The following is a 144179-nucleotide window of genomic DNA, read 5'->3' as shown; positions in this document are numbered from 1 at the left end:
TAAGACACAATTATTCATGTACTAAGTAGAGTGTGTTTAATTACAACATTTAGTTACTGACCTAAAACAATTATTGCATAGAGTTGAACATAATTTTATTTCTAATAGCCTAAAAAAAGTACTGTGTTCACACTGCTTTTTTATTTTACTTTACCTATATTTTCCTCTCAAATCTATCAACATTCCAAAGATGCTTTTATCGGAGACATGTTATTTTCTCTGATGAAAATGTGTAGTTTGAAGTAATTTTATTGTGTTCTTTGACAAGAGATACAAATGAAAATAACCATCACATTCTAGATACCATTATTTACTTTTTAAAGAATTATCCAGAAATACTAAATGAAAGAATGAAGGCAAATTTAAAAAGAATACAGTCTTTTCCCCAAAATACAAACTCATTTGCTTTTACAAAATTCTAAGTTGGCTTTACAGTTGAAGTTCAGGCACATATATTTGTTTTATTTGATTAAAACATTTAGCATATAATAGGTAGTTGATAAGTAAGTAGTTTAATAGCATTTTTTCCTAATAATATTCTTTTTTGATATTATTCTTTTGGAAAATTGTCATGAGCTGCACCAAGATTTTTAACTCAATAAAAATATTATAAAACAATATGGATATTTTTTAAATACTCTGTTAATTATTACCTAACCAGAAAGAGAAAAAAATAATACAAGGTTTAGTCTTTGAGTGGACATTTCCTGCAGAGACTGTCATTCTTTTGAAAAAGGAGTTAAATTTATGTTAAGTATGTTATAGTTTAGATAGCTAATATACAATGTAGAGTAAAATCAAAATGTATTTACTGGTCAGAATAAGTTGGTTATAAATTTTATATTTAGGATACATATTTTTTAACCTACAGTATTATGAAATATTTTCACTCTAAGTAGGATGAAGCATGTATATAACTATCTCACAACATTGTTTTTGGAAGAAAGTTTTTAGAAGAAAATAAAGCAAATGTCAGACACTCGAGGGTAATGAATGAATGAATTGTCAGTCTGCTTCTGATGAACAAAATATAGTACCAGAAGGTATATTTCTTAATCGCAGAATAAAATAAATATCATAAATAAGTGATGATATCTTGAGAGTCAATTTATTCTTCTCATATGAACATCATAGTCTTGATTCAAGAGGTGACAGTGTCACTTCTCTGGACTTAATAAGCATAAGATGGGTAATTCTGGACTCAGAGAGGATACAGGACCCTGAAGAATAGCAGAAGGGTAGGAGAAAAGAAAGGTAAGTAGCTGGTTTTAATGCCCTGTCAATAGGTTGGAATTTTCTCTTTTTTTTAGGTTTATGATATTAAAAAATGCTTAATTTATGTGAATTATGTGAGTAAGAAAGAAAAATCTATTTTTCTTTTTTTCTTTTTTTTGACAGAGACAGAGAGGGATAGCTAGGGACAGACAGAAAGGAAGGGAGAGGGATGGAAAGCATTAATTATTTGTTGTGGCACCGTAGTTGTTCATTGATTGCTTTCTCATATATGCCTTGACAAAGGGGCTACAGCAGACCGAGTGATCCCTTGTTTGAGCCAGCAAACTTGGGCTCAAGCTGGTAAGCCTTGCTCAAACCAGATGAGCCCACACTCAAGCCAGCAATCAGGTTTCCAATCAGGGTCCTCTGCATCCCTATCCACTGCACCACCTCCTGGTCAGGCTAACTGGGGCTATTTTTAACTTAAGCTACTTGAAGCTCTAGGTGATCAGTTTAACAAATTGTAACTTAATAACTTATAAATGTAAACTTAAAAGATCTGTTGAAATGTACAAAACAAAATCAAATTTACACCCACTGATTTAAAAAAAGACAAGTTAAAATCAAAACCCAAATTCAAAAACAAGAAATAATCTGAAGTTAGAACAATTCACATACAAAGGTGTTCACCATAGGCTTGTTAAAAAAAAAAAAGAAAAGAAAGTGTAATAGAAATCAAAATGACTAACAACAAAAATTGCTATGTAGACAACATATAATGTAGCCATCACATGAAAATAAAAGATTAAAAAAATATGATTTAATAATATTTAAACATTAACAGAATATAATGTTAAGTAAAAACAGGAAAATATTAGACACAGAGTAAAATAGAACTGTAGGAAAGTATAACATTTTAAAACTTTTAAAATATACTTTTAAATTTAAAATTAATGTAGGTTTACAAAAAAGTTGTGAATATGGTGCCAAAAGTTCCTGTGTATACACCTAGTTTTATAAATTTTTAACATGTTACATTAGTGTGGCATATTTGTCATAGTTAATGAAACAATATTGATAACATTAAATAAAGTGCATACTTTTTTCAGATTTTCTTACTTTTGTTTTACTTTTCTGTTTCAGGATCCTATTTGAGATACAATATTACATTTAGTTCTAAAGGCTCTTTAGGCTTCTATAAGTTATGATTGTTTCTTAGAACATGTTTATGAATTTTGAAGTTCACTGAGAAATATTACTCAGAAATTTTGTAGATTTTGCCTAAATTTAGGTGTGTCTGATGTTTATAATATGACTTACTGTTGGTTATAGGTTTTTTTGAGAGGTGGACCACAGAGGTAAAGTACCAATACCCAAGCAATAATATCAACTATACAGACTATCATGACATTGATATTGATGTTAACCTTCATCACCTCTTAGATAGTAGTTGTCAGGTTTTTCCACTCTGAATTTATTCTGTTTCCTCCCTTTCCATACTGTACACTTTGGAAGAAAGACATTCTGAACAGTCCAGATGATATAAGTGGAAGTTATACTCCTTTAACTTGAGAGCAGAATATATATATCCTCATGTATGTGAAATATGTATTTGGAATTTTTATGTATGTGAAATTTGTCTTATATTTATTTATTTATTCATTCATTTATATGTTTATATTGCATCATTATTTCTAAAATAACTATGATCTAGTTATAAAATAATGAGTCAAGTGACGTCAGAGGAATGATGCCATGAAGAGTGCTCCTGATACCTCTCCCCAAAACTTCAACAAGTTCTACAACCAGTGACAGAAATATCTATCCTTGGAGCATCTGGAAGTCCCACACACTGAACACGAAGATATGATTGAGTGAAAAATTGACTAAGTATATAATCAACTCTGTAGGAAATAAGACGGAAAACAGGACACTCTGCCTTCCTCACCAACCTGAGAAAGGGCAGCTTTCACTTGGAACTGAGAGAGAGTGGGGGCTGTGAGCACAGAGAGAACTGGGCTGCAGCACAGATGTGCAAGCCAAGAAAAGAGTGTGCCCATGGCGACTCAGTGCATGCAAGCTAACACCCGTGCTGAACCCCAGCAAAGGTAGGCTAACAGCAGCTGCCATTATCCATGATATCCTGGTCGGCGAGCCGAATTGTTGGCGAGAGGTTCCTCCTAGCACCCCGGGAGTGGGTGCCCATGTTCCCAGGCAGAAAGGCAAGGTCAGAGGCCTCTGTATAAGCAACCAGAGTCTCGGTGTAATCACTGTTCCCCAAACAGTGGCACCATGTGAGGAGTATGCAAAAGCAAACTTCCCTATGCTCAGGCCTTACCCAGTCATTTAGGCTAACATCCCGAGAAAGAAAAAATATGAAAACGCTAGGGGGAGGGGCATGCAAGCAGCTTGCAGACTGTCTCTGGAGCAGATCTGTGAATCCAATTGCTGAAATTAGCTTAACCCACAGTCTACTCACCTCCCAACTGATTTACGCAGCTCTAATTGATAAGGTCTCTCTCAGATCAGAAATCTAAGACAAGAGACGTGATATTTTTTAAGTGCCTCTTGCTATGCATGTAGGGGAGGAGCAACTTCCTGTCAGCTGATACAGGGTGAAAAACAAATTTCTACAAAACAAACCTCAGAGAACACTGCAGAAGTTAGGATAGGCTGTAGGCTTTTTAACAAGAAAGAAGGCTGTAGAAAACAATCCCATGGAATACTAAGGCAAATTTAACTAGATATACCTGGGGAACTGAACAGAAGTCAACATGCCCCCCTACCTGCTTAAAAGCTGGTCACTCTGATTGGCAGAGCTTTCATACTCAGGGCTGTACATTTAAAAAAGGGACTGGGCAGCTTTTAAGACCTCCTGTCCACAGGCAGCAACTAGGGCATCTTCTTCCCAGCCAAAACAGGTTAAAAAGTCCAAAAAGCCTGGGGAGAGTGGTCCCACAGACTGCTGAGGCATACTGAACATGCCTGGAGGCTCATAGAAAGGCACCTTGAGAGCAATTGACTCCCAGCACTGCCTGATTACACTGGTGGCTCTGACTGACAGAGCCTTACCCAGAGCCCTGTGCTGAGTGGGGATAGAGTGGGGATTTGCCAGTTCTTTGAGCCTCATACTCTGCAGGCAGAGACAGCGGCAACCTCATAGCTGGATAATCAGTCTGCTAATTTAGGAAGGAAAAACTAGGAAAGAGGCTCCGGGGAAAATGGACTCTCCCATTGTTGGAACCTGCAAATGCTAACAACCCCCGAATATCAACGAGACTGAAGCCTAATATATGACATTGCCATAGAGACTCATTAACTGCAAATCTCTACCTAAGCATGCCACGAGGCAGAGCCTGGGGTACAGAGCCACCAACCAGGAAGAAGGAGAGTAAAGAAAAAGGAAGAAGATAACCTCTCAAAATCAAGAAAAATCCACAGACTTTATAACTATTTCTACTTTTTTTGTTTCTTTCACCTTCTTGTCTTTATTATTTGCTTATCTTATTCTTTTCTCTCCATCTTGAAATACACTACCCATAAGTGTTACATTTTTCATTTTTTTCTTTACTTCTTTCTTTCTCTCTATGAGAGTTACACTCCAAAACCCTTAACTCTCTCTTCTTTATTTTTTTCTTCTTTTATTTTTTCATTTTTTCTCTTTTTCTCCCTCTCTTAGTTTCTTCTTTTCTCTTTTACTTTTCCTCTCATTTGAACTTCACTCATGAACAATTTATTTTATTTGGGACTCAAATTTTTTCTTTGTGCATTTTGGGTTCTTTTTACTTTGCTTTTTAACTCACTAGCATTCCCACCAATCCCAGCTCTTCAGTATATTTAGTTATTGTTCCACTTAATACAATAGTATTTTTTTCCTTTTTCCTGTTTTCCTCCTATCCCTTTCATTATATCTCTCAGTCAACCATCACTTACATGTAAATTATTTTATTCTTGATCCAATTTTTTTTCTTTTTTTGCATTTTGTGGGTCCCTATCTCCTTTTTTGACCCTTTATCAATTCTCCTTATCTCAGGCCCTCTGATATAGGTAGTTTTTGTTCCAGTTAGCACAATATAATTCACAGTTTTTCATGGTATTTTCACAAGGAAGAAGGGAAAAAAGGAAAAAAATAAATAATTTTTTTTACTCTTTATTAATTCTCATTAGTGTTATTAACAAAACCACCCTCAGATGCTATTAAGAAAAAGAAAATTGAATACCATGGATACAAATCAGAGATGTAGCACAGATAGATGAGGAAAAATATATGAAGAAAAAATTTAATAGATTGGAAAACTTGGAGTTAAATGATAGAGAATTTAAAATAGAAATCCTAAAAATACTCAGAGATATACAAGAAAACACAGAAAGGCAATTTAGGGAACACAAAAAACAACTCAAAAACACAAAGAATATATTACCAAGGAAATTGAAACTATGAAAACACATCAAACAGAAATGAAAAACTCAATTCATGAACTAAAAAAATGAGGTAAAAAGCTTAGCTAATAGAACAGGCCAGATAGAATATAAGATTAGTGACATAGAAGATAAGCAACTTTAGGCACAACAGAGAGAAAAAGAGAGACTCAAAAATTTTAAAAATTGAGAAAGCTCTACAGGAATTGTCTGACTCCATCAAAAAGACTAACATAAGAATAATAGGTATATCAGAAGGAGAAGAGAGAGAAAATGGAATGGAGAACATATTCAAACAAATGTTAGACGAGAACTTCCCAAGCCCGTGGAAAAAACAAAAGCCTCAAATTCAAGAAAAAAACAGAACACCGAGTTTTCCTAACCCCAACAAACCTATTCCAAGGCACATCATAATGAAATTGGCACAAACCAATGACAAAAAATTCTCAAGGCAACCAGGGAAAAGAAGAATACAACATATAAAGGAAGGTCTATTAGAATATCATCAGATTTCTCAGCAGAAACTCTACAAGCTAGAAGAGAGTGGACCCTAATATTTAAAGTCCTGAAAGAGAGAAACTTCCAGCCAAGAATACTATACCCATCAATGCTATCCTTCAAATATGAAGGAAAAATAAAAACATTCACAGATACAGAAAAGATGAAGGAATTTATCAACAGAAAACTCCCACTTCAGGAAATACTAAAGGGGGTTTTCCAACCAGATACAAAGAACAAAACCACAAGTAAAAGCTCCAGCAAAAACACAATAAAACCAAATTTAAACTGTGACAACAAAAACAAAAAAAAATCTTCATCCTGAGAGGATCAAAATTAACAGTAGCAAAGGACGATGGAGTGCAGAAGTGCTCATAAGATAGTGTACTACAAGGAACATGGTAGGTACCCTTTTCATTACTTAATGGTAACCACCCCTGAAAAAACCACCACAGAAGCTCATGACTTAAAAAAAGGTAGTAACAGAGGAAGAAATTATGAATTACAACCAAACAAAAACAAATGATAGAAAAACAAAAGAGAAGAATCAAAGAAGATACAAAACTAACAGAAAGCAATTTATAAAATGGCAATAGAAAACCCTCAAGTGTTAATAATTATACTAAATGTAAACACTAAACTCACCAATAAAAGGGCACAGAGTAGCAAAATGGATTGTAAAAGAAAATCCAACTGTATGCTGCCTACAAGAAACTCATCTAAGCAACAAGGATAAAAACAAATTCAAAGTGAAAGGCTGGAAAACAATACTCCAAGCAAATAACATCCAAAAAAAAGCAGGTGTAGCAATACTCATATCTAATAATGCTGACTACAAGACAGCAAAGGTACTCAGAGACAAAAATTATCATTTCATAATGATTAAGGGGACACTGAATCAAGAAGACATAACAATTCTTAGTATATATGCACCAAACCAAGGAGCACCAAAATAAATGACAGCTACTTATTGACCTAAAAACAAAAACTGACAAAAATACAATCATACTTGAAGACCTCAATACACCACTGATGGCTCTAGATCGGTCATCCAAACAGAGAATCAATAAAGATATATTGGCCTTAAATGAAACACTAGGGCACTTGGATATGATAGACATCTACAGGACACTTCATCCCAAAGCGACAGAGTATAAATTTTTCTCTAGTGTACATGGAACATTCTCAAGAATTGACCATATATTAAACCACAAAAATAACATCAGCAAATTCAGAAAAATTGAAATTGTACCAAGCATATGTTCTGATCATAAAGCCTTGAAACTAGAATTCAACTGCAAAAAAGAGGAAAAAAATCCCACAAAAATGTGGAAACTAAACAACATACCTTGAAAAAATGAGTGGGTCAAAGAAGAAATAAGAGCAGAGATCAAAAGATATATACAGACAAATGAAAATGACAATATGACATATCAGAATCTATGGGACGCAGCAAAAGCAGTGATAAGAGAGAAGTTCATATCACTTCAGGCCTATATGAACAAATAAGAGAGAGCCCAAGTAAACCACTTAACTTCACACCTTAAGGAACTAGAAAAAGAAGAACAAAGACAACCCAAAACCAGCCAAAGAAAGGAAATAATAAAAATCAAAGCAGAAATAAATGAAATAGAGAACAGAAAAACTATAGAAAAAAATAATAGAACAAGGAACTGGTTCATTGAAAAGATCAACAAATTGACAAACCCTTGGCAAGACTCACCAAGGAAAAAAGAGAAAGGACTCATATAAACAAAATCCAAAATGAAAGAGGAAAAATCACCACAGACATCAAAGATATACAAAGAATTATTGTAGAATACTACAAAAAACTATATGCCACCAAATTCAACAATCTAGAAGAAACAGATAAATTCCTAGAAAAATACAACCTTCCTAGACTGAGTCATGAAGAAGCAGAAAGCCTAAACAGAACAATTAGCAGGGAGAAAATAGAAAAAACTATTAAAAACCTCCCCAAAAATAAAAGTCCAGGCCTAGACATTATACTAGTAAATTCTATCAAACATTCAAAGAAGACTTGGTTTCTATTCTGCTCAAAATCTTCCAAAAGATTAAAAAAGAAGCAATATTTCCCAACTCATTTTATGAGTCCAACATAACCCTCATACCAAAACCTGGCAAGGACGGCACAAAAAAAAAAACAACTACAGACCAATATCTCTAATGAATACAGATGCTAAAATACTAAACAAAATACTAGCAAATCAAATACAACAACATATTAAAAAAATAATACATCATGATCAAATGGGATTCATCCAGAATCTGAAGGATGGTTCAACATTCATAAAACGGTTAACGTAATACACCGTATCAACAAAACAAAGGAAAATTACCACATAATCTTATCAATAGATGCAGAAAAGGCATTCCATAAAATACAGCACAACTTTATATTTAAAACCTCAACAAAATGGGTATAGAAGGAAAATATCTCAACATGATAAAGGCTATATATGATAAACCATCAGCTACAATCACATTAAATGGCACAAAACTGAGGACTTTCCTCCTTAAATCAGAAAAAAGACAGGGTTTTCCACTCTCTCCACTCTTATTTAACATAATGCCAGATGTTCTAGCCAGGGCAATCAGACAAAATAAAGAAATAAAAGGCATCCATAATGGAAAAGAAGTAAAGGTCTCACTTTTTGCAGATGATATGATCCTATACATCAAGAACCGCAAAGACTCCACAAAAAGATTACTAGAAACAATAAACCAATATAGTAATGTAGCAGGATACAAAATTAATATACAAAAGTCCATAGCCTTTCTATATGCCAACAACAAAATATTAGAAAAAGAACTCAAAAAATAATCCCCTTTATGACTGCAACAATAAAAGAAATACCTAGAAATAAAAATAACAAAGAATTTAAAGGACCTATATAACAAAAACTTACAAAGCATTGTTAAGAGAAATCAAAAAAGATACAATGAAATGGAAAAATATTCCTTGTTCTTGGATAAGAAGAATAAAAAAATCAAGATGACCATATTACCCAAAGCTATATACAAATTTAATGCAATTCCCATCAAAATTCCAAAGACATTTTTTAAAGAAATGGAACAAAAAATCATCAGATTTATATGGAACTATAAAAAAACCCAAATAGCCAAAGCAATCCTAAGGAAAAAGAACAAAGCTCGGGGCATTACAATACCTGACTTCAAACTATATTATAGAGCCATGACAATCAAAACAGCATGGTATTGGCAGAAAAAATAGACAATCAGACCAATGGAACTGAATAAAAAGTCCAGAAATAATACCACATATATATGGTCAAATAATTTTCGATGAAGGGGCGAGCAACACACAATGGAGAAAAGGAAGCCTCTTCAACAAATGGTGCTGGGAAAACTGGAAAGCCACATGTAAAAGAATAAAACTTGACTACAGTTTGTCCCCTTGTACTAAAATTAATTCAAAATGGATCAAAGACTTAAATATAAGACCTGAACCAATAAAGTACATGGAAGAAAACATAGGTAGTAAAGTCATGGACCTTGGTTTTAAAGAGCATTTTATGAATTTGACTCCAAAGGCAAGAGAAGCGAAGGCAAAGATAAATGAATGGGACTACATCAGACTAAGAAGGTTTTGCTCAGCAAGAGAAACTGATAACAAAATAAACAGACAGCCAACTAAATGGGAAATGACATTTTCAAACAACAGCTTAGATAAGGGCCTAATATTCCAAATATACAAAGAACTCATAAAACTCAACAACAAACAAACAAACAATCCAATAAAAAAAATGGGAAGAAGACATGAACAGACACTTCTTCTAGGAAGAAATACAAATGGCCAACAGATATATGAAAAGATGCTCATCTTCATTAGTTATTAGAGAAATGCAAATCAAAACTATAATGAGATACCACCTCACATCTGTTAGATTAGCTTTTATCAACAAGACAGGTAATAGCAAGTGGAGAAAAAGGAACTCTCATCCACTGTTTGTGGGAATGTAAAGTAATACAATCATCATGGAAGAAAGTATGGTTATTTCTTAAAAAGCTGAAAATGGGCCCTGGCCGGTTGGCTCAGAGGTAGACCGTCGGCCTGGCGTGCGGGGGACCCGGGTTCGATTCCCAGCCAGGGCACATAGGAGAAGCGCCCATTTGCTTCTCCACCCCCACCCCCTCCTTCCTCTCTGTCTCGCTCTTCCCCTCCCGCAGCCAAGGCTCCATTGGAGCAAAGATGGCCTGGGCGCTGGGGATGGCTCCTTGGCCTCTGCCCCTGGCGCTAGAGTGGCTCTGGTCATGGCAGAGCCACACTCCGGAGGAGCAGAGCATCGCCCCCTGGTGGGCAGAGCATCGCCCCTGGTGGGCATGCCAGGTGGATCCCGGTTGGGCGCATGCGGGAGTCTGTCTGACTGTCTCTCCCCATTTTCAGCTTCAGAAAAATACAAAAAAAAAAAAAAAAGGCTGAAAATGGAACTACCTTATGACCCAGCAATCCCTCTACTGGGTATATACCCCCAAAACTCAGAAACATTGATACATAAAGATACATGCAGCCCCATGTTCATTGCAGTATTGTTCACAGTGGCCAAGACATGGAAACAACCAAAAAGCCCTTTAATAGATGACTGGATAAAGAAGATGTGGTACATATACACTATGGAATACTACTCAGACATAAGAAATTATGACATCGGACCACTTAACAACAAAATGGATGGATCCTGATTACATTATACAGAGTGAAATAAGTAAATCAGAAAAAACTAAGAACTGCATGATTATGGAATAGGTGGGACTTAAAAACGAGGCTAAGAGACATGGACAAGAGTGTGGTGGTTAGGGGTGGAGGAGAGGGAGGGAGAGGGGAATGAGGAGGGGGAGGGGCACAAAGAATACCAGATAGAAAGTGATGGAGGACAATCTGACTTTGAGTGATGGGTATGCAACATAATTGAATAAGATAACCTGTAGATGTTTTCTTTGAACATATGTACTGGATTTATTGATGTCACCCCATTAAAATTAATAAAAATTTTATTAACAAAATGAGTCATTTGCTCTTTCCAAGATTTTATAATAAGCTGGTAGAATTTTATATTTTATAAGTTCTGAATTTCCCATGATATAAGTATATATTAAGAAGCAGAGAGTTAACATCACTTACCATGATACTTACCTTGTTTCTTGAAATCTATGTGAGATATCCTTAACCAAATCTTCAATTGCCATATGCCTCCTCTTAAACTCACTCTTTTATTTCTTGGGGCCATGGTGAATTTATCTTTAAATGTTTTGCTCACTTGAGTTCGATAGACTAGCAACAAATTTATATTGTCAATAATATTTGAGCAAAAAAGAAAAAACAGTTTTTGTTGTCTATTTTTGTTGCTTCTATTTATCTTAATTCTGTCAATATTGATCACTACTGTGGTAAAAACCAATTTATAAAAATGTATTTCTTTCTTATAGGACATGATGTTATTTCTTTTTTGAATTCTGGGTATTTAATATTGCTTTTCAAAAATTAGTAAATGCATGCTACTTTAAAAGACAGAAATGGCAAGATTGTACTAAGTAAACACATTCCTAATCCCTGTCAAGGTAAATGAGTATTACCACAAAGCAGCATATGATAGCTGGTCTTAATTTTATTTATTTTTTTATGATCTTATTTATTGATTTGTGAGAGAGAATAGAAAGAAAGAAAAGCGAGGAGGAAGAGAAGGAAGCATCAACTCATAGTAGTTGCTTCTCGTATGTGTCCAGGGTTTTGAACAAGCTACGTTATTATTGCAGGTCAGTGATCTATCTAATCTATCTACTGCTCCATCACAAGTTAGGTGATAGCTGTTCTTTAAAAATTGTGACACATTACATTCCTTTCATATGATCACATTTCTATTTTTTATTCATAAAATAAAGATTTCTTTCTTTACATATGTTTATGGAACATGCTGAGCTAGGTTGTCTCCACTGGCTTAATGAAAACTTTATATGACATTTACTACTCTCATCATGCCCCACTGTCAATCAATAACTCCAGAACATTCCATAGATTTTTCAGTGCATTCTAAAATCTCACCCATGTGAGACCAAGCTGACCTAAAACTTATAGACCAGCAGTGGAAAGGGTCTTTATTATTTCCCCTATCTCTCCACCTAACATTTCCTCTTTCCTTCCTTTGCCTCTTTCCTTCTTTTTTTACCCTTTTTTTGTTTGTTTGTTTCTCTTTCTTCCTCCATCTTCTTCTTTTTTTTCCTCTCTCAGTTCCTTTTTTTTCTTTTTTCCAATCATTATATTACTTCTTTGGTGGTTGTTCAAAGGCTTGGTGGGAGAAGAAGTAAAGCGGTTAGGTATCTTTCTGATTTTCTGCTGTTAAAATATCATGTTGCTGATTTTTTTGCTGTATATATAAATATTCTATTTTTTCCCTCTTGGTAACTTTTGTGATTCATTAAAGACAACCTCCCCCTATAAGTTGAATCAATTTTGGTGCTATTCCTGAAGAGGGCAATGATCTTGAAAGCTGATTATTTCATATTCCTACTTTGTTCCTGTATTTCATAGTATATTATCAAAGAGCTACTTTCTCTCCTGTAGTTAGTTCCTTTGTCTCTAGAATAATTCATTTTAACTTTAGCTGTTGTCTAGCTTTCTACAGTATATCTAAGTGAAACAGACATGCTGTCATACTAACCCATCTCCCTTCCCTGTTCAACCTTTTGTAGACTGGCTTAGCTCACATAGCATGACTGAAATACCCAAACCATTGCTATGTTTTATAATGTACTTTATTACCTGAGGAATCCAGACACATTAATATTGCTCCCTAGTGTTAGAATTCAATGTGGCTTATGTGACTGTTGGTGTGAAATTGATATGTATTAACACTATGCAGCCAAAGCAGGATATGTCTCACCATAGGATTAGAACTTCAAGTTACTCACAAAAGGAGTGGAGTGCATAACTTGTCACATAATACACAATTTGAAAATCATAGAAAAAAGTGTCCAATGGAGAAAATGTAGGAATACACCAGTATGGAAAAACTCAACCTCTATGTAATAGCAAATTAAAGTAGAAATTTAGCTCTGTAAAAAACAGTGACTACTTTTATTTTATTTTAACTTTTATTATTCAATTATAATTTCTATTTAATAGTATATTTTATTAGTTTCAGGTTTGTAATTTTGTGGTTAGACAATAAAATACTTTTCAAGTTATTTTCCCTGATATTTTCAGTATCCATTATACATAGTTATCTCAATATTATTGACAATAATTCTATTCTGTACATCCCCATGACTATTCTTTAACTACCAAATGATACTTCTTAATTCCCTTACCTTTTTCACCCACACCCCCAACCACTGTACTCTAGCAACTGTTAGTCTGTTCTCTGTATCTATTAGTCTGTAACACTTTTATTGTTTGTTTATTTTGTTCCTTAGATCCCATATATAAGTGAAATTATATGGTATATGTCTTTACCTATCTGACATTTCATTTAGCAAAATACCCTTTAGGTCAATTAATACTGTCACAAATGGTAAGATTTCATTCAAAAAGTGGCTACTTTTTATTATTTCTTAATACATCTGATAAAGGATTAATTTCCAAAATATATGAAGAAATTATACAATTTAACACCAGAAAGACAAACAACGCAATTAAAAAATACACAAAAGGACTGGAATAGATACTTTTTCAAAGAGGACATACAGATGGCCAATAGACATATAAAAAATTGCTCAACATTACAAATCATCAAAGAAATGTAAATTAAAATCACAATGTGATATCACCTCACACCTGCCAGAGTGTCTATCATCAGTAAATCAACAAACAAGTGCTGGTGGGGATTTGGAGAAAAGGGAAACTTTGTGCATTGTTGGTGGAAATGCAGTCCGGTGCAGCCACTGTGGAAAACATTATGACATTTCCTCAAAAAAATTAAAAATGGAATTACCTTTGACCCAGTGATCCCACTTCTGGGAATGTAGCCCAAGAACCTCAAAACACTAATTTAAAGGAATATATGTAGCCTTACGTTCATTGTGGCCTTATTTACAACAGCTAAGATATGGAAACCGCCCAAGTGCCCATCAGTGGATGAGTGAATAAAAAAAGCTGTGATGCACTTACATAATGGAATACTATGTGGCTGTAAAAAAGAAGGAAATCTTGCCTTTTACAACAGCATAAATACACCTGGAGATTATTATGCTAAGTGAAAGAAGTCAGTCAGAATATAATTCCACTTATATGTGGAATCTAATGAACAAAATAAATTGATAAACAAATTAGAAACAAAAGCATAGATAAATGGAATAGACTGACAGCTGTCAGAGGAGCAGAGGTTGGGGTGACTGGGTGAATGTGAAGGAATTAGCCAAAAGATATATACACAGAAGACACAGGCACATTCAACAGTGTGGTGATAGCAAGAGGGAAAGAAGATGGGGGATAATTGGAGGTGTGTAAAGGAGGGGAGGAATGGAGATGGAAAGAAACTTTGCTTGGAAATGGACATACAATGCAGTGTGCAGATATTGTTTTATTTAGTTGTACCCTTAAAATCTGCCTGGTTTTGCAAACCAATGCCACCCCAATAAATTCACTTTAAAAAAATAAATAAGGCCCTGGCCGGTTGGCTCAGCGGTAGAGCGTCGGCCTGGCATGCGGGGGACCCGGGCTCGATTCCTGGCCAGGGCACATAGGAGAAGCGCCCATTTGCTTCTCCACCCCCACCCCCTCCTTCCTTTCTGTCTCTCTCTTCCCCTCCCGCAGCCAAGGCTCCATTGGAGCAAAGATGGCCCGGGCACTGGGGATGGCTCCTTGGCCTCTGCCCCAGGCGCTAGAGTGGTTCTGGTTGTGGCAGAGCGACGCCCCAGAGGGGTAAAGCATCGCCCCCTGGTGGGCAGAGCGTCGCCCCTGGTGGGCGTGCCGGGTGGATCCCGGTCAGGCACATGCGGGAGTCTGTCTGACTGTCTCTCCCCGTTTCCAGCTTCAGAAAAATAAATAAAGAAAAAAAAATTAAAAATAAAAAAATAAATAAAATTTACCTAGAAATTTTAAAATGTGATTATTTTTAAATGCAGTTGATAAATACTGATATTTAAAATCTGATCTTTGAAAACCTGTCCGCTTTCAAAGACCAAGACTTCTTAAAAAATGAAATTTTCTATTCAAACTCCAAATTTTGCTGACAATTTGTTTGTCATCATAGGCACAGTACATTAATATATATTGACAGCCTGACCTGTGGTGGCGCAGTGGATTACTCGTCGACCTGGAAATGCTGAGGTCGCTGGTTCGAAACTCTGGGCTTGCCTGGTCAAGGCACATATGGGAGTTGATGCTTCCAGCTCCTCTCCCCTTTTCTCTCTCTGTCTCTCTCTCTCTCCCTCTCTCTCTCCTCTCTAAAAATGAATAAAGAAAAAACAAAAAGAAAAGATTAAAAAATATATATATATATTGACAAATATCACCTTATCTTATTAAGTTTCTATCACCATTTAATTCTATAACTATTATCATCCTTTATCCATTTTTAAATTTAAAATGAAATTTCATAATAAATCTGATTAAAGCATATCATATTGATTTTCATATATATATATGTGTGTTTTATTTTCTGATTTATATTTTACACATCTATTTTTTTCCGGCATAAAGAAACTTCATCATGGTACAATTCTGTAATCAAAAATTAAATTTTAGGATACCTCCCTGAAGGCCAAGAAAACTAAATATATGGTTTAGGTATTTTATTTTCTTTCCTTTTGTTTCTTACTTTGGGGTACTCTTGAATAAAAGCATTTATTGTATTGATTGATAAGCCATCATTGTTTCTCCATAGTAAAATTCAATGAAAAACAGTAATTGAGGGTCTAATTCTGTAGAATAATTTCACCAGGTGTTTATTGTGCATACTTAATACATACTATCAGTTGTGCTCAATTCTGAGAATGCAAAAATAAATAAGAGCTTGTTTCTAACACAGAGGAAGTCACAGCCTAGGGGAAAATGAAATAAGCTTGTACTTCTTCTTGACATTTCATTCATCTTTTTCTTCATTATGGGAGTTCTTGATAAGTCCCTGCAGTATGTTAGTTTTAGATGTAATCCAAAAGTGAATTAGATGGTTCTAACCAACAAAAAATTCTTATTTTGTTGTTCTTTGTGATATTACTCTTGTTATTAGTCAGAAAACAACCAAGCTGTCCAGTTCTAGTCATTGAAGAAAGTCTATATTTCTTATTATTCTTTGTATAACCAGAATTTAGCATAGGTCCTAGGGAAAGTAAACACTTTCATCAATGGCAAAGACATTTGAGAAAGAATAATATTCAGATAACAGTAATTAGATTTGTATGGTTATACTGTGGAAATAATCAAGACACTGTGCTAAGATGAAACTGCATTAGAATAAGACTGTATGTAACCTGGTATAATATGATAATAGATTTGAACTTTATCTTCTGGCAAATGCTTTTATTGTGTAAGATTACAGGGATCAGATATGTGTTCTAGAAGGACAATACTGGTGTAACTCTAATGTTGGAGATGAAGAAAAAGAGTGTAGTCAGTGATTGCACTTAGAAAGGGACGTTGCCTAAGAGTAGACCATGATTGTCATAGGTCTGAATTACATTACTGTGGGAAATAATATAATCCAAATAATATTTATTTCTCTCTTTGGAAAGCATGTGAAACGAGTGGGTAATAAATTTATTCACTGATTTATTGAACATTAAATTTCATGCATGAGGCAGGGTACTATATTTTATGGCTAGAGCAAGAGGCAAAAATGACAAAATTTTTTGATCACATGGTGCTTAATTTCTAGAAGAGAAAACAGGCATTAAGAAAATGTGCAAAATAAACAAGTTTTAAAAACAATGATAAATACTATTGTATGAACTTCAGCAGGAAAAGACATGGTGGAAAAAGAATAGTAGGAATTTTCAATGGAAAACCTTAATGATACCTGGATTTAAGGCAAAGAATTATTCAATTCCTTGAGATAGTACATTCCAGGCAGAGTGAAAGGCAAGTCCAAAATCATTATTTGGATGAGAAGAAGAGTTGTGAAAGATGAGGTCAGAGAGTAGAGAGATGTATAAAAGATGTTTTTAAAAGGTCAATATTGTCTTTAATTGAATTGCAGAACCAGAAATAAATTTTTAATCTACGAGTAGATTTTTGAGTTGGATTTTGTAAAGATTTGACTTTCTGGAAGAAAATCCAGAAGAAACATCCACAGAGCTAATAAAAGTTTGATTTAGCAGTTCAGAAAGCAAATCAGGGATACAGAGTAAAAGGAATAATTTAATGCATTTCAAAAAGATTATTCCTAAAATTAGAAGAAATAAAGGACTGAGTTCAAAGTAAAAAAGATAGTTCAAAACAGTAGATTGTGAACAGCATTGAAAATGATCTAGAGAAGTTATTTAGGAGGAAACTAAGAATATATCACTGTATTTGACAATTTAGTGATTCTTAGTGACCTAAATTAAAACCCTTGTAATGGATTAGTAGAGGGAAAAATGGATTATTCTGGTTGGTGAAATATGTGGAGGTGAGGATGACAAAAGAGGATTAAGGGTTGAGCTTTTTTGTTTCTGAATGCACAAGGAAAATTTTCTCCTTTTTACTAATTATTTAAAATTATATTTGGTTGTACAAAGAGTTTTGTATAATTTAAAAAAATTAATTCTCATTTTACTATCCAAATTTAATACAAGAAATGTTGATAGAAAAACAACTTATTTTATTATACTGATGTTGTTAAGAGTGATTTGGTGGGCTCTGGCCAGATAATTTGGTTAGTTAGAGCTTCATTTAGAAATATGAAGTTTTGAAGTTTCAATCTTTGTTCAGGGCATTTACAGGAACAGATCAATGTTTCTTTCTCTTGCTTTCTCTTCCTTCCTCTATCTAAAACCAATAAATACATTTAAAATATATATTTAAAAAAGGACAGTAAATTAGCAGCCATGTCAAGTAGCTCAGATGATTAGAAAATCACTCTATTTGCCAAGGTTGCAGGATTGATCCCTGTCCCTCTTTGTCTTTTCCTATTTCTCCCTTTCTCTAAAATTAATACATAAAAAGTACAAATATTTGACTTTGGGGGTATGAACACACAATAACTTGTACAAAGATGTGTTGTAGAATTGGGTACCTGAAACTTGCATAATTTTGTTAACTAGTGTCACCTTAATATATTCAATAAAAAAAGAGTGATTTGGCTATTGAATAAATTTTAGCAATGGTAGAGTAAAAAGTACATGTAATCTCAAATTAGAAGATCTGGATTTCAAAGATTATTCTATTAAATGATATTGAGCAGAGTGTTCAAATTCTTTGAACTTATTTTTTTCTATCTATAAACTAGAGATGTTACTAATATCTTCCTAAAAATGCTATAATAAATATTATGTCAGTGAATATATATATATGTTTAAAACAATATCTAAACTTATAAATGTTAGTTCTTGTTATGATTAACAAGAGTAGATTTCAGAGAAGATAATTCCTTAAATGACAATTTATATCTCATGATTTTAGGCAAACCATAATTTCTAAACCTCAAACATTGTATCTATATAGAGGTATTAAAAACATAAATAACAAACAACACAAATGTATTTAGTCTTGAGTGATGCTACCTAGATTATGACATAGGTTGTTCCTGACTTTATTCCCTCTTATGAGAACAAACATCTGTTCAAAAAAAAATTATTAAGAGAATCTTAGAACATGAAGATGAGGTTGAAGTATCCCTTTGCACCTCAGAGATTGAAACAGAATATATTAGAAGAATAAGAGAAGAGGCTACATGTTGACTGCACTGTCCTCCAGAATAGTACAGTACCATGTGGAAAAGTCTCCCCTGAGCCTTCAGCTCCTCCAGTAGGAAAAGAGAACCCAGGAGGGAAAACCAGCCTATCTTATCTTTTTGGGTCACTTATTGAGAAGCCTTACTCTGATTTCACATCATAGATTTGCATGGGAATATGCAGTATACAACCTCTAGAAATCGGAGTGTGATTGAGAAGGAGCAAGGGCTCGTAATAATCACCAACACAGGGATCTTGGCAGACTAAGTTCATACCTGCAGCACTCTAAGTAGTAATCTCAACCAGTGGCTTCGCTAATTTTCAAAAACAAGTTGGGGGTACTCTGTAAGCAGGGAACTCATAAGAGTACAGATAGGCTGATTCAGATCCACAAATTAGGAGTTTTACCAGCCCTAGAGCTTGATTTACCTATGCCCACTAAAGGTGCTTAGTCACAGCCATATCCACTGTGTAGAGTGTCTTCCAGTCTCATATAACCAGAAGAACTGATGACAACTACTGAAAGCTGTGTGGCCCAGTGGCACTCAAGCCTGGAGGTGGGTGTGGAAAGTTAATTGCTCCCAAAGTAAAGCCAGTACCAAACTTTCCTGTGCTACGCACAGGTGGGGGAATTAACTCATAGACAAGTCTGAGGGTAGCTCATAGCCCATTCCCAAATGGACATACTGTTTGGAAAACTGGGAGTAGCTGGCAGTCCTGTCCAGGCAAGAAGCTGGGACCTATATAGCTCCATTTATTTGAATAGTATCTTGTAGTCCCACATAATGAACAGTGCTGGAGAAAACAACCATTAACTATGTGGCCCAGGAGGAATTGAATTGAGAGAAGAACAGACAAAGCCAATAATTTTTCAAGCAAAGTCTGTAGTAGCCCTGTTTGGCCAGGGATCTTGGGATCTATGTTGGTTTGCATCCTGACAATAGAGCTTTACTGGTTTTTGAGCTGCTTCTCCCACTGCATCTGGGCTGGTAATCTAATTCATAGTCCTGCTCATTGCTGAATATAGCTTTCAGCCTGTAGGACTGGGGAACTCAACAAGAATACATGAATAGCTGTGTTGCAATATTTATGTTCTTATGTACAGTGCAACTTGAACAAAGAGTACAGACCATGGCTTTCCCCATCTGTAGAGCAAAGTCCAAGACCTCTTCTGACCAGATAATTCACTGTACACTCAGACCAGAATCAGGACCACAAACAATGGGATATACAGAATCTGAGCTTTTACTTATTGCTCTGACAAAACAGGAGAGTTAATTCAGATCCCCAACTATGGCTGAATATAGTACTCAGTGCACATTACTCAAACACACAGATACCCATATACAAAAATCAAGATTCACAAACAAACAAAAAATCAAAGTTCCAATAATTGGAGATTTATGAACCGTTAAAAAAATTCAGAAAAATTGTTTTAATAAAGTTTAGTTAACTACAACAAGACACAGGAAGAAAATTGAACCAAATTAAGAAAACAATGTTGAAAAAAATTAAAAGTTTCACAAAGAAATTGTAAGTATCAAAACAAACAAACAAATCAAGAATCCTAGTGTTAGGCCCTGGCCGGTTGGCTCGGTGGTAGAGCGTCGGCCTGGCGTGCGGAAGTCCCGGGTTCGATTACCAACCAGGGCACACAGGAGAAGCGCCCATCTGCTTCTCCACCCCTCCCCCTCTCCTTCCTCTCTGTCTCTCTCTCTTCCCCTCCTGCAGCCGAGGCTCCATTGGAGCAAAAGATGGCCCGGGCGCTGGGGATGGCTCCTTGGCCTCTGCCCCAGGCACTAGAGTGGCTCTGGTCGCAGCAGAGTGACACCCCGGATAGGCATAGCATCGCCCCCTGGTGGGCGTGCCAGGTGGATCCCGGTCAGGCGCATGCAGGAGTCTGTCTGACTGTCTCCCCGTTTCCAACTTTAGGAAAAAAAAAAAGAATCCTAGTGTTAAAAAATACAATAGTTGAACTAAATTAAATAGATAATTTTAGAAGTAAAGTTGATCATGCTAAAGAATCAGCAACCTGTATGGTAAGACATTGCATATCACATAGAGAAGCAAAAAGGAAAAAAAATAACTCCTACATAGAGAGCAGGCTGACAGCAACTGGGGTTGAGGTGTACTGGGTAATGAAGGTGAAGAGATTGAGCACAAAAAGACAAAAAACAAACAAAAAAACTTACAAAGGCAATAGTGTAGTGGTTGCTCAGGGAAGGAGAGAGGTGGAGGAGGGTATAGGGAGGTAAACGGTGATGGATCAAGACTTGACTTGAGGGGATGAACACACAATGTAATATACAAAGATGTGTTGTAGAATCGGACAACTGAAATCTGTAAACTATGTTAACCAGTGCCACCATAATGAATTCACTTAAAAAGAAAAAAAAAATGAAAGAATTAAGAAAGGTCATGAGAATTATAGGACACAATAAAGAGAAATAATATTCCCATTATGGAAATTCTAAAAGGAAAAGAAAAAGAGACGGAATGTATATTTAAAGAAATAATGGCTGAAAACTTCCTGAACCTGAGGAAAAAAATATGGATATCACATTCATGAGGTCCAAGAGACTCAGTAGGTTGAACCTAAACAAGGGTACATTGAGGCACATTATAATTAAATTGTCAAAAGGCAAAGAGAAAAATATAGTTTAAGAGTAGCAAAAAGAGAAAGAGAGAAAAAAGTTACATAAAAGAAAACCACCATGAGAATCTTGATAATTTTTTAGCAGAAACTGTTCAGGATAGAAGAGGATAAAATTTCATATTCAAAATACTGTAAGAAAATAACTGCCAACATAGAATTCTACACCCAAAGAAGCTGTCCTTTATAAATGAAGAGAGGATAAACTTTTCTGAACAAATTAAAGCTGAAGGAGTTCATTACCACAAGACTTGCCTTACAAGAAATGCTAAAGGGATTTCTTTGAGTAGAATTAAACAATGCTTATTAATATTTTAAAAAGGTAAGGTAAATATATAGCTCTAGAAAAGATTAACTTAACTCAGCATTTATTCTTTGAAAAGATTAAAAAAAAAGACAAACTTTTAGCTAGGCTAACCAAGGAATAAAGGTAAAGGACTCAAAACAACAAAATTATAAATGAAAAACATAACTGATACCACAGAAATCCATAGGATAATAAGTGGCTACTATGAGCAACTATATACCAACAAACTGAAAAATCAAGAAGATATCCAAAGGTAACAAAAAACACTAACTCTATATGGTATCTGCTCCACCATGTTCATAGCAGCATTATTTACAATAGCGAAGACATGAAAACAATGTTAGTGTTCATTGCTAGATGAATGGATAAAGAAGGCATGATAAATAAATAAATAAATCATATATATATATATATATATATATATATATATATATACTATTTAACCATTAAAAATGAGAAAATCCTATCATTTATGAAAACATTTATGGACCTTAAAGTCTTTATGTTATATGAAATAAGTCAGACAAAGAAAGACAAATTTTGTATTATCTCACTTAGATGTAGAATCTTAGAAAACCCAAAAAAACAAAACTCATTAAAAGAGAGAGATCAGACTTGTAATGATTAGAGTCAAGGTAGGAAGTGAAGCAATTTCCAAAAGGTAGTCAAATGGTACAAACTTCCATTTATAAGATACATTAGTAATAAAGATGTAAGATAAAACATAATGGCAACAGTTTACACTACTATGATAGATAAAGAAGCTATAAGAAAGTAGATCCTGAGTTCTCATCACAAGGAGAGACATTCTTTCCTTTATTATTTTCTTTTTTCTTTTATTTTTGTTGTATCTGCATGAGAAGATAGATGTTAGCCAAACTTACTGTGGTATTCAATTCACAATAAATAAAAATCAAATCCTATGTGGTACATCTTAAACTATGATGATGTATTCCAATTATATTTTTCAGTTACACTGGAAAAATATTTTAAATATATAATTCTTTTCCATCTTTGACAAATTTTATTGTTTCAAAGTACTTGGGAAGTGATTTTTATTATAAATTTTAAGTTATACAGAAAATTTTCTCTGCAAACTGTAAAATATTTTCATTGCAACATTTTTAAGTAATTAAATTTTACCTATCACTAGTATTCATTTAATATATATATATGTCTTCTCACTTTAAAGAAATATTTTAATAGTTCTGAAATAGTCTCTTTTCAATACAGCATTCTTGAATTGTTTCACAACATTATTTATAACCTTTGGATTTAATATTTTTTATGACTCTTATGTTACTCTTTAGAACTCTATATTTGATATCTCTAATACCATACAGAGAAGTAAAGATACTAGAGAAAACATTCTTACAGTAGTATAGTCTTTAGAGGATTCCAGGATAAGGCCTCCTGACAGAGTGTGTTAACCCATCAATTATTTGGGTGATTAAGCTTACTTATCTTCTGCTTAAAAAGAAAAAAATGGATTCATGATGATGATATGCAAGCATGTGGATTTCTGGCACTCTCCTTTAAGACCAGAATATAGTTCAAATGCCCTCACATTTTCAAAACAACAACAACAACAACAACAACAACACATCACTTATTTGTCTACATACTTGGTAGAAGGCATGCCAATATCACCAAAAAACATTAGTCCAAATTTTCCCAAAGATTTAACCTAATTGTGTAGTAAACTGCTCCTATAAAAACCTAAGTTGAAAAATGAATGTTTAAAAAGAAGGTGTATATTGAGTAAACCTAGATATTGAAAGTGATAACTATGTATCCAAATTTGGTAGATATTAGTTTTGGATTCTCAGATTCTGAGGACTAAATTTTACATTTTATAATTAATGTGTCCCTCAGCGAGATTCATTTTTCTCCTCTTTATTATTTAATTTTTACCTTTATTCTGTTCGATGGATATACAGTGAAAAGAATATGGAATTTTACATTATAAAACTGCATTTGAACCTGAATGACCTTTGAAACTTTAGTGTTGAACAACAGTCTTAATCCTATATGATTTATTTCCTTTTCTGTAAAATGAAATACTATGCACATTATTACATATTTTTTGTTTTGATAAATAATATGTATATATTGCCTGATGAAAACAGAACCTCAGTAAACACCGATTCTTTTTTTTAATATTATTGGTGGTATTATATTTTATTTAGTGCAAACTGTCTGAGATTATTTTATGGGAATAAGTATATTAATAAATAATAAATGTATTGTTGATATCAAAAGCTGCTCAAGATAATGTGAAGGAAAAAGATATAGTAGAAATTGGCTATTAACAAAAATAATTTCCTATAAGTTAATTATTATTTGGACATTATTTAATTAGTTTTGTTTTTTAATGAATACTGTGAGTTGTTTTGAGAAAATGTTTTTATTTTATTATTGATGAGCATATTTTATTTTTATATAAAATATTGTTCACTAAAAGTGATACCCAATTAAACAAGTTTTATTGGTATATGTCTTTTTACTGTACACTGACATTGCAACCCAGTGTGTTTAAAAACTCCAATTTAGTGCCTATAAAATTGTGTATATCAGTTATTAAAACTGTGTTTCTCAAAATAAAAGTCTGGAAAATCAGGTCATCTTAGAATTTAAGAGATGGATATAAAATGAAAGGTTACTAAACTCTAATATTCAGCTTCTAAATGTTCATCCTTACCTCAAATCAACACCGTAGAAAACAACATTTTCTCACATAAATACTTGTTCTCAAATTCAAAGTGTAAAAAGTTCACAATTAGTGAATAAAATACATCTTGTGATAATCATCAAAATCAATAAATATATCAGAATTTTTATTCTAAATAAATAAAAAATTTCTAGTAATAAAATCTTCAAATGTACCCAATGATTGATAATGACATAATTATCAATAATTGATACTACTTTTGAAATATTACTATTGTTCAGTATGTGCCGGAAATTGTTGAAGTCTGAGAATAGAGCAAATAGAGTAGACCCAGTGAATTAGACCATTAACCAAGGTTCTGATCCACACTGAAGAAAATGGATTCTGATCTACAATGAAGGAAATTCAAAAATGTGTATTTTCAGAAAATAATTTTACCAGTGTAAATGCAACTAAGTTTTCAAGTGTGAGTCTTCATACTCTGTTATGTTATAATTTTGCTAACAGTATTAATCAGTAATAAAAATATTTACATATTCTGTAAGGACCAAATGTCTTTCTATGTTGATTTTGTTTCAGCAATATTTAATTATAGTTACTATAAACTGCAGTGAGAAGAATTTTGAATGCTCATCATGTGCTTTACACTATGTAAGCATATTTTAGCAGTTCCATATCTATAACTCAGAAATAGAAACTCAAATTTACACTTAAACAGGAATCTAACTAAAATATGAATTACTGAGTAAAATTACTCTGCTTCATTGAAAAAAATAACTATGCATACTATATACACACAACATGTAAACTAAATCGTTTACCAAGGACTGTAAATAACACATTTTATGCTCCCATTTTTCAACTGTAACATACCCTGGAGTTCTATTTGAGAAAATTTATTACAATTGGCTTCCAAACATATATATTTTTTTCTTTGGTATTATTCAGAGATTTATAAGACTACTTGGAGCTTTATTTAAACTATATAACAAACAGAATTACGAATCTTTCTAATATTTCTTTCTCTTACTTATATTTTAGGCTATTACACTTTGTTCTAACCTTGTCACTGGTAGAAAGTTTACAATATTCTTTCCATTATAGTAAAAATATTATGGAGTTGTATTTTTTCTGCCATAATTGACTTTTTATTTAGTAAATAGGTTAATACTGTCTGGAAGACATATTTGAAGAGCAGGGGAAAACAAGAATCAAACCAATATAACGTAGGACCAGGGCTTTAAGATATGGCCCTAAGAAGTCACTACATGGCAACATAAATTGCCAGATTGCTCCACTGTTTTCCTCTCTGTTGTAAAATGAAGCTCTTGTTTCTTTAAAAACTTATATATACACACACGCACACACACATATATACACTGAAAAGAATTAAAATTGATGTAACATTTACTTTCAGAAATAAAAATTATCGGCCCTGGCCGGTTGGCTCAGTGGTGGAGCGTCGGCCTGGCGTGCAAGGGGTCCCGGGTTCGATTCCCGGCCAGGGCACACAGGAGAAGCGCCCATCTGCTTCCCCACCCCTCCCCCTCTCCTTCCTCTCTGTCTCTCTCTTCCCCTCCCGCAGCGAGGCTCCATTGGAGCAAAGATGGCCCAGGCGCTGGGGATGGCTCCTTGGCCTCTGCCCCAGGCGCTAGAGTGGCTCTGGTCGCGGCAGAGAGATGCCACAGAGGGGCAGAGCATTGCCCCCTGGTGGGCAGAGCGTCGCCCACTGGTGGGTGTGCCGGGTGGATCCTGGTGGGGTGCATGCGGGAGTCTGTCTGACTGTCTCTCCCCGTTTCCAGCTTTGGAAAAATACAAAAAAAAAAAATTATCTTCTATTATTTATTTTTCAAATAAATTTTCTAGAAATTCTTTCTTTGACAATTTTAAGTCATTAACATCTTTAGAAGAAAAAATATTTCTGGAATTTCTTTAACAAACCTTTCTGTACAATGTATTTCTCAGTTATATAGTGGTGTTAAGTTTTGCAAATAAAACTTTTAATACATAATTAACTTTTATCTATTTTTATTTTTAAATTTTATTTAGAAAATCAACTTTAACAGGGTGACATTGATCAATAAGAGTACACCAGTTTCAGGTAAACACTTCTTTCTTTTTTTTTTTTGTATTTTTCTGAAGCTAGAAACCAGGAGAGACAGTCAGACAGACTCCCGCATGCGCCCGACCAGGATCCACCCGGCATGCCCACCAGGGGGCGACACTCTGCCCACCAGGGGGCGATGCTCTGCCCCTCCCGGGCGTCGCTCTGCTGTGACCAGAGCCACTCTAGCGCCTGGGGCAGAGGCCAAGGAGCCATCCCCAGCGCCCGGGCCATCTTTGCTCCAATGGAGCCTCGCTGCGGGAGGGGAAAAGAGAGACAGAGAGGAAGGAGAGGGGGAGGAGTGGAGAAGCAGATGGGAGCTTCTCCTGTGTGCCCTGGCTGGGAATCGAACCCAGGACTTCTGCACGCCAGGCTAACGCTCTACCACAGGTAAACATTTCTATTGCGTTTAAACTGTTGATTATGTTGCATACTTGTCACTCAAAGTCAAATCATTTTCCATCACCTTATATTTGTCCCTCTTTTACCCTTCCTCCCACTCCCCCTCCTTCATACCCCCTTCTCCCTGGTAACTACTGCATTTTTATCTATGTCTTAGTCTCAGTTTTATATCCCACCTTTATGTGAAATCATACAGTTCTTAGCTTTTTTTGATTTACTCATTTCACTCAGTATAATGTTCTCAAGGTCCACCCATATTGTCGTAAATGTCACTGTCATAATTTTTTATGGCTGAGTAGTATTCCATCGTATATATGTACTACCTCTTCTTTATCCAACTCTCCATTGTATATATGTACTACTTCTTCTTTTTACAACCCTACATCTTTATTCCATGTCTTGGCCACTGTGATTAATGCTACAATGAACATGGGGCGGGGGAGGGTCTTTAAGTACCAATGTTTTAGAACTTTTGGAGTAGAAATCCAGTAGAGGGATTGCTGGGTCATTTGGTGATTCTATTCTTAAATTTTTGAAGAACCACCATACTTTCTTCCATAATGGTTGTACTAATTTGCATTCTCATCAATGGTGAATGAGGTTTCCTTTTTCTCCAACACTTATTATTACCTGTCTTGTTGATAATAGCCAATCTAACAGGTGTGAGGTGGTATCATTGTGGTTTGTAGTTTTAGCTACATAAGTAACTTTTTAAAAATTATTTGTTTTGATCTAAAAATGCTTTTCTGCAATAATTTAATGAAATCATGACCTTTGATACTGATATTACAACTGTATAGTTGATGCCTCCATAAGTTTTAATTAATTTAGTTGAATTTTCCATTGGGTTACAGCCTTCATTGATATCTTCTGGGGACTGTTGTGATGGCAGAAATCCCCATAGATATAAATAATAAAGATGCATACTTTTTTCTTAATACATATGCTATCTTTGCCTGACCAGATGGTGGTGCAGTGGATAGAGTGTTGGACTGGGATGCAGAGGACCCAGGTTTGAGACACCGAGGTTACCAACTTGAGCAAGGGCTCATCTGGTTTAAGCAGAGCTCACCAGCTTGGACCCAAGGTCTTTGGCTCGAGAAAGGGGTTACTTGCTCTGCTGAAGGCCCACGGTCAAGGCACATATGAGAAAGCAATCAATGAACAACTAAGGTGTCGCAACAAAAAACTAATGATTGATGCTTCTCATCTCTCTTCTTTCCTGTCTGTCTGCCCCTATCTATCCCTCTCTCTGACTTTCCCTCTGTCTCTGTAAATTAGAAAAAAAATACGTATGCTATCTTTTAGCTTATTCAGAAACATCATTAAACACCTTACTGAGGTATAAATAATATGTATTTTCCTTAAGTAAAATCAACCTGAACTTTTATTGACCTATGAGTTTCAGTGATAAACAATCTCTTTGATTAAATTGTACTTTGTGATCTCATCAGTTTCATAATTTTACAAAAGAAAATTGAGATTCTCATTTCATAAGTTAACCTTAAACCTTCCAAATAATTTTAGCAGTACTATACTTTATGTGTTTATTGCTTTTGTTTTTAAAAAGTATTTATGAATTAAAATGGATGTCTTTAGTATATTTGATTTGTAATATATAAAACAATTAAAATAGATAAAGTTTCTGTAGGATATAATCCACTAAGAATATTTTAATATTACTTCAAATTTTTTACTTTAAAAAGAACTATCTACTGAAGATAGAATTTGAAGACCAGCTAATGCATGTGGTGTGTGGTATTGGCTCCTTATTAGCAAGCACATGTTGTTTGTGAAACAATACACAAAAGGGTGTATTTTATGAATTATAAAATACAGTTAAACTAATGAGACATATTTCAATAAAACTTAATCGTGGTCTAACTATAAATATGTTCAACCTACGCTACTATTTTTATGAAAATACTAAAGACAGTATTTTCTTGAAAGAATTATAAGTATTTTTGTAAAGTTCTTTTTAAATTTTCTTTTAAAGTTTTGAGCATGTTGAATTAAAAAAACAAATTATTTAAATGTTTAATTCTAAGCAACAGAAATAGTAAAACGTACAAAGGCTTTTGAAAAATTGAATTTAAATGATTTCATGTTCTACTTACACCATTACTTAACTTTATTACTTAAACTCCTTTATTCTAATGTAAAAATAAGACTATAAGAAATTGTCACAAAGAAAAAGATATATTTTCAGAAAAACACAAGGTTATTTTTTGTGAGAAATCTTTTTTACTTCTCATGGTTAAGATGAGAATTTTTTTTCAATATCTTCTGTCAATAAGGGGTTCTGTGAAAGCTACTGACCTTAGTCACTAGTATTATTTCATCTGTCCTTGATGTTAATTAGAGGATGTTTCCCTCTATGAACCAGCCACTTGCTTGCTTTCAAGTAAAATTAAAACTTGCTTCCAGAGTAGCTTTATGAACATGACTGAATTATTTAATTACATCTGTCATTGTAAGAACCAATATAGTTATTATAATCATGTTAACTAAATTATACATATTACATGTAGCTGTATCTTTGATAAAATAATATTAAATTTTATATAACAATACATTGTTGTAAATGTAAACAAAGAAAATAACTGCATTATTATAAGATAAATAAAATCTTTTAAAATTAGCATTAACTAAATGTATTTTTCCATACATTACTGTGCAGTTTCTCTTGGTATTTAAGTTTAAAAAATAAAAAAACTCTCTATTTCTTAGTCACTAAACATATAAGATATACATGATATCTAAAACAAGTAAAATTAAACAAAATGCATTAAAACAAACTGAAAATAAAAATAAGCATATAGTGGACCAAATGAGTCATATAAGGAAACTGTTACATTGCAATTGAAAAAGATAAATAATATTTGGGAAAAAATGAAATGTAAAAGATGACCTTCAATAAGACTTTAAAATGCCTTAATGAAGAACAAGAAAAAGAATAACTATTATAGAACAAGAACAGTGTGTTCCTCATCCTACCATAATTAAAAGAGTAAGCATTTTATTTCTGCAAAATAGAGGCAATACTAAAAAGGTAGCTTATTCTTCATTGTTAATTAATATTTTCCTGTAAAAAAGAAAGTATAGTTACTTGCGATAGTCTTCCTCTGTTTTATTGTTTGTTTATTATTTTATTAGTTATTATTTTAACCAAACACTTTCCATATCTGGTCACTTCAGAATCCAGTTGGAATTTTATATGAGGATTTGTCTTCTAAAATAAAATATATACAAAAAGGAAGAAATAAACATATGGTGGATGTCCAGATCTTAAAACTGTCTCTTAGTCCTGGACAGTTGGCTCAGTGGTAAAGTGACACTCACATTGTGTGCTCAGCACATACAAGAAGCAACTATCTGCTTCTCCACTCCTCCTCTTTCTCTTCTTTCATTCTCTCTCTCTCTCACTCTTTCCCTTCTGCAGTCATGACTCGATTGATTCAAGCATGTTGATTTCAGGGGCACTGAGGATGACTCCATGGGCTCACCTCATGTGCTAAATTAGCTCTATTGCTGAGCAACAGAGCAGTAGCCCCAACTGGGCAGAGCATCATCCTTTAGGGGGCTTGCTGGGTGAATTCCAGTAGAGGCTGATGCGGGAGTCTGTCTCTCTGCCTCCTTGTTTCACACTTAATAAATAATAATAATAATAATAATAATAATAAATAAAACTGTCTCTCTGTTACAGTAGACAGATAGACATTAAAAGGAAGGGAGAAAACAGAACCAAAATATCTGATTAAGATAGATTAATTAGGTAAGGACCATTTCATAGTCACTTTGGGCATTCCAGTTGGAAAGAACGACACTTTTCTGAAACTTCAGGGGACAACCAGCATCATTCCACAAGGAAAGTGGATAAAAAACAGCAAGGGAACAGCAATAGAAGCCAAATGATGATGCAGAACTATTTATGAGGTATGGCAGTAGAAACCAAAATTGTGATCATAAATGAGGAGAACACTAATCTAGGAAAATGATTACAACCCCTGCAAGATCCAGGAAAGGGATTGAATGGGGGAGGATGCAGCATAGCTGTATTTCAGAAAAGCCAGGAACCATTGAGCCATTTGAAAAAAAAGCTTGCTCTTTTCTGAACCCAACCAAATTCACAGGCTTACCAAGGACCTAAGGGAGCTGCTACTGTCGCCTGCCCACTCTGTGCCTCTGCAAGGTATGTGCTATATCTTTTCACTTTAAGAAATTTTGCCACTAGCACTTAAAATCCTAATTGTGTGTCCCCAAAAATCTTTTCCTATGGTGATGCTACAAAAGAATCTTATTTTTAGACCATGCTGGAACAGGCTCATTCCGGTCCCATCCTCCTTTGATAACATCTTGATAAATAGATATACCTATATGTAAATATATATGTATTAGAGACTAATATACATTTTAGTTTCAGAGTAGTTATGTTGAAGTAATTAGAACTTAATAATATTTAAGTGTATTATTAAACAAAATGGCATATTTGGGTTCAGAAATTTTAATGCTTATTTGAGGACAGTATACATTTATATTATTTCGGTGTAATACCAAGGTAAGAGATGCAGTAAAAATAAAAATAAGAAAAAAAAGATGTCCTTCATTTGGAATGACTGAGAGAAAGGGAATCCAGTGAAGAAAAAAAGAAAAAAAATGTCACAAAAGGAAGGCATTTAAACCAGTGATTTTCAACCTTTTTTGAGCCGCGGCACATTTTTTACATTTACAAAATCCTGGGGCACACCACCTATCAAAATGACACTAACACAGTACATATTATACATATAGTTAATAATATAGTTTCTAAATGTATTTATACTCAGTATAAAACCTGGGCCTGTTTCAATGAACACAAAAGGGATATTCTGGCAGGAATGGTAGAAAGACACACACAAAGCTCTTCCTCAACAGTTCTCAGTCTCTCTCTGTTTTTATTTTTTATCACAGTTAAGCTTGAGAAACTCAGCTCACATAGATAGGTGGTTGAAAATGGGAAGAATGTCAAAATAGCTTTGTTGGCCAGAATGAGGAACTCCTTGGCAACAGATAGCCAAAAACTGTCCAAAGGAAGATCAGCAAACTTTAGCTGAAAAGTTAGATAACATTGTGATGCATTGTATATCACCCTCTGTGGGGGCCTCTTTTAAAAAGAAAAAGGTCAAATATCTATATACACCATCAGGATAGACATAAGCAGCTGAGGCTGAGGCTTCATCTAGTGGTGGCAACATTTACCTCCAGTCCTGACCAGGATTAGAAACCGGACCATGGGGAGGAGTAGCAGCTTCAACTACTCACTGGGCCACACAATGACAAGTGCGAGGCAGCCCAAGCAGGGACCTTCCTGGGTGTGGATGAGAGGCAGCCTACTATTGGTTCATCACTAGTAGTTGGGATGAATCCTAGAAGGTGATTGTTCAGTGAGCATTCCCTGTGCCTTCACTCTTACTGTCACTGATAGCTGGAGGGATTGTGAGGGGAATGTTTATGTTCGGATGGAGGCGGTTGGCAGTGGGCCAGATAAATAGCCTCCGTGGGCCATATCCGGCATGTGAGCCATAGTTTGGGGACCCGTGTTTAATTTCCCCACAGCACACCTGATCATGTCTCATGGCACATTAGTGTGCTGCGGCACACTGGTTGAAAAACACTGATTTAAATAACTCGTGTTAAAAATATTATCCAGAATACAGCTTTAAATTAACTAAATAGACACTGCTGGGGTTTTTTTTTGGTTTTTGTTTTTTTGTGGCGAGACACAACTATGTAAAATTTTCCTTATCTTTTTAGCTCTGATATTTTTTCCAGAAAATGACTCATGTTAAAATTACCATTATATTTGGTGGGTCTTTCTGACTCCCACTATAATATAAACAGTATTATAACATTATGAACCTAAGTCCACCACTGGTGTTTAGTTATCTCCATCCCCTCTAATATTTGTGCTCAAAGATACTACCCCTAATAAAACCTTAAAACATTCTACTTATTTAATCTAAGGTTTGATAAAATCTGATTGCAATAAATACTTAAGAAAGAAGAAATTTACATTTCATATATTTCTATTCAATATATATTGCCTTAGTAAGGGAACCTTATACTTATTAAAATGACTTGATTATTCCAATAAATGAGCAAATGTTTTCACTATAGAGTAAGTATAATGCATCTCAAAGAATTAAACTAAAATGTCCAGATAGCATAAAATAATGAAAGCATATGCACACTCAGGATTTTTCAGAAGATTCAAAAGTGAAAACACTGAGCCAAATAAATTCTAATTTTGTATATGTTTAGAGAATTTATATATATTTTTTGAGAAACAAAACCAAGTTTATTTGTAAACCAAATTATTGTAATGTCAAAAGTTTATTGATAAATTTTTATCTCTAACATAAACAAATATTTTTGTGAAAAATACTATTTAATCAGAATTTGAATATAAAAAAATCTAAAATAGATTCAAATTAAGAATTCCCTTGCCTGACCTGTTGGTGGCGCAGTGGATAAAGCATCGACCTGGAAATGCTGAGGTTGCCGATTCGAAACTCTGGGCTTGCATAGTCGAGACACATATGGGAGTTGATGCTTCCAGCTACTCCCCCCCCCCGTCTCTCTCTCTCCTCTCTAAAATGAATAAATTAAAAAATTTAAAAAAAAGAATTCCCTTAGTATTAATGGATTCTTATATCACTCTAAATTGAATGACATTAAATAAGTGCTGATTCAAATATTATTTAAGCTACTTATATTTTATGTGGTCTAGTTCCTTCAATTTTTAGAATGTAACTAGAATACATTAACACATTAAGAAAGTTTGCCTGACCTGTAGTTGCGCAATGGATAATAATGTCAACCTGGAACACTGTGGTTGTCAGTTCAAAAAACCCTGCGCTTCCTGGTCAAGGCACACAGAGGAGCTGATGGTTCTTGCTCCTCTCCCCTTCTCTCTCTCTCTCTCTTCTCTAAAATGAAATCTTAAAAATATAAATAAAATATTAAGAAAGTTTTTAAAGTTAATTTAATTGTTAAGAACTTTACAATGGCAAAACTTTTGCAAACTTGAGAAGATTATTTTAGCTTTCTCTTATTCCCAATTTCTAAAAAAAAAAAGAGTTATTTTACTTACTTATCTAACATACAAAAGCCAATGGAAATTTCTTTAATTTATATCATATTTTTATACCTAAAATAAACTGCTTATAAAATTGAACAAAGATCTTTATTAGAAAATCAAATGTACCCTAAAACATTTTGTCTGTTGATTTAAAAATTATTTAGAAAGGTTTAAAGGAAATACAGTAATAGCAATATATACATTAGGGTAAATAAATTATGTGATATCTTTTCTTCTTATTCATAATTCCCTTATTTTCTATAATAAGCATATGCTATTTTATTTTTTTATTTTTATTTTTCTTGTATTTTTCCAAAGCTGGAAACGGGGAGAGACAGCCAGACAGACTCCTGCATGCGCCCGACTGGGACCCACCCTGCACGCCCACCAGAGGCGGATGCTCTGCCCCTCCAGGGGGTCACTCTGTTGTGACCAGAGCCACTCCAGCGCCTGAGGCAGAGGCCAAGGAGCCATCCCCAGCACCCGGGCCATCTTTGCTCCAATGGAGCCTTGGCTTCGGGAGGGGTAGAGAGAGACAGAGAGGAAGGAGAGGGGGAGGAGTGGAGAAGCAGATGGGTGCTTCTCCTATGTGCCCTGGCCAGGAATTGAACCCGGGACCCCTGCACGCCAGGCCGACGCTCCACCACTGAGCCAACCGGCCAGGGCCAGCATATGCTATTTTAATAACAAGAATAAACCTAGCTAAGCTTTAAAATATTTAAGTTCATTATTATGTAAAAAATAAGTAATTCAACTGTATGTAGCTAAATCTTTTTTTAAATGAAAGATTTAAGTCTGAGATGAATTGGATTTGAACAATGAAGGATTTTAGAGTACAATGATAGTGTATTAATTATGCATAGTAAGAAAATAAAAGTGGGCACTCTGTGACAAAAACTGGTGTATGAAAATAAATAAATTTTGGCCTCCCAGTGCTTACCGCAGGCTGTGTTCTTACACTGACTGTACAGAAAGAGGAGGCAGAGTAAACCCACCCATCTACACCTCAGCCCTGGCCCTTTGCCTGGTCTGTATTGTGAATGGGGGGACATGGGGAAAAATAAAATAAAATAAATAAATAAATAAATAAATAAATAAATAAATTTTATTTATCTTCAATAGATAATCAAAATATACCACATCTTGTCATTTTACTTTTTCTAATAAATCTCATTTAATTCTTATTTCTGTATGTTTCTGTTCTCTGATTCTTTTTTTAAAAATGCCTTTCTTCTTTTCTTTTCCTTAAAGACTATTTTTTTTTCACTTAATAATTTTATTTATTTTTTTAATGGGGTGACATCAGTAAATCAGGATACATATATTCAAAGATAACATGTAGACTATTTTTGTTGTGACATGCTCATATTCTTCTTCTTTCTAGATGAATAGTTAGTAAGAGTTTTCTGTTTTTCAATATGAGCTGTACTAATTTTACCCCTTTCCAACAAAAGTTTCCAAGTTTAAAATTTATCCTTAAATCTTACTTTCCAAATTATGCTTCTGTTTTCTTAGGAATCTGGTAATTTCTATTTTATAAAAACAAAACAAACAAAAACAAAGAAACAAAAACTATTGAAAATGCCTGTTAACAGATATTAAGGAAAATGAGCATGCTCTGACATGGTTGGTAGGCAAATAAATTAATATAGGTGATAGCATAGCCACGTGAGAGAATAGAAACTGAAACACTATAAAGAATTATCTATATATTTAAACATTTATGTAATTTACTAATTTATAAGAAAAAAAACATATTTTTGAATTCATTGGGGTAACATTGATTAACAAAATATACATGTTTCGGGTGCACAATTCCACAAAATATCTGTGCACTGTATTGTGTGGTCACCACTCTCTTTCATTTCCCTCTACCCTCGCCCTCCAATAACCACCGATTGGTGTCTGTGTCCATGAGTTTTTTTATTTTTTATTGTTGTTGTTCAATCCCTCTATCTACTTAAACATTTCCCCAGCCACCCGCTGACAGGTGTAAAACCTACCTTCTATCTGTGGATCTGTCTAATTGTGCTTGTTAGTTCATTTTGTTCATTTGATTTCACATATGAGTGAAATCATATGTTGTCTTTCTCCAACTGGTTTATTTTATTTAGCATAGTGCTCTCCAATCCATCCATGTTCTTACAAAGGTAAGATTTCCTTTTATTGTTTGTTTTGTTTTGTTTTATTGCTGAGTAATATTCCATTGTGTAAATGTACCACAGCTTCTTTATCCACTCAACTACTGATGGACACTTGAAGCTGCTTCTAAATCTTGTAATTGTAAATAATGCTACAGTTAACATGGGGGGTGCATAGATTCTTTCAAATTAGTATTTCGGGTTTCTTCAGATATATTCCCAAAGATAAATTGCTTGGTAATAAGGAAGTTCTATTTTTAATTTTTGAGATCACTCCATACTGCTTTTACAGTGGCTGCACCAATCTGCTTTACCACCAGCAGTACACAAGGGGTCCCTTTATTTATTAATGATAGCCATTCTGAATCATTATAGTTCTAATTTGCATTTCTCTGATAAGAATTTCTTTATAAGTCTACTGACCATCTCTATGTCCTCTTTGGAAAGTGTCTATTCAGATCTCTTGCCCATTTTTCAAAAGAATGATTTGTTTTCTTAGTGTCTAGTTGTATGAATTCTTTATAATTTGGAATATTAACCCCTTATCTGATTTAACTGAATATGTTTTTCTATTCAGTGGCTTGTCTTTTCATTTTGTTTATAGTTTCTTTTGCTGTGCAAAAAATTTTTAGTTGATAATTTCCATGCTTATTTACTCATTTGTTCTAACAGTTTCACAGTTTTGGGAGGAATCACTGCATATCTATATTATGGGAAAATATAAAGAAATACTACATAGTGAATGTTATTGAAATAGCATTATATAATTACTCTATGGTACACTTCCCAGTTTATAAAAATAAGTCTTTCTTTAAAAGTTATGAAGCAAATAATAGAATATTTGGGTATTAAATCAGTCTGTAGATGCAACCAGGTGCCATAAATAAAAGTGTTTTTTTTTCTTTTCTTTTTCATACATTACTCCAAGGTTTGGTCTTTTAAAATTTGGTAATAATCTTTGGGATATATTTAAATTAATTTTTTTTCATTTAATTAAGAGAGAAACAGAGAGAACAGCATCCATTCATTGTTTCACAAAGCTGTTCCCTCTTTACTGCTAACAAAAATTAGGGAATATTTCAAAATGAATATGAAGCTATACATTATCCCCTAATTTTTGTGAGTTATGCACTCATGAGAGCTTCTCATAATGCCCTAACTGGGGTTGAGCATGTGACCTCTGGATGTTGGATTAATGCTTTATCCACTGAGCCACCTGGCCAGGCCTCTTTCAGATCTTTTTTTAACAAAGAAATGGAACACTAGATTTAAAGAGCTCTCCATCAGCACTATGAAGATTAAACTGGGTTTTCAAGTACACAAAATTCATAAATCTAATTAAAGGGCTCCAGTTGTAATCCAGGATAGAAATAAATAAAGGTTCTTAACAAAGGATGTGGGATGAGGGTGTATGATACAAAACAGAAAGCAGTTTTGAAAGGTAATTCAGATACTGGTTTGGCCAAATTTAACAGTTTATTAAGATATCAGAAATGTGGGTATAAAGGAGTCTAGAGGGGTTTTTTTACATCATGAAACACAAACAAAAATAATTATATTTTAGAGCACATAGCAATAAGTAGCTTAATTTGACCATAGATAATCACCTGATAATAGGACAAAGATGAACAATATCCAGACAGACCTATAATCAATTCGGGGCACACTACAGTGTGAGAACATTTGTTCTAGATTACTTTTGGATTTCTGCTTATAAAGCTGAGTGAATAAGAGTACCTTCAGGCACTGGTTTTGAGGGCAGCAATAACTGATGAATGAAGCTTTTGACAAGTTAAATCAAAGTGGCCTTGGTCGAGTAGCTCGCTTAGTTAAGAGCATCATCCCAAAGCACAGAGGTTGCTGGTTTGATCCCCAGTCAAGGCACATACAGGAACAGATTGATGTTCCTGTCTCTCTCTTTCCCTTTCTCTCTTTCTTTGCCTCTCTCACTAAAATCAACTAATAAATAAATAAAGTGAAGATTGTCAACACTCAAGTAGAAATTCTACATTTCAGGAGAAAACAGTAGTAGAAAAAGTGATTTAAAGGTTATTGACAATTTGGCACTGGCAAAAAGCCATGGGTATATTTAAAATAACAGAGAATATAAATGAGATAGATCAGTGAAAGAATCTAGAATGCATTAAAGTTTAAGGAACCAGACAAAGATGGGAATCCAAAAGTGAACATTGAAAATAAGCATATAAAAATGTTAAAGACAGATAATTTTATCACAGAAGAGAGATGAAAGATGCATGATTGACAACTTTAAATGCTTTGCAAGAATCCAGTAGTAAAAAGCAACTATTTTTTTTGTTTTATATATATTTTTTATTTATTCATTTTTAGAGGAGAGAGAGAGAGAGAGAGAGAGAAAGAAAGAGAGAGAGAGAGAAGGGGGAGGAGCAGGAAGCATCAACTCCCATATGTGCCTTGACTGGGCAGGCCCAGGGTTTTGAACCAGCAACCTCAGCATTCCAGGCCAATGCTTTATCCACTGCACCACCACAGGTCAGGCGCAGCAACTATTAAAATTAGAAACTAAGGTGCTTTTGGTAACAGTGGAGAGAACATAAGAGGAAAGGTAGGCGAAATACTAAAGAGTGAATATGAAATTGGAGCTTACGGAGTTACTCTGTTAAGAACTTACACTATTTGGAGAAGAAAAGACACTAACTATACAGGTAGATTATAACAGTATGGCAGTTTTTTTTTTTTTATGATCAACTTCTAACGTTCATCTCTTTGTTTTATTATTTTTTAATGGAAAACATGGAAGGGCAGAAAGAATGATAATAGGAGTTAAAAAATGTCAATAAAACTGAAGAAAAAAACAACTAATGGAACAAGGCCCAAATAGGCAGAAAGATAAAAGTTCTAGATGGAAAAATGGGGCAATTACCCTTCTCCAGGATAGCAGAAAAAAAGTTCATCTTGGAAGGTTAAAAGGTAGGTGGTATAAAATGCAGATAATTTTCTAGGTCAAAAGGGTAAAATATTAACAGAGTTTGAATCCCATTAAATCAACTAATTTATGAATTAGAAGGCAAGACGATTGTTGGAGAAGGAATCTGTGAAGGGAGAACTTTGATAATCGAGGAAGGTTGTAATTAAAGAACCTAGGATGACTGAATAAAACTGAGAATTCTGGCCCTGGCTGGTTGGTTCATTGCCTAGTGTTAGTGCAGCATATGGATGTCTGGGTTCAATTCTCAGTCAGGGCACTCTAGAGAATTGACCATCTGCTTCTCTTTCCCTCCCTCACCCCCTTCTCTCTTCCTCTCTCTCAGCCAGTGGCTTGATTGGTTCAAGGATAGCCCCCCTATGTTGAAGATAGCTCAGTTCGTCTGAGCATCATCCTCAGGCACTAAAAATAAGTTGGTGGATTGGAGCATCAGCCCCAGACTGGGATGGCTGTGTGAATCCCAGTTAGGGAACATGTAGGAGTCTGTCTCAGTATCTTCCCTCCTCTCATTTACAAAAAAAATTTGAGAATTCTTATATGTTTATAATACACAGTCATGTGATATTTTTAAAATTACATTCAGTAGTAAGATTTGGTTTAAACAATATTCAAGTATAGGAAATTGAAGTGGAAAAACCCAGAAAGTAAAGTGATTAATGCTTGGGCAAAAAATTAATGTAAATAATAAATATAAAGCCATTAATGTCAGGAATAAATTTATTTAGAATAAACATAAGGAAAAGTATATTCTGAAAATTATAAATTATTAGGAAAATATTCAGAGTTGTTATAATACATAATATCTTAGTATCTATAGTAGTTTATACTAGTGCATGCATAAATTAAAAAAAAACTTACATAAGAATTCTTCTTAGTGTAAAATACCAAACTCAATTAAAATCTAATTTAAAATAATTCTCCATAAATCACATTCAGTTTAAATTTTGTATGTTATGGAATACATACTCCATTAATTTTCAGAAAGGATGTATTAAATAAGTAAAAGCATAATTTCTTAGACAATCCTTTCAGAAACTGCAATAACAAATCAGACTGCATTGGAAAAATCATACTCAGGATTAGAGTTTGAGCATAGAAATCACAATATATGAGCAAAACAGAGAGGATTCTGGGATTGCCATTGCAACTATGACGTTTTTGCTACATAGAGTGTTTTCGTTTGAAGTAATATGTGAAGTTAATAAATAATATTTGCAGCTATATCAAATAAGAAAAAAAGAGTAGCTGTTTTAGTCATATGACATCTCCAATTTGCACTCTGATATTTGTGTTGCATATAGAACTTTTAATGAGAAACCATGTTCATAAGTCCATAAATTCTAAGTTTTTGTTAAGCAATCCAAATGGGTACATCCTGATAAAAGCATTGCGTAGATACATATTTTTTCTACTAACAGATATTTTAAGATGTTTAGAGCATGTTTCTCATAGACTGCTTATCAGAATATTTGACCAGGCCATGTTCATTTTTTTAAATTAAATTTATTGAGCTGACACTGGTGAACATAGTTATACAGGTTTTAGTTACTCAATTCTATAACACATCTCGGTATACCATATTGTGTGTTCACCTCCCAAGTCAAGTCTTTGTCTATTATAATTTAATCTCCCATCTCTTCCCCTACCTAACCCCCAAAATCACCACACTATTGTCTGTTATGAGCTTTCTTTTCTTTTGTCCTTTTTTCTTCAGTCTCTATACCTCCCTCAGCCTGCCTGCCCCACAAAAAGAGTCAGCCTTCTCTCTATGTAGGAGTCTGTCTCTATTTTGCTTGTTAGTTCATTTTGCTCATTAGATTCCACATATGAGTGAAATTATGTCTTTCTCTGACTGGTTTATTTCACTTAGCATAATGCTCTTCAGGTCCACCCATGCTGTTGCAAAAGGTAAGATTTCTTTTTTCTTTATGGCAGTGTAGTGTTACATTGTATAAATGCACCACAACTTTTTATCCACTCATCTACTAATGGGCACTTGGTCTGCTTCCATATTGCCTATTGTAAATAATGCTGCAATTAACATAAGGGTACCTATATATTTTTTCAAATTAGTGTACTGCACATATTTTTTCAGTGAAGTAAAAAAAAATCATCTGGCCCTGGCCGGTTGGCTCAGTGGTAGAGCATCGGCCTGGCGTGCAAGGGGTCCGGGGTTTGATTCCCGGTCAGGGCACAGAGGAGAAGTGCCCATCTGCTTCTCCACCCCTCCCCCTCTCCTTCCTCTCTGTCTCTCTTTTCCCCTCCCGCAGCGAGGCTCCATTGGAGCAGAGATGGCCCGGGCGCTGGGGATGGCTCCTTGGCCTCTGCCCCAGGAACTAGAGTGGCTCTGGTCACAACAGAGCAATGCCCCAGAGGGTCAGAGCATCGCCCCCTGGTGGGCAGAGCGTCACCCCCTGGTGGGCATGCGGGGTGGATCCTGGTCGGGCGCATGTGGGAGTCTGTCTTACTGTCTCTCCCGGTTTCCAGCTTCGGAAAAATACAAAAAAAAAAAATCATCTGTAAGCCTACTGCTAATTATTTAAATCCAGAACGATACTTCTTTTTTTTACAATTTGTGATCTTCCAACATTAAAATTTCCAGTTTCTCATGATGGGGACTACAAAACACAAGACAGCAGTTATTTTATCTTTGCCTCATTATTAAACTGTGATATCAAGTAGCTTTTGGCTGCTTTCTGCATATTCAACTCTAACGTTAATTCAGTTAGGCTGCTCAGTTAAATAAAGTTTTAGATAACATTAAGAACTACTTTACTGTTAATTAGGTAACCTTTCCTTCTTGGACTGCTCTGAAAAGGCTTGATTTAAAGAAGGCTACTTTGTTTTGTATTTTCTAGCATACTAATGTATATTTTTTGTATCTATGTAAGTGTGTGTACATACAGTTTAAGCTTACTCCTCTATAGGTAGTGGGATTCTTGTAAATGGATACACCAGGAATAGAGTATAACAACTGGTCAACATTCTATACTTGTGGCACAAACATACTTCTCTGATTTTTCAACATGAATTATTAAAAATTGTCCATGGCATCCTATAATATTACAAAACCATCAAATACTCATCTACAAGTGAGTAAATTTGTACAAAATATAAAAAGAAAAGCAGAAGCAAAGTCACTCTTAGTCTGGTAGACTCTTAGAGATCAAATGATGTTACTGAACAGACATTTAAACAAATCACTAAGAGTTAACACTTTAAATTGGTTTTACTTTTATTTAAGAAAATTCTACCAAAATCTATACACCAGCCAATAAAATGTCATGATTAACTGCATCAAATGCTGCCAAAAGGTTCAACAAAATCACAAAAGACAAGATTCGTTGTTGCAATCAAAAGATCATTATTTACTTTCAATACAGCAGTATCAGCACTATGATAAGGATGAAATCCTGATTAAAATTGCTCAAATGAGTCAAACCACATCATGTGTTAATGTAATTGATTACAACCTCTAACACTTTGAGCAAAGCTTAAATTAAAAAATGAATGATAGTGTTGCACTTTATCTACCAGTAATGAAGCCTTCTGCAGCACTTCTGGCTCAGTATAAATTCATGGTCATTTGAAGAGCTGACCCAGAGCCAACAGCAATAACAACAACAACTTCTTATACTGCTTCTCAATGACATTATAAGTATTAATATTCTGGTGTAAGACAGAGGACTGCCTCCTGCTGAGAATTCATCTCCCAATCTAAGAGAACTAAGTGAAGTCTAAGAAATTTTACTAAACCTGAAAAAGAATTGCCAAAAAGGGAAATGAAGGTTAAAAAGACCATTTCTTCATATCCACTTTGGTGTCTGTGATTAGTAACTGGCTTAAAATTGAATTATAATGTTCACATATCATGCTCTTCTCAAAGTTTTTCTATTTAAGTTATATTGTTGGAGCTCAATGGTCCTCACTCCTTTTAGTTTCTCTCACAGATTATGAAAGACAAAAACTGTCACTGACCTCAAAAGGATTCTTCCAGATGTGTTCCAAGAGCATCCCAAGATAAACTAGATGTAGGAGGCAGAAAAATCAGAAAAAGTGATTTAAGGGTCCCAGCCAAACTTGGTTCATTGTATATGCACGCACTTCAGCTAGGATACATAGGTTAAAAAATTAAAGTGTTGCTATGTAATAATAATAACAAGGCAACATTTATGCAGTGATTATTTTTTTCACCAGGAATTATTGTAAATAATTTATCTACATATAAAAAGTAAATGCTTGAATCAGTACCATATAATAAAACTTAAATGAAAATTTTGCAATTTTAATGGGTGTTGGAAGATCACAATTAGAAAACTAATACACAGTAAAGGAATTATACCAATTCACTCTGACATAAATACAAAAGTTTGAAATTAAATTCATCTGACTTCTGGCTCAAGAACTGGCACTATATCTTCTATCCTTTTTTTTTCTATCTTTTCCCAATGTTTGCAACGTGGTTAGTGACAAGAGATAATTCATTTCAACTTTTATGCCATATTGTGCTAATTTTAAAACAGTTATATATACTTTGGTACACTGACAAATCCATACATCCATACATAAATACATACATACATACATACATACATACATAAAATGTATCAGAACCCTAAAGGATAAATCACTAAATGCTATTAAATATAGATATATGTATTAAGATGACCATATGTATTAAATAACTTAAGTCATAACTAGAAAAAATTATGAGAGCATATATTGTATTTGGATTAAATTGTCTATCACTAGCTATTTAAAATAAAAGGATTTCTTATTAACATTGAGTAGCAATGCAGAAAACATTTTCTTTAGTATTACTCTAGATTTTTTAGTAATATTTTCTCCATAATAAAGTGTCTTAACAGAATGCCATTATAACAATCAAAATACTGTAACACATTCACACTTTAAAACACACATGTTGTTTTTTATATTCTAAATATATAAGGTATAAGAAGAAAGAAACTATAAAATTAGAACTAAAGTAATGATACTAGGATAATTTCACACAAAATAAACTAAATTTTATTAAGTCCATCAGTTGTCTCCTCAACTGATTTTTGAAGTGGCAGAATACTTAGCACATCATATGCAATTAAAATACAACCTAGGGCCAAAGAGCTAATACTTGATAAATAAAGACCAACCATTAAAGTTATATTAAAAGTTACAGATTAGGCCCTGGCTGTTTGGCTCAGTGGTAGAGTGTCAGCCTGGTATGTAGAAGTCCCCGATTCCATTCTGTTTCTCCATCTCTCTCCATCCCCTTTCTTTCTCTCTCACTTGTCCTCCTGCAGTCATGGCTCTAATGGTTTGAGCATGTTGGCCCCTGGTTCTGGGGATGGCTCTATGGCCTGCTTTGGGCACTAAAATAGATCAGTTGTGGAGTAACAGAGCAGCAGCCCCAGATGGGCAGAGCATCACCCCATAGAGAGCTTTCCAGGTGAATCCTGATCCAAGTGCATGCAGGAGTCTGTCTCTCTGTCTCCTCACTTTTCACTTAATTAAAAAAAAAAAAGTTGCCCTGGCTGGTTGGCTCAGTAGTAGAGCATTGGCCTGGCGTGCAGGAGTCCTGGGTTTGATTCCCAGCCAGGGCACACAGGAGAAGCACCTATCTGCTTCTCCACCCCTCCCCCTCTCCTTCCTCTCTGTCTCTCTCGTCCAGGGCGCCAAGGATGGCTCTGTGGCCTCTGCCTCAGGCACTAGAACGCCTCTGGTTGCAACAGAGCAATGCCCCAGATGGGCAGAGCATCGCCCCCTGGTGGGCATGCCGGGTGGATCCTGGTCGGGTGTATGTGGGAGTCTGTCTGCCTCCCTGTTTCCAACTTCAGAAAAATACAAAAAAAAAAAAAAAAAAGTGATGAGCTTGACCAGGCAGTAGCACAGTGGAGAGCATCGGACTGGGACACAGAGAATACAGGTTCGAAACCCCAAAGTTTCCAGCTTGAGTACGGGCTCATCTGGTTTGAGCAAGGATCACCAGATTAAGCCCAAGATCACTGGCTTGAGAAAGAGGTCTCTCAGTCTGCTATAACCCTCCCCCCCCCCGCATATGAGAAAGCTCAATAAACAACTGAAGTGACACAAGGAAGAATTGATGCTTCTCATCTCTCTCCCTTCCTGTTTGTCCCTATCTATTCCTCTCTGTCTCTGTCACAAAAAAAAAAAAATGAATTAAGCTTAACTGGAATAATTCAAAAAACTCTAATTATAAAATTTCACCAATAACATTCCAAATTTTGAAGTCACTCATTCATACTTTTAGATGTCCAAGTATCCCAGGCTTGTTAGGAACCATCAATAATTATTTTACTTTTAATATTTTTCCAGATTCTGCTTTTTTAAATATTTTTTTCATATTTTATGCTTCTGATTTCTCATTTAGTCACATCATAGGTCGTAAAACTGTTTTATTCTAAAACCACAGAACTTACTTAGCAGACTATTTAATGGGTATTGAATCAGAAGAACTGTGGTTGAATTTCTGTTTTACCACTTAGTAGATAAGTGGAGTTGAAATTAACTTCTTGAATCTCGACTTTTTCACTGTACATGGAATTTAAGAATAACTACATTTATAGATTATATTCAAGAAACAAATGTGTTCATTTGAATGTATCCTTCAGTCATACAGATGTAAAATATTACTTCCAATGGTAACTGACAGTTCAACAATACCCAAGGGTGCAATTAGGGGAATAAAAAATGACAATATATGCCATGGGTCTTAAGAGGTGTAAAATAATATAGTTCATCATATTCAATTCAGCTTTTTATTTTATACAAATGAAGAACTTATTTTCACAGAGATAAATGTATTCAAGGCCCCACACGTATCAGACTAGAAAAATCTCTTGAATCATAGCTATATATATTTTTTCAAAAAATAATCATTCAGGGTATACTAAATAGACAAATTGTGGATATGTACTGACAGGAAGGAAAGGGTTGAGATCCTGTTTCCAAATTGGCACTTGGGTATTTTAGAAAGTGATGCCAAATATAAAACACTAAAGAAAGAAACTGGAGCAGTATTTCAATACTGCCTTTGAATTTGTGAGTATGGAGAAGATACAAATTCATTCTACTTCATTTCATTCATTTGTAAAATGAATAGTACAAGAGCACCTACAATGTCTTTTAGCCCAGTGACTCAGTTTCTTATCATTGCCTGTAGCACGCAATTTAGCTTTATGGTAAAGATCAAATAGCTAAATCTTTGCTCAGGCAGGTACTGTCTTGACCTTAGACAATTATTTAATCGAAACTGTCTGGTTTCTAAATAGGAGATACAAGTAGTACTTATTCATACAGAGGCTCTGAAGATTGTAATAATTAATAAAAAGATCTTTGAATATGAGAAGTGCTCAGTTAATATGAGCTAGTTATTCTATTAAGATCATAATCATGCATCTATCAGTACTAGCAGAGCCTCATCCAGAACATGTGTTCAAAATAATAATAGTAGTAGTAGTAATGGTAAGAGTCATTTATTGATTATATAATGTACCAATACAATAGGTGGCAACATCTGATCTGAGGAATTATGAGCCATTTCCCTTCTGAGAGCTTGCAGTTTTTGGAATATCACATGAATTTGTGTGTGTGTGTGTGTGTCAGTGTGTGTGTGCACAAGTATATAGGTAACCATGTTTGTACCTATATTTATTTATTTTCTTCTATTTATCAAATCATGTATAAGTATTGTTGAGGCATTGGAAAATTTGTAAATAAAAGTATGAATAAAAAAATTAAAGTAAAAGTATACATATCACCCAAATTCACCCCACTTAAAATTAATCAATATGTTCATATATATACAAATGGAATTATCTATCTTTTCATTCTGCATGCAGAAAGGAGGAACTGCCTAAGGGGAGGGCTCCTTGTTTGGCCCCTTCACTGTTAGCTCTGTGCAAGACACCAAATCCTGAGTTTTGTAGAGGGTCCATCCCACCAGGATGCTTAATAATAAATGTCTGTGAAACTAGCTAAAAAAGTATCATAGTTCTTCTGATCATCAAGTATTTTTTAAAATCCTAATTAGAGGCCCTGGCCAGTTGGCTCAGTGGTAGAACATCGGCCTGGCGTGCGGGGGACCCAGGTTCGATTCCCGGCCAGGGCACATAGGAGAAGCGCCCATTTGCTTCTCCACCCCTCCCCATCTCCTTCCTCTCTGACTCTCTCTTCCCTTCCCGCAGCCAGGGCTCCATTGGAGCAAGGATGGCCTGGGCGCTGGGGATGGCTCCTTGGCCTCTACCCCAGGCGCTAGAGTGGTTCTGGTCACTGCAGAGCGATGCCCCCTGGTGGGCAGAGCATCGCCCCTGGTGGGCGTGCCAGGTGGATCCTAGTCGGGCGCATGCGGGAGTCTGTCTGACTGTCTCTCCTTGTTTCCAGCTTCAGAAAAAAAATATATAAAAAAAAATCCTAATTAGAAATGATACATAATAGTCATATATATATATGCAAAAATTACCCAATCAAATTTATATAATTCTAATGCAACTCTTCCTGAAATAATTTGTAGAGTTAGAGTTAGCCTTTAGCTTCAAAGTTACATGATTTTTTTGAAAATAATTTAAAATGCCTATGCCACTTTACCAGAACAGAGTATTAGGTTTAACTTCAATTTTTTACTTCTTAGAGGAAGTTTTGTGTTATCTTACCATCGTAAACTTCTCTGGCTCACAGTTCTTTCACCATTCCTATTCTTTCTTTCATCAGTTTTTTGTTCTGAGCAATTCAATGTTCCTACTTATCGGGTTAAGCAGTTATGTTGGTCACCTGTCTAGAACAACGATACCACTTTTTGTTTGGGGAGATTTACATCTCTTTTCGCTTTTGAAATGTTTCACTTCTACTTATTTAGAGCAGTTTAAGTATATATTTATATCATACAAAAAATAAACCCAAATGCAAACATAAAGCTTCAAGGTGGCGATTAGGCCATAAAACATACTGTCAACCCAATATGTAGTACTTTATAGGAACACAAATGTGAATTATCTCAGATTTCTTTAGAACTCAGAAGAAAAATGATCTGATTCTAACTATTTCGCAGCAAAAGAAAGAAAAATGCCCTTACATTTTGTGAAAAGCAAGCGTGTCAAAAAATAGAATTTACAATAACCACATGGATTTACATGTTTTTTTTCAGAAAAAATAAAATGTGAGCCACTTAGTAGATTCCTTTATTGTATTCAGGTTTTAACAAAGTTTCACAAAAGTAAGAATGTGAACTTGTTTCTGAATTTTCCACCTGGCACGGTAAAACCCTACCTCAAAAACAAAACTTGAAAACTAAAGGAAGTAACAATAACCTTTATGAAGTATGAACCTGTCACAACAGCTCTGTAAGCTAATTATCATTGCCCGTCCTTCTTTCTGGGCTGCAGGTTTCTCAGACAGGTTAAGTCACTTGCTCAGGGTCATCTCACTAGTATTAGGAAGGCAAGAGCATGCATCAAGCCTGGATTTACAATAAAGCCCCATGCTTTGTCCACTGTATCAGGTTGTCTCCAGATAAGTAAAGAGAAGATGATGGAGAAAATTGAGGAATGAATGAGCTAGGTTGTATAACATAGAAAAAAAAAATTTTGTTTTGACACAAATGAAATGTTTTTACATCTATAGAATGACTTTTCATATTTTATTTACACTTTACAATTTATTTTGAAATTTTGTCTGTACGTATTTTTCCAAAATATACATTGTCTCTAGCCATTTTATAATTTTTCTCCCTTAGGCTCTATTTCTCATGTACTGTTGTATATTTGTGTTAGAATCATTTCTTAGCAAGTTTTTTTTTAACTAGGAATCAGTTACCTGGTTATTAAATAAAGTGTTATATAGTTGTCATATTCATGTTTTTTCTTTGGTTACAATCAAAATTTTAAAATATGTTTAACTTTATATTTCATAACACTAAACAATGAATTTAAATAATCACGATTAACTTTCTTGTTATGCTTCATTATAAACAACAATTCAACTGAAATCATAAAAACAATTGGTGCATATGAATAACATTTTCTTTTAGTTTTGAATGAGTTCCCTATAATAAAATTAGTTTGCCTCAATACTGAATTGTGTAATTAATGTTAAAAAATAATTATACAATAGTGAATTCATGTACTAATTTTACGACAAAACTAATACTTGATATATCTAAAAAATGTTTCAAATTAATTATATAACTGACAAATATTAAATTGATGTATATAAAAATAGTATTATACTGTTGCCATGTGAACAATTATTCACTATATAAATGCATGCAGTTTTATGTGTTTATAATTGTAAACACAAATACATATATATATATATGTATAGAGAAAGGGAAAAAGAAATGCCAAGAAGTTTGCATAATACAGTACAAGAGTGCCACCTTCTGGATTTAATACATTCAGTGATAATTTTTTATAATGTCCCTGGCTACTGAAAAGTATTTATGGTTAATGATGTTTTTTGTTAGTTTTCTTTAATTATAGTATTCATATTTAAATATTACTTTAATGTTAATATTCTTTTAATATGCCAGGATTTAATTTTGGGTAAAGATTTTCTAGATAAGAGTTCAAAATTTACTCCTAATATAGCAATTCATACATCAGTGATGTTAACAAAGCCAAATTAATAAAAGGGGTAATTTAATTCATTTTAGGAAGATAGTAATTAAGTCAGTAATAAATACTAGTTTCCAATATTTTGTACAAAATATAATTGCAAAACAAATTTTTAAACTGTTTTCATTGGTCCAATATTCTAAATTTATGTATTCCTAACTTGGTTTTCAATTAAAAGAAGTAAAAGTTATAAGAAAATTTAAAATAAATGTATTAATATTATACAAGTACTTTTATATTATTTGAAATGATCAGATATGATAAGAATTAAGCAAACATGTCTAGGATTTACAACTGTAAATTATACTTTCTCATTGATACGTAAAGACACATGCAGCCCCATGTTTATTGCAGCATTGTTCACAGTGGCCAGGACATGGAAACAACCAAAAAGCCCATCAATAGATGACTGGATAAAGAAGATGTGGCACATATACACTATGGAATACTACTCAGCCATAAGAAATGATGACATCAGAACATTTACAGCAAAATGGTGGGATCTTGATAACATGATACAAAGCGAAATAAGTAAAACAGAAAAAAACAGGAACTGTATTATTCCATACGTAGGTGGGACATAATAGTGAAACTAAGAGACATTGATAAGAGTGTGGTGGTTACGGGGGGGGGAGGGGGGAATGGGAGAGGGATAGGGGGTGGGGAGGGGCACAAAGAAAACAAGATAGAAGGTGACAGAGGACAATCTGACTTTGGGTGGTGGGTATGCAACATAATTGAATGACAAGATAACCTGGACTTGTTATCTTTGAATATATGTATCCTGATTTATTGATGTCACCCCATTAAAAAAATAAAATTATATAAAATAAATAAATAAATAAATAAAAACAAAAACAAAACAAAACAAAAATTATACTTTCTCCTTTGATGTCATGCTTGCTGACCCATTAGGAAGCTGAATGTCCTTCTTTCCTCACTCACGACCTCACATACTGTATTTAGAAATTGTTCTCCACTTAAAATGTAATGAATCATTTGCAAAGTTGTAATAAATTATTAGAAAAGTGATACCTAGTAATTGTAAATTTTGTCTATATAATAAAAGATTATTTTTATATTAAAATGTCAGTGCTTTAAGAAAGAACATTGTTAATTGTGGTGTTAGGGGATTTTTGACTTATTTTTATTTCTTTCATCTATATTTTCTTCCTCCTGTTCTCTATGTTGTTGGATTTAAAGAGTAGAGATATTTTGAGCCCATAAAGAATATGCCCTATTTGAAACTCTCTATTCTGCACATGGATAACACTAATCCTGGGAATAAATATATTAAGTGTGCATAAGAATCTTAAGTATGTCAGAGAGATATACTATTTTTGTGGTAGACAATATTTTATAATATAATGTGAATGTTCTTAACCATTCTAATATGAATGCTAATTTTGTGTAACCTAGTTTTTGGAGGTCTTGTACGTTCTAATTCTATCTTCCTTGGGGGAGAATTGGGAGCTCAAGAATCACGACACTTCATTATATGTATATATAAAACTGTAGTAAGTCATTGTTTTAAACATAGAATATTATTCTTGTCTGGATTTCTTACCCTTCAAACACCATTCATTCTTGAGTCCTCAAATGACAGCTTCTCAAATATATTTAACTAATGGGAGTATAGAGTATACTGAAACAAAATGAAAGTCAATAATGAAACAATTCATTATAACAGTAACACATTTTAAATGCTTATGACTTAGAGATCTACCTGTAACACAAAGAACCAAGGTATTGTGAAAGACAAATCGCTAATTGCATTAGTATATCAACAAGGACGTATTTTGAGGCTCCTGCACTATTTTCTGTCATACACCTCCCAATGATGTCAGTATCTGTTCCAAATATAAAACAAGTACAACTGGTACTAAGAGATTTGCAGCTTTGTAAAGAATAGTACTTTACTTTCTATATATAAGAGTGTAGAGAATCTCCCATTTATTAGGTGACACTGGTTAACAAGATTATATAAATTTCAAGTGTACATTTCTATGGCACATGATCTATCTGTATATTGCATTGTGTTCTCACCACCCAGAGTCAAAACTCAAAAATGTTTGAGCCTAATACAAGCAACTTCAAAAGCATGGTAAGCTCTCTGTAGATGTATATATAACCACCTCTGAAAATGAGTAAGAACTAAACATACTATTAAAAGGACAACAAATTTCTTTAAATCTCTTACAAGGTGATTTCTTGCAGTTCCAATAAAGATGTCTTTAAACTGAAATTTTACCACACAATATATTCTAAAAACCGGCCCTGGCCGGTTAGTTCAGTGGTAGAGCATTGGCCTGGCATGCAGGAGTCCCGGGTTCGATTCCCGGCCAGAGCACACAGGAGAAGTATCCATCTGCCTCTCCACCCCTCCCCCTCTCCTTCCTCTCTGACTCTTTCTTCCCCTCCTGCAGCCGAGGCTGCATTGGAGCAAAGATGGTCCCGGGCGCTGAGGATGGCTCTGGATGCAACAGAGCAACGCCCCAGAGGGGCAGAGCATCGCCCCCTGGTGGGCATGCCGGGTGGATCCCGGTCAGGCGCATGCGGGAGTCTGTCTGACTACCTCCCCATTTCCAGCTTCGGAAAAATGCAAAAAAAAAAAATATATATATATATATATATATATATATATATATTCCAAAATAAATATACTGTTTAAAGTAATTAAATATAGTAAATAAAGTCTTTATAGTTTGAGTAAAATGAGATAAAACAATACAAATTAGCATATAAAGTTATGGTAGTAGTCTCATAACAGAATAGAGAGTGCAGTGTGAATTCCAGAAATAGAAACTCAAATGTGTATAACTTGTGAATCAGAAATACGTACACAGACTCACTGAAAGAATTCTCCTAGTGAATCCACTAAGGACCTGTGTGTGTGTAAGTCTTAGAATTCTTTTGATAAAAATCTCTTTCTAATAACAGAGAAATTTGAGCAGAGCAGGTACTTGGTGCACAGATCAGTCAACACTGGAAGAGGAAGGGCACTTATAATAACAATCTGACACACATTATGCTTTACCTTATACTAGAATTTTCAGATTTCTGGCAGGACTAATACAATTCATTCTATGTAAACATATCAAAAAAAAAAAGCTCCATTCTCATGACTATTAAATAAATATAAAACATTGGTATATATATCATATATATGTATATATATAATTATATATATACATATATAGTGGAAATTAGTTATAAAAGTTTCTATGAAAATGTCAGCAATTAGACAATGTTTTAAAGTAAATATCTACAACCATTTATAAATGAGCTTCTTATTCCTACAGAGGAATTAAAGCCTCCTAAATGAAATATATACTTCCTTTAACAAATTTATTTCCCAAAATAATTTTCCAGCTGTAGCTACTTGAGTTATTCTCTCGTAATCAGGTTCACTTCTTCATTTAGCATCTGCATATTTGGTTAGACTAACCTCAGTCAATCCTGCGTTTCTACTTTTTTGAAATTCCAGCTGGTCAATGAGAGACACAAGTGCATTTTCACACTGGTAAACTTCCAAGAAATTTAAAAAGCACAATAGCTTCTAACAAATGCAAAAGCTATATTATTTTATTACCTAGACACAAATTCCCTTAGAAAATAGTGTTTGATGCAAAATTGAAATATGTAAAAACAATATATATGAAAATATACTTGTAAGGTAGAGTCAGAAGTTCACATAGAAATCACTTCTGCAGCTTATTAAATACACACAGCCACATACCTTATCCCAAAGGAGTTATTCTATATGGGCACAATGTTATGAACTATATTTTGTATTCTCTGTAAAATTCATATGTTGAAATTCAAAATCTCAATGTAATGGTGTTAGGAAGTAGGGCTTTTTGTTTAGTGCCTCCACAGAATTCTCTCACCTACTTTTCAACAGGTGAAGAAACAACAGTCTGCAACCTGGAAGAGGGCCCCCGCTGTCCTGCAGCTATGCTGCACCCGGATTTGAAACAGTCATCCTCCCGAATTGTGCAAGTACATTCTGTTGTTGGTAAGCCATTCAAATAATGGTATTTTGTCAAAAACAGCCCAATTAGACTAAAGTATGTATGTCCACTTGAGTGTCAGTACTTGAATTGGATATTTTGTAATTTTTAAAAGCTGTGCAGTGGCCTGACAAGGCGGTGGCACAGTGGATAGAGCGTTGGACTGGGATGCGGAGGATCCAGGTTTGAGACCCTGAAGTCAACCAGCTTGAGCGTGGGCTCATCTGGTTTGAGCAAAAGCTCATCAGCTTGGACCCAAGGTCGCTGGCTTGAGCACAGGGTTACTCGGTCTGCTGAAGACCCATGATCAAGGCACATATGAGAAAGCAGTCAATGAACTAAGGTGTCACAATGAAAAACGGATGATTGATGCTTCTCATGTCTCTCCGTTCCTGTTTGTCTGTCTCTATCTATCCCTCTTTCTGACTCTCTGTCTCTGTAAAAAAAATAAAAAATAAAAGCCATGCAGTGATTCTTTTTTTCTTTCTTTCTTTCTTTATTTTCTTTTCTGAAGCTGGAAACAGGGAGAGACAGTCAGACAGACTCCCGCATGCGCCCGACCGGGATCCACCCGGCACGCCCACCATGGGGCGACGCTCTGCCCACCAGGGGGCGATGCTCTGCCCCTCTGGGGCATCGCCATGTTGCGACCAGAGCCACTCTAGCACCTGAGGCAGAGGCCACAGAGCCATCCCCAGCGCCCGGGCCATCTTTGCTCCAATGGAGCCCCGGCTGCGGGAGGGGAAGAGAGAGACAGAGAGGAAGGAGGGGGTGGGGGTGGAGAAGCAAATGGGCGCTTCTCCTGTGTGCCCTGGCCGGAATCGAACCCGGGTCCTCCGCACGCCAGGCCGACGCTCCACCGCTGAGCCAACCGGCCAGGGCCTCGTGCAGTGATTCTTAAATGCATCTATCTCCACCTGATAAGTGATTCCTTACACTTGTCTGCCACAAGCCATAGGAAAAATTTAATTGTTTGGGGGAAGAAATTAGAGAAACAAATGTAGACAAAACAATAAAAGCATGTTTGGATTCAGAATCACTAAAATGTTGCTTCTTTTTCTATAGCATATAGATTTAGAATCTAAAATATGTGAGTGAAATATCAATTGATAGAACTCTACTATCTTGTGATTAATTGGGGTGCTGTTTTCCCACTGCTTGGGTAAATTGGGTTTCCATTAGATTGTGATATCTGAAACACTTCTATTCATGAGAAATTGTCCTATTTTTTACTACTTTACTTCTGGTATTGCTTCTGATACTTCAATTCTGAATCAAATAAGAATTCTCAGTGTTACCACCTTCTCTCTTGTATTACAAGAATGGGTTCCATATGTTTCTCCATTTCTTAGAATTAAAAAAATGTTCTCAAAAAGATAGTTGAACTAAATTTCATTGGGACTTTTTGATATTTCTTTACCTCTGTCCTCCAATATTTGTTCTTTCTCAAATCTCCCTCGTTTTGGACATTTTCAAACTGTGAACCTCTTCTATTGTTATGAAAGGTTCATCTCTCTATGCAGTAGGACAACATGACTATCATAAAACATTTTTTCTTATTTTTTCTTACATCTGTCAAATGTAACATGAATCTTTAAAAAAAACAACTTATTCCCTCTCAAACATATTAAGGACCGATACTATTTACCAAATTTAAACAATCTTTCTTTAAGAAAAGAATTGACTTTTCTAAGTAACAAATGAGCCTTTAGGCTGATGTATTCATTCTCTAATATTGGATGTTTCATTTCAAAATCCCCCAATTCTGTCATTAACATAACAGATTGTTAGACATTTTTACTTTTCACTGCTGTTTTCCTCTATTTCTGAGCAACATGAATCCTAGAATTAGGGTATTTCCAGCACAGACTGTTTAAACTTTCTGCTAAGCCACTGCTTGCCACACTTTCATTGATTTTTTTCTTCCCCTCCAATTCAGGAAGATAATTTCTATATTGTAAAGACCCCATTTCTCTTTATTCATTGATGTAGTCAACTATAGCACTGGGTGTGAGCCTACACTCAGCAGCTCTAAATATATAACCATGATCAATGGTTATCTAATCAACAAAGCAGATTCAAATTGAGAACCTAAGATAAATTGCCATAGGCTATAGGATTTCACAGAAGTTTATCGTATAATGATTCTTTTTGTGATCCTGGATGTTATTCTAAACAGAATAAAGAGGGAGAAGATTTGTGATGCTCAATATAATTCTAACTAAAGCACCTGAAATTAAGGATCCAGTGACCAAAATAAATCACACAGGCAAACTGCACTTTATTGAGTTCATCCTTACTCTGATAAATTTTATTGCTTTTACACTTTGAAGTCCAAAACAAAACTAAACAAAGTTTTATACATTCCCCTAAATGAAGTCTTACACATTCTTCTTCTTCTTTTATTTTCTTTTTAAGGGGAGGAGAGGAGACAGAGAGACAGACTGCTGCATGTACTCGACAGGGTTCCACCTGGCAAACACCCTTTCATATATGCTCTGCTCATCTAGGAACATTGCTCAGCAACAGAGCTATTTTGAGCACCTGAGGAGAGGCTCCACTAAGCCATCCTCAGCACTCAGGGCACATCAATTGAGCTATGGATGTAGAAGGGGAAGAAAGAGAGAGAGAGAGAATGAAGGGAGAGAAGGTGGGGTGGAGAAGTAGATGGTCGCTTCTCCTGTGTTCCTTGACCCAGAATCAAACACGGGACATGCACACTCTTGGCCGACACTCTACCACTAAGCCAACTGTCCAAGGCTGCATTTTTATGTCAGAATCTACCTGCTTGGAAAGTTGCTTATCAGACCAGTAGTAACATTTTTGAGTTGAGTTCTAGATACAAAAGCAATCTCATTCATTTATACGTCCATGCATGCATTCCTTGTATAGGCATTTCCTGAAGGAAAAAAAAAATGTCTGAAGTATTCTCCAAATCATAAATAGCTACTTTAGTGAAAAAGAGTAATAACATACGCTCTATTCTCCAGCAGATATCAGTGTAACAGATGTGATATTTAACACAAGACTAAACAACTAATTTTCTAAATTATGATAAGCAGTGAAGGAAAAACACAGAATGCAAGTTTGAGACTAACTTAAAAAGAGTTCCAAATTGATAAACTTTTTCATCTACTGAAAATATACCAGAGGTAGACACGATATTTTAAGTAAGTATTGAGTAAATTTCCATTCTATGGGATTTTAGTTTATACTCAAAACATGGTAGCATATAGAAAACAAGTAAATTAGTCAGAAATCAATTCACTGAATTTCCATAGCAGTCAGAAGAAGTTTGTGGTAAATGTGAAGTAAATACTTTGGAAAAGTATATTTAACATAATAACCTAACATGATTTTAAATCATTGCATAAACACCTGGAAATGTGAATTAAAATATTTTTAAAATAAATTAAGGGGATTTTTTTTTAATTAGAAAATCTTAATGATTTGTACTATATTTTAACTTACAGGTGGCTTGTTGAATCACTTTATTTTTTATTTGAATTTATGGTCAATAGGATATACATAGCAACATCTTTAAAAATAATAAAAGTATAAATGTTATTTTCCCAATAAACTGTTTGTATGCTGTGTGTATGTGTTCACCACCTGAAGTCAGGTCTCTTTCTGTCACCATTTACCCCCCACCCTTTGCCTTCTTACACCTTCCATACCCCCTTTTCCTTCTAGTAAGGAAATGTTATTTTACACCTGAAATTTACATAACTTTATTAACCAATGTGACCCCAATAAATTTAATGAAAGTTTTTTTAGTTTTTTTCTTCCCAAAACTTCAGTTTGGTACCTATATATATATAACATTAATGTGTCTAACATTTTTCCCCAAAATATTTTTTGAATGTGATATATTACAAATTAATATTCAAAATGAAAATTATAAAACAAGCTCAAGCCCTTTGCTTCAGCTAAAGTTAACAATATTTCTAAATATCAAGTTGGATTAAAATTTTTTAATCCTGACTTAGAGTTTAACACTAATTTCCTTCAATGCCAAACTAAATTAGCTTTAGAAATGAAAAATGACTAAATACAACTGATTATTCTATTCTTTTCTTCTATTATATAAAAGCTTTCCTTTTAGAGCTGAATTCTATTATTTGTTGCTTTTTTGCATATATGAAATATAGCATCTTTCACTCATCTCCTTATATGCAATGTTTGAGATTTCCTGCTCAAACTGGGTAATTTTACAGAGGAAGTGACTGTTGTAGTGAGAATAAATTAGGCAACTTGATAGTGGCAGAATAAAGATTAGGACCCAAATTATAATATTTCAGGACTATACTTCCATCTGTCTGGAGACAGACAATAGTCTGCAAGTTGTTATTGTATAAAAATGTTTTCTCAGCTGTATTTTGCATATAGTTTGTACTAAAAGTAAACCCAATATAATTAAATCTGAATCACCTTAGTGTTTCTTGTTTGCCATAGTCTCTACTAATTCTGATGTTTGTAGATCAGGTCCAAAATATCATATGTAATTGAGTATAAAATTGATTTTATTTTCTATTTTAATTAACTCCTTTTGTGTCAGCAAAATATCATATATACTTGAGTATAAAATTGATTTTATTTTCTATTTTAATTAACTCTTTTTGTGTCAGAAAGTGTTTCATATAGGTTATATAAAACTACTGGCTCCAAGTAATATTTTTGACCGTGTATCAAATTTAGAAAATGGCTGCTCTACTTTTTGTAGAATTAATATATTGAATTTGCACTTAAATTCTATTCACCACTCTTATTGTGCTTAAATATTATAAAGTCAGAAATCCCAAATCTATATTTTCTATGTTTTATTGTAGTTAAATTGTGATTTTGATATGGAGAATATTACTTAAGATTCTAGAGATTATTAAGATCTGAAACATACTGGGAAGTGGAGGTGGTACTGCTGTTGATTTGGGTATTTCTTCTATTTTTCCTGGCAAATCCAATCATAAAGACTTTTTCCCTCAGTAACATCAGAGGATCCAGTGTTCAAACAAAATTTAAGATATCAAGAGGCTGAATGCAAGCATTCCTCCTGTACATGTGGATTGTGCTATGCGCAGCAAGGGCTTTGGCACTATGGAAGCTTTCTGATCACGGCGGTTGCTAACTGGTTCAGAATGGTGGAGTTTGAAGTCAATCCTGAGCATCCAGCCTAAAGTCTATTATTTTTTACCCTTTTACATGTTTTTAGACCACTTAACATTCTGGGAAAATTGTTATTTGCCTAAATCAGTTACTGAGAAGACATTGACTTTCTCCTCAGCTTCACTAACCTTAAAAAAGTTGATTTCTGACTCTAGGCCCCAGACTTCCCTCTCCTTAGGATATTTGGTTTAGAAAATTATAATTGTAAATCCTTTCTCAGTCCTTTTGAGATGTAAATATTTTTGTTTGTTTGTATGTAGAAATCTTACCAATTTATTTTATTGTTTATAAATATATTTCTAGATAAAAAATTATAACATCACAAATAATGATATTTTAACTGTTTTTTATTTTATTTTTTTATTAATTTTAATGGGGTGACATTGATAAACCAGGGTACATATGTTCAGAGAAAACTTCTCTAATTATTTTGACATTTCATTATGTTGCATACCCCTCACCCAAAGTCAAATTGTCTTCTGTCATCTTCTATCTGGTTTTCTTTGTGCCCCTCCCCCCCACCTTCTCTGTCTACTTCCTGTCCCCCTCCGCCCACCCCTATTTACCATCACATTCTTGTCCATGTCTCTGAGTCTCATTTTTATGTCCCATCTTTGTATGGAATCATATAGTTCTTAGTTTTTTTCTGATTTACTTATTTCACTCAGTATAATGTTATCAAGGTCCATCCATGTTATTGTAAATGATCCGATGTCATCATTTCTTATGGCTGAGTAGTAGTATTCCATAGTATATACGTACCAAAGCTTTTTAATCCACTTATCCACTGACGGACACTTGTACTGTTTCTAGATCTTTGCTATTGTGAACAATGCTGCCATAAACAGGGGGGTGCATTTCTCCTATTGGAACAGTGCTATGGTGTTCTTAGGGTATACTCCTAAAAGTGGGATAGCTGGGTCAAAAGGCAGTTAGATTTTAAATTTTTTGAGGAATTGATATTTTAACTTTTTAAATCTCATATTTCTTTCTAAATGTACTGTGTCAGATATTTAAGACAATATTAAGCAATGATACCTTATTGTCCTGTCTGTGACTCAGTGCTTGCCAAGGATTGAAGGGGCAGGGAATGAATAGATGGAACATAGAGGATTTTTAGGGCAATGAAATTATTCTAATATAGTATGATACTATAATGGTGGGTATCTGTCACCATACATCTTTCCAAACACATAATGTAGGTACATAAAACACTGAGAGCTAGTTGATGTATACTATGGACTTTGAATGCTTATGATATGTAAATGTAGGTACACCAATTATGACAAATGTATTACTCTGGTGAGAAATTTTTGATAAGGTAAAAGGCTTGTGAATATGTCAGTGTAGGAAGTTTATGAAAAATCTTTGTACCGCCCTCTCAATTTTGCTGTATTCCTAAAACTGCTTTTTTTTTTTCCCCCTGAAGCTGGAAACAGGGAGAGACAGTCAGATCCACCCGGCACGCCCACCAGGGGCGACGCTCTGCCCACCAGGGGGCGATGCTCTGCCCCTCTGGGGCGTATCTCCGCCGCAACCAGAGCCACTCTAGCACCTGGGGCAGAGGCCAAGGAGCCATCCCCAGCGCCCAGGCCATCTTTGCTCTAATGGAGCCTTGGCTGTGGGAGGGGAAGAGAGAGACAGAGAGGAAGGAGGGGGAGGGGTGGGGAAGCAAATGGGCGCTTCTCCTATGTGCCCTGGCCAGGAATCGAACCTGGGTCCCCCGCACGCCAGGCCGACGCTCTACCGCTGAGCCAACCAGCCAGGGCCTAAAAAATCATTGATAAAAAAACTAGTGCTTTAAAACATTGAAGCAAGATTTTCAACTATTGAAATAATGTTAATTTTTAGAGAATTGAAAATATCATTTTGGTTTTTTCCCTAGCTTTATTAAGGTTATGGTTGAAAAAGAAAAATTATATTTATTTAATTTATGCATTATACTATCTGATATTTTTATATATGTATACATTATGAAATAATTACCACAATCAAGCTAATTAACATACCTTCATCTCAGTTTTGTGTGTGTAGTGAGAAAACTTGAGCTCTATTCTTCTGGCTAATCTCAAGAATATAATATACTATTATTAACTATAGCCACCATTCTACACAGTAAGTCTCCAGGACTTATAACTAAAAAGCTTGTACACTTTAATCAATAAATCCTCCCTCTCTCCACCCCAGACTATGATAACCAATATTCTATTGTTACTAGTAATCCAACTAACTTGTTTTTTTAAGACTGCACGCATAAGTGACATCACACAGCATTCTGTTTATTTCACTGTCTTAATGCCCTCTAGATTTATCAATATTGTTCCTAATGGCAGCGTTTCCTTCTTTATTGAAAACTGAATTATACTTCACTAATGTATATACAGCAGAATTTTAGAATTCATCAGAAGTGACACCTTCTCATCCTGAGAGATTTCTGATCTCAAAAGTCTCTTAATAACAATATTCTAATTAGTGAAGTGTTATTTGGTTTTGGAACCAGTGTCTTGCTGATTATTGAAGATGGCACATACATTAGGAGGCTGATTATAAGATAAGGCTTTGGAGAAATTTTCAGAATCTCAACCTGGGATTCAATTCTGTCTAGCCAATAATGTTGAGAGCTATTTAATTCATTGAAATAACGCATTTTCTGCTTTAACTAGATGAAATACATTCTGTTCTCCTGATTGCTTCTTTCTTGAAATTAGTGTATCTGGATACTAAGATTCTAATTTGTGTTAGCCTAATGTGAAACCCCAATGCTTTGTGTTAGCTCAATTATTACTCTTAAAAATGTTTTCTGTCAGTTACAAGTTCATTTTTACCATATAATTTTCCAATCACTGAAACACTGATTATTTAAAATACACATCCTTTGATTATTATTTTGCTATAGCATATTTGTGGTAAGTTGGCTGGCCACATATGCTATTTTTTCCATTAATTAATATTTTACAACTTGCACCAATGATACTCCTTTAATTATTGTGAATTCATAGTAAAGCTTAATATCTGGCAATATAAATCCTCTAACTTTAATTAATTTATTTAAAATTAGATTTACTCTTCTGTGTCCTTTGTAATTTTAGATATATTTTAGAATGTTATGTCGTTATCAACAAGGAAAAATATTCTATACTCTTAAATTTTAGCTGAGATAGCACTGAATTTCTAGATAAGATTGGAGAGAAATTATATTTATACAATCTTGTCTTCCATTCTATAAATATGATATAGCCTTCTATGTATATGTATATGTATATGTGTATGTATATTATTTATATTTATATTTATATTTATATAGTCAATGTATAAGTTTTCATAGCTATAATTTTGATGTTTTTCAAAATTACTGTAAATAATATTATTTCTTTTTTGATTGGCAGTTAATGGCATATAGAAGTAAATTGATGTATATATTTATTTGTATCCAGTAAACTTGCTATAATTATTTATTAATTCTTATCTGGTATTCTTTTAAATTTTAACCTTCCAAAATTATATTATCTTTGATGGACATGAATGTACCCCTTTCCATTTTTTTTATATAACTTAATTTTTTTATGATTTTTTTTATCCTTTATTGGGAAAGGAATGTAATACAGTGTAAAATAGAGATGGCCATAGCCTGAACAGGCAGTGGTGCAATGGCTAGAATGTTGAACTGGGATGCAGAGGACCCAGGTTCAAAAGCCAAGGTCTCAGGCTTGAGTGCAGGCTCATCTGGTTTGAGCACAGCTCACCAACTTGAATCCAAGGTAGCTGGCTTGAGCAAGGATTTACTCAGTCTGCCCTACGGTAAAGACACATATGAGAAAGCAATCAATAAACGACCTAGGTCCGTGATGGAGAACCTTTTTATAAAAATCGCCCACTTTTGCAGTGCTGGACAACTTGGTCTCTCCTGCCCACTAGTGTGCGTTCCAGCTTTCCTAGTGGGCGGCAGGGGAGCAACCAAACGGCGCTGAGATTGGCTTTGATAGTAGTTGTAGCTACTGCCCATTCTGTTGGTCATTTGTCTTTCTTCTTTGGAGAAGTGTCTGTTCAGGTCCTCTTTCCATTTTTTAAATGGATTATATATAAATATATATATTTTTATTGTTATTGTTGAATTATATAAGCTTTTGCATATTTTTAATACAACCTTTCTTGAAGGTATTGTATGCAGATATGTTCTTCCATTTTGTTGGGTGTCTTTTTGTTTTGTTAACAGTTTCTTTGGCTGTGCAAAAAGCTTTTTAGTTTGATAAAAACTCACTTATTTATTTTTTTCTTTTATTTACCTTGTCTTTGAGATCAAATTCACAAAATCCACTCTACGGTCCATAAATTTCGTACTACAGGTATAGTTTGTTTGTTTGTTTGTTTGTTTTGTATGAAATATATTGTTTCAGGTCTTGTACTTATGTCTTTGATTTATCTAATGTTAATTTTGTGTAAAGTGACAAATAGTCTTATTCTTTTTGCATGTGGCTTTTCAATTATCCCATCATTATTTTTTAGTCTTTCTTTAGTATATGTTTTTGGGTCCTTTGTCAAAACTTATTTATCCATATATATATGTATGTTTATTTCTAGGCTGTAATTTGTTCCATTAGTCTGTGTTTCTATTTTTATGCTAAAACCATGATGTTTTGATTATTGTCACTTTGTAGTATAATTTGAAATCAAGGAGTATGCTACCTTGTTTTGGTCTATTTTTTCCTCAAGATTATTTTAGCTATTTGGGGTCTTTTGAGAGTATATAAAAATCTGACTTTTTTTGTTATTTTCTTTTTTAAATACCAAAGTGATTTTGATAAGGATTGCACTAAGTCTGTATATTGCTTTGGGAAGTATGGTTATTTTTAACTATATTGATTCTTCAAATTCATGAATATAAAATTTCTTAATATTTTAGTATCTTACTTAATTCCTTCTAATAATGTCTTATATATAGTTTTAAGTGTGTAAAGCCTTCACAGTCTTTGTTAAGTTTATTCCTAGATATTTAATTCTTTTTGTGGCAAATTGCTTTTAGATTTCTTCTTTTACTGAAATTTTATTGTTAGTATATTAGAATGCTATTTTTTTTCTATAGATTTATCCTGTATTTGTTTATTGTTTCTAACCATTTTTTGGTAGCATCTTTAGGGTGTTTTTTATAGATTTTATTTCTTGATTTTAGAGAGAGGAGAAAAAGATAGGCCGAAAGTAGGAACAGAAAGCATCAATGCAGAGTTGCTTCTCATATGTGCCTTGATTGGACAAACCGGGGGCCTCAAACCAGCAACCATAGCACTCCAGGTTGACTCCTTATCTGCTGTGCCACCAAAACAGGCTAGATTTTTTAAATATAGAATCATGTCATACACAAAAACATGAGAATTTTACTTCTTTGTTCCCAATATGGAAGTTTTTTATTACTTCTTTTCTCTTGCTTGCTTTGCTCCAGCTAGGATTTCTAGTACTATGTTGAAATATTGTGAGGCTTATATTACCTTGATAATAAAACCTGGCCAGTATCACACACACAAACACACATACATACACACACACACACACAGAACTATAGACAAGCATCTCTGATGAACACAGATCCAAAATTTCTAAACAAAATAATATATCAAATAAAACAATATATTACAAAGATAATATATCAAAATAGTTCTTCAAACTAACTAATGCTTTCTTGTTCTAGAATGTCTCTATTTCTATCTACAAATATATTTTTTTAATCTAAAGGATTTTCTTTATAACTGCGTTAGTGCTAACATAAACATTAATTAACTTCTGTTTATCAGAAAATAGTTTGTTACAATTTATGTTTATTTGTTTGTTTGTTTGTTTGTTTGTTTTATTTTAGAGAGAGGCGGGGAGAGAGAAAGCAAGAACATCAAGCTATTTCTCATTTTCCCTGACTGGGGAATCAAACCAAAAACTTCTGTGCCCTGGGACAGTGCTCCAAACAATTGAACTCTCTGGCCAGGGCGTACATAATTTGTTTTTATAAAAGACATAGATAGAAAGAGAGAGAGATGGGATTAGGAAGGGAAACATTTATTTGTTGTTCCACTGAGTCATGCATTCCTTTATTGCTACATGTGGATGCCCTGAGTGGGGATGAACCCACAATTTTGTTGTTTCAAGACAACACTCTAAATTGACTGAACTAATCTGCGAGGGCCAGACATTTTTTTTTTATTATAGATTGTTAAATTGACAGTTATTTAATTTCAACATTAAAATTACATTTTATTGATCTGTGGCTTTCATTTACTGATTTTAGATTTTATTTATTCATTTTTTAGAGAGAGAGGAGAGAAAGAGAGAGAGAGAAAAGGGGAGTAGAGTAAGAAGTATTAACTTACATATGTGCCTTGACCAAGAACGCTTGGGGTTTTGAACTGGCTATGTGAGCATTCCAGGATGATACTTTATCCACTGTGCCCCATAATTCAAGCAATTTGTGGCTTTCATTATTTCTGCTGTAACTCATAAATCGATGTTACTGGGCTCCCTTAAAGGTAAGATACAAAAAAAAAATACAAGGAGACTTTTGAATAAAGGTAATCGTGACAAGAATAGAGGTAATTTGTAAAACAATCTATTATAGAAGTCTTTCTTCTATTGCATTTTAATTCTTCCAGCTTGTGTGTGTGTGTGTGTGTGTGTGTGTCACAGCTTCCAAAATCTTTAAAAACTTAAATTTTTTATTTTATATTTTGTGGCAATAACAATACTACATTATATCTGAAAGCAGACATTCTAAATTATTTTGTAAGTTTGATTTTCATTGCAATTTGTATAGGCATATTTACTTACACTCTGGAAAGAAAGCATAAATGTTGGCATACTCAAGATTTTGAGAAGTTACAATTAGGTTGAAAGCAATAATTCATTAAGCATATAATTGTTTTATTAATTTTACATATAATTCTGTGCAATGTTGATTCATTTGTGTTAAAACTCTTTTAAAAATTAACAAGCACTTTGAATATTCCATTGGATACCACAAAATTAATTTCTATTTTAAATAAGATAATTTGTGCTCTAATTTCAAATTGATGTCAATTATTCTCTAACAGCTATAAAAAATAATACACTCTAATACATATAAAGAGTATGCCTTAAAACCATATTTACTGTCACATTTTATTTTACTCCTATTCATTTTAAATTAAACCATTACTATAAATTCATTTCATATAGATTATATAAATAAAAGATGATGCCAAAAAATGTTAGTGTAAAATTATACATTTTAATAGATTATAACCATGTTTCTTTTAAAACATACACATGTGGGCCTGACCTGTGGTGGCACAGTGGATAAAGCGTCGACCTGAAAATGCTGAGGTTGCCGGTTCGAAACCCTGGGTTTGCCTGGTCAAGGCACATATGGGAGTTGATGCTTCCAGCTCCTCCCCTCCTCTTCTCTCTCTGTCCTCTCTCTGTCTCTCTCTCTCTGTCTCTCCCTCTCCTCTCTAAAATGAATAAATAAATAAACAACAAAAAAAAATTAAAAACAAAAACAAAAAAAAAACAAAAACATACACATGTGTATTTAAAATATCAACCAAAAATAATACAAAATAAAAATAAGAAAATCTAGCTATAATAAATGTATTGTACCATAATTATAGATATGTAATTTTGTTTCTCAGTTATACATTGCTTATAAAATGGACAAAATTATAAAATATTAAATCTGTCATTTCAGTTCTCCAAACTCTTTTGTTTGCCTTTAAACACTAAACTACACATTTTTACGTAGCAATGAGAAAAATTCTTCAGCTTATCCTCCACAATGACTTTCAATAGCTGACAAACTGCACCACTTGAATCTTGCCATCTAATCTCAAACAGTCAAGGTAAAGTTTCGAAATGCACCTTTACATTATGGAATGAAAAATAGCTTAGAATACATGCCTCCTTAATATGTATAATGTATACTTTCCTTGAAATGGGAACTTTCTACCTTCCATATTGATTAGAATATTATTAATTTCATATATTTTTACTTTAGTGGAAAACATAAACCCTCATGGATTTGAAGAAATGAATGCAGGATATAGTAATAGGATTGCAATTATAAATAATTTTTAGAACATAAATTAACTTTCCATTTACAATCTATTTTTATCCTTTTCACAGTCTTATTTTATTTATTTTTATTTTTTTACAGAGACAGAGTCAGAGTGAGGGATAGACAGGGACAGACAGACAGGAACGAAGAGATGAGAAGCATCAATCATTAGTTTTTCGTTGCTCATTGCGACACTTTAGTTGTTCATTGATTGCTTTCTCATATGTGCCTTGACCATGGGCCTTCAGCAGACCGAATAAACCCTTGCTCGAGCCAGTGACCTTGGGTCCAAGCTGGCGAGCTTTTTGCTCAAGCCAGATGAGCCCGCGCTCAAACTGGCAACCTCAGGGTCTCAAACCTGGGTCTTCTGCATTCCAGTCTGATGCTCTATCTGCTGTGCCATCACCCAGGCCTTTTCACAGTCTTATTGTTTTCTTTCTTTTCTTTTCTTTTTTTTTTTTGTATTTTTCTGAAGCTGGAAATGGGGAGAGACAGTCAGACAGACTCCCGCATGTGCCCAACCGGGATCCACCCGGCACGCCCACCAGGGGCGAGGCTCTGCCCACCAGGGGGCAATGCTCTGCCCCTCCGAGGCGTAGCTCTGCTGCGACCAGAGCCACTCCAGCACCTGGGGCAGAGGCCAAGGAGCCATCCCCAGCGCCCGGGCCATCTTTGCTCCAATGGAGCCTTGGCTGTGGGAGGGGAAGAGAGAGACAGAGAGGAAGGAGGGGGCGGGGGTGGATAAGCAAATGGGCGCTTCTCCCATATGCCCTGTCCTAGAATCGAACCCGGGTCCCCCGCATGCCAGGCCGACGCTCTACCGCTGAGCCAACCAGCCAGGGCCTTATTGTTTTCTATGTAGCACAATTTATTTGTATTACTATAATCATTTTAATATTAAAATATTAATTTTCAATATCTACTATGTGTTAACTGTGAGTGATAAAAGGGAAAAATGTCACTGATCAAGGATTTCGATATTATAATGATATACATTAAATATTAATTTTAAATTTCAAACATTTAAGAACATTTATTGAATCATCTAGTTTTTTCACTACAAATGAAAAAGTAGAATTAAATGTACTTTTTTACATTAGTACACATTGAAACTTATTTTCATTCAGATTAAAATCAGTACAAACTGTGCAAAAAGCAAAGCTTTCAAATAATTGCTAGATCAAAAATTTATCTTAATATATAAAAATAGACAACTATTTTCAATATGTAAAGGTATTACTGATGAATTAAAAACTATAAATTTAAAAGTTTGAGAAGTACAATTGGATGGTAAAAGCCATCATTTTAATCTGCATTATTTCTTTAAATAAAAAGTTATTTAAAATTAATTTCACTTAATTAATTCTAGTCAATAGTAAATTTGATTAGTGTAATTGTTTCTGACAATTTTATAATCAGGAAACATAAAATGTTGGTTTTTAATAAACTTTTCACAATATTATATTGATGATTATTGAACTATTTAAAGATGGCATAGTCCAAATACAAATGATTTGTTTTCTTTGTTTATTTAAAGAGATTTTGTGTGTAAATCTAGGCACAAGTTTTTTTTTTTTCACTCTGACAATTATTAAGAATGTACCTTGGATGTATTACTGGTACTCATATAAAAGAAGATAATATTTAACTTAACAATTTGTAAAGAAAAATGATTCATGTTATTAAAATTATTTGCAAATATTCTAGACACACAAAAGACATAATTATATTGCAGATTAAAAATCCTAAAATATGTATGACCATGAAATATGTAGATCATAAATTATATATGGTCTCTGTCATGCAGCCATAAGTTCTGCCTAATGCTGCTCTATTCTGTCCTTGTAACACTAAAGCAATACTGACAATATGTAAGCAAATAGGTGTTACTGTATTTCAAAAATTTATTTACAAAAACAAGTGGTGGGCCTACAATTTACCGACTCTTAGTATCAATTTTAGTATGAAAATTTTAACAAGTATAATTATGAACAATGGTCAGTATACAAAATATATTCCATTTAAAGTAAATAGCAGAGGTCAGTGACTACTCCTCAAATTAGAGAGATATTACCAACTCAAGGTATCATGTATGTATACCAACAACCAACAAAAGGAGACATGAGCTTCACATAATAGCATATTAGAAATGAGACTGAGTGGAGAATAGCTGCCCAGAAAAAAATAGTAAATACCACTTGCTTTAAAAAATAAATAAATAAAAATTAATAAATAAGTAAATTTAATATAGAATACAAAATGGATATATTGCAGAGACTTATTTAAAGAATAATTTAAATCCCTGGATCTCATCATTGTGTGAGTGAAGAGAAAATAAAAATGGAATTGATGGATATAAACTTAATTTCTAATTTTCATAATTTTACAAAGATTATTTTATGATTTTTCTAATTGACATAAAATAATGTGGTAAGAAAAGTTGCCACTTTATGTACATTAGTGGGAGGCATGAGTAAAAGGACATGGTAAGGCTGAGAACTCAAAAAGACAAAAAATAAAAGAAACATAGGCCATACTAGGGAAAATATTTTTTATTTAGTTACAATATCTATTTTTTTAAGACTTTATTTATTCATTTTTAGACAGGAGAGAGAGAGAGAGAGAGAGAGAGAGAGAGAGAGAGAGAGAGAGATAAGGGAGGAGCAGGAAGCATCAACTCCCATATGTGCTCTGACCAGGCAAGCCCAGGGTTTCGAACCGGTAACCTCAGCATTCTAGGTCGATGCTCTATCCACTGCACCACCACAGGTCAGGCCTAAATATCTATTTTATAAATTCTTTAATAAAGGACAGTTCATCCTTTCTGCTCTCTAGTTCTTTCCTTCTTTATGCTGTTAGTCTTTTTTGATTGTTATACAGGTATCACTCTATATCACAATTTCTTTTTTAAAAAGAGATTTTATTTATTTTAGAGAGAGGAGAGAGAGAGAGAGAGAAAGAGAGAGGAAGCATCAACTCTCATATATGCCTTGACCAGGCAAGCCCAGTGTTTCAAAGTGGCAAACATAGCATTAGAGGTTGATGCTTTCTTTACCCACTGTGCCACAAGTCAGGCAATATATCACAGTTCTAATATCTCCATATAACAGGCAGAGGGATCCTTTAAATGTATGAATCACATAATGTCCTTTATCTGAACAGAAGTATGCGGTATTTTTTTTTTTTATAGAGAGAAAGACAGAGAGAGAGTCAGAGAGAGGGACAGAGACAGATAAAAAGCATCAATCATTAGTTTTTCGTTGCAACACCTTAGTTGTTCATGGATTGCTTTCCCATATGTACCTTGACCGTGGGCCTTCAGCAGACCGAGTAACCCTTCAGCAGACCGAGTAACCCCTTGCTCGAGCCAGCAACCTTGAGTCCAAGCTGGTGAGCCTTGCTCAAACCAGATGAGCCCGTGCTCAAGCTGGCGACCTCGGGGTCTCGAACCTGGGTCCTCCGCATTCCAGTCCAATGCTCTATCCACTGTGCCACCACTTGATCAGGCAGTAATTTTTATAATTTAAACTTTAGACTTTTTTCCATGGCTCACAAGACCCTTCAGGATATGAAAGTCATCTGCTCACTAATGTTGTCCTCACTCACCAAGTTCCAACCCACTGTTTCATTTGGCCTTGAAATGAAAAATTCATTTATGTTTAATGGTCTTTATGTTGCCAATTCTAATCTCTTTCCATATCTTCATATGCCTGGTAGCTCATTCAAATTTGGTCATCAGATTAAATATAATTTGGAATTGGTTAGTAGGAATTAACAAATAAGTATTAATTTAGAGATAGTTATGATGCATCAAAATTAGAGATATTAAGTTGACAGTAGAATATATCAACAAGAAGTTCACAGGAGAGGACTGTGCCAGAGAGTTAAATTTGAAAGTAGTGAGAATTTATGTATTTTTACAGATACAAAAAATGGTGAAATTACTTAAAAAGTGAAGTATATGTAAGAAAGAGGTGGTCTGTTTTCATAACTTGATAGGATACATAATGGAAAGTTTGGAATAAAAAAGAAGTGTTTGAAAAGAAATACTAAAGACGGCACATTAACAGATGAATGAGTTCACAGAAACTTAGAGCTGAGCATTTTAGTAAGGAGGTAGAGATTGATTTTGTAGTAAACTGCCAAGAGATAGAATAAATAAGATCTGAAAAGTACTCACTCAATTTCTCAAAATAGAAGTCTTTATCATCTTTGGCAAAAACTGCCTTCAAAGACTGGTTGAGTCTAGCCTTGTGATAACACAGTGGATAAAGCATCAACCTAGAATGGGTCACAGGTTTGAAAACCTGGGCTTGCCCGATCAAGGTATCTATGAGACTTGATGCTTCCTGCTTCTCCCTTTTCTCTCTTTCCACCCCAATCTCTAAAATGAATAAATAAAATCTTAAAAAAAAAAAAAGACTGGTTGGAACAGAAAACACATAAACCTGATCCTACTGGGTTAATAAATTAATATGGAAACATTAGGGATAATTGAATAAATTAGTTTTTAAGAATTTAAAGTAAAAAAATAAAATAAAAAACCTAGAAATACAGCATGAAACAAAAATACAGAATGAGCCTGACCTATGGTGATGTAGTGGCTAAAGCATTGACCCAGAATGCTGAGGTCACCAGTTCAAATCCCCAGACTTGCCAGGTCAGGGTACCTACGAGAAGCAACCACTACCGTTGATGCTTCCTGCTCTTCCCCACTCTTTCGTTCTCTCTCCTCTCTCTGTAATTAATAAATAAAATCTAAAAAACAATTATGATGTTTAAAAACATACAGAATGACAAAAAAAAAAAGATATACAGTTTATACAGTTTTTTTATTTTGCAGATAGGGGTGGTTTTTTTGTTTTATTTTAAAAGAGATTTCAGAGATCTCAGAGCTGATATGTATACCAGGGGTCTCAAACTCAACTCAGCATGTGGGCCGCAGAGCAAGATCACAGCCGTTAGGCAGGCCGCACTAGGTCTACAAAAGGCAACTGTTACGCAACACTTTTCTCACTGCAGTTGAGAACAAAAAAAAATCAGTACAACAAGCACAATCGTACATGCAGTTTACTCAGTGTCACAAAATGACCAGAAACTGTAGTTCACATCACAACTGCTGTTAACTAAGCTAATATCTAGCTAGGATGCTAGAGAAATGAAAAATACAAGTAGGCCCCTAGGCTTACTTAATTTTATCCAAAATATTTTGAACTTCGTGGATAAGTCTGTGGGCCGCATGCGGGCCACAAGTTTGAGACCCCTGATTGTATACCTTTGTATGCATCAGAAGAGAGGCAGAGATTGATAATCCAAAATCAAAGGAAAAACACATAAGAAAACCATCCCTTGGTTAGGGAAAGAAGAGGATATTTAAGGCACAAGTGGGAGGATTGATTATTGATAGAGGGAGAGACACATCATTCTTGTAAAGAATGAGAAGAAACAGATGACTCTTTAGATATAGGGGAAGAGGGTATTAAAAGTTGGAGGTGAAAGGTTTACACCTGAGAAGTTCTGCTTTTTTCAGTGATGTTTTAAACAAGATAACCAGCAAAGAATAAGCATTGATGTAAGCCAAAATATGGACAACCTCTGAAATCATGAACTTGGAACTTTGAATTAGAAAATCGGAAATCCTTTAGAGCTGTTAGATAGTATTAAATACCCATCTAGGTGTGTGATTCTATAATGATATGAATCCTGTAATACACACTTTGTTTGTGACTGGACATAGGTTATTAATTTATTTGTTTATGTAATACCTCCTTTATTTAACTTGATAGAGATAGCTTTTACTTAGACCATTTTTGCCCATATTCACTTATCTCAGAAACACTGACATTTGATATGTCTTGTTGGAGTCTTAGTTGACAGGATTTAAACTATTTAAGTAATAATTAGCCACAAGGATATAGACATTATAAGAATACTGATAACAATAGCAATGAAATAGAAATCTGAAAGACAGGAGCTAGTAACCAGGATACCTCAATATGGATACACAACATGAGCTTGAAAGGAACAGAAGTTTTTTTCTTTTCTTTCTTTCTTTCTTTCTTTCTTTCTTTCTTTCTTTCTTTCTTTCTTTCTTTCTTTCTTTCTTTCTTTCCTCCCTTCCTTCCTTCCTTCCTTCCTTCCTTCCTTCCTTCCTTCCTTCCTTCCTTCCTTCCTTCCTTCCTCCTCCTCCTCCTCCTCCTCCTCCTCCTCCTCCTCCTCCTCCTCCTCCTCTTCTTCTTCTTCTTCTTCTTCTTCTTCTTCTTCTTCTTCTTCTTCTTCTTCTTCTTCTTCTTTTCTTCTTCTCTTTCTCCTTCTTATCCTCTTCCCATTTCTCTTGTTCATCTTTGTCTTCTTCTTTCCATTTGTTTGGCTTGTTTCCTTTTTTTAAAATATGTGAACAAATATTTTGAGATGTAAATTTAAAAAAGAAGAGAAAAAGTGAAGAAGCAGGAGGGTTCCCTCAAGCCAGAGGCTTTGAAACACCATACTTTAGTTCTTTAAAACAACAAAATCATAGGTGCTATTTAATACATGCATATACACAAACTTTGCCCGGATTTAATCTGTGATTGGGATAAGGAGAGAGAACATTGTAGTCTTATACTGCAAAGTGATAACTTTTAACACACATTTAAAACATTTGTCCTATAAAATATTTAAAATATATGAAAGAATCACTTTCATTTTCCTCTTTCTCTCTGTATTAGTTGTTTTTTAACTATTAAAATATGTCACATAAAATTCTGTTGAATATGGAATAAATTATATTTTTACCATAAAAGTCAGTGACAGAGAGCCCCTAAAGGAATGGTTGAATAGACACAGGTAGGTTAAATAATGAATGACATGAGAAGGGGCAGTTGAAAAACTGAAAATACCCTGAAAAATAAGTCTACCATTGTACTCCATTTGTTATGGCAGTAGTTAAATCAATTTAAAAAGGCTAAATATTACAAGGTTATAGGTATGATCTCTGATCAAGGCACATTCAAGAATCATCCAATGTATTCATAAATAAGTGGAGCAATAAATGTCTCTCTCTTTCTCTCACCCTCTCCATCAACAATTTTTCAAAAGAAGAATGTGGATCTGTGCAAGTAATAACATATTGACTTTATTGGGATTGAACAGTGATAACTGAACAGCGGATAAGTGAAATAGCTCTGTCAGCAGGCAGGCAACAGAGAATTCCTAACTGAAGTAGTAGAAAATGTGGCTATGGCAAAAAATATTATAGAATTTAGTACTTGTAAAATATAATTAAAATATGTATTTGTAGATTCTGGGATAGTAAAGTTGAATGAAAAAAATTGGTGGTTGAAAACATGGTGAACTTTATGACAAAAAATGTGATATGGACCTAATAATTTACAGTTTGTATTTTTTTAAGTGAGAGAAGAGGAGTTGGAGAGACAGACTTCCACATGTGCCCTGACAGTAATCCACCTGGCAACGCCCCATCTGGGGACAATGACTAAATCAACTGAGTTATACTCAGTGCACAATGTCAATACTCTTACTAACTTGGTGGGATGGGAAGAGAGAGAGAAGAGGGAGGAGGGGGAGAGAAGCAGATGATTGCTTCTCATGTGTGCCCTGACCAGAGATCAAAGCCGGGAAGTCTACACACTGAGTCGACACTCTATCCACTGAGTCACCTGGCCAGGGCCACAGTTTTTATTTTTTAATTTTGTTCTATAATGACCACTTGATAAGTAGGAGTCTCTCTGTGAGAGGACAAATATGTCATTCATATGTTATTATGTCATAGCATTTAGGAGTGTCTAATGAAATGTTGGATGAACTAGGGTGGGTCATAACTAATTATAGTGAGCCATTCACTGGCATACAACTTTCAATGAAACTAGCAAGCAGTGTTCTTAGAATCCTCTTTATTATAAACATTCTTAAAAATTGTCTACAGCACACATACATTACTAATAACAGCATACTGGTGCCATGAACCAGTGCAACTTCTAATTGTTCAGATCCCGAGGGAGAATGGTGGGAGATTAAGAAATAAAGAAAGAAAGAAAAAGGATGGGATCAAGAGGCCTCATTGTCAAGCTGATGGCTTGCAAGAACAAAAGGGACAAAACCCCTGGCCAGCTTTGTTATATACTGCAGAGAACAAATACATTTTTAAAACAAGGAAGTTTCTGATACAAAGTCACATATTTAAGGTATAAATGGGAATTATTTTAAGAGTGAACCACCCCCACCATGCAACAGCCAAGGGTGTGGGGAAGAGCAGTCTTAAAAGGGTATGGGGAAGAATTTAGCCTTAAGAGGGTATGGGGAAGAGCTTAGTCTTAAACTATGCCCTAGGCCGGTGTTTCCCAACATGGGACCATGCCCCACAGGGGGGCAATTTGATAGTTAAGGGGGGCAATTTGAAAATGGACTCCACACGACTTTAATTCTTTTGCCCTGGGCCATTTAAATGCAATGCTAGATATTGGTGCCAAATTTAACAAAAAATGCAATTCTTAAATAATTGTGGTAAATAATTATTAAGTATAATTTCATTTGACGAGACCAAAATATCAACTGGGTGATGGGCGTCGTCAAGTAAACTTCGTCCTGGGTTCATCGCAGAGCGTGCCATCTGCCGCAGGGAACCCCGGACATTTTAAAAACTCGCTAAACAACACAGTTATTCTCACCTAATTGGCCCATCACAACTTCTGTAGTGTTTCACATCATTCAGTTGGTGTTAATTTGAAATAAGTGTCAGTCAAAACTGTTGTAAAAGCTCGTTGATTTAATAAATATACATATATATATTGTATAGATGTAATTGGTAAGTATTTGATTTTATTTTTATCAATATTAAACTCTTTATTAAGTACTTCTTGCATCGGGGCTAGAAAGCACTAATATTTTATAAATATTATTGGGGCTATAATAGTGCATGCACGACAATTTTAATTTTAGAAGCATAACTTTCCAAATAATTTTGTCAAGTGGAAAAAATATAGATACCTTTTGATTTGCAGTGGTAGTGTAGTAAATGTGTTATATACATTTAAATAAATATGAATTTTTAGTATACGTTTACTCTATGTCACATTGAATATATTTTAACACATATTTTAATATTAGTTTTTAACTGATCTTATTTTTATTTCTTATAGCCCATAGTAAAATGAGTGGTGCAAGCAAGAAAAAAAAACTTGTCAATATTCGGAGGAATATTTAAAATTTGGGTTCATACCCACTATTCACGATGAGCGGATTCCTTTTTGTCTTTTATGCCAGCAATGCTTGACCAATGAATCAAAGAAACAAGGTCATCTTGAGGCACATTTGAAGGTGAAACATAGTGCTAATATTAATTCAGATTTGAGTTACTTTAAAACTTTAAAGAAAAATTTTGAAAAAAGAACAACATTAAAGTCTATTTACTGCTCATACTTCAACTAATAATCATGTTCTTGAGGCTAGTTATCAAATTTCTTTATTCATCACTAAAACTGGAGAAAATCACACTATCGGAGAGAATTTAATAAAACCGTCAATATCAGCATTTCTTAAAACAGTTCTTGAAAAAGATGACAAAGATGTAAAAGCTATGCCACTCAGTGACAATACTGTTAGCAGAAGAATAGACAAAATGAGTGAGGATATTGAAAAACAACTTATTGAAAAGCTGAAAACAAGAAAATTCTCCTTGCAAATGGATGAATCAACTTTGAGAGACAGTGAGGCAGTATTGATAACTTACGTAAGATATATTGATAAAGGACATTTTATTGAAGAAATGTTGTTCTGTAAAAGATTAGAAAGCACCACTACCTCCAAAGATATATATAATAAGCTAAAAAACTACTTAGATGTCAATGATATACCAATGAAAAATATAACATCTTGTGCTGCAGATGGTGCTTCCAATAGGATGGGCAAGAAAAATGGCTGCTTAAAATTGATGAAAGATGCGAATCCAGAAATGATTCTTGGGCATTGTGTTATTCATAGGGAAAACTTGGTAGCTAAAAACATCTCGTCTGTTCTGAATGAAGTATTACATACAGTAATAAAGTGTTTTAATGCTATTAAAGCTAGTGCCAAATGAGAGCGTCTTTTCAAGCTATTTTGTGAAGAACAAAATGAAGACCATGTGAGACTTTTACTTCATACTGAAGTCAGATGGCTATCTAAAGGAAACTGTTTGAAAAGATTTATGGAACTGTTTGATACTCTTAGTGATTTTTTAAGCGACAAACCTGAAATGAAGTATCTGTTAACAATAGATGATAAAGCATTTGTGAGTTATTTAGCCGATATCTTTGAAAAACTAAATATATTAAATAAGCAACTTCAAGGAACAAATAAAACACTTGTTGATGCAAAAGCAAAGATATTTGGTTTCATTACCAATATTAAGTTATGTCAGAAACATATTAACAACAAAAACTTTAAAAAGTTTCATTGGCTCCAAAAATGTGAAGTAACTGATACTGCTTTACTTGTTATTGTCAATCATTTGAATATTCTATCGACTGATTTAAAAGAAAGATTTTCTGATTTAAAACAAATTGATTTCCCAACATGGATGATGCAGCCAATGTTAGTGGATTTGTCTGATATATCAAATATGCAGTATCAAGGAGAACTCGCAGAATTGCAAAATGATGAGTCAGTTAAAAGCTTTATTTAATATCAAAGGAGGGATGGCATGGCTTTGTGAGGAAACAGAAATCAAATACCCAAATTCAACCAAATGTGCAAGAAAACTATTGCTACCGTTTCCATCTTCATTTTTAGCTGAATGTGGATTTAGTGCTGTAAATGATTTACTGGTAAAAAAAAGAAATCAGCTGAATATAACACAACGTGGAGACTTGAGACTAAAGCTAACCAAATTGGAACCTAATATAAAATCTCTGTGCAGCAAGTATCAAGCACAAGGATCACACTAAATTAAAATAATAAATTAATATAGAAAAATCTGTATTAAAATTATTTGGAATTTAAATTTGTTTTTCATTATATGTTTTGAAATTTTACTTACTGTGTTTTGTTAACAATTTCATAGTGATTTCTTCCTAGAACCTATCATTTATGTTTATTAAGTGAACAAATCAATTTTTAATGTTAAAAATTATGTATGTTACATAGAGGGGGACATAAAAATTTTAGAAAGTTTAAGGTGGGGCATGGCACAAAAAAGGTTGGGAAACACTGCCCTAGGCTATAAGGACTTTGTCAGTTTACAGCCTGTCTCAGACAGTTCCCTTTTTTATTTTTTATTTTAGCTCATGTGCTGAGATTTGCACTCATTCCCAGATTCCAATTCAGAAGCAGACTGGAAAAATACAGAATAAACACAAAATTAACATAGTAAATGCTTGACAGATACCAAAATGAGTGTCTTAATATATTAAAGAGATTAAAGCCTTTTTAAATCATTAAGTAAATTCTTAGCCAAGAGAGCAGAATCTACATTAGAGTCTTTGCTGTTTTGAATGTCCTTAATATGTTCACCAAGTCCATGCTGACTCCATCACTGTTTCATATTCCCTGCAGATACAAGCCAAGCCCACTTGAGTCCTACTGAGAACTGTTATAAGAAACAGGAGAAGCCACACATATTCAGGAAAAGTCTGCATGACATTGGAGCCAATGTCACACTTCCACACTCTACAGCTAGCCTCCAAGTCCTAAGGCCCACTGCTTCCAGCACATTAAACTTTTGTCTCAAGCTTAATGTCAATTGTGGAATTTGGTGATGATTCAAGTAGACTTGAAGGGCCATTTGTAGTCATTTGTGGAGATGGAGCTTTTGTTTTCTTTAACCTGGAGAGATGAAACCAAAGGCCCTTTTCTTGGAGTTTTGCAATCATGGGGGTAGTGAAGGGAACCTTGGGACTCACTATGCTGGTTGGTAGAGGTAAATTTGTAATAGAAGTGAGCAAATATGACTGGCCAAGAGTACAAACAGGGCCAATTCTGAGGATGGGAGGTGAAAAGAGAGAGAGGCTCTGAATTTGGAGAGTAGGTCCTGGCTTAAAATAGGCATGGGACATTGAAGTAGGAGGAGAAAAGAGTATGTAAAAAAACACCATGTATTAGACAAGGCAGTCAATCCATGGCAAGCAAGGAGCAAAATAAGATGATCAACACCCACAACAGAGATTTTCAAGGGATGAGCAGGACCTAAATATTCAGGCAATGCAGAGTAAATAATCCCCATGTCTATAAGAAATAAGATTGGCTTACCTGCTACTTGGATGATTACCCTAGGTTATTCGATGGTGATGTGAGATTGGGCTGATGGCTCTGGCCACCTGCAGTCTTCAGTCGCAAGTCCCAGCAGGCTGGGCAAGGTTAGATCAGAGATGGCTGGGAAATGGTGAAAAAGACTAAACCCTCCCTTGGAGGACGAGGAGGCAGTCTACCTTCTAGTGTCCCTTTTTCCCACAGCAAGGGCATGGTCTTGGTAAGGGCTGAGCAACCAGACAGGCTTTATCCCAGTGACCTTCCTTTTCACACTCGAAGCAGGGTCTTGACAGAGTCTTATGAGGCTCCTTAGGGGCATTGGAGCCTTTAAGGATGGCCACCAAGAGCTAATATTTTACCTTATCTCTTTGGGCTCTGTCTGCCTTCTCCTGTTCCTCTTGGTCATTATAGACATTAAAAGCCATGCTCAGGAGATCTCTTTGCTATATTTGAGGGTCCTCCTCTGCCTTTTTAAGCTTTTTCCTTATATTGGGGACTGACTGGGAGAAGACAAAGGGACAGTGTGATCAGCTGTATCAAAAGAAGTAGAGTCAGAATTTGCAGGAGAAGGAGGTTTGCAGTGTACTAAGAGGATTTGATAGGTGGAACAGGTTTGACAGAGAGAGGGACAAGAATGGAGTAAAACAAGCCTTATATAGTTGCTCTTTTGGGGTTAATCTCTCCTCCTGGCTCATGATGTCTCACCAAATGTTCAGTAACCCACCAAGGAGCCTCAGCAGACCTAGGACAAAACCACACATATCTTTCGTCCCATGGGAGAACAGGGTCTGGCCCCTGCAAGACTCCTGTGAGCTGGTCCTTTCATCACACTTCAGGAAAGGCCTCCCTTATTGGATTCCAGATTCTTTCAGCTGCTGAATGGCCCTGTACATCAGTATTCAAAAAAATTTCAAATAAAGAGCATGATAAATATGATTTGCAGGAGTTTGTGGGTATAATTCCCCTTTTTTATTTTTTTCTATTTGACCTTTAAGCTTTTGACTGGCATATTCTACAATACCTTGACCCTGAGGATCATAAGATATACCTGTCCTCAGGGTGATTCCAAAAGTCTGACAAAAAGTAGTAGTAGGCCCTGGCTGGTTGGCTCAGCAGTAGAGCGTCAGCCTGGAGTTCGGGGGACCCGGGTTCGATTCCCGGCCAGGGCACATAGGAGAAGCGCCCATTTGCTTCTCCACCCCCCCTCCTTCCTCTCTGTCTCTCTCTTACCCTCCCGCAGCCAAGGCTCCATTGGAGCAAAGATGGCCCAAGTGCTGGGGATGGCTCCTGGGCCTCTGCCCCAGGAGCTAGAGTGGCTCTGGTTGTGGCAGAGCAACGTCCCAGAGGGGCAGAGCATTGCCCCCTGGTGGGCAGAGCATCGCCCCTGGTGGGCGTACCAGGTGGATCCTGGTCGGGCACATGCGGGAGTCTGTCTGACTGTCTCTCCCTGTTTCCAGTTTCAGAAAAATACAAAAAAAAAAAAAAAAGAAAAGAAAAAAAGTAGTAGTAAATGTTTTTCATACATACACAGTAACATTGTCAGTTTTAATCATCTTAGGAAGTCCAAAAATAAAAAATGCATACAAACATTCAGTTATGGCATGCTTAGCAGCCTCACCTGTTCTGGCAGAGACTATCATAAATCCAGAATAAATATTTATTGTAACATGAACAAAGACTTGTTTTCCAAATGAGGGCATATGAGTGACATCTATTTGCCAAAGTTGCACTGGGAAGAGTCCTTGAAGGTTAACTTCAAATGAGGGAACGGACTATGGTATAGGACACTCTGGTCAGGATTAAACAATCTGCCATGCTCCATGTTGTTGCTCCAGATAATTGGGCAGTGTTTGGTCTGCTGGAATCAGAATTTGCTGAGGAAACATCAACATTGCCCCTACTGTTTGATGGGGGCCCAGGAGGGCCCTCTGTCCATTTCCCTGAATCACCTGTCCTTCAGTAGTATACTTAGATTTGCATTCATTCATCCAATGTTTTCCTCCCCTGCAGTGTGGGCAGAGGTCAAGAGCTTTATAAGCTGGCTGCCCCTTAGGAGGAGGCTGAGATTGATTTCCAGAGGGAGTTGGGCAATTTCTAGCAAAATGTCCTGAACCCCTGCATTGGAAACAAGATCCACCGGCAGAAATAACAGAAATAACTTCCCTGGCCTCCTTTCCTTCATTTGTTCCACATCCTGGAGGCCTCCCCTGAAATGTTGCAGCAATAGGTAGACCTTGCATATATGAAGGCCCAATAACAGCATATATTCTAATGTAATTCTCTATACATCCCTTCTTGAACTGAGGCTGAAATCTTACAAGCAGAATTAGCATTCTCATACGCTAGCCGTTTTATTAAAATTGTTCCTGCTTCTCCATCTACCTCTATTCTTTCAACTGCCTGAAGCAGCCATGTGACAAATTCCTCAAATGGCTCATCAGGGCCTTGCCAAATTTTAATCAATTCCTTTGTTTCATAGACCTTAGTACAGTTTTACACATAAACAAGAAAATTTACAGTACAGGGACACAAGCAGGATACAAATCTGATTAATTCTAATATAAGAGTTGCTACTTGTCTCCCAACTCTGAAGACAAAGAACACAGAGCAAACTTCACAAAACACAGACTAAATTATCAAGTCTTTAGAATCCAAAATTTCATTCTATTTTAATTTAAATGAGCGCTCTATACATGTTCCAACTTTAAAGCAAAAATGCATGGATGGGCCTGACCTGTGGTGGCACAGTGGGATAAAGCGTCGACCTGGAACACTGAGGTTGCCAGTTCGAAACCTTGGGCTTGCCTGGTCACGGCACGTATGGGAGTTGATGCTTCCTGCTCCTCCACCTTCTCTCTCTCTCTCTCCCTTCGTTCTAAAAATCAATAAATAAAATTAAAAAAATGCATGGATGAAACTTTTATTTAGTTCAATATTAGTTCTGAGGTTTCCAATGTTGGCATACAAGAACTTAATTCAGGCTTCAAAAAGGTCACATTTTGGACAACATCAGACAAAAACTAAATAGAAGCTAGAATCAGACAAACCAGAGAGAAATCTAGGATTACAGAGCACAACCAGACCAGGAAGATGCCTGCCTGATCTCAGTGAGGGCACTTTTTGACAGTGGCACTGGAGGATAGAACTAGCAGATTCTCTCAGAGAAAATTCACTCTTGGCAGCTGCTTCGGAAATTTTGTAGTCAGATCCTCCAGGGCACCCTTTGTCTGGGACTAATTTCAAGGCAAAGAATAGGAAAGAAACAAAATGATAGTTCAGAGGATTGTAGTTAAAACATTAAAAAAATCAGACAATAGCAGGAAAAGCTGAAAATTTAATAGTACCTGAGTCTCCTAACCATTCTCAAATTCCATATTTGCTGTAACTGGTGGTTCATGTTGACTATGCTGAGACTCCTCCCCTACCTCAGTTTTTGCTGAGCTGCAGACCAAGCAGCCAGAGAGAAACAGGAGCAGCCACACTTCTCTAAATTCCCTGGCCACCCAGATACAAAGTACAGCACCAACTGCCAGAGAGACTGCAACTTTCATTCCTCCTGCCATAGTCACCTCACACCATCACCTTTTCAGAACTTTACCTACTTGCTCCCATGTAACAGAACTAACTGTTTCCTCTTCCAGGAACCAGGGACACACATCTTGAGCATGTCACAAAAACATTCTAGCTGCATAAGTATTTGTACAAAAAAGCCCCTTATTTTGACCCTAACTGTCCCATAATTTATTACTCCCAACTATACTCTCCTCCCTAAAACTTTATCTTTACTTACTGTGCTCCTCAGGGAGTTTCTTCACCTTCTCTGCTTTCAGTTTCATTCTCTCATGCTCAGGTCCCTGTTCAGGCACCACTTGCCATGAACCAGAGCAATTCATAATTGTCCAGGTCCTCAGGAAGAACCGTGGGAGATTAAGAAATAAACACAGAAAGAAGGTCCTGGCCAGTTGGCTCAGCAGGAAACCATCGGCCTGGCTTGTGGATATCCCAGGTTTGATTCCTGGCCAGGGCACACAGGAGAAGCACCCATCTTCTTCTCCATTGTTCCCCCTCTTCTTCCTCTCTATTTCTCTTTTCTCCTCCTGCAGCCAAGGCTCCATTGGAGCGAAGTTGGTCCAGGAGCTGAGGATGGTTCCATGGCCTCTGCCTCAGGTGCTAGAATGGCTCTAGTCACAACAGAGCAGCACCCCAGATAGGCAGGTCCTTGCCCCTTGGTGGGCATGCCAGGTGGATCCCGGTTGGGTGCATGCAGGTGTCTGTCTGACTGCCTATCCACTTCTAACTTCAGAAAAATACAATAAATAAATAAATAAGAAACAAATACAGAAAGAAAAAGAATGGGATTGGGAGTCCTCATGGCCAAGCTGATGGCTTGCAAGAACCAAAAAGGGCAAAACCCCCTTCCAGCATTATTATATAGTGCAGATAACAAATGCGTTTTTTTTTTAAATTTTTTTATTTATTCATTTTAGAGAGGAGAGAGAGAGGGAGAGAGAGACAGAGAGAGAGAAGGGGGGAGGAGCTGGAAGCATCAACTCCCATATGTGCCTTGACCAGGCAAGCCCAGGGTTTCGAACTGGCGACCTCAGCATTTCCAGGTCGACGCTTTATCCACTGCACCACCACAGGTCAGGCAACAAATGCGTTTTTAAACCATGGAAATTTCTGATACAAAGTCACATATCTAAAGGAGAAAACGGGAATCCTCTTAAGAATGCACCAGCCCCCACCACGCATCAGTCAAGGGTGTGAGAAAGAACTTTGTCTTAAAAGGGTGTGGAGAAGAATTTAGTCTTAAACTAAGCCCTAGGCTATTTAAGGACTTTGTCAGTTTACATACAGCCTGTCTCCCACATACAGGTATAATGAGCACATCAAATAATTATAGTTTTGCTTTAACCATCTTGTATTATTTAGGAAATGCATATAAAGGAAGATAGTCTATTATATTGACCCTTATTATTTATTTATTCCATTGTTCTTTTAGTTCTGAAGTTTATGTTCTTCTGCTATTATTTTCTTACTTTTTGTAGTGTTCTTTAGCTATTCTTTAAAGGTGAAAGCTTATTTATTTTCATTCATCTGAGAAAGTTTTCATTTCTTCTTAATTCTTAAAATGTAACTTCTTCAAGTAAATTATTTCCAGGTAATATTTCTCTTTTTCAGCACTTGAAAAATATGCTATATCCACTGTCATTCATGACTTCAAAGAAGAAAGCTTCTGTCATTCAAATTGATGTTCTTTTATATTTAATGCATCAATATTTTTCTGTCTTCTTTTAAGAATTTTTTTCTTTATTTTTAGTTTTTGTAACTTTAATTATGATGGTGGGTGACATGGTTTCAAACCTGGGCCCTCAGCATCCCAGGTCAATGCTCTATCCACTGTGCCACTGCCTCGTCAGGTAAGAGGTGTACTATTTTAATATTGGAGAAATGAAAACTCTAGTAAAGTGATAAGACCCCACAGATAAGCATAAATTATATAAGAATATAGTATCAATTATGGAAATTTAACAAAAGTAAAATATACCAAAGATGTTCAATACATCAAAGTAAAAAAAATCTTCATGAGGAATAAGACAAGCCCCTTGCAAAAGATGCTTTTTAGATATGCCCTTAAGTATAAAAATAATACATAAAGCCACATATTTATGAGGAAAAATGCCTTTTTGAAATGAACTGAAATCTAATACTTTTAGTACAAAGTGTGTTAACCTATAATGTAGGAGGGGGCCAGATTGAGAACAATTGCTTTTAAGGTTAGAAATGTTGACTAAAGTAATTGGTAGTGGCAATGCATTAAATGTAGATCACAGATATATGTTTGGAACTATTTCAAGGTAATGAATGTCACAACGTGACAAATGATGATGGAGATAAGGGCAGAGGAAAAAATAGTTAGCAGGTCCTGTAACAAGAAGATAGAGTGAGAATGAAAGGAAATGTACTATTTACTCAGCTATAAAAAATGAAGGAAATCTTACCTTTTGTGAAAGCATGAATGGACCTAGAGTATATTTTGCTATGTGAAATAAGCCAGTCAGAAAAAACCAAGTGCTATATGATTTCACTTATATGAACACTAATGAACAAAATAGGAACAGATTAATTGATACAGAGAGTAGAATGAAAGCTGTCAGCGGGGCTGAGGTGGAGAGTATTAGATGAAAAAGTGAGGATATTAAGCAAAGAAAAAAACTCTTATAGACACAGACATCAGTGTGAAGACTTCAGGAAGGAGACAGAAAAGGGGGAGGTGGAGCAGGGTAGAGGGAGTATAGATAGTGATAAAGAGAGATTTGACTTGAGGTGGTGTACACATAATGCAGTACAGATGTTGTATTATAGAACTGTGTACCTGAAACCTGTATAATTTTATTAAACAATGTCACCCCAGTAAAATCAATAAATATTTGATAAAAATTAAATATAAAGAAATATAGGTTAGTTATTTTAGAACTGAGGAGCTGATTAAACAATATATGGTGATAGAAGATGACTTGGCTTTAGATGGTGGGCACACAATGCAATATAGAGATCATGTATCATAGAAATATATACTTGAAACTTATATAATCTTATTAACCAATGTCACTGTAATAAATTTAATTTAAAAATAAAAAATAAAATAGCCTGACCTGTGGTGGTGTAGTGGATAAAGTGTCGACCTGGAAATGCTGAGGTCACTGGTTCGAAACCCTGGGCTTGCCTGGTCAAGGCACATATGGGAGTTGATGCTTCCTGCTCCTCCCTCCCTTCTCTCTCTGTCTCTCTCTTCTCTCTCTTTCCCTCTCTCTCTCCTTTCTAAAATGAATAAATAAATTTTAAAAAAATTAAAAAAAAAATAAATAAAAAATAAAAAATAAAATAGAGCCTGACCAGGCAGTGGTGCAGTGGATAGAGCGTCGGACTGGGATGCCGAGGACCCAGGTTCAATACCCAGAGGTCGCCAGCTTGAGCGCGGGCTCATCTGGTTTGAGCAAAAGCTCACCAGCTTGGACCCAAGGTCGCTGGCTCAAGCAACGGGTTACTCGGTCTGCTGAAAGCCCGCGGAAAAGGGACATATGAGAAAGCAATCAATGAACAACTAAGGTGTCACAATGCGCAACGAAAAACTAATGATTGATGCTTGTCATCTCTCCGTTCCTGTCTGTCTGTCCCTGTCTATTCCTCTCTGTGACTCTCTCTGTCTCTGTAAAAAAAAAAAAATAAATAAATAAATAAAATAAGAGGAATGTGAAAGACAGTAACAAATTTCTAATATACTTGGTTAGTGCATTACAAGAATGGACATGTCTTAATAAAAAAGTTTTTAAATTTAATTTAAAATGAAAATCACTTTAATTTCTGATAGAAGTTGACAGAGGCAATGGTTAAAGTCAGGGAGGAAGCACTCTGAAAGAAAAACTTTGAGAAATGTGGTTGTCACTACTTCTCTAGCTCCCACTACAGCTACCTCAATATGTTGACAGTGATAAGGATGAATAAAAAAACAAACACAACTGAGTAGCAGGCTGTCCCAATCACTACAATTCTTACTTAAGATATGCTTCGTTTTATTTTCTAAACCTAAAAACCCACCTATGAAGCTTGAATGAGAGGTAGAGTAGGGGAGTCAACTGATTATTCACAACGACAACAACCATGGCAGTGGGCAAAATGATAGGCATGCATTGTATTCAAGGATTTTTTTTAGATTTTATTTATTCACTTTTAGAGAGAGGGGAGAGAGAGAGAGAGAGAGAGGAAAGAGATAAAAAGAACAGGGGAAGAAATAGGAAGCATCAACTCCCACATGTGCCTTGACCAGGCAAGACTGAGGTTTTGAACTGGTGACCTCAGCATTCCAGATTGATGCTTTATCCACTGTGCCACCGCAGGTCAGGCTATATTTAAGGATTAATCAAGCACTATGCACTCAAAGGTTAAAGCTGGGGAGATACATTTATTGTTGGCCTTTAAGTCACACATAACATTTTCTCAGCATGCAAAATTATCTACTTTTTTTGTGTTATTCCTTATCTCTATGAAGATGACTCTCAAATCTTTATTTCTAATCCAAAAAATTCCTCAAATCTAAACCTTTATTTTCTGCTTATACTTGGATTGAATACATTGTCATTATATAATTACATAATCAAAATGTTAGTAGATCTGTGAGGGTTGAGAAGGTGCGGACATTTAGAACTGATGGCTGAGTTAACTAGCATTTTTTATTATTATTTTTTTACTTTATTATCTCCATGTAATGGAGAGCAACAAGGTGAATAAAATGGAAAAATAAATTTGTCTTCACAATACCTTAAATGTAAGTAAAATTACAAAATAAAATCTAAGAAACACAGGTCTATGTCAAAAGAGAATAAATATAGCGATGGAGAAAACAAAACTGTTAAGCTAAATAACAGACTCAACAAGTTCAAATGGAAACCTATATTTCTACATAGTATTAATCCTGAAAGCAGCATATGGATTATAAACATTTTAGAGGAATCATCAACATTAGTGCTATCAATGAGAAGAGATCTTGTCATAAACAAATCAGTTTGCCTGAGAGAACACTTCACTCCTTATAATATAATGACATAATAATAGAAGAAATCCAAAAGTATTTTATTATTATAACCCAGTTATAAGATGCAAGTTGCAAATGCCAAAGTACCAGGAGACATCTATGGGGGGGGGTAAAGAGCAGAAACACAGATGGAGATTGACCATTAGTATTTCCTCCCTCACCAATTTCTTCACCACTAATATTTTTGGTACTTGAGCAGGTCTAAATCCATTTCCTCCTAAGTGTCTCTACACTTGCGATTTGCAGCTGCCTGATAGGTTCATTTGTCCCAATTCTTCATGTGCAACATTTTCATCAATTAAGTTTTATCTTCAAGAGACTTAACCTGACCAAAGTCTCTAACATAGTACATACAGGTCTTATTTTCTTATAAAAACGTAACATGTCTTACAAAACTATTGTTGTTATTTGTTTCATTGTTATTTTATTTCCCTGCTTCACTTCTCTTTCTTACCAACTAAAATAAAATCCCTATATCAGCAAGAAACCTGCATGACTTATTCATTATTGTGTATCTAAGGAGTGTCAGAGAGCAGAGATTTCATTTGTCTTTTTCACTTTGTATTCAATGAATAGATAGCTTCTTGCATTAAGAAAAGAAACATTATTTGAATGAATGATTGATTAAATAAATTAATGAATATATAAATTAATAACAGAAACAATAATAGACAAAAAGTTGTTCATAGGTATTCATTACATGAGTGAATGAATCTTCATAAATTTTTAACTGGATGGTGCAAGAGAAAGAAAAATCACATAGAAAAAGCTATCAGAGTCGTAGGAAAAAAAATGGGATGACAGCATTTTGGAAAGCTTCTTCAGAAAAGAGAGTTGTCATTTTTCTAGAAGACAAAAGAAGATAAGGGTTTAATATACTATATTAGATTTGTCAATTAAAAGTCCATTTTGAGATAGACATTTTGTTAAACTGCCAAGTGATGGAAATTTGATACTGAGACTGTGGAAATAAACACATAAATGACAATCCACTTTCTTACCTGTGTTATTGGTTATCTTTTCCCATCCTTCTCAGGGTAGATCTTTACTTGTTAAACTAGACTAAAAAATACTTCAGTAGCTTCTTTTAACATGTATGAGACTGCTTGTTGTAATAAATTACCTTTTTCTTGCAATAATCTTTTTAAATTGCTAAGGATAAAAAGAAGAATGGTATATACAGAGTAGAGAGTGAAAATTAAGTAATTTCCATGAATAAGTAGTAAATGGAAGAAAAGTTAAAAAGAGATATCAAGGCTACTGTGAGACTTTCTTAAAGATTAGTACTGAGTGGAGTTGTAGTGGAAAACTTTCTTGAGAAAGTTAAATGTCAGCTAAGTTTTGAATGAAGAGTAGAGGTTATCTGCAAAGGGAGAGGAAAAGATGGTATCATTCCAAAGCTACAACTCATCCAAAAGTCTGAAATGCAAAGATGCAGTCATTTGAAAAACAAAAAAAACAAACAAAAATGATAACAAAGCCCTATAACTTGGACACAATAAGAAAGATGGAAAGAATTATGGCACTTATTTGAAAATGTAGGCAAGAGCCAGATTATTCAAGGCCATACAGATCATGTTGGGAATTTTATTTATTTTAAGAATAATGATAAAAAAAAAACTATGATGAGTTTGAAATTTAAAAGCTAACTGTTACGCCTGAACAGGTGGTGGCACAATGGATAGAGCATTGTACAGGGATAAAGAGGACCCAGGTTTGAAACCTCCAGGTCACTGACTTGAGCGCGGGCTCATCTGGTTTGAGTGTGGGCTCATCAGCTTGAGCTCAGGATCACTGCTTGAGCTTGGGATCATAGATATACCCCTTGGTTGCTGGCTGAGCACAAAGGTTGCTGGCTTGAGCCTAAGATTGCTGGCTTGAACCTAAAGTCACTGGCTTGATCAAGAGGTCAGTTGCTCTGCTGTAGCCCCCCAACAACCCCTAGCAAGGCACATATGAGAAAGCAATCAATGAACAAGAAAGGAGCTGCAATGAAGAATTGATGCTTCTCATCTCTCTCCTTTCCTGTCTGTTTGTCCCTATATGTCCCTTTCTCCGTGTTTCTCTCTGTCTTTGTCACATTAAAAAAAAATTTTTTAACTGTTACTGCAGTAAGAATGATTGGGAGTAGAAGCAAGCATTGATAAAGTAAGATCTTTAAGTAGGGGGTATAATAACTCCTGGTAGATCAAGGACAAGTCTTGTATATGTCAATTATATTTATGTAATTACTTATACTATGATTTTTATGTTCAAAAGTTTCCCAATTTGTAAAATAAGTCATTAAAGTCAATATAAGAAAATTTTTGTACTTATCAGAAATTCAGGATTGAAGATGATATAAAGTGGATTAACTTGAGATATTGGAAGTTAGGATTTGACAGAAATGTGGAAATGAGATTGACAAATAAGGAATGATGCCAGTCAAGGATTCTAGGTTGTACAACTGGTAGAGGGTGGTCCCATTTACCAGAAACATGTAATAGGGTGCATTTTAATACTAGGAGTATCAGGAGTACAAAGCAAGGAAGCACTGAATGATCTCAGCTTTGAGATTTAATTTTCTATGACACATCCTATTGGGAATATCAACCAGATAAAAAATGGACCTGATAATTTAAGTATAATTTTTCACTGCATCTCTAAATGCTAATTGAAAATGAAGTATGGAGAAAGAGGTAAATGGCTAAGAAAAAGGTTAAAAGTTGGTTGTAAAACATAAAACAGTAGGGAAAAGGAAGGTAAGCTGTCAATGAATACCAAAGGAATATGAAGAGAAGAAAAATATAATAATATGATAGTACACAATCTTATGGGAAAGACTGTATCAAGAGGAAATATACTGTATTTAGGTGAAACTAAGATAAGACATGCTAGTAAATACAAGGGATCTCTTTGTTTAACAATTATATTAATTTCTTTCTAATTAGGGAAAGAATTTAAAAAATAGCTTCACTGTTAACAGCTTCAATAATTGTTAATTCTTTATATATTTGAATTTAACTTTGTTTTACTTGTGCTATTTAGAAATTCTTTGGCATGTTGCATTAACATGTCAAATATTTCATTTTTTTCTTTCTAAAACTATACAAAAATAAAAAAAAATTGTATAGTAACTCAACTTATTTTGGTAATCATTTCAATTATACTACAATAAAAAAAGTAAAATTATGTAACTACATAGAAGAACCTGAAAAACAGTAAACTGAAGGATTGTCTTGTACAGGAAGACACACTATCTACTTCCAAGTCTTTGAAGTACAGGATTACTAAAATTAATCACTGGTGCTAAAAATAATGAGTAGTTACTGCCTCTCAAAATGTGAGGCAAAAATTGACAGGAAGAAGAATAAAGAATTTTCTGAGATGATGATAATTATTTTTATCTTGATAGAAGTTCTGGTTACAAGTGTATGCATTCCTCAAAACACATCAAAATGTATACTTAGACTTCGACATTTTATGTAAGTTTTACCTTAAGTAATTATAAAAAACTAGAAAGCCCGGCGGTCATACGAAATGACCGCTGTTATAAATATTATAAATTGTAATTAAAATGATTTGTGCAAAGGTGTCTGCTAATTCAAACTGAATTACCCAGAGCAGGCGGTGAGGATGCCCCTTTGCTTACTGCCCCATGGGGTTTCCCCCTTCCACTTGCTTAATTGCTTAAAGTAGAGTGCAATGGGCCCTGGCCGGTTGGCTCAGCGGTAGAGCGTCGACCTGGCATGCGGGGGACCCGGGTTCGATTCCTGGCCAGGGCACATAGGAAAAGCGCCCATTTGCTTCTCCACCCCTGCCCCCCCTCCTTCCTATCTGTCTCTCTCTTCCCCTCCTGCAGCAAGGCTCCATTGGAGCAAAGATGGCCCAGGCGCTGGGGATGGCTCCTTGGCCTCTGCCCCAGGCGCTAGAGTGGCTCTGGTCACGGCAGAGCGACGCCAAGAGGGGCAGAGCATCGCCCCCTGGGGAGCAGAGCGTAGCCCCTGGTGGGCGTGCCGGGTGGATCCCGGTCGGGGGCATGCGGGAGTCTGTCTGACTGTCTCTCCCCGTTTCCAGCTTCAGAAAGAAAAAGAAAAAAATAATAAATAAATAAATAAATAAATAAATAAATAAATAAATAAATAAAGTAGAGTGCAATGAAGGAAACCACTGGTGGTACATTTCTTAAGAGCCACCGCTAGCTCAATAAATAAAGGTGATTTAAATAATAAAATGTTAATTCACATGTCAAAGATCTCTTTGTACACATTTCTTGTATACATCTTTCCATCATTTTTAAGCTCGCCTTGCAGAAGACCATCAATTATTTTTAATTTTACGTCCATTCTTTCACAAACTCTTGAACAGGCAACATAAAGTTGACCGTGTCCAAATGCAGGCTCAGGTAAAAAAATGCCAAAATGCTTAAGCATTTGGCCCTGAGACTTATTGATGGTCATAGCAAAGGCAAGTTTTACAGGAAATTGTCTATGTCTCAATTGAAACGGCAACCCTGTTTGAGATGGAGCCAAATCAATTCTTGGAATGACATGTATTTCACCTTTAGAGGAGCCAGTCAAAGACTTAGCTGTTATGACATTATTTTTCAATTGGAGAACCTCTAGTCTTGTACCATTGCAAAGACCCCTTCTGGTGTTAAGATTTCTTAACAGCATAATAATTTCTCCAATCTTTAACCTCAATTTGTGAGGTGGCATGCCAGAAGACGGGACTATTTGAATGCCATGGCAACTTCACCCCATTGGCTAGTACAGTTACACAAGCAACTATTGGCGACAGACACTTAAATCGCATATAATAAAGATACAGAACTTTACATAATTCTACCATGCCAAAATTCCCATGGGTGAAGTGTAACGATGCATTCTACTCATTTGGAAATTAATCAGAATAAGAGATAAGTGGGTGGATTTGTGGATACCTGTACAAATAGATGATAAAGTAAACAGAGTAAAATATATTGTCAAATCTTGGTGGTAGAAAATAAGGCTTTAGAGCATTTCATTTTTCCGTATATTTAATAATGTCTTTATAAAATGCTGAAAAGGGTCAATAACTAATATCAATAATAATAAATCCTTTTAAGCTCTTTCATATCAATTTTGACTTGATGGCATTATATAAGGATATTTATATATGCAATTTGTGTTATCTAAAATACCTCGATCTTGTGAACTAAATTAGGCCCACATAGTTAGGAGGTGTAGGGTACCTGGTAGAAGCAAGCCATATACTTACTTGCATAGTTACACTGTAAATCAAAATTTAACTTCTGCAAAATTTTTGCAGAACATAAACTCACATGTAAACAAATGAGAGAAAGAAAAGAAGGGAAGGAGGAAGGAGTTGAGGAGGTGAGAGAAAGAAAAAAAAAGAGAGAGAAAGTAAATCAAATAAAAGAAGAGTTGGTACTGAAACAAATAGCTGGAAAAGACATCCCCACAATTTCATATAATGAGATTTTCATAAACAGAATATAAAATTAATTAAGCTCATCTAGCTAAGAATATTCTATAGACAAGTTGTCTTCCTTCTAGAAAATATAATTAGTCTATTTACCAGGAAGTCTAGGTCACAAGGAGACTAAATTTATGTTTCCTGATTTTTTTCTTTCTTCTGAGTTGGAGTGTATCTAGAATAAAAGGAGAATGACTAGGAAAGAGAGAACAAAAAGCAGGCTCTTCATAATTACTCCTAATGCTTTATACAAAACAACAATAACAAAATAAGTAAAAAATAAAAATAAATGAATTCAATCACCAGCTAAAACATCTAGGAAAAAAATTAGTCAAAGTAAGTAGTAAAAGTCAAAAACAAAGATAATGTAAAATTTAATAATGTTAAAACAGTTAAGTAAATCAAAATGCTCTTTAGTGAAAAAAATCAATAAACTGCAAAACTATGTGGTGAACATATGAAAAGCTGATAAAACAGTATTTGGCAACATAATATGTGACAAGAATAGCTTTTCAGTTAGAAAAATACAAAGATATTATGACAGACAACTTTGCAGAACCCTGTGGATACAAATTTTAAAACACAGAAATGCAGCACTTTCTTGAAAAATAAAATATATATATATATATAGTGAAAAACAAATAAAAAAATAGAAAATAAAGCTTAAAAAACCACATTGTCTTGAAGAAATAAAGAAAATTACTAACAAACTTACACCACAAAATAATTATATTCTGATAATTTTAAAGGAGAACCTGTTATATTATTAAAATCCACATAATCCCAATGTTACACAAATTGTTTCAGTGAATGAAAAGAGAAAGCAAACTTTCAAAATCTTTTCATGGATCACAAAATTTATATTTAAACCTAGTAAAGATGGCACAGGAAAGGAACTACAGAATATCTACAGGAAATATTGATACAAAAATAAAAATAGAATAACATAAAATTGTATTATACATTATGGAAATATATCATGAATTTTGTTTCAATACAAAAGTGCTTAGTTACTATAAATCTAATAATGGAATATGCCATATAATATGTCATAAAAATCATATAATGTACATCAGTCCTGATAAAACTTTTGACATAAATAAGTCAAAATTCTTACAGTATGGATTGCTGGATATTTTCTTAATATCATGAAATATGTATTCCTTAGGTTTAAAACCAGCAGATTTCCCATAGAAAAACTCTTATCCATAAAAGTGAGAAATAAAAGATGACCACTGTTTCTATTTCAAAGTAACATTTTATTAGAGCAATCATACAGTGCAATTTGGTAAAAGAAAACTAGTGATGTGAGAGTTGTGAAAACAATGTAAAATTATTTTTATTAATACATTACATGAAAAAATTTATATTGATAAATTAAAAAAGGCAAACATTGGTAGAAAATGTGAAAGAGATAAAAAGATGATATAATAAAAGTGTACAGTACTTTTTATACCAACAGAATTGCATTTTAAATACATTGCCACGCCCTGGCCGGTTGGCTCAGCGGTAGAGCGTCAGCCTAGCGTGCGGAGGACCCGGGTTCGATTCCCGGCCAGGGCACACAGGAGAAGCACCCATTTGCTTCTCCACCCCTCCACCGCGCTTTCCTCTCTGTCTCTCTCTTCCCCTCCCGCAGCCAAGGCTCCATTGGAGCAAAGATGGCCTGGGCGCTGGGGATGGCTCTGTGGCCTCTGCCCCAGGCGCTAGAGTGGCTCTGGTCGCAACATGGCGACGCCCAGGATGGGCAGATTATCGCCCCCCTGGTGGGCAGAGCGTCGCCCCTGGTGGGCGTGCCGGGTGGATCCCGGTCGGGCGCATGCGGGAGTCTGTCTGTCTCTCCCCGTTTCCAGCTTCAGAAAAAATGAAAAAAAAATAAATAAAAAAAAATAAAATAAATAAAAAAATAAATAAATAAATACATCGCCACATCTTTCGTATTACTTTGACATAGATTCAAAAGCTTCACAACACAGACTGTTGACAAGTCTTATTTAAACCAACCTATCCACAGATTGTTTGTGGACCTGCCAAATATTACACCTATGAAAGAAAATTTGCCTTTATTTATGCTTAAACATAGCTACCTTGCTTGTAAGATATACATCTCCACATATATAAAAAATAGTTATGAAATTACATATTTCTTCACTGTTTATTATTAATAAAAGTCAAGGTACAAGAAGGTATTACCTATAATAATACCACTTATATATAAATAAATGTATGAGTATATGTGGATAAGGTGTATGTATGTGTGTGTATGTGTGTGTGTGTGTATTGGCTTAATATAAGTAATATAAACTGATGCTAATAAAATAGTGTTCTATAGGAAATAATGAAAACAATTTGAAAGGAAAGCAGTGGAATTAAGAATTTCCTGTATAAATTTTATTAACAATCAGGAATTAAACCTAAGATTAGAGTGTTAAATTTTAATTAAAACAACAATAGAGCCTGACCTGTGGTGGCGCAGTGGATAAAGCGTCGACCTAGAAATGCTGAGGTCGCCAGTTCGAAACCCTGGGCTTGCCTGGTCAAGGCACATATGGGAGTTGATGCTTCCAGCTCCTCCCCCCCCCTCTCTGTCTCTCCTCTCTCTCTCTCTCTGTCTCTCTCTCTCCTCTCTAAAAAAAAATGAATAAATAAAAAATTTAAAAAAAAAAAAAAAAAAAAACAACAATAGAAACATTTTATATTAACATCATAACTACATATAAAAAAGAATGAATTCCAGAACTATTGAGCACAAAACTGAACAGTTGTCAGAGAACCAAAGGAACTATACCTAATATTTCTGACATCAGCAGTTTATATAGAATATTGTTCCTTTATTCTCATAATTACCCTAGAATATATATACACAATTTTTTATCCCTATGAGTATTATTTTGTAAATAAGGCAATTAAGGTGCACAATAAGTGAAGAATATGCTGTAGAATGAAAGATTGGATAATATGGCTTCAGGAATTTTTACTATCTATAGCTACATTGCTTCTGTAATTTTTATATGATTTTATGCTTATGATTTTTTCTCATTCTTATGATTTTTTCCCCTAAGTGGACAATATTTCAATAACTGTTTGAAATATTCAATCTAAATAATACAATCATTAAGGACATATGCCAGACATAAACAAAGAAAAAATGATATTCAAAAATATCAGTAATAAAAATATATAACAATGGTAGACACAAAGACTTACTGTTCTTTTGCAGAGACAAATATTTGTTTCTGCACTTACTATGTTTAATAAAAGTAACTTTTTTTTTCGTTTGTTTGTTTGTTTTGTTTTTGTTTTTTTTTTAATAAATTTATATTAATGGTAATGGGATGACATTAATAAATCAGGGTACATATATTCAAAGAAAACATGTCTAGGTTATTTTGTCATCAAATTATGTTGCAAACCCCTCGGCCAAAGTCAGATTGTCCTCCGTCACCCTCCATCTAGTTCTCTGTGCCCCTCCCCCTCCCCCTAACTCTCTCCCTCCCTCCCTCCCATGTCCTCCCTCCCCCCCCACCCTTGGTAACCACCACACTCTTGTCCATGTCTCTTAGTCTCATTTTTATGTTCCACCAATGTATGGAATCATGTAGTTCTTGTTTTTTTCTGATTTACTTATTTCACTTCTTATAATGTTATCAAGATCCCACCATTTTGCTGTAAATGATCTGATGTCATCATTTCTTATGGCTGAGTAGTATTCCATAGTGTATATGTGCCACATCTTCTTTATCCAGTCTTCTATTGAAGGGCTTTTTGGTTGTTTCCATGTCTTGGCCACTGTGAACAGTGCTGCAATGAACATGGGGCTACATGTGTCTTCACGTATCAATGTTTCTGAGGTTTTGGGGTATATACCCAGTAGAGGGATTGCTGGGTCATAAGGTAGTTCTATTTGCAGTTTTTTGAGGAACCACCATACTTTCCTCCATAACGGTTGTACTACTTTACAGTCCCACCAACAGTGAATGAGGGTTCCTTTTTCTCCACAGCCTCTCCAACATTTGCTATTACCCGTCTTGTTGATAATAGCTAATCTAACAGGAGCGAGGTGGTATCTCATTGTAGTTTTGATTTGCATTTCTCTAATAACTAAAGAAGCTGAGCATCTTTTCATATATCTGTTGGCCATTTGTATCTCTTCCTGGGAGAAGTGTCTGTTCATGTCCTCTTCCCATTTTTTTATTGGATTGTTTGTTTGTTTGTTGTTGAGTTTTATGAGTTCTTTGTAAATTTTGGATATTAGGCCCTTATCTGAGCTGTTGTTTGAAAATATCAGTTCCCATATAGTTGGCTGTCTGTTTATTTTGATATCAGTTTCTCTTCCTGAGCAAAAACTTTTAATTCTGATGTAGTCCCATTCATAATAAAAGTAACTTTTAGTGTCTTTTAAATTATAATCATTATGGTAAGCAGTGAAACAACTAAGAAGAAAAAATCATTTATACTACTATATTTTTCAAGTCTGTAAAGTGAAAATCCTGGTCTTATTTTTTTCTTTAAAAAATTATGTTCTTTTGGCTCATCCTGAATTCTCTCAAAAATTATAAAAAATGGTATTTTTTCAAATATGTACTCAATATCTGTGATACTTTTCAGTTATTTTTTTTAAAACAATAAAGTGAAATTGTCTATCAAAGTCAGATAGACCCATAAAAAATCAAGAAAATTTTAAATTAGAGATCATCCAAATATCACCAATCACAATTTTGGAAATTTAATAAAAATTCTCATTGTATTTGCATTATATGTATTTTTAGATGATACATGGCCTTGCACATAAGGATAAGTATGATTTCCTCCTATTTATATTTAACTCAGATACCATTTAATACTAGTGATAGTAAGCCTACCATTTCATATATTTTGAGAAAACAATATTAGGATTATCTTTCTTATTCTTCTCAGTTATGAGAACTTAGAAAGATACCACAGTCCTGACAGGTTGGCTCAGTGGTAGAGCTTTGGTCCAGCATTTGGAAGTCCTGGGTTTGATTCCTGATAAGGACACTCAAGAGAAGTGACCATCTGCATCTCCACTCTTCCCCCTTTCCCTTCTTTCTCTCACTCTCTCCTCACATTTCTCAGATATGTCTCAGAATGGTTGCCCCAGGGCACCAAGGATGGCTCCAAGACCTCCTCTCAGGCACTAAAATACCTCAGTTGCAGAGCAACAGAGCAGTAGCCCCAGATGGGCACAGCACCGATGTGTAGCAGGTTTGTTGGGTAGGTCTAGTCAGGCTGAATGCAGGAGTTTGTCTCTGTCTTCCTGCCTGTCATCTTTCACTTAATAAAAAAATAAATAAAAAAGATATCACATATGTATTTTCTTAAAAAAGTAATTATCAGTGATAATTATCTGAATATTGTGAAAGGACACACATTAATATTTGTGATTTTCAGCCTGACCAGGCGATGGTGCGTCAGACTGGGATGTGGAGGACACAGGTTCGAGACCCCGAGGTCGCCAGCTTGAGCATGGGCTCACCTGTTTTGAGCAAAAAGCTTACCAGCTTGGACCCAAGGTCACTGGCTCCAGCAAGGGGTTACTTGATCTGCTGTAGCCCCACAGTCAAGGCACATATGAAAAAGCAATCAAAGAACAACTAAGGTGTCACAACAAAAAATTATTGATTGATGCTTCTCATCTCTCTTCGTTCCTTTCTGTCTGTCCCTATATATCCCTTTCTCTCTGACTCTCTCTTTGTCTCTGTAAAAAAATATATATATATACATATATATATTGATATATATACATGTATATATTTATGATTTTCAGACATAAAAGTTATTAGAGCCTTAAATAAAATAACATATTTTATAACATGTTATTTATTCTTTAAGACAATATGAAAGGGTGTAAACAACACACTATAATGGGCCTTTGATATTATTCTTCCCATTACACAGAATGCTTAAACATTTCTCCAAAGCAAATGCTTTTTCAGTGAGAGTCCTGATAAGTTAAATATCCTTCATTACAATGAGCACTTAAGCATTTTCTTTCATACACATCTTCAAGGTAACCAAATTGCTGAATTAAATTCATGAGGAAAATGTTTAAAAAAATGTAAACACTTGTGTGTAGAGAAGATAAACAATAAGTTGTACACAGCTGCTATTTTACAATTTTGGAAAAGTTATTTCATGCCAAGATCACAGCATATGAAACCATTCGCATCTTTACAGAAACCCAGCACTTCTCGTACAAAAAAAGCAGTGAATCAATCTAAGAGAGTGATTGGAAAGGTAAAGCAGGGATATAACATCTGTGAAGTAGTTTATGCCTCTGGCCTAAAGAAAGGGTTTCTCTTTTCATAAAAGGCAGTTTTACCAGAGTGTGTGGGGATAAAAGTAAACCCTTACAACAAATCTTTAAATAGGTGACAAAGGAATTGAATGTGAATTGTATTTGTATATATTTTTTCTACAACATACTAAAATGTGCATAAAAGAAACATAAATTTACTCATATAAATTTGGTTTTTGAACATAAATTTATTCACATAGTATTGATTAATGGACCAGTGTAACTTTTTTAATGTTTATTTTATTGATTATTAGAGTAGGAGGAAGGGGAAGAGGAAGAGAGAGAGAAAGACAGAAACATCAATCTGTCCTTGTATATTCCCTGACCTGAAATCAAACGGCAACCTCTGTGCTTTGGAATGACATTCCAACCAAGTGAGCTATTCAGCCAGGTCTGGGTCAGTGTGACTTAAGAAGTGAGTCTGCAGCTTTGGTTTGATTATAAGTAGTTCTGACTTGTGCTCATGAGACCTTTTAAAGGCATGCTTATAAAATATGTATATGATATAATCTCCCCAAAGCACATAGCAAAATAAATTAAATTCATAAAGATCTTAAAGTAATAAATAAAGTGTTATAAAAAAAAAGCCTATTGTTATATAAGGAGATTGGGAAAGGATTACAGTAAGTATAATATTCAGTTTTTAAAATCAATTGATCATTACAGAATAGGGGAGGGAAACTTTAAAAGTCAAGGTTATATATAAACAAGTTTTAACAGACTACGAGATCAATATGTGGCACCAATTTGACATTTTAAATGTGTTTTTCAATAAAATATACTCAATAACAAAAAAGGAAGTAAATTCATCCTCAGTGGTGGAAATATATTATACTTTGTGATCATTAGCACCCCTTAAGGAAAACAGTAATCAATCGTTGGATATCTAGAGAGTGTTAAAATATCTAAAATTATAGAACACAGAGAAGCTCTTACACTAACATGATTATATACCATAGACAACAGATACAATAATGATGCATTTTTCCATATTCAATTTGTGACATACTTTAAACTATGCATTCTAGGAGATGACATAGAAAATTACTTCTATTTTTTTTTTTTTTTACTGTAGAGGCCTAAGTCTAGCCTTGGTGATAGGTGGCAGCTTATAGAAGTGGTAGAGTCATCAGAGAGAATTTTTTGAGACATGTGGGAAATTGTCTCAAGAAAAAGAATCACTGGGGCTTTCAAAAGAAAAGCACTGCAAGTCAGACTATGAAAGTATCAGTGATGCATATGATTTTAAAGTTAATTAAATGGATATTGCCAATTGTCTGTTTTTTTGGAATAGCATACCAGTAAAAAGCATGATTTCAAGTAAAATACATAAAGCAAAAAAAGACTTATTTTTAATATAAATATAGATTTAAAATTGATCATATTATCTCATCAGCCCCAAAGTAAAGGAATTCCACTTTAACCTATCTTTCTTACTAAAAACACTTTAAAAAACTGGACACAATGTAACTACCTAAGGACTATGAAAATACTATAAAAGAGTGAATTGTGGAAAAGAGTCAAAACTTAAAAACTCCAGCAAGACAAAGGAATGAGTTACATTTTTCTCCCTTTGCTTTTCACTTATTATTTTGAGCTACAGTGGGCTCAAATCACAGAATTTCAAGGAACCATATGGTGATGACTAATATGTTAAGAGAACATGTGTTTTCTGGCTACAGTAATTTGAAAAAGTGGTCCTTGTTGACTGGAGAGTACAAAAAGGTTCTGGAGAAAAGAAAGATGAAGAATTAAATTCTACAATTCTATCTGTAAAATTTTACAAATTGATAAATCAACCAGGATAAAGTAAAATTATCTAACAGCATCACTAGTGGCCCTAACTAATAATTAACCCTCCACTGGCTCACTTCTGCTGTGTGGGAAGCTATCCTCTGTAATCTGATTTTTAAGAGGGAGCCTGGTAGAGCCTGCAGCCTGCCCTCATCCCGGGGGTGGGGGGGAGATTATCAGACCCAGATGTGTTTGGGGTGGTGTTGGTGTTGGGGGGTAACCTGGTGTATGGTGCAATAACAGCAAAATATACAATATTTTCAAGTATACATAAAACTTTTATTAAAACAAGATTATAATCTGTCATAAAAAACACCTCTACATGTTTTTTTAAAAATAGATATTACAAAAAGTTTATTCTCTTACCATAATGAAATTGAGCAAGATAACCATACCTTGAAAATAAGCCATATTTGGAAATTAGAGATCACATATCTAAATAACCTATGAATTAAAAATGTAGTCATAAATAAAGTTAGAAAAAAATTTTTTGGAAAACAAAGATAGCGACAGTATAGGCGGATATTCCAATTGCCACCTCCAAGGACCAAATTGGGTTACAACTTAATTTGAGAACAATCATCTTTACTCTATTGTATGCTCTTACCTCCTTTGTCAAATATCAGTTATCCTTAAAGCTGTGAGTTTATTTCTAGGTTCATTGGAAAAATTGGACAGCTACCTTCAAAAAAATGAAACTAGACCGCCAACTTACACCATTCACAAAAATAAACTCAAAATGGATAAAAGACTTAAATGTAAGCCATAAAACCATAAGAATCTTAGAGAAAACATAGGCAGTAAGCTCTCAGACATCTGTCACAGCAATATATTTGCTGATTTATCTTCACAGGCAAGTGAAATAAAAGACAAGATAAACAAATGGGACTATATCAAACTAAAAAGTTTTGCATAGCTAAAGACAATATGAATAGAATAAAAAGACAAACTACACAATGGGAAAACATATTCAAGAATGCATCTGATAAGGGGTTAATAACCAAAATTTATAAAGAACTTGTAAAACTAAATACCAAGAAAATAAACAATCCAATCAAAAAATGAGCAAAATAAATGAATAGACACTTCTCCAAAGAGAACATACAGATGGCCAATAGGCATATGAAAAAATGTTCAACATCACTAATCAATAGAGAAATGCAAATTAAAACCACAATGAGATATCACCTCACACCAGTCAGAATGGCGCTCATCAACAAAACAACACAGAATAAGTGCTGGAGAGGATGTGGAGAAAAGGGAACCCTCCTGCACTGCTGGTGGGAATGCAGACTGGTGCAGCCACTGTGGAAAACAGTATGGAGATTCCTCAAAAAATTAAAAACCGAACTGCCTTTTGACCCAGCTATCCCACTTTTAGGAATATACTCCAAGAACACCATAGCACTGTTTCAAAAGGAGAAATGCACCCCCATGTTTACGGCAGCATTGTTCACGATAGCAAAGATCTGGAAACAGCCTAAATTTCTATCAGTGGACAAGTGGATTAAAAAGCTTTGGTAAATATATACAATGGAATACTATGGGACCATGAAAATGAAGGAAATCTTACATTTTGCAACAACAGGGATGGACCTGGAAACTATTATGTTAAGTGTAATAAGCCAGGCAGAAAAAGAAAAATATCATATGATCTCACTTATTTGAGGAATCCAATGAACAATGTGAACTGAGGAACAGAATTGAGACAGAGGAGAGATCAAAGGGACCAGAGGAAAAGAGGACAGAGGAAAAAGGAATGATAGGGTGGGATAAAACTGAAGGGAAGAAGGAGGGTGCTCTGGGGAGGGGGACAAAGAGATGTTGAGGGGAATACGGGGGAGAGGGATGCATTTGGGACAACACCAGAATCTATGTAAACACAATAAATTAAAATCAATAAAAAAATAAAGAACAATCATCTTGAAAAACCAACTTTGGACTAAACAAAGATCTATAACCAAGAATCATGGGAGAAGCCACACTAAGACTGGTAGGAAGGGTACAGACACATGTGGGCTTCCCTCTACTAGGAGCAAGCAGCAGCTGAGGGTCTGGAGGGACTCGCACTGCAGGGAGGTTCTTGTCCTGAGAGGTGTGAGTGCTCAGCTGCAGGCCCAGAATCAAAGACTAGAGCCCCAGATCCTAGAAGAGGCGCCCAGACAGTATTTAGCTGTGCAAAGGGCCAGGTTTCTGTCTATGAGAAAGAGACAGAGCTCTTGGATGCAGACTCCATCTTAAAGGGCCCACTCAGAAAACCTCGTTCACAACCACTTACCCGGGACTCTGGTAGGGGAGAGTTGAGAGAACTGGAGTTGCATGAAGAGAGTGTAAAGTTGGAAGAGAGACACTGTGGGAGAGTCACCGGATCCTCCGTGCTGAGTAATTCTCCAGCACTGCAGTCACCATCTTGCTTGGGTAGAAGAATCTTCTCTGAGTGGCATCAGCATGGACTAAAGCAGCTGCTTCACCCTCGGGAGTCGCACCTACCCCAGTTATGGTGACAGGTTGTTCTGAGAGGCCAGAAAGCAGGGGTGCATCGCTGATTCAATTTTCTGGTGTTGAGACCAGAACTCCCCCCCACACACACACTCTCCAGAATCTATGACTGATGCTTTCAATTCATGGGGGACAAAGTTGAAACTATCAGGAGAGTAGTCAGAACACACGTCTGGGTCACAGAGGCCACACTGACTAGACTCCTGGGGCCACACCCTTCTGAGGTCTGTGAAAAAAAGTCTGGACAGACTGACACCCGGGGCCAAGGGGTGAAGCCACACCACCAAACTTCCTAATCCCTGAATTGCCACAGGCTTTAGACTCTAGCAGACATTTTGTCAGCAGCTGAGCCCAACAAGCAGCCAGCAGACACAGGTGGCAGGAGGGGGGACTCAGGAAAAGTTGGCTGTTTGAGCACCTTCCCCTAGGCACAGTGTGGGTATAAGCCAGCATAAGAATGCAGCTTGGTATTTTCTTGTACACCTGGGCCCAGCAGAGGCAGCCACAAACTCTGAAAAGCTTGTAGCTCCAAGAAGGATGCTGAGAGCCAGTCACAGGCAGTGTCTCCCACTGGTCTGTGCTGGGTTCCTGCTAGGGAGGCCCAGGTCTGGCACATCCAGGGTCCACCTGCAGAAAGCATCAGTTCAGGACCTAACAACCCTTGCCAAAGTGGTATCCTAAGGAAAAGCTTTTCACACATTGCCAAGCTGAGGTGAATTTCACTCTTTGTGATCAGCACCAGCACAGCAACTCATGTGCATTGCATAAGGTGGAGCTTCACAGTCACTCAGCCTGGGTGCTGGATATTCTGTACTTCAAGGCTAGATTCCACAAGAGGAAGGGAGAGAGGCTTAGATCATGGATATTTCATGTGCTGGTCCCTGTGAGTCTCTTGTTGGGTCTGGTCGAGGAACTTAGCCACCTTCAGGAGGGGCACAGTCAGCCCCAGGTGAGGACTCTCAGTTTTCCTTCTTGAGACCGGGGTCTCAACAGCTGAAATAACTTCTGCAGAGGAGACTTTTGGCCAAACTTGGTCTGAAACTGCTGCTCACCTTGTTGGGGAGAAATAAAATTTCAGTATCCAGCAGTGGCTGAGGGATCTAACTCTGGAGTAGGGGCCACATTCTCCAGAAAGAGCTCCTGACTAAGAAACCACTGAAGTAGGTGTTCCCACAAATGTTGTTTTCACAACCTCAGCTGCCCTATCCCACCAAGCATGCAATCTGTAGAGGGGTTGTATGGGTGAGGCCAATCTGAGCCCACACTAAAGTCTTACTACCAAAGACTCTGTGTGAAAACCAGGCAGCTACAAGAGCAGGAGGAACAACTGAAAAATGGAGACAAATCTTACAGAGCTTGGAGCATTTATGGAGCTGCTGTTATCTCTAAGAAGAAGGAAGCTGATCCTATACACAGGTTGGCCCCTCCAACAGTACTCAGGCACAGAGAATGCAAACACAAACAGCAAAAAGTGCAGTAGCTGCAGAATGGTAGCCCACAGCGGGTTACAAACAATAGCTGACACCAACCTAAGAAGAATTAGAGCCAACACAACTGGTTGTGGGTGGCAGAAAGCACCAACCCTACACTCAACTACCTATATAAGCAGCACACACAAAGGTAGAGTCTAACAGGCATGAGACACTATGAAAATAAATAAGCCCAATAGCACAGTGTGTAATACATGTGATCAAGGTTGACCCTTAGAGCCAGACAGCCTGAAAGGATAACCATATGCAAGGAAGGACCAACTAAATCTAATACTCACATACAACAAGAGGGAAAATAGTACCCTCAAGAAGCATTCTCAGAACAAGAAAAATAAATGCCCTGGAGGACAGTACCACTGAGCCCATCTTCATAAAGACCATACAAAAATTTGAAAGTTAGACAGCATTACCTAATACACAAACAAAATGAGCAGACAAAGAAATGCAATCCAAATGAATCAACAAGAAAAATCCCCAGAAAAAGAACTGAATGAGATGGAAGTAACCAAACTACCAGATGCAGAATTTAAAACAATGATTGTTAGAATCTTAAAATCACAGTGGATGGACTTAATGAGCACCTAAATAGAGATAGCAAGCATCAAAAAGGACATTGAAATTATATATATATAAAAAAACCCAGTCAGAAATTACAAGTACAATATCAAAAATGAAGAATGCACTAGAACCCTGATGGCAAACCTTTTTATAAAAACTGCCCACTCTTGCAGTGCTGGTCAACCAGGTCCCTCCCACCCAATAGTTGGCATTCCAGCTTTCATGGTGGGTCAATTGCCACACTGTTTGGTTGCTCCGCTACCACCCACCAAATATTCAAAGAAGAACTATCACCTATCCTTCTCAAGCTATTTCAAAGAATTCAAGAGGAGAGAAGACTTTCAAGCTCCTTTTAAGAGGCAAGCATAATCCTCATTCTCAAACCAGATAAAGACACTACAAAGAAAGAAAACTATATCCCAATATCCTTGATAAACTTAGATGATAAAATTCTCCACAAAATATTAGCAAAACAGATCCAGCAATATGTGAAAAAAATCATACATCATAATTAAGTGGGATTTATTCTAGGGATGCAAGGCTAATACAATATTCGCAAATCAATCAATGTGATACATCACGTAAACAAAAGGAAGAATAAAAATCACATGATCATATCAATAGATGCAGAAAAAAGCATTTGATAAAATCCAGTACCCATTTATGATAAAAATTATCAGCAAAGTGAGAATACAGGGAACATACTTCAACATGATAAAGGCCATCTATGACAAACCCATAGCCAACATCATACTCAATGGGCAAAAATTAAAAGCAATTCTCTTAAGATCAGGAACAAGGCAGGGGTGCCACCTTTCACAACTCTTATACAATATAGTTCTGGAAGTCCTAGCCACAGAAGTCAGACAAGAAGAAGAAACAAAAGGCATCTAAATTGAAAAAAAAAAAAAGTAAAACTATCATTATTTGCTGATGACATGATACTTTATATAGAAAACCCTAAAATGTCAGTTAAAAAACTACTAGACTTGACAAATGAATTCAGCAAGGTGCAGAAATCAGTGGCCTTTTTATACACCAACAGTAAATTGTCTGAAAGAGAAATTAAGGAAACAATCTCCTTCACTATTACAACCAAAAAAATAAAGTACCTAGGAGTAAATTTAATCAAGGAGTTAGAACCCTTGTAATTAGAAAATTATAAAACAGTGATAAAAGAAATCAAGGAAGATACAAATAAAAGCATATACTGTGTTTATGGATAGGAAGAATAAACATCATTAAAATGTTTATATTCTTCAAAGCAATCTATAAATTTAATGCAATTCCTATTAAAATATCAATGGCATACTTCAAAGATATAAAACAAATATTCCAAAAATTTATATGGAACCAAAAAAGAACATGAACAACCTCAGCAATCTTGAAAATGAAGAATAAAGGGGAACATATCACACTTCCTGATATTAAGTTATACTATAAGGCCATTGTACTGAAAAAACTTGGTACTGGCATAAGAACAGGCATACAGATCAATGGAATAGAATAGGATCCCAGAAATAAACCCTAGCCTCTATGGTCAATTGATATTTGACAAAGGAGGTGATAGCATACAATGGAGTAAAGACAGTCTCTTTAATAAATGGTGTTGGGAAAATTAGACAATTACATGCAAAAAATGAAACTAGACCACCAACTTACATCATTCACAAAAATAAACTCAAAATGCATAAAAGACTTAAATGTAAGTTATGAAACCATAAACATCTTGGAAGAAAACATAGGCAGTAAACTCTCCAATATCTCTCATAGCAATATTTTTGCCAATTTATCTCCACGGGCAAGTGAAATAAGGACACAATGAACAAATGGGATTATATTAAATTAAAAATATTTTGCACAGCAAAAGACACCATGAACAAAATAAAAAGACAACCCATACAATGGGAGAACATATTTCCCAATACGTCTGAGAAGGGGTTAATAACCAAAATTTATAAAGAACTTCTAATTTCAACACCAGGAAGGTAAACAATCCAATTAAAAAATGGGCAAAAGAACTGAATAGATACTTCTCCAAAGGGAACATACAAATGGCCAACAGGCATATGCAAAAATGTTCAAAGGCACTAATCATCAAAGAAATTAAAGTAAAACCACAATGAGGTACCACCTCACACCTGTTGGAATGGCACTCATTAACAAAACAACACATAATAAGTGCTGGCAAGTGTGGAGAAAAGGGAACCCTCCTGCACTGCTGGTGGGAATGCAGATTTGTGTAGCCACTGTGGAGAACTGTATGGGGTTTCCTCAAAAAATTAAAAGTGGAACTGCTTTTTGAACTAGCTATCCCACTTTTAGGAATATTTCCTAAGAATACCAAGTCATTGATTCCAAAGAAGATATGCACCCCCATGATTATTGTAGCATTGTTTACAATAGCCAAGATCTGGAAACACCCAACTGTCCATCAGTGGATGAGTGGATTAAAAATTGTGTGGTTCATACACATAACGGAATACTATGTGGCCATCAAAAAAATAAAGGAAATCTTACTTTTTGAGACAGCATGGATGGACCAGGAGATTAATATGCTAAGGGAAATAAGCCAGGCAGAGAAAGAAAAATATTATATGATTACACTTATATGTGGAATCTAATGAACAAAGTGAACTGAGGAATAGAATAAAGGCAGATGCGGGGTCACAGGAACCAGAGGGACAGCAGTCAGAGGGAAGGGGGAGGAGGGGATGGAATCAGAGAAGGAAAAGGGATTTGTGAAATTATATATACATAACACAGAGATACAGATAACAGGACAGCAAACTGCAGGAGGAAGGAGGAGGGAGTTAGGGGAAGGGGAACAATGGGAGTACAAAAAGGGACACAGGGGACTGACTGGGAGGTGAGGAAGTTATATTCAATGGGACACTTGAATCCATGTAAACACAATAAATTAAAATTAATAAAAAAATTTTAAAATGCAGCCCAATCCCCCCCCAAAAAAGAAAAAAATTGAAATGTGAATCTAATGCAAAACTTCAAAATTTGTGAATATTGTTATATGTTTCATGGAAGATAGTTTATTTCATTTAATGTTATATTAGGAATAGATGTCTCAAATTAATTGTATAGTCTTCCACATTGAGAAACTAAGAAAGCAAGAAGAAATTTAACCCAAGACAAGAAGGAAAAAGGAAAAAGGAAACCTGAAAGCAGAAATCAATCAATTTGAAATCAGAAACAGTAGAAAAATATAATGGAACCAAAAGCCAATTCATCAAATAAATCAGTAAAAGTTAGAAAACTCTAGCCAAGCAAGATGAAAGGAAAAAAAATAAATTATTGGTGACAAAAAGTATCCATTGCTCTGCAATCAAAGTTTTTTAGCACCTGCATCAGAGGCAATGGAGCCAGCCATCCTCAGAGCCCAGGGCCAACTTTGCTGGAACCATTCAAGCCATGGCTGTGGGAGAAGACGAGAGGGGGCAGAGAGGTGGAGATGCAGATGGTTGTTTCTCTTGTGAGCCTTGACCAGGAATTGAACAGGGATTTCCACACACTGGGCCAATGCTCTACTGATGAGCCAATTGTCCAGAGCCTACTAAATTCTTAAAGATATAAACCAGAAAAGTCTATTTAAATAGATATAAATAATTTGATTTTACCATACCTAGTAAGATATAAATGTATAGGCCTGACCTGTGATGGTGCAGTGGATAAAGAGTCTACTTGAAATTCAGAGGTCACTGGTTCAAAACCCCTGGCTTGCCTGGCCAAGGCATGTATGGGATTTGATGCTTCCTGCTTCTATCTCTTTCTCTCTGTTTCTCTCTGTCTCTGTCTGTTTCTCTGTGTCAGTCTCTTCCTCTCTCTCCCCCTCTCTAAAATGAATTTTAAAAAATATATAGATTTATAGTTTTCAGATTTCAATAAAGAAAACTTAGGCCCAGATGTCTTTACTAGCATATTACACAAAATACTTGATCAACAAACACCATTTCTATGCAAACTGTCAAAATACAAGGAACATTATTCTGTAACTTATTTTTTCAGGCCAGTGTTTCCTAAAGCCAAAGCCAGAATAGTTTATTATAATAAAATTCCAGATCAAAACTTTTCACAAAAAAATAGATGTTATATTTACCAATAAAATTTTAGCAAATTGAATCCAATAATACGTAAAAATGATTTAAAAAGTCATGAACAAGTTAGGTTTATCATATAAACACAAGTTTGAATCAACATTTGAAAATCAATGAATATAACTAACCATATGAACATATTTAAAAAGAGGAAGCAAAATATTTCAAAGGATGCAGAAAAAGTTTTTCTAAAATTTGACATCTATTTTAAAAAACATATATATCAGCAAACAGCAATAGAAATAAATATTGTAGACGGAAATGGCGCCGTGAGCAGCGCGTCCAACAGCTCTCCCCTAAATCACAACAAATTTATCAACTAGAAACAGAAAAATTTATCCTCGGAGCATTCCGGAGTTCCACACAAACTGATAGCGAAAGGACTGTTATCACTTGAATCTGAGAGACGAGGGTGTGGAGGAATCTACCGCAGCGACATTCATTCAAGCCGCGAGGAAGTGCGCCTGTGGTGAGTCAGCCCACATTTGGGAGCCGGGAGCCGCCATCGCGAGCTGCCGCACGCGCGCCCAGTCCGGTAGGGCACCGCTAACGTTCCCAGCGGCCCGCACACAGCGAGTGAGAGTCGCGAGCCACTGGTGCCCGGAGCACCCCATTCGCGCGCTTGCCCTGGGCATTCCACGCGCCCAGAGCGCCCTACTGGCCCGCACACCCAGGTGCTCCATTATCCTACGCCTGGTGTGATCTAGCCGCCAGCGGCAGGGCGAGCTGGAGAGGCTTGGGAGATTCTCTCCGTGGGCGGGGCACCTCACCCAGCCATTCAAGCTAACAATCAAGCATTGAGGGAGGGGCGCGCACAGGCAGCCTAAAATACCTTCGGAAGCACAGCTGCGACCCAATCACTGAAATTAGCTTAACCCATGAAATCTGTGCACCCTCGGTTCTAATTGATAAGATCTCTCTCAGTTCAGCGATCCAAGACAAGAGGCGTGATATTTTTAGTGCCTCTCGCTAAAGGGGCGGGAGCAACTTCTGATTGATAGAGCCTCCATATTCAGGGATAAACGCTAACAAGAAGGACTTGGCAGATAATAAGATCTATACTACACTAGTCGCAAGCAGAGACTAGTGCCTCTTCTTCCCTGCAAAAACAGGCTACAAAGTGTGGAAAGCCTGGGTTGAGAGGTCCAACTAAATGATAGGCGCTGAACAGTCACCTTGACAACAATTGACTCCCACCCCCGCCTGATTAAACTGGAGGCCCTGACTCTCAGAGCCTTTCCCAAAGCCTTGCACTGAGTGGGGATAGAGTGGGGATTTCCCAGCTCTTTGAGCCTCTTACTCCCCAGGCAGAAGCAGTTGCAGCCTTATAGCTGGATCACTAGGCTGCTAATTCAGAAAGGGGGGACTAGGAGAGAGAATCCAGGAAAGCAAACTCTCTCATCGTTGGACCCTGCAAACACCAACAAGCCGTGACTACCAGCAAGACTAAAGCCAATTATATGACATTGCTATAGAATCCCATCAACTGCAATCCCTACCTAAGTGTGACACAGGGGCAGAGCCTGGGGTACAGAGTCACCGACCAGGAAGAGGGAGAGAAAAGAAAAAGGAAGAAGTTAACCTCTCAAAATCAAGAAAAATCCACAGACTTTACAACTTGATCCACTAATTTTTTTGTTGTTGTTTGTTTCTTCTGTCTTATTGCCTTTATTTCCTCCACATCGGTCCTTCTATTCTCTGCCCATCTTATGCTTCCCCTTTCTTGAACTACACTACCCATGAGTGTTGCATTTTATTTCTCTTCTTCATCCTCACCCTCCTTTAAAGTTATACTCCAAAACACTTAACTCTCACTCTCTCCTCTTTTGTTTTTTTTTGTTGTTGTTGTTTTGTTTTTGTCTTGCTTTATTTTGTTTTTTCTCTTCCTATTTTATTTCTTCCTTCGTTTTTCTCTTTTTCTTATTTTTTCCTTTCTATTCGTTTTTTCTTTTCTCATTTTACTTTCCTCCCATATAATCCTCAATCACGAACAAATTAGTTAATTTGGGACTCAAGGCTTTTTTTTGGCTTTATTTCTCTTTTTTGTTTTGTTTTTATTTTTTTTCTTGTTTGTTTATTTTTGTGGCATTTTGGGTCCTCCCAACCCAAGGTCTCCATTGTATTTAATCTTCGCTCCACTTAATACAACAGATTTTTACTTATTATTTTTATTTTTTTTTCTTCTTTATTATTCTTTTTTGTTCCTTTTTTCTGGTTCCCTCTTATCCCTCTCATTATTTCTCTTAGTTGACCATCACTTACAAGCAAATCATCTTATGCTTGTCTAAGATTTTCTTCCTTTTTTTTTTCTTTTTTCTTTTTTTTTTTCTTTTTTTTTTTTTGCATTTAGTAGGTCCCTACTCCCTTTTTTTGCCCCTTGAACTCTTCACCCCAAATCAGGCCCTCCATTATAGGCACGATATTTCCCTGAGGAGGGAAGAGGAGGGAAAGAGAAGAAAGAAAAAAGGGGGAAATAATAAATTATTACTGTTTTTTTTTTTTGGGGGGGGTGTTTTACCTTTTTTTTGTCTTTTTTCTTTTTTTTATATATTTTTTTTAATTTTAATTTTTTTTTTTAATTTTTACTCATTATTAATTCTAATTAGTGCTATCAACAAGACCACCCTCAGATGCCGATAAGAAAGAGGAAATCGAATATTATGGATACAAAAGAAAGAGAGGTAACACAAATAGATGTGGAAAAACCTATGGAGAAAAGACTTAACATATTGGAAGCCTTGGAGCTAAATGACAGAGAATTTAAAATAGAAATCTTAAAAATACTCAGAGATATACAAGAAAACACAGAAAGGCAATATAGGGAGATCAGAAAACAACTCAATGAACACAAAGAATATATTACCAAGGAAATTGAAACTATAAAAACAAATCAAACAGAAATGAAAAACTCAATTCACGAGCTTAAAAACGAGGTAACAAGCTTAGCTAACAGAACAGCCCAGATTGAAGATAGGATTAGTGAAATAGAAGACAAACAACTTGAGGCACAACAGAGAGAAGAAGAAAGAGACTCAAAAATAATAAAAAATGAGAAAGCCCTACAGGAATTGTCTGACTCCATCAGAAAGAATAACATAAGAATAATAGGTATATCAGAGGGAGAAGAGAAAGAAAATGGAATGGAGAATACACTCAAACAAATAATAGACGAGAACTTCCCAAGCCTGTGGAAAGAATTAAAGCCTCAAATTCAAGAAGCAAACAGAACACCGAGTTTTCTTAACCCCAACAAACCCACTCCAAGGCACATCATAATAAAGATGACACAAACCAATGACAAAGAAAAAATTCTCAAGGCAGCCAGGGAAAAGAAGAGTATAACATATAAAGGAAGGCCTATTAGATTATCATCAGATTTCTCAGCAGAAACTCTACAAGCTAGAAGAGAGTGGACCCCAATATTTAAAGCCCTGAAAGAGAGGAACTTTCAGCCAAGAATACTATACCCATCAAAGCTATCCTTCAAGTATGAAGGAGATATAAAAACATTCACAAATACAGAAAAGATGAGAGAATTTATCAACAGAAAGCCCCCACTCCAGGAAATATTAAAGGGGGTTTTCCAACCAGATTCAAAGAACAAAAGAAAACAACACCACAAGTAACAGCTCCACCAAGAACACAATAAAACCAAACTTAAACTGTGACAACAAAGGAAAAAAAGGGGGGAGAGGATGGAGATTATCAGTAGCAAAGGACGATGAAGTGCAGAAATACTTATAAGATAGGGTACTACAATGAATATGGTAGGTACCCTTTTCATTACTTAATGGTAACCACCCTTGAAAAAACCACCACAAAAACACTTGACTTAAAAAAGGTAGCAACAGAGGAAAGAAGTATGGAACACAAACAAACAAAAACAAATGATAGAAAAACAAAAGAGAAGAATCAAACTAGATACAAAACTAACAGAAAGCAATTTATAAAATGGCAGTAGGGAACCCACAAGTGTCAATAATTACACTAAATGTAAATGGATTAAACTTACCAATAAAAAGACACAGAGTAGCAGAATGGATTAAAAAAGAAAATCCAACTATATGCTGCCTACAAGAAACACATCTAAGCAACAAGGATAAAAACAAATTCAAAGTGAAAGGCTGGAAAACAATACTCCAAGCAAACAACACCCAAAAAAAGGCAGGTCTAGCAATTCTCATATCTAATAATGCTGACTACAAGACAGAAAAAGTACTCAGAAACAAAAATGGTCATTTCATAATGATTAAGGGGAAGTTGAATCAAGAAGACATATCAATCCTTAATATATATGCACCAAACCAAGGAGCACCAAAATATATAAGACAGCTACTTATTGACCTTAAAACAAAAACTAACAAAAATACAATCATACTTGGAGACCTCAATACACCGCTGACGGCTCTAGATCGGTCATCCAAACAGAGAATCAACAAAGACATAGTGGCCTTAAACTAAATACTAGAACACCTGGATATGATAGACATCTACAGGACACTTCATCCCAAAGCGACAGAGTATACATTTTTCTCTAGTGTACATGGAACATTCTCAAGAATTGACCATATGTTGGGCCACAAAGACAATATCAGCAAATTTAGAAAAATTGAAATTGTACCAAGCATATTTTCTGATCACAAAGCCTTGAAACTAGAATTCAACTGCAAAAAAGAGGGGGGAAAACCCACAAAAATGTGGAAACTAAACAACATACTTCTAAAAAATGAATGGGTCAAAGAAGAAATAAGCGCAGAGATCAAAAGATATATACAGACAAATGAAAATGAAAATACGATATATCAGAATCTCTGGGATGCAACAAAAGCAGTACTAAGAGGAAAGCTCATATTACTTCAGGCCTATATGAACAAACAAGAGAGAGCCGAAGTAAACCACTTAACTTCACACCTTAAGGAACTAGAAAAAGAAGAACAAAGACAACCCAAAACCAGCCAAAGAAAGGAGATAATAAAAATCAGAGCAGAAATAAATGAAATAGAGAACAGAAAAACTATAGAAAAAATCAATAAAACAAGGAGCTGGTTCTTTGAAAAGATCAACAAAATTGACAAACCCTTGGCAAGACTCACCAAGGAAAAAAGGCACAGGACTCAAATAAATAAAATCCAAAATGAAAGAGAAGAGATCACCACAGACATCATAGATATACAAAGAATTATTGTAGAATACTATGAAAAATTATATGCCACCAAATACAATAATCTAGAAGAAATGGATAAATTCCTAGAACAATACAACCTTCCTAGACTGAGTCATGAAGAGGCAGAAAGCCTAAACAGACCAATCAGCAGGGAGGAAATAGAAAAAACTATTAAAAACCTCCCCAAAAATAAAAGTCCAGGCCCAGACGGTTATACTAATGAATTCTATCAAACATTCAAAGAAGACTTGGTTCCTATTCTACTCAAAGTCTTCCAAAAAATTGAAGAAGAAGCAATACTTCCAAACACATTCTATGAGGCCAACATAACCCTCATATCAAAACCTGGCAAGGATGGCACAAAGAAAGAAAACTACAGACCAATATCTCTAATGAATACAGATGCTAAAATACTAAACAAAATACTGGCAAACCGAATACAACAACATATTAAAAAATAATACATCATGATCAAGTGGGATTCATCCCAGAATCTCAAGGATGGTTCAACATACGCAAAACGGTTAACGTAATACACCATATCAACAAAACAAAGAACAAAAACCACATGATCTTATCAATAGATGCAGAAAAGGCTTTTGATAAAATACAACACAATTTTATGTTTAAGACTCTCAACAAAATGGGTATAGAAGGAAAATATCTCAACATGATAAAGGCCATATATGATAAACCATCAGCCAACATCCTATTAAACGGCATAAAACTGAGGACTTTCTACCTTAAATCAGGAACAAGACAGGGTTGTCCACTCTCTCCACTCTTATTTAACGTGGTGCTAGAAGTTCTGGCCGGAGCAATCAGACAAGACAAAGAAATAAAAGGCATCCATATCGGAAAAGAAGAAGTAAAGGTATCACTTTTTGCTGATGATATGATCCTATACATCGAAAACCCGAAGGACTCCACAAAAAGATTATTAGAAACAATAAACCAATACAGTAAGGTCGCAGGATACAAAATTAACATACAAAAGTCCATAGCCTTTCTATATGCCAACAATGAAATATTAGAAAACGAACTCAAAAAAATAATCCCCTTCAAGATTGCAACAAAAAAAAATAAAATACCTAGGAATAAACATAACAAAGAATGTAAAGGACCTATATAATGAAAATTACAAAGCATTGTTAAGGGAAATCGAAAAAGATACAATGAGATGGAAAAATATTCCTTGTTCTTGGATAGGAAGAATAAATATAATCAAAATGGCAATATTACCCAAAGCAATATACAAATTTAATGCAATTCCCATTAAAATCCCTATGAGATTTTTTAAAGAAATGGAACAAAAAATCATCAGATTTATATGGAACTATAAAAAACCCCGAATAGCCAAAACAATCCTAAGGAAAAAGAATGAAGCTGGGGGCATTACAATACCTGACTTTAAACTATATTATAGGGCCACGATAATCAAAACAGTATGGTATTGGCAGAAAAATAGACACTCAGACCAATGGAACAGAATAGAAAGCCCAGAAATAAAACCACATATATATGGTCAAATAATCTTTGATAAAGGGGCCAACAACACACAATGGAGAAAAGAAAGCCTCTTCAACAAATGGTGTTGGGAAAACTGGAAAGCCACATGCAAAAGAATGAAACTCGACTACAGCCTGTCCCCGTGTACTAAAATTAATTCAAAATGGATCAAAGATCTAAATATAAGACCTGAAACAATAAAGTACATAGAAGAAGACATAGATACTAAAATCATGGACCTGGGTTTTAAAGAGCATTTTATGAACTTGACTCCAATGGCAAGAGAAGTGAAGGCAAAGATAAATGAATGTGACTACATCAGAATAAAAAGTTTTTGCTCAGCAAGAGAAACTGATATAAAAATAAACAGACAGCCAACTAAATGGGAAATGATATTTTCAAACAACAGCTCTGATAAGGGCCTAATATCCAAAATTTACAAAGAACTCATAAAACTCAACAACAAACAAACAAAGAATCCAATTAAAAAATGGGAAGAGGACGTGAACAGACACTTCTCCCAGGAAGAGATACAAATGGCCAACAGATATATGAAAAGATGCTCAGCTTCATTAGTTATTAGAGAAATGCAAATCAAAATTACAATGAGATACCACCTCGCTCCTGTTAGATTAGCTATTATCAACAAGACGGGTAATAGCAAATGTTGGAGAGACTGTGGAGAAAAAGGAACCCTCATTCACTGTTGGTGGGACTGTAAAGTAGTACAACCATTATGGAGGAAAGTATGATCGTTCCTCAAAAAACTGCAAATAGAACTACCTTACGACCCAGCAATCCCTCTACTGGGTATATACCCCAAAACCTCAGAAACATTGATACGTGAAGACACATGTAGCCCCATGTTCATTGCAGCACTGTTCACAGTGGCCAAGACATGGAAACAACCAAAAAGCCCTTCAATAGAAGACTGGATAAAGAAGATGTGGCACATATACACTATGGAATACTACTCAGCCATAAGAAATGATGACATCAGATCATTTACAGCAAAATGTTGGGATCTTGATAACATTATAAGGAGTGAAATAAGTAAATCAGAAAAAAACAAGAACTACATGATTCCATACATTGGTGGAACATAAAAATGAGACTAAGAGACATGGACAAGAGTGTGGTGGTTACCAAGGGTGGGGGAAGGGAGGACATGGGAGGGAGGGAGGGAGAGAGTTAGGGGGAGGGGGAGGGGCACAGAGAACTAGATAAAGGGTGGCGGAGGACAATCTGACTTTGGGCGAGGGGTTTGCACCATAATTTAATGACAAAATAACCTAGACATGTTTTCTTTGAATATATGTACCCTGATTTATTAATGTCATCCCATTACCATTAATAAAAATTTATTATAAAAAAAAAGAAATAAATATTGTAAATCTGATAAAAGTCATCTATACTAAAACTAACCCTAATATTGCACTAACAATGAACAAGTAAACATCAAGAATAATCTCAATACCACTCATTATTTTTTGTTCTTTAATTAATTTTTAATCTGTTTTTAATTAAATGTATTAGGGTGACATTAGTTAATAAAATTACATAGATTTCAAGTGCACAGTTCTATGATATATCATCTGTATATAGCACTATGTGCCCACCAGCCAAAGTCAAATGTTCTTTCATCACCATATATTTGACCCTCTTTACCCTTTACTATCCTTCTATCCACCTTCCCTCTGGTCACCACCATTCAGTTGACAGTGCCTATTAGTTTTTATTTGTTTTTCTTGTGTGTTCATTTGTTGCTTTCAGTTTTATATCTCACATGAGTGAAAACATATGGTAGTTGGCACTTTCTTATTTCATTTAGCATGTTATTCTCAATACCTGTTGTTACAAATGGCAGTATTTCATCTTTTCTTATGGCTGAGTAGTATTCCATTATATATCTGTACCACCTCTTTTTTTATCCAATCACCTATTGAGGGATCTTTATTACAGCTGGAAAATCCATAGTGCATAGCTGTCATAAGTTTTTTATGAGTTCACTCAATAATCATGGGCTTTGAAAACGTTACCTTAATATTCTAATGTCCACAGGTAACTGTTTGGCATCTAGCATATATAATTGTTGAGATAATTTAGGTGAATTCTCCTTTGTTGAGAAATCATTAAATTAATAGATTTTGCCATATCAATCCCTGTTTAACATTTTCCATGGATAGCAGTGTAGTGACTGCATGGGTAGGAAAAGGTGGAGGTGGGTAGAGGGGGATAAAAGGTGGTGAATAAAGGCTTGGAGGGGTGAACACACAATACAGTGTACGGGATGTGTTGTAGAATTGGGCATCTGAAATCTATATAATTATGTTATCCTGTAATAATTATCTACTATTTTTCTCTTCTCAAACAATTTAAAAAAAGAAAAGGAAAAGAAAGAAAGAAATTGGAAAGGTATACATCAATCTTAGCTAGATGTTATAAACACAATTCTGAATCAGTTGTTCATAAGAATTTACGTCTCTAACAAAGTCTTAGAAAAGGTAATGCTGCTCATTCATGGTTCACATTTAGACAATATTTAGTTTAAGAGAATCTACTGGTGATGAAAATATTATATTGTCATGACTTTATAATTTGTTTTAAATAAAAGTCTGTGTAAAAAATTGATTGTGGTGTTTCTAAAACCTAACTCCTTTAAAGTATGGCATACTTAGAGGAAATGCACCTAAGTATTCATTAAAACATTTAAAAGAGGATATTGCCAACCTTCTCTTTAACCATTTATGTTTTAATTTTTTTCTTTTCAATAGTGAAATTCTAACAAAATATAGAGAGTATAATAAGATAAACATTATATGCTCTTTACCAACCCTATTCACCAAATCTTAACATTTTATTTTTGTCCACAGTTGTTAATATTTGCTTAATTTTTCTCTTACTTTTTCTTTTTTATTTACATACAAACACATATGCACAAGCATTTGCATACATAGAATACAGAAAAGAAAAATGAATTTTGAGCATCAGGGTATGAAGATACTTCAACTTATATCAATATTCATTTTCTTCCTTTTTTGAGTGACAGAGACAGAGATAGATAGAGAGAGGGACAGATAGGGACAGACAGGAAGAAAGAGAAATATTCATCAATTTTTTGTGTGTGACTACTTAGTCTTCTTACTAGTTCATCGACTGCTTTCTCATATGTGCCTTGAGGGAAGGGGGGCTAAGCAGAGTGAGTGACTTCTTGCTCAAGCCAGCGACCTTGGGCTCAAAACCAGCAATGTTGTGCTTCAAGCCAGAGACTTTTGGGCTCAAGTCTATGATCCCACACTCAAGTCAGTGACCTAGCACTCAAGTTGGTGATTCCACGCTCAAGCCGGCAACATCGGGGTTTTGAACCTGGGTTCTCTGCATCCCAATCTGACACTCTATCCACTCACTGTACCACTGCCTGGTCAGGCTCAATATGCATTTTTTAAGCAAAGAACTTTTCCTACATAACCACAAAACTACAATAGCATCTAAAAAATCCAATACTGACACACCAATACTTTGTAATATAGAGTGTATTTTCAAATTTTCCCAAGTATCTCATTCACTTTTTGAAAATACCAATTAAAATAATGAAACTATCTCCTGACCAGGAGGTGGCGCAGTGAATAGAGCATCAGACTTGAATGCAGAGAACCCAGGTTCAAAAACCCGAGGTCGTCAGCTTGAGTATGGGCTCAACCAGCTTGAGCATGGGCTCACCACTTGAGTGTGGGGTCATTGGCTTGAGTGCGGGATCATAGACATGACCCCATGGTCACTGGCATGAGCCCAAATGTCGCTGGCTTTAAGCCATAGGTCTCTGGCTTGAGCCGAAAGTCACTGGCTTGAGCCGAACGTCACTGGATTGAGCAAAGGGTCACTCATTCTGCTGTAGCTCTCTGGTCAAGGTAATATGAGAAAGCAATCAATGAGCAACTAAGGTGCTGCAAAATGAAGAATTGAGGCTTCTCATTTCTCTCCCTTCCTGTCTTTCTGCCCCTATCTGTTCCTCTCTCTGTCTCTCTCTCTGTCTCTCTCTCTCTCTCTCTCTCTCTCTCTCTCTCACACACACACACACAAAAGAAAGAAACTATCAAATATTGTCTCCACAGAGAAAATCACTACTTTGAGTTGAAAAGAAGCCAAATAAGGTCTAAATGGAGAATTATCCCTAATTTGTTGTAATTTAATAAATTTCAAGCTATTTCATCTATATTATCTATTATTTTCTCTCTTAAGCCTATTAATGATCCATATAAAAATGGAGATATTATGTTAGAATGTTTTTATTTCTCCTAAATGAAAGAGAAAATGTGACAAAATAAATTTGAGAAAACAAGTTATTCATTAGTAGAATAAAATGGTGAATATTAGTCTATTGCCATGGCAAGATAAAATTTCTCTCAAATATATTTTTGCTTTTTATATTGCAATAACTAGAGGCATTTGATATCCCAAAACAATATTATAAAAAATAGTTTCCAAAATAATAGACTGTGATGGATAACCAAGTAATAATGAAAACAAGAACTATTGCACTATTCATATAATGACTACAAAGAAACAATGAAAAGCATTAACTTTACTTTGGACAATTTGGACGGCCAAAATTTAAATTCCATCAAACTAAAATCACAAAAACCATTTCTTGAATATGTTACTTCTACAAAGCATCAGAATTCACTAAAAGTTCCAGTTCATAGATTCACACCTGTTCTTACTTTATGAAGATCTGTTCAATAATTAATCAAATTTTAACAGCTGTCATTGTACTGAAGAATGGTATGGAGTAGTACAGCAATGCATAGTAAACACCAGAAGAAATTATTTTATGTGCACATTACTGGTAAAAAGTCAAAAATTTACAAAAACTTTTCTACTTTGACTTCACCATTTGACTTTTAATAAATAATAAAGTCATATTCATCTAAAATAATCCTTTAGAATTTAACTTTCTTTAGTGAGACATTGAACTTGGCCTACCATTAATTCATAGAAAAAGCTAAAAGTAAAATGAAATAAAAGGATGAAGAAAATAAGGCACAATTTAAACAAATTTATATCAACTTCTATCATTTCATCATTTTTTAAATATAGATAGATATTAGTCTCCGTACAATTTTGCCTTCCTTTCTAAACTAAAAATCCCCATTTTTGTTAAGAATTTCATAATAAAAATATTAAATTTAGTATTTAATTAGTTTTTGTGACAATTTTTTTTTTTACAGAGACAGGGAGAGAGTCAGAAAGAGGGAGAGATAGGGACAGACAGACAGGAATGGAGAGAGATGAGAAGTATTAATCATCAGTTTTTTGTTGCGACACCTTAGTTGTTCATTGCTTTCTCATATGTGCCTTGACCATGGGGCTACAGAAGACCAAGTAATCCCTTGCTCAAGCCAGAGATCTTGGGTCCAAATTGGTGAACTTTGCTCAAACCAGATGAGCCTGAGCTCAAGCTGGCGACCTTGGGGTCTCAAACCTGGGTTCTCCACATCCCAGTCTGATGCTCTATCCACTGCACCACTGCATGGTCAGGTCTGTTATTTTTTACTTGATTGATAAAAACAGTGCTTTCTTATTTTGTTTGTATTTTTAATTGTTATAGTATATATTACATTATAGATTTCAGATATGATTATATTTCTTCTTTTGTGAACTGCTTGTGTATATATAGATTTTGAAAATATTCTTGTGATTCAAAAATCATTACATATAATAAAGATATTTTGCTTAAATTGTTATACAAATTGCTTTTCTTTTTTCTTTGTGTTTTGTGATATATTTTTCTTTCTCATTTAATATTTTATGTGCAAATATAGTTATCCTTTTAAATTTTTGATTTGACATTTTTATATTTTGATATAAATAATAATCCTGTATTTTAAAATTAAATGTATCAATATTCAAAAGGCCAATTCAATGAATCTATTTTTAGTGAGAATTTTATTAACCTTTTATTTTTTTTTAGTTACATCTTAATTTATCTAAAAGCCCTATATCCACCTCTATCTCCCTTCCACTCAATGCTCTATCCTTCGAAATCATCTCTCTATTGTCACGATGCACCAAACAATGAAGCTATCCAGCCAGGGCTTTTTTGTCTTTCCTTTTTCGCTCAATTCCTCCACCCTCTCACCCAGCAACTACTTCCAACAGCTGTCCCCATGTTCTCTTTGTAAGAGTCTGCCAAAACTTCTTGATGATGACAAAATCATGCATTGATAAACAATCTACGCATATATAACATAGAGCAATTAATTTAAATAAAGTTGATTATGATAGTTTAATAGATATGCTTTCAGATTCAACATTTTAAATAACTTGCCAGAAATTATAACTTAACAACTTATCATTTCTCAAAGAAAAATATTCACAGTTGTATGAAACTACCACGGAAAAATTTTTTCCCAACTATTTAAGAATGAATTTTTACATCTCCTTCTAATATAACACCATATATCATCAAATAGAAAGAAAATGTGAGATTCTAGCTCTGATTGATTACTTGGCTTGGTATTAGCCAAATTTTCCAAAATATATAAAATTGCAAATCTTCTCAAAAAATATTTATTTTGACATATAATGTCATTTTTAAAAATACAGTATTCATATTAACATGTAATGGATTTATTAAGTTTTTCATAAATTAAAATAAATATTTCTTTTTCAGTTTTAATTTATAAGATAATAAACAATTATTATAACCTTCATAAATAAAAGATTTGGAGAATAATAAATAATTAATCAACATCCTGAGACATAGCAACTTTCCTTTAAATTAGTGGTCAACCTGTTGTACTTTCCAGACCACAACTTCTCTTATTTCCAGCTTATTCAAACATGATTGCATCTCTGATCTTATCATTATCTAAAATCTCTCTTTGGTTTGTTACTAAATCAACATTTAAAATTAAAAATATTTTTTATTTTAATTTAATTGATATGTAGCTTGTTTTAGGAAATGTATACTAGTTTTAAGGTTATATATATTTATACAATGAGTATTCTCTATGACATCTAACTTTATAGGAAATATAATTTTATGATATTTATTCAGCACACAACAGGTTAAAAAGAGTATAAATAACATGAGTGAAATATTTCCTATATTTGCAGAAATTTTGATGAATAATATTTTCAGGAATATTTTGGTATTATGATTTGCTTCTTGAAAGCATGAAATATTACTGTAATTTGAGACAACTGAATGAGGCAAACTGAATAAGGCAAAATATAATACAAGTGCTTCGATAGTAACAGACACTTAAATATGAGCAAAGTAAAAATGATATAAGAAAGTGAGAAAAATATTTTGAGACCTTAAAATTAGTAATATTATGTTCCTTCCTTAAATGACTAAAATACTTATTAAAATTAAAAAGCATGTTGACTTTGGGAAAGTTATTTTCATTTACTTATATATTTCATAAACATATGATATACAAAGTATAAAAAGTTTTGATGAAATAGATACAAATGTCATTTTAAATATGCAGACATAGATTTAAAAATGTCAAGAGATTAGGTTTTCTGTAACCCAATTCTGTAATTTTTTGCCAGCCAAATATACTGTTCTAAACACCCTGATTCAATGCATATGTAGCTTTCAGCCACTGCTCACTTACCTTCTCATCTGAAAAACATAGTCCCTTTTGTTCCTCAGTTATAACGGCTTACAACACAACTAACTAGTCATTTCTAGCACATTGCCTTTTGCACTATATGCTCTGATAAAAATCTCTTCCCTGTAGTCTTCTCATAGATTTGAAAACTTATTTTAATTATGACTTCCCTTGATAGGGTTTTGCTGACCATCTTATCAAAATTACCTTCTGTCCATAGAGCTATTTAGCATCTTAACTTTAACCATAAAATGTGTTTGTACACATATATCTATGAATGTGTTTTTAAATATATAAAATATTTTTCATTTTTAAAAAAACATATACATTGTTAACAGCATAAAAACAATTAAAACTATTCTCAACTTATTACATGGAACATTCTCCCTAACAGATCATATGTACAGTCACAAAACAAGCTTGAACACATTTAAGAAGATTGAAATTATATCTAGTATCTCTTCTCACTAGTTAGATAGAAGGAAACTAAATGTCAGCCACAGTAGGAAAACTAGAATATTCATATAAATGTGGAAGTAAAACAGCATATTTCTAAACAATCAACGGGTAGAAGAAGATATTAAAAGATAATTTTAGAAATATCTTGAAACAAATGAAAATGAAGCATATTATACCAAACAAAAATATTATATACTACCAAGTAGTTCTAAGAGGAAAGTTCATAACTATAAATACCTACATTAAGAAGAAAACAAAAGATCTCAAATAAACAGCCTTACTTTACAACTCAAGGAATTCCAAATAAAAGAATAAGCTCAAAGTTAGCAGAAGGAAGAAAATAACAAAGATTAGAGCAGAAATAAATGAAATAGAGACTAAAAAAGATATATCAACAAAAGTAAGTTGTTTCTTAAATAAAATTAGCAAATTTTTAGCTAGACTTAGAAAAAGAGAGATATGGCTAAAAAAAATGAAATCAGAAAGGGAAAAGATAATCCCAACATTGATAACCCCAATCACAACAGGTGGTAAAAGTGTATATGACAAATTTTCTACTCCAAAGATGAGTATAAAATTTAAATGACTGGTCCTTATATTTAGGTATTTAAAACTCACACTTAGTACATAACTACAAAAGCAAAGTTGCAATTGTCCTTCCTTACACCATGAATCCACTGAGATTCCTGGCTCAAAAGAGGACTTTAAAGTAGTAGTTTTCACAACTCCAAGTAGAGACTATTAAAATCTGATAGCATAGAAGAGTCACAGATGCTCTAATAGTCTGTTTTTGTCAGGTAGAAATAGGAGCAGATCTGTCAGCAGATCCCTACAAAGGCAACAGTAATACAGTCTGGGTACAGAATATACTGTCTCAGATTTTCCTGGAGCAGCCATTGGGGGGCCCTCTTGTGATGGTCAACTCTGTAGTTTTATCATTTCTGTGAATGGTCATATATCCGAGGACTGAGCAAAATTATCTTGATATAGGTGCTCAGGTGTTGAAGTGATGGGCAGGCAATTCCCAAAGCAGAGCAGTGATGATAGGCATATTGAATTTAGCAGATAAAATCATTAAAGAAGCTATTTTAAATCTATTTAGAGCTAAAAATAAAATGTAATTTTAATGAATAAAAAGAAAGGTAATCTGATCAGAAAAAGGAAAACAATGAAATATGCTAAAGTTGAACTGAAAAGGTTAAGAATTTAAATGAAATTTTTTGCACAGTAAAGGAAACCATGAACGAAATGAAGACAACCCACTGAATGGAAGAACATATTTGCTATTGCATCTGATATGGGATTAATATCCAAAATTTATGAAAAACTTAGAAATAACAAAAAACAAATAATCTAATTTAAAAATGGGCAAAGTATCTAAATTATACTTTTCTAAAGAGTACACACAGATGGCACATGGATATATGAAAAGATACCCAACATCACTAATCATCAGGGAAAGGCAAATTAAAACCACAATGAAATATCATCCCATACCTGTCAGAATGGTTCTCACCAATAAATGAACAAACAAGTGATGACAATATTGTGGGTAAAAGGAACCACTTATGGACCATTGATGGGAATGCAAATTGATACAGACACAGTGGAAAACAGTAAAGAATTCCTCAAAAAATAAAACTGCCTTATGCACCAGTGATTCCACCTCTGGAAATTTCTCTAAAGAAACCTAAGGCCCCGGCTGGTTGGCTCAGCAGTAGAGTATTTGCTTGGCATGTGGAAGTCCTGGGTTCGATTCCCAGCCAGGGCACACAGAAGAAGCGCCTATCTGCTTCTCCACCCTTCCCCCTCTCCTTTCTCTCTGTGTCTCTCTTCCCTTCCCACAGCCAAAGCTCCATGGGAGCAAAAGTTGGCCCCGGGTGCTGAGGCTGGCTCCATGGCTTCTGCCTCAGGCACTAGAATGGCTCCAGTTCCAATGGTTGCAATGGAGCAACGCCCCAGATGGTCAGAGCATTGCCTCCTAATTGGAATACCAGGTGGATCCTGGTCAGGCGCATGCGGGAGTCTGTCTCTCTACCGCCCTGCTTCTCACTTCTGAAAAATACAGAAAAAAATCCAAAACACTAATTCAAAAGACTATATGCAGCCCTATGTTCATTACAGCATTATTTACAATAACCAAAATTAGAAGCAGCCTAACTGCCCATCAGTAGTGAGTAGGTTAGAAAAACTGCATTACATGTACACAATAGCATACCACAGGGCCATAAAAAAGAAAGAAATCTTACTTTTTCTGACAGCATGGATGGACTTAGAGAGCATTATGTTAAGTGGAAATAAGTCAGTCAGAGAAAGACAGGTACTGTACGATTTCACTCATAGGAAATGTAATGAACAAAATGAACTAACAAGCAAGATATTCATAGACTCATACATAGGGGGTAGAAAGACAGTTGTTAGGGGAGGGGGATTGAGAGAGGGTATGGAGGATTGAGCAGAGAAGAAAAAGAAAGAAAAAACTCAGGAACACAGACAATGTGGTGATTACCAGGGATGGAGGGCAGGTGGAGGAGAGTATAGGGATATAGGAGTAAATGGTGATGGATGAAGAGATGACTTGGTGGGGGTTGACACAAAATATGGTGAACAGAGATGTGTTATAAAACTGGGTACCTGAAACCTGTATAATTGTGTTAATTAGTGTCACCCCAATAAATACAATTTAAAAATGAAAAATCACTGGATTGGCTTAAGGATGCTTTGGAGATGGAAGAAATCATTAATAGATATGAAGACTAATTAAAGGAAATTATTCAAAAATAAAACAGTGAAAAAAATGGAATAAAAATGAACAGAGCTGCAGTGACCTGAAGAACAATATTAAGCAGTACAACAATTCGACTCACGGAAGAAAAGGAAAGTAGAGGGACACCAGGACAGAAAAGTATTTAAAGAAAATGGCAAACTCAAATTTGGGGGAGAACATCAGCTTACAGATTCCAGAAACTTAAAAACACCAGTAAGATAAAGAGGAAAAGAGGGAGGGAAGGAGGGAGGGAGGGAGGGAGGGAGGGAGGGAGGGAGGAAAGGAAGGAAGGAAGGAAGGAAGGAAGGAAGGAAGGAAGGAAGGAAGGAAGGAAGGAAGGAAGGAAGGAAGGAAGGAAGGAAGGAAGGAAGGAAAGGAGGGAGGGAGGGAGGGTAGGAGGGAGGGAGGGGGGAGAGGGAGGGAGGGAGGGAGGAAGGGAGGGAGGGGAAAAAAAAGGAAGGAAGAAAGGAGAAAAGAAAAAAAGAAAGACGTTCTTACCAAGTAGATTTTATTCAATATGGCATGGCTTTCTACCAAATATATTAAACTTCATATTTCAGATTAAATTATTGATGCCTTTTTTATAAGAATGGATGGACCTCAGAAATACACTCCATACCATAACTCCTTAGAGAACAATAATTCATATCTGCATTTTGTGGGCTTTTGAAAGAACATGTACTACAGTTTATAATATATGATCTACCTAGGATTCAACATGCATATTCTGTTCCTTAAATGGAATGTGTAGTTTTTTTTTCATAAATACTTCCTTGGTTTAAATAATTATGATTCCTCATTGTTTTCTTAATAAAGAAGATTTATACTCTAGTCTAGTACATGTCATTTTTGATCACTGTAAGTATGTAGTTACAATAGGTAATATCTTATACTTCTTAGCATAGTTTATGCATCCATTTATTGTCAAAATTTAATATCTTGAGTTACATAACTTCTCTAAAGACATTCTTAGATAGCTGCCAAGGCCAGGCTGAGATGGATGATGGCGATGTCATTTATAATAATAGAGTCAGATATTTGATACACATAATAAGAAGGATTAGTCTTTACAGACCTCTCTCAAAAGCAAGCTAAATTGTGAATGAATTTGTGTATTAGTTTTCTGACTGTTATTGCCCCACTGATACTTATAACAGCACTGAGTTTAAATGTGGTTGTTAATTATGGTAGATTGGTATGTATGATTCTCTAAAAAATAATATAATAGGGACACTACAAAATGGAGTCAGAGCTGCCATCCTAGAAGAATTGCCATGCATGTCTTATTCCTCAGATATTTGAAATATTTAAGTCAACAAAATAACCTTTGAACTGGCTCGAAGTAATATTGTATTTTAAACACCTGTCTGCAATCATAACAAAAGCAGACATCCTGACCACTGAACTAAATAATGATCACTTATTTGCAGAGGAAGAATCACTTCTTTAGCTTATTAACAATAAAAATCCTTTCCCTCTATTCATGTAATTAGTACCTCTCCCTTTCTCATTAATGCTCCTTGCTTTCATTTCCTGAACGAAACACTTCAGGTTTCTCCCTAAATCAGAACTTCCTAGAATTATTACACTTCTTTTGATATTATAAAAATCAACACTTTTTGCCCCTCATTTTGGCTTTTTATGTTTAGGTTAAAAATTCTCACTTTGGAAATCATAATCCAATACTAATCAGAAAGGCATGAGTCATGTAACTTTAGGTTCTGCTAGGATCCTTCAGATGGTCAAGTATAAATCCTCAAAATTGATATAAAGAGTAAAATACTTAAGTTTCTAGTGTAATATTAGAAGAAAACAAGTAGCATCAGTTCTAATTATTGTATATCCACTGCTCTTCTCCTGAAGCAAACATTCATGAGAAGTGGATTGTTTTATTTTAGAAGACATTGAGGGGTGAGATCAAAAAGACATTCTCTAAAAAAATAACAAACTCAAAGAGTAATTCAAGGAGAATAAATATTTAAAAGTTAGCAAAAAATACTAATTCTGAAGAGTGCTAGCCAAAGGTATTCTTTATCTAGAAATACCAAATACCAGTGAATGTGGACAGTCTTCTGAGGAAATCTAAGAGTTCTGTAGAATAGCAACAAGTGTCGGTCAGTTTTTTAAATGCCATTAGTCAATCAAAATTCAATGGTTTTAAAGAGATAGATTAATTTTATTATAAGATAATACTATTTAATTAAAAAAATTAGTCCCCCAAATTATCTAAGATTCTGACTAAATCCTTTATATTTTTTGATGACTTTTGCTTCTATTTTTGTTTTACTTTACTTTTATCTCAAAAATCTTAAGAACTTGGAAAAAAATGATGTTAATAAAAATATATTTACTTCTGAATTGTGGGTGGAGCATAGAGCACATTCCTAGCAGCTATGGTTGATGCAATGCTGTGAGAATACTCCAGCTCCCAGAAGTGTCCCGGGCATACCCAGGAAGGAAGCTCAACCACTATAAGGAAGTGACTTAGTTTCAACCATGCAGCTCCCTGATCTTTTTAGCCATTGGCCATGAAGGACACGCTGTAACATCCTATTGGCTGAAACTGTGTATATAAGCTAGTTTACTTCCTGAATAAAGTGGGTCTGCGTCACTGAACCTGGTCCCCGGAGTCGGGTCTTTGTGTCTCAGTCATCCTCACCCCTGGCAGGACTTGTCCACACTGAATTATTTTCCAACACTCAATTAAACCTACCATCTGTATTTAGTTCTGGATTAACACAAAATCTGCTATGTTCTTAATTATATATACACATATATATCATATAGATTTAAATACATATGATATTGAATATTTATGATAGCATATATACTATAGATAGATGATAGATAGATAGATAGATAGATATACCATTCAGGTGTGTCACAAAAACCACTGCATACAAAGAGACTCTGATCATTTCATTGTTTTATTGATTTCTTTCTACCAAACCCTAGAGGCATCTTCACACTTAATAGCTTGTTGCACTGCAGGATTGACTGAATAGCAGTTTGCCCTTCTTGTATAAAACCTTAGAGGCCTTTTAGCAGCTAAAATCACTTAACAGCAACTTCTAAACTTTGATTTATTCACTGCCAAAATCATTCAGTTAAGACTTCATTCATCTTATTTGGCTAGTCCAATTTCTTTGGATCAAAATGAAAGTAGCTCTATGAAATTTCTTTTGAAAATTATAGATATGCAGCAAGGTCACTTCTCTTGGCAGATTTTGTTGTGAATAAATACTTAGCTGTTGGCAGACTGTTTCTCTAAGACACTTCAGTGACCAAAACCACTATAACAGTTGGCTACCACCTTGATACATTAAAACATTCATTTAGAAGAGCAGATAAGCAGTCCTAATGGCCTTCACTATGTTTCTCAAAGGAAAAGAAAAAAAGAATTAAAAAATTCATTTATGGTTTATTTGGAGTAATAGCCCAAAAGTTAATTATTTGTTTTAATTAATACTACCCAAATCAAGCTACTATAAATATGTCTTAATAGTTGTTTTATGAGCTTGAACAAAATATTAGAATCATAAATTTATTTCCATTTATTACTTGTCCCTAGTTTATACTTTCATAATGTAAGCTAAATCATATGTGAATTTTAAATGTATTTTAATAGGATGTCTTTTGATTAGGAATGATATTTGATGACCATAACCATTTTGTTGACCATTGTTTTCTGATGGCTAATATAATGTGCTGTAAAATATATAGAAGGATTGCAGTGAAAATTCTTTGATTGAATTAATGACAAAATAAGAGCATTACCCATGTTTGGAAGCAAGAAGGAGTATGAGGCAGAGTAGGAGGAGGAGAGAAGAAAGATAAGGAGAAAAGACAGGGAAGAGGGAGAAGAAGAATAAAATCCTAACTAAATTTCTGTTTCTTCACACTGTCTATTTTCTTATAGAAAAAAAGTCTATTCTTTACCACGTGTGTTAGATAAAATAAAGGCAATAATACATCTAAAATGTGCAACAGAAAAATGTTTTCATTCCCTTTCTCCTCTATTGTTATCTATTTTTCTTTTCTTAAATGAGCAATATATGTGGTACTTTTACTTTTAGCAGTTACTTCAATATTACTGGAATGTTTTGACATTGAAATAGTACTACCAGTAGAGAGACAGAAGTTGGAAGATGACAGTGAGTTGGAGTAGCCCATGACCTGCCTTGCAAAAGAATTGTTTATGTTCTTAATTTTCTAGAAATACAAACTTCATAAATACACTGTGTCTCACTGTGTGTGTGTTTCTAGTGAGACAAATTATATATATATATGTAAATATATATCATTTATATATAAAGTTATTTCCTATATGCTATAAAGAGTAGGGAAAATGTAGGTTTACTATTGTTCATATGGAAAATAATACAATAATTAATCAATAATAAAAGAAGAATAAACTGTTTTATGTACTCATAACTATAAACCTCTGACGGTGCTTGCCCTCACTCCAATTTGTCATTCAGTCTGCATAATTTTACTATATACTCTGGTTATTCAGATACTGAAAATATAGCAAATATGAAACCAAAAATAAGTCATACATTTACAATTTGCAATGACTAATTTACCATAGTTTTAATCTCTATGTAGAATGTGAAAAGTTGCTGGTATACTGTAAGTGTTTGATACATATATATTGATATAAATCTTAAATGGAATGATATATATACATATATATCATAGAAAAAAGGGTTTACAGTTATGAGCACACAGAGGAAACTTTATTCTTGTATTATTATTGATTAACTTTTATATTATTTTCCATATGAACAACTGTAAACCTATTTTTCCCATTATAGATATAGATATAGATATATAGATATAGGTATAGGTATAGGTATAGATTATAGATAGATATAGATATAGATCACATTAATATTACTAATATCAAATATTTCTTGGATAGCAAAAAAACAAATCACCACAGAGAAAAACATTAATAGAAAGATAATTAGATGACCCTATATTTATACTATTTTAATTTACAAATGTGTAAATATGTTAACTATGTTACACAATTTATTCCACTGGTTTTCAATCTTTTCAAGATAATAATTGTTAAAAAAAAAAGGTACATATGGCTCTTTTTAACTTTTAATTCTACCTTTTTTCAAATACTGTCAAGATATATACATCAAACTTTTTCTTTGTTTTACTGCTTAAGTTTAAATGATAACTACAAATTTTATAAGATATCATGTAACAGATTTGAAGTATTTATAAAAGAAGCTCACATTAGAAATTGTAGAGTTAAATAAAAAATAAACACAAATTTGAAGAATGGACAATAATATCTATAGAAATGATCAGAGAAAATAGAGAATGTAAACAAGTTGAAAATAATACAGATGGTCTCTGACTCATCATGGTTTAATTTATGATTTTTCAACTTTATGATCATTCAAAAGAGATACATATCTAATAAAAACTGGACTTTCAATTTTCATCTTTTCCAGGGATATGTTTTATAATACTCTCCTGTGATATAGAGCAGCAGCAGTGAAATTATTTTGCCCAACTATAGGCTAATGTAAGTGTTCTGAATGTTTTGAAGGTCTTCTAGGCTAAGCTTTGATATTTTGTAGGTAAACTGTATTAAATACACTTTCAACTTAATGAAATTTTCAACTTACAGTGGGTCTATTGAGACACAATCACATTATAATCAAAGGGCATCTAATTTGTACCAACCATATCCATAAACAGACTTCTTGCACAGCTGTTGTGCATGTGTGAATTATAACGTTGTATACCTGAAACTTATATAATGTTGTTATAAACCAATGTAACCTCAATTTGAAAAGCTAAATTAGAGCCTTGAGCTATTAGGTCTACTGGAGAGGCAACCAAACATGGGTTGTTTCATTCACCAACTCTTCAATCTCTTAGGAGAGCACAGCAGCCTAATGGTTTGGAATTCATGGTAAGTGGAAGTTGACATGAGTGCTTTAAAACAGTGGTCCCCAACCCCCGGGCCGCAGACCAGTACCAGTCTGTGGGCCATTTGGTACCATTCCACAGAGAAAGAATAAATAACTTACATTATTTTCATTTTATTTATATTTAACTCTAAACAGTGTTTTATTTTTTTTAAATGACCAGATTCCCTCTGTTACATCCGTCTAAGACTCACTCTTGATGCTTGTCTTGGTCACATGATACATTTATCTGTCCCACCCTAAAGACCGGTCCGTGAAAATATTTTCTGACATCAAACCGGTCCGTGGCCCTAAAAAGGTTGGGGACCACTGCTTTAAAATGTAAAATTGTATAAAGTTCATAGATACAGACAACAGATTGATGATTGCCAGAGGTTGGGATTTATAAGGTGTTGTGCATCAAATGAGTAAAGGGGGTCAAAAGGTACAAACCTCCAGGCATAAAATAAATGTTGTGAGATGTAATATACAGCATGGCAACATTAGTTATAATACTATGTTGCATATTTAAAAGTTGCTAAGAGATCAGATCTTAAAAGTCTTATCAAAGGGAAAAATTATGTAAATATATATGTTAAGGAACGTTAACTAGACTTATGGTAAATATTCTGTACTATATATAAATATTAAATCAATATGTTACAAACTTAAAACAAATATAATGTTGTATTCCAGTTATATATCAATAAACATCAATCAATAAATACAAGTATTTTCTTCAAAGTCAATAAGAAACCAATATCAGTGAGCATGAACTTTTTAAAAGTAATTTTAACTCTACCTCACATTATATTTTTCTTTTTATTGAATTTATTGGGGTGGTACTGTTTAATAAGATTATTCAGGTTTCTGATGTACAATTCAACAAGACATCATATATACACTGTATTTCTATCTTATAGCTTTTCTTTTTTTCTGCATGATCAAAAAGTAAGTGGGAATCTTAAAAAAGTTATGACAGTTTAAATTGTATACTAAGATCATCAGCTGTTTTGCATTGTGAATGTGTCCTCTGAACCTTCTGAGTATCACATGACTACTGTTTTCTAATAATAAGCAGACACATTTTTATGTAGCCTGGAACTGTTCTATAATATGCTACCCTTTTATATCACTTTTGTAAGCTTATTTTTCTTGTTGCCATTAACTGCCAGTGACTTAGTAGATGTACAAACTTTACAAAATGTCTTTCCTAGGCCCCTGGCTGGCAAACTGTGGCTCGTGAGCAACATGCAGCTCTTTGGTCCATTGAGTGTGGCTCTCCCAAAAATACCATGTGCGGGCGCTACCTTGATAAGGAATGTACCTACCTATCTAGTTTAAGTTTAAAAATTTGGTTCTCAAAAGAAATTCCAATTGTTGTGCTGTTAATATTTGGCTCTGTTGACTAATGAGTTTGCTGACTACTGTTAGGAGTAGTTGGGAGAATTCATCTTCTAATTTTTTTTTTATCTTCTAATTTTTTTAAGCACATATTCTTTGTGTAAATGGAAATGGAATGACAAAAATTGTTACATAAAAACAATTACAACTGGCCTGAGGTGTGGGGATGCAGTGGGTAAAGCGTCGACCTGGAAAGCTGAGGTTGCTGATTCAAAACCCTGGTCTTTCCCAGACAAGGCACATACGGTAGCTGTGCCTTCCTGCTCCTCCCCACTTCTCTTGCTGTCTCTCTCTCTCTCTCCTCTCTAAAATGAATAAATGAAATCATAAAAATAAAATTAAAACCATGATGGTGATTTAGTAGACAAGAAGTATCCATACACAAAAGAGAGATTATGGGAAATAAACATTTACAAAAAATGAAACACTCAAATTATAAGGAGAGTTGAAGGGACATGAAAAGGGGAAAGAAATAACCCTGTGATTTAGAAAAGCATACAACTAACATTTCTCCAGGAAATATAAGAGAAAGAAATCTCAGTATAAATCTATTGATGGTACATATAAAGTGAAGTTTTAGCCTGTTTATAAGCAGGGAATAAACCTAAGTATTCTAATTTAATGTAACTAATCCCAGCACAGATGGCAGGTTTAGGAAACACCACAAGGCAGACAAAAGAACTCTACATTTGCACAAAACGAAGAATTTTACTGCGGAATTCTGACTTGACCAGATAGAGTCTAGTCTCAAGTTCTCAGTAGCTAAGAAATATTGTTTGTTTCTCAGTGTGAGGAGGAATTGGTAATTTTTAATGAGACCCTCTGTGACTGGGAATAAATAAGCTGTATTACCGGTTCACTGATATTAGTGACTAGGCATAAAATAAAGCTAAATAAGAATGTACTAGCACTGACCTGTGGTGGCACAGTGGATAAAGCGTTGACCTGGAATGTTGCGGTCACAGGTCTGAAACCCTGGTCTTGCCCAGTAAAGGCACATATGACAAGTGACTACTAGGAGTTGATGCTTACCGCTCCTCCCCTACCCCTTTTTCTCTGTCTCTCCTCTCGAAAGAATAAAAAATATCTGAATAAGAATTGACTAACAGAGTCAGCTTGTAAGAAGATTCCTCTAAAATGTTAAACAGGTTTGTTGCTCTTACAACCATGACTCAATATTAGTAGTTTGGGTAATTACAGTTATTTATGATGTAACAAATTAAATATTTGTAATCAATCCTGTAATTTCACCTCTGGCCAAGTTCTCATTACAGATAAAAGGCCTATTCTCCTCCAGCTGACCCACCCACACATCGAGGGTTAATATCCAAACAAGAAGAATCACTTCTCACTCTCACCAGGTTGTGGCTTGCAATTCTGATTCTAAAAAGAGAGCTTGATTGTGGAAATCTGTGGACACTTGTTACATGAAACAAAGATCCTAGTTTATAAGTTACTTGCTAGCTTCAGTTCCAGTAACACCAAAGAGACAAATTCTGGCTTTCAAACGGGCCAGTTCTGGGAGACATACTGGCCTTCACCACTCATCTGAACAATTGTGCTCAGTTCCCTGAGCAAAGAACTCTTCCCTCCTTCAGATTCCGTGGTTCTCGTTTTGCTTATTCCTTCTCCTCTCCCTCCTTATAAAACTCCTGCCTGCACCACAATATGGAGATGGGTTTTTCAGGACAGGAGTTCCCCTATCTTCTCAAGTGGCTGGCACCAGAATAAACCTCTTCTTCTCACCAGTGCCTGTATCATGTAATTGGTTTTCATAGCAACAAGTAGCCGAAACTGAGGGTCCTTTTCCCAGTTTCACCTCCTTTATGCCTATGAATCAACTTCAAACATGTTTTTTCTTTATTATTTTTATATTTCTTTCAGATTTTATTTTTTTCTTTATTCATTTTAGATGGGAGAGAGAGAAAGGGGGGAGGAGCAGGAAGCATCAACTCCCCTATGTGCTTTGAGCTGGCAAGCCCAGGGTTTTGAAACGGGGACCTTAGCCTTCCAGGTTGACACTTAACCCACTGAGCCACTGCTGGTCAGGCCTCAAACTTGTTTTTAAAGATATGCTTACATCAGTACTAATTTCAGTGAAGTGGATATATTTAATCTCAGCTAAAGCATTTTTTCTTTGAATAAAAGCACTGTTAAAAATTTCTTTAGATTTTTCTGATAGAAAGATAAGAAAGCAGGTTTTGAGATCTATCCAGAATTTAAGGCAAAAATTCTTAAACTAATAAAAATAAAACCAAATCAGCATTTTCTCTATAAAATATTATTTTAAAAAATAAAATTTCTTTCTAAATAACTTACATGTTGCTCTTTTTTTCCATCTCTAAATAATAAAAGTTATTGGGTATTTCAGTAATCAATTAATAAAAATAATATAACAATAAATTAATGTGTGTTTTTATCAATTCTACCAAACCCAAACCAAGGAAGTCACACAGATAAATTTTGAAATATATATTTTTGTCCTTTCTTTCTTAGTATTTCTTTAAGATAATAGGATATATATGTATATAAGGTATGAGTACACACATACATGGTTATAGCTATATATTTGTATATATTTTATTTATTTATTATTTGCAAGTGAGTGAGTGAGAGAGAGAGAGGAAGAAAGGGAGATGGGAAGCAACTTGCAGTTTTATCACTTTAGCTGTTCATTGATTCCTTCTTATATGTGCCTTGATGGTGGGACTCCAGCAGAGTGAGTGACCCCTTGTTCAAACCAGCAAACTTGGGCTCAAGCCAGTGGCCTTGGGCTTCAAGCCAGCAACCATGAGGTCATATCTATGATTCCATTCTCAATCTGGTGGCCTGAGACTCAAGCTGGTAAGCCTGAACTCAAGCCAGCAACCTTGGATTTTCAAATCTAGGACCTCAGCATCCCAGGCCAATACTCCCTCCACTGTGCCACCACCAGTCAGGCAATTTTTATAGATTTAAATGAAAATTTTCAAATGTATTTATAGTTATTTATCCACACAAACATGTAGTTGCATTTGTGTGGACATGAGTTATTAAGTATTTATTCTTCATCTTCTATTTACTCTAAAAAAGTAATGATAAGAAATGTTATTTTTTTTTTTTACCACGAAGCTTCTGGTAAAAATCAATATGTCAACAAATATTTACTAAGAACATAACCTTAGATTTTGGTTGAAAAGTCAGCACCTAAAATGTAAGAAAAAGTTGGGCTGCTTGATCTGATGCTATAAGAAAGGTAATGGACATTGAGTCTTCTTGGTCAAGAGAAATGTTAGTTTTGAAGAACTAAAGTTCAGATGTCTTAAGTATAGAAATAGTATCAGTAGGAAGCATTGTAATTTCAGAAGTGATAAACATGAGGAACTTAGAAAGATGTGTGGTTAAGCAATAGCAGAGAATTTGATGAAGTGCATATCTAGATCTATTGTTCTTTTTCATGTAATGTAAATTCTGATCTTGAATCTTAATATTTGTAGTAAAGTCTGCTTTTTTTTACACTCCCAGAATATTAAATGTAATATTCAGCTTGACCAGATTGTGGCATAGTAGGTAGAGCATTGGACTGGGGCACAGAGGACCCATGTTCAAAACCCAAGGTGCTGTCTTGAGCACGGGCTCATCCAGCTTAAGCACGGGCTTGCCAGCTTGAGCACAGGGTCTCCGGCTTGAGCGTGGGATCATGGACATGACCCCATGGTGGCTGGCTTGAGCTCAAAGGTTGCTGGTTTGGGCAAGCAGTCACTCACTCTGCTGTAGCCCCCGGGTCAAGGCACTCATGAGCAAGCAATCAATGAACAACAAAGGTGCCACAGCAAAGAATTGATGCTTCTCATCTCTCCTTTCCTGTCTGTCTGTCCCTATTTCTGTTTCTGTCTCTATCTCAGTCTCTGTCACAAACACAAAAAGTAATATTCAGGTGCTTTGACTCCTTTTTTTGGAAAAAAGAAATCTCTTTTATATTGTTTATATCTTTGATGAAATTGTTTTTAATCAGATATGTCCTCTGCACTTATAGAGAAATTAGAAAATGTAATACATAAGATATCTTAAGGCATATTAAAGTTAGACACATAATGAGTTCTTTATGTGAAAGCAAAGAGCGTACATCATTTTCATTTCTCTGTAGGCAGCATATCTTTATATAAAGCAAGAGAAACTATGTGGTAATACACTGCAGGCCTCTAAAAGTCATAGAAAAATTCAATGTTATTTCTGACAGACTAAAAGCCATAGCCACTGATATAGATAAGATTTGTCATTAGTAATATCAAACTTAAAGTTACAGCTTCAGAAAATAAGTTTTAAAGTTCATAGATTCTCATTTGAGAAAGTTTAATAACTAAACCTAAATTTTTTATGATTCAAACTATTACCAATATTAAGAAACAAAAATATTTCTACAAATTTATTGTTTGTATAAGGCAAATAAATTAGCTATCAGAATATAGAACAGACATGTTTATTACTCCACTCATTAATCATAAGCAGTTAATCTCTTTGAGACGACTGTTATATATTGGCTACATTCTTCAATAATTTAGTCCACTCCCTTAGGAGAGGGAGAGAAAGGAGGGAGGGAAGGGGCACAAAAAAAAAAACCAGATAGAAGGTGACAGAGAACAATTTGACTTTTGGTGATGGGTATACAACATAATTGAATGACAAGATAACCTGGAGATGTTTTCTTTGAACATATGTACCCTGATTTATTAATGGCACCTCATTAAAATTAATAAAAAAATTCATTCACAACTTCCCCTAGTATAACATAATCAAATCATTAATCACATGTTTGCATAATTGAATGAAAACAAGTTTCAAGTCATATATGCTAATTCAACTTTACAAAATTTTTTTCGGTCTATAATCAGATTACTGCATTTCAGCAATAACTAGAAGTAGAGCAACAGGATGTCAAATACTGACATACCAAACATCAGAATATTAATATATATAAAGAGATCCTGTGATAAAGCAAATGATATTAAGAGTATTTCCCCTTGTTTTAATATAAAATTTTGAAACACATGAGTCACTAAGTCATTATTATGTTCAATAAAATGAGGATCAAATAACTATTCAGAGATTATGGATGATTTAAATGTAATAATTGATACTAAAATTATTTTAATAAAACTGCTCTTATTCCATTTGCATGTAAACTTAAGACAAATAGAAGATATTCAAATCAACATTTAAACTGCACACAACAATTATATCTAAATGTTAAGAAGAGGCTGATAGATGTGTTTGACAAAGGAAATTAACCAACATCCTGACTCACCCTGCCTAGAGTTATTCTATAAAACAAGTATACTATATTATTCCTTATTAGGGGAGAGGGCTATATGAAACAATTGCCACTTTTCTCCTCTGTTGAGCACAAGTAATAATGTTAATGAAAGTTTTTAGAATTGAAAAAAATATTTACTTCCATAAAAATAAATTTATGATGGCTTCAGTATTAACATTTTTTTTTTTTGGTATATGTTTTCTGTTGAAACTTTGGGAAATAGAAGTTCAAATCTTCTTAAGTAAAAGCAGATCAAGTCTGAGTGTTCTGAACTGTTCTATGTAATGTACTACTCAAACATATATGTACAAACCTATTTTTTTCATAGAATTTATTTTAGAACAGTTTTAGGTTTACAGCAAAATTGAACAGAACATACAGGAATTTCCTGGGCCTTATAAATGCACTGCTTCCTCAATATCAACATACTGCACCAGGAGTATTTGTTACAACTGATTAACCTTCAACTAAAACAATATTATCACCCAAAGTCCATAATTTACACTAGGACTTACTTTTAGTGTTCAATATTCTATGGACTTTGATCAATATATAATGACCTGTATCCATCATCACAGTATCAAAAATAATACTTTTCTCTAAGAATCATCCATGCTCTGCCTAGTCATCCCTCTCTTCCCTTTAAACCCTGGAAATCATTAATCCTCTTACTATGTCCAATATTTGCATTTTCCAAAATGTCATGCAGTTGGAATCATATAATGTATAATCATTCCCATTGTATTCTTTCACTCGGGAATATGCATCTAAGTTTCTTCCAGACCTTTTTATAACCTGATATCTCATTTCTTTTTAGTGCTAAACAATAGTCCATTGTCTGGATGTATCAATTTTTCTATCCACTTTGTGTGTGTGTGTGTGTATGTGTGTGTGTGTGTGACAGAGACACAGAGAGGGACAAATAAGGACAGAGACAGGAAGGGAAACAGATGAGAAGCATCAATTATTCATTGCAGCACCTTAGTTATTCATTAATTGCTTTCTCATATGTGCCTTGACTAGGGAGCTATAGCAGATCAAGTGACCCCTTGCTTAAGCGAACAACCTTGGGTTCAAGCCAACAACCTTGTACTTCAAGCCAGTGACCTTTCTATGGAGTCATCCCATGCTCAAGCCAGCAAGCCCATGTTCAAGCTGGTGAGCCCGAGCTCAAGTCAGGTGACCTTGGAGTTTTGAACCTGGGCACTCAGCGTTCCTGTCCAACACTCTATCCATTGTGCCTCTGCCTGGTCAATCCATCCATACACTTCTGAAGGACTTCTGATTGCTTCAAAGTAGTGTTTGCAATGATGAGTTAAGCTGCTATAAACATCTGGGTGAAGTTTTTCATGTGGATATAATTTTTTATTTTTATTGATTTTTTTTTAGAAAGAGAGGAAGGAAGGGAGAGAGATAAAGAGTAAGAGAGAGAAACATCTATTTGTTGTTCTACTTATTTTCTCATTTTTTTGTTGCTTCTTTTATGGAAGATAGAACTGGTTACCTTGGCTTATGGTCAGTGCTCTAACTGAACTAACTGGTCAGGGCTGGACATAAATTTTAATTCCTTTGGGTAAATGCCAAGTTGCATAATTGCTAGATTATATGGCAGGAGTATGTTTGGTTTTGTAAGAAACTGCCAAACTATCTTGCAAATGACTGTATCGTTTCCTTTCTCACCAATAATGAATGAGGGTTCTATCCTTCCATATCCTCAGCAGCTTTTGGCATTGTCAGTGTTCCAGATTGTAGCCATTGTAATAGGTGTGTAGAGGTACCTCACTGTTGTTTTAATTAGCATTTCTCTAATGACATATGATGTGGAGAATTTTTTTTAATGTGTTTATTTGCCATGTGCAAATCTTCTTTGTGAAAAATCTGGTAAGATCTTTGGTCTCTTTTTTACTTGAGATGTTCATTTTCTTAATGTTGAATTTAAAGGTATAAACTTTTTGAGAGCTTTATTTCCCCTCTTTTAGAGACAACATTTATCTACTTTCTTGACTTCTACTATGCTCTACTGATCATTATCATAATCTAATATTTGATATAAAAAGGAGTGATTCAAATAAAATAAGGATAAAAATGAAAAAAAAACCTTTAGCTCTTAAAGGTTTTAAGGGAAGATTCCTAAACAAACAAACAAATACCGTTTGAGAATTTATAAGATATAATAACCAATAACCTTAAAAAAGTGATGATGTTATCTTGCCAGTTGAAAAAAAAATGATACTTTGACATTTCAGGGACAATTCTAATTGATTGCATTCCCCTGACCAACGAGCTTCTCCTGTAGTGAGTGCCATTTACTAATCAATAGGGTCATGCTATTTGGGTATAATCAATCATGATCCTCTGACACAGCAAGCTATATCAATTTCAAGAAATACTTTAGCATGACACGGCAACCAATAATCTCCCAGACTTACTATTGAATAAGGTAGAAAGTAATGTATTCTAACATCAATGTAAACAATTTTATTCTTATCACTGATTGGTTATTTGGGAAGAAGGGGAAGCTGGTGATTTTACTGTTTACTTAAATTTTCCCAGGAGCATATTGAATCATGTCTGTTGCTACACATAAGTTCCCCACTCCTTCTTCAAGTCAGCGTTCATGTTGTTATACAATACACCTGTCTTAATCCTTCCACCATGATTGTTTTCTGTTCAGAGAGTATTTCAAGGATTGTGACAGGTTATTTCTAAACATCTCATAGTATTTGTATGTATAATGGGTATTGTAACTTTGTCTTTAGAAAAGAAATTTGAACTTCAGAAAAGATAGCTAGTAATTTGTTCAAAGTTATATCACTAGTAGGATTCAAATAATGTTTGTTTAAAAACCCATTGACTTTTTATTATTATGTTAATATACATATTTAGATTTTATTCATTTTTTTAGAGTGAGAGGGAAGAGAAAGAATGGGGAAGGAACAGGAAGCATCAATTCTCATATGTGCCTAGACTAGTCAAGCCCAGGGTTTCCAAACAGTGACCTCTGCATTCCAGATCAACACTTCATTCACTGCACCACCACAGATCAGGCACATATTATTATGTTTATAACCTGTGTTTTCTGCTTCTACATTGTGTCTCTTGGAATGCATTCTCATTCTCTCCCCTCCTTCCATCCCTCCCTTCTCTCTTTCTCTCCCTCTCTCCCTATTTCTTCTGCTTATCTAAATATTACCTACCTTTAAAGATATAATTTATTACCATAAACTCATTTTAACTCTTATTTAGAAATAAACTTCAAATGCCTTTACTGGTACAACCTCCCCTTAATATAATTGACATTAGTCTCAATCTTGCATAATATCTATTTTTATATTTATGATCATTACTTAGTTCATGTTTCTTGAGACCACAACTTTGTTACCTATCTCTTTAAGACTCTAGGAATGCATTAAGAACGATTGAGATATGTTGAATTAGGAATTTTCTAATTAATAAATGACATAAACAGTTTACTATATTAAATAAATAATTACTACAGTAAACACAAAATATATTTAGTCCCTCTTATATTTGGACCTTTTAGTATAGACATTATTGAAGCAAAAGTGAATTCCCAGGAAATAGATGATAGAAAATTTCTCCATGCATATCGGGTATAAATAAAAATACATGGACATACTGCCTTCACAGCTTTGTTTATTCCTTTATATCACATTTAATCATTATCATTCCTCTAACCCAATATTAATTTTTCCTACTTTTATCTAGATATTTTCTCTAACCACCAGCATCAGTGCTCAGCCA

The 144179-nt window shown here is 34.8% G+C and overlaps 1 non-coding gene across 1 annotated transcript; it reads left to right on the top strand.

Moving 5' to 3' along the window:
• The first annotated feature begins 35161 nt into the window (after window positions 1–35161).
• LOC136309837 (small nucleolar RNA SNORA51) lies at window positions 35162–35292 on the top strand. The gene has a single exon (XR_010726468.1). It is a non-coding gene; the product is annotated as a small nucleolar RNA SNORA51 (small nucleolar RNA).
• The last annotated feature ends 108887 nt before the right edge of the window (window positions 35293–144179 follow it).

Source organism: Saccopteryx bilineata, chromosome 6, assembly GCF_036850765.1.
Source record: "Saccopteryx bilineata isolate mSacBil1 chromosome 6, mSacBil1_pri_phased_curated, whole genome shotgun sequence".
Lineage (NCBI taxonomy): Eukaryota > Metazoa > Chordata > Mammalia > Chiroptera > Emballonuridae > Saccopteryx > Saccopteryx bilineata.
The sequence above is the reverse complement of the archived record's forward strand: the minus strand, read 5'-3'. Positions and strand labels throughout refer to the sequence as shown.